Source organism: Rattus norvegicus, chromosome 4, assembly GCF_036323735.1.
Source record: "Rattus norvegicus strain BN/NHsdMcwi chromosome 4, GRCr8, whole genome shotgun sequence".
In the NCBI taxonomy this organism is placed as follows: Eukaryota; Metazoa; Chordata; class Mammalia; order Rodentia; family Muridae; genus Rattus; species Rattus norvegicus.
Window position 1 is genome coordinate 158519496 of NC_086022.1, and position 144179 is coordinate 158663674.

At 39.3% G+C, this 144179-nt stretch overlaps 2 protein-coding genes and 1 non-coding gene across 4 annotated transcripts; 1 reads left to right on the plus strand and 2 right to left on the minus strand.

Annotated features, from left to right (window-relative positions):
- Nucleotides 1-839: 839 nt before the first annotated feature.
- Nucleotides 840-50659, minus strand: Vom2r51 (vomeronasal 2 receptor, 51). The gene is made up of 6 exons (NM_001099510.1): nucleotides 50445-50659; nucleotides 49009-49306; nucleotides 35121-35930; nucleotides 21187-21411; nucleotides 19842-19965; nucleotides 840-1732 (listed from the first exon to the last, which is right to left on the minus strand). Exons 1-6 carry the CDS (start codon nucleotides 50657-50659, stop codon nucleotides 840-842), a joined length of 2565 nt encoding a protein of 854 aa, NP_001092980.1.
- LOC120102683 (small nucleolar RNA SNORA17) lies at nucleotides 15318-15445 on the plus strand. Its single transcript, XR_005504303.1, has one exon. It is a non-coding gene; the product is annotated as a small nucleolar RNA SNORA17 (small nucleolar RNA).
- A 33446-nt stretch (nucleotides 50660-84105) lies between the features above and the next one.
- On the minus strand, nucleotides 84106-122730 carry Vom2r52 (vomeronasal 2 receptor, 52). 2 transcript variants are annotated; one of them, XM_039107446.2, is made up of 6 exons: nucleotides 122519-122730; nucleotides 121077-121374; nucleotides 111024-111833; nucleotides 103113-103337; nucleotides 99913-100036; nucleotides 84106-85402 (listed from the first exon to the last, which is right to left on the minus strand). In XM_039107446.2, exons 1-6 carry the CDS (start codon nucleotides 122728-122730, stop codon nucleotides 84510-84512), a joined length of 2562 nt encoding a protein of 853 aa, XP_038963374.1. In that variant the 3' UTR covers nucleotides 84106-84509. The 2 variants fall into 2 exon arrangements, with proteins under 2 accessions (XP_038963374.1, NP_001092973.1); NM_001099503.1 differs by lacking the exon at nucleotides 121077-121374 and adding an exon at nucleotides 114969-115287 and having other exon boundaries at nucleotides 84510-85402.
- Nucleotides 122731-144179: the final 21449 nt, after the last annotated feature.

The window sequence follows — 144179 nt, forward strand, 5'->3', positions numbered from 1 at the left end:
TCCTTTTGAATCTCTGGCCTTTGACCTCGTCTCTTCACCTAAATATGCTTTCAAACACAGTCACTCCTGGAGAATAGAATTCAGCAGATATAAATGATATCAGCTTTCACTAGGTGATTCTGTGGAAGACAATATGAACCTCCCTACTCTAGAAGAGAACAGCATTTCCCATGAAGACTGTTTGCTCTCACTCATGTGACTCTAATGTATCCACTAATGTGTTAGATATCCTCAGGGTAGACATGTTTGTGTCTCCCCTGGAACTCTACTTAAACTCTCATCCATGTTGTTCAACCTGAGCAGAGAGAAGAGCACAAAACACTCCTGAGACTCTGAAACTTACATGCTATATTGTTTTGCTTGTGAGGCTTTCAAAGGAGAGAAGCAGAGTCAATGAGTTTTCTGCAGCAGAACTCATGGTTACTTTAATATTAATTTGTATATATTTTTATTGATTATAAAGAGTCTGCCAGTATAAGAATAACAGAGAGGAAGCACATATTTAATCATCTGTTACTTTTGTTTCCACACAAATGGTGTAGGTTTACACTCATTCTCATCCTTAAGCTTTTCTAGTCTTGTTACATTATATTATAAATAACGAGAAAACTGTGATTTAAAGAAACTCTCAGAAAGTCACCTCTAGTTGACAACTATCTAACCTGTGATGACTTTGTTAACTGTAAATGGTTGTCTCCAACGATAGCAGAGAAACTTAATTACATAGCAGTTGTTATTGTTTAGTGGAATGCATCGAATACGCACTACTCTAGAATCATTATTTCTACATGGTTCATTTCATAAAAATCACAAAATATTCCTTTGTCTTAAGGAGGAAGTCATATAGAGAACTTCTTTCTTGGAAGGCCACCTGATTTCAGTAGGATCACAAAGCATTTGGGAAGAAATATACAGCCCAGTAAGCCAGCACTGGAAGCCAGAATTGTGAGAATTTCCACAGCAACCATGGTTTTGCCTTTGGAGCTCAGGTAAGCAGGTACAAAAGAAATCCACACACTGCAGAAAACCAGCATGCTGAATGTGATTGTTTTTGCCTCATTGAAGGTGTCTGGTAGCCTTCTAGCAAGAAAAGCAATAAGCAAGCTGAGACTGGCCAGAAAGCCCAAGTACCCCAGAACACAATAGAAGGCAAGGGTGGAGCCCTCATTACACCAGAGGATGATTTGCCCAAACTCTGAGTGCATGTCGACATCAGGGAAAGGGGGATACGTTCCCAGCCAGACGGCGCAGATGCACACTTGAATGATGGAACCACAGCAGACTATAGCATTTGAGACTCGGGTCACCATCCATGTTTGTAAAGTGCTTCCAGGTTTGATGGCCTTGAAGGCCACAACCACAATGAAGGTCTTTGCCAAGATAGCAGAAATGGCAATGGAAAATACAACCCCAAAAATTGTTTGTCTCAAGACACAAGTGACTGTTCTAGGTTGGCCAATGAATATTAATGAGCAAAAGAAGCAGAGCATTAGAGAAACCAGGAGGAGATAACTGAGATTTCTGTTATTTGCTCTGACAATGGGTGTGTCCCGATAGCAGATAAATAATCCTAAAATCATGGCTGAAAAGACAGATAAACTAATTGCCACGGAAACCAAAACTGCTCCTAGAGTATCTTCATGGGACAAAAATGCTGTAATTTTGGGGTGACACCAATTCCTCTGCTTATTGGGATATTGATCTTCAGGACACTTGATGCATTGATCCATATCTGAAAATGAGGCAGGTGATTTATTTCATTCTATATGTCATTGTCCAGATGTACACATGGGACATATATTTTCAGCACAGCCATTGCTAAATTCTGAAGGAGATATCCCTGGTTACATTCACTGAAGCAGAGACATATTGAAAACAATAGATGAAGTAGCTAACTTTTCTTTCATTATAGAAAAATATACATACTTTGGGATCCATAAAATATTCAGAAAATGAGTAGACTTGAATAATATGAGTGAATCAGAAATCTAGAAAGATATTGAAGGGAAATCAGACAATATGAAAAGTATATTTGATTAGATATGAAAGGAAGAGAAAAATGCACCTTCAAGGTTTTAGGATTTCGTTGTTGATGTTGTTGTTGTTGTTTGTTTGTTTGTTTGTTTGTTCTTGTTCCTGTTGTTGTTCTTCTTATTTATTTTCTTCATTAAAAATCTTCTTATTACTTGAGAACTTCATATATGCATATCATGTGTTTTGACCACATCTACCACCAATTTCTTCCCCCTGCAACTCCTCTCTCCCTCTCAAAAGTTTTCCTCCAAACTTTTCTTCCTCTTTTTTTAACCCACTGTTGTCAATAGCTCTTTGTTAGGGCTGGGACATTATGAGCGCATCCCTGATTCATCCTGAGACTTGGTCTGTCTTGATCTGGTGTCTCTGTGAGTTTATGTGCTCAAGGTCCCTGTCGTGTCTCACGACTCCTGCTTCCTGATTGCAGATGTCCGTCTCTAGCTTTACAAGCTCTCCATTTAGTAGTTCACAATCTTCTCTGGAGCTCTTATCCCTGGGACCTCTTGCTTGTTATTGTAAAAAGCATAGAAAGTAAAACTTCCCAGCATTTAATGACATCTGTGTTTAAGAATTATGTCATATTCTTTTATTTCTTTCATTTTGATTTCACCAAATAATATATCATTGTTTTAGAAGATATGTGGAAGTCAATATATTCTAGAGGGGAATAGAATTTTCTTATGATAATAAATGCTTGTTTTTGTAAGTTTCTTAAAATCCTTATTTGTATTCTGACTAGAAGTTAATTAAAGAAAAATAATTTTGCACTTAATTTTCAATGTATGTTTATTACATGTATTTATATTATTTGAGTTTTCTGTAATTTTAGAGAAAAATTCAATAAATCTCGTCCCATAGTATCTTTTTAAAAGAAGGTGTAGGTCTTTGAATATTTAAGAGAAATACAGTGGAATGGGAAGCTTTATTTGCTAAACTTAGACTTCATTCACTCTGAAGGACACTTACATCAGACCCATCTTTAACTAGGACAATAATTACTATAAGTCACAGCACTGCACACCTGTAACTCTAATACTCAGAAGACAGAAACCAAAAGATTGCTAGCCAGCCTAGTCTACATACCACATTTCAGGCCAGACAGAATTTCAAAGTGAGGCCTTGTCTCAAAAGAAGAGAAGAGAAAGAAAGGAACAAATGAATGGATAAATGAAAACAATTACATATTTAACTATTAGTTTACAGGTCAGACAAAAATTCTAAAAATACCAGTAAAGTATTTATCACTCTATACCATTAATTTATCTTCCTAAGAGTGGTTCAAACAAGTTCATCGCAGTGGTATATACAGGTCGTTTTTCTGGGGTAGTGATTAGTTCATAGTTATTATCCAAAGTCAATGTGCTTGGCTATCAGTTCTGCTCACTTTCCCTTTTGATTTTGAAGAATATATCCTTTGACATATGCAGCTAGATACTGGTAATTTGAAGAAAAGTGTTACGCAGGAAATATAACTAGTTGTACTACTATTGTAAGAGTCCACGATTTGTGAAGAATGGCACCGCAGACCCAAATAGCATGCAATAGCAGAGACCCTACCTGTAGGGGTCTACCAAGTTTCAGGGAGAAAGAGAGACATGATGACTCTGCAGGGTCAATTTAAAGCCTGTTAAGGTAGAAATTGGTGATTTTTACCTTTCTTTTCCTTCATTGGTTGGCTCCATCTCCAGAGAGTTATGGATGCCTTTGTGATCAGTTAAGACTCTGGGGGAATCTGGGGACTTTTGATGATTAACTATAATTGGTTCAAGCCAGGTGGTGGTTTATCTTCTACAACTCCTGATTGACTGCCTCTGAGGTGAGGTCTGAGCTTCCCTTGAGTTGAAGGACCTTTCCAGTTCTGGGAACAGAAACTTGTTCCTAGTCTCCCAGCCTGTCATGGAGTCAGCCTGGCTCTGGTTAATTCTGCCTTCCTACTCCCTACTCTGAATTGTAATTCAATCAAATCATTTGTTGATCAGGATTTTTCTCCAAGATCTTAGTCATTAGCCGAGTGCCAACTGTGACCTAGAAATCATATGTTATGGTTGAAAATAAGGGCCTTTTTGTCTTAGCTTCACAGCCTGTAAAGTGGGATAATGGATGATATATATATATATATATATATTAATAAATGATTTTAGGACATTGTTTCTTGGAGGCCAAGGAGGCTGAAATGCTAGTCAAAGGCTGGGCAATGGAGCATTTATTAGAAGCATCTGGTTCAGCGATCCAAATGAAAGATAGGCAAACATCATATGGCTTGGGCTGGTTAATGTCAGTTTTTAATAAGTTAGCATTCAGCAGTTTGCAATCTTCAGGTTGCTTGTTCTTCAATGTCAGTGAAAGAATAAAGATTTTTTAAACTATCCCCCACTATCCCCGCTGTGAGGGCCAGTGCACCTCACAAAAGAATAACATCACATGTTATGGGGAAGTAGTCCAGCCATAGACCACCTAACCTCGATAAGGCCTAGATCAGCATAAACCATCTGGCCTTGATAAGGCCTGGCTGATCATAAGCCATCCGGCCTCATTAAGGCCTGACTCGACATAAGACATCTGGCCTCGATAAGGCCTGACTTACCAGTCCTAAGAAAAAAGGGTTGGGGTCAGCTCGCCCCAGAGGCAGGGTGGCCTGGAGTTGTACTGAGTCCAAGCTAGATCATGTGTGCCAATGTAAACAAACTAGTGAAATTGCTTTGCTTTGTGTAACTATTGCCAACTACCTATGTAATTTTCCCTATAAATACCTTCCCCTAATTGGGCTCTGGGTCGACTCCTCTGTCTCCTGTGTGAGATACGTGTCGTCCCCAGAGCTCTGGTTTCTCAAATACACCTCTTGTTCATTACATCAAGACCGGTTTCTCGTGAGTTCTTGGGGGTTGCGTCATCTCGAGATTTGAGTAGGGGTCTTCCCACCCCGCTGGTCTTCCATCAATGAGATGAAAACCTGCTGAGATAAATATAAACTAGAGACAGAAATTAAGTTTATTCTTAGAAATTGGGGAAGGTTAGAAAACTACCCAGCCAATGGAAAATTTTTATTCTCAAAAACAGGGAGGAACACTCGTCTGAAGTACATCTGGTTTATGGTAAGTAGATCCAAATTTCATTACTTCTTGATTTTCTGAAACTTGTGTGATTTTTAGTTACAAGAGAATATTCCTTACTATTTATCATTGCATTGAAATCTGTAGTTTAGATAAAAAGATTAACAGATATCTTTAAGACAACAGGAATAGACATGTCTTTGATATCTTGCAAAACTATAATTTTTATAATGACTGGCACATCTTTTTTCATTTTAGTCGAGAACACTAAATACACAGATTGAACACTGATTTTTTTTAACATGATGAGAAACATCATTAAGTCTATATTTCGGTGACAACTAAAGGGAATTTAAAACCTTGAGCTTCTGACTGAATTATAAGCAGCTAATGCTCCATTTGCTTCTCATAATTTCAGTGATCAATGTTAAAATTTTGAACGTTTGAAGTCAGTATATAATAGCATAGATGAGCGAGAAAATCTGAAACTTTTTTTTATTTTGTAGCTATTTTAAATCATTTTCTATTTCTCTAACTGACACTTATATACCTTAAATAATTTTCTGACCCTGAGAATTTACTTAAGCTTTTATATCCTCAGGAATATATATATATATATATATATATGTGTGTGTGTGTGTGTGTGTGTGTGTGTCTGTGTGTGTGTCTGTATGTGTGTCTGTGTGTGTGTCTGTGTGTGTCTGTGTGTGTGTGTGTGTGTCTGTGTGTCTGTGTATGTATAATATTCTAATATTCTAATATAATATATGTTAGAACAATTCAAATTTGTATAGACTTTAAATTTTTTTTATTTAAACACTCATCAGAAACATGAATTGTTGTTACTGAGAACAGTTATTGCAAAAAAAGTTTAAATAGGCAGTCCAGACACCGCCCGGACCTGAAGCAAACCGGTCAACAGTTCTCTGCACCCAAATCCCATGGGAGGGAGAGTTAAACCTTCAGAGGGGCAAACACGCCTGGGAAGCCAAAAGAGACTACATTCTGCCCACATTTCTGACTCCAGAGAAAACACCTAAAGCCATCTAGGATGCCAGTGAATGGGGGCTCCAGGAAAAGGCAGCACAGGCCCTCCTGGTTGCCGCCCTCATGGAGAGCTCAAAAGCAGCCCCCTATGAGCAACTTGAGCCATGGGACCACAGTTATGACCAGCTTTTCTGCTCCAAGCAACCTGCCTGGTGGACTCAGGACACAGGCCCACAGTAACAGCTGAAGACCAGTAGACAGGAAAGACTACATGCCCGAAAGCAGAAAACTCTGTTCTCATAACTGGCTGAAAGAAAACAGGAAAACAGGTCTACAGCACTCCTGACACGCAGGCCTATAGGACGGTCTAGCCACTGTCAGAAATAACAGAACAAGGAAACACCAAAGACAACCTGAGGGCGAGAGGCAAGCGGAGGAACCCAAGCAACAGAAACCAAGACTACATGGCATCATCAGAGACCAATTCCCCCACCAAAGCAAACACTGAATATCCAAACACACCAGAAAAGCAAGATCTAGATTTAAAATCACATTTGATCATGATAAATAAAGGAACAGTAAAAAGCCACTTCTGAAACCTGTTTACATTTTAATTTGGAGCCTGTTAGAAAAACAAACATGTCTGCCCTTTTAAAAAAGAGACCTAGTGGTTTAAACTCATTATCCAATTAACCAATAAACTTGCACAGTAGTGGATTATCTTGATGTAAGAAGCTAGTTGCCTGTTGTCCAGATGTGAAACTATCAGTAGCCATCAACAAATTCAGAGAAATTGAAGAAAAATAGATTGCAATTAACTGAATATATATTACTCTGATGGCCATCCCTTTAGGCTTCTGTGATGTTGATGGCTTCGTTGGGGACACAGGTCTCTAGGTAGGATCAATCTTCAGCTGCCAGGCCTAGCAAATCTGAGTATCCCTCCTGAGGTAAAGAAACTTGGGAGAAATGACCTCAGTTTGTCAATCAATTTTCCAGGTTTATACATGTATACATTATACATACATACATACACACACACACACCTGGAGGTCAATCAATTCTCTTTGTTTACTGTTTAAACTAGGTCCTGCCATCAGAAGAAGCATTGAGGCAGTTAAACCTAGTGGTTAGCATACCACAACCCCATTGTGTCCTTTCCTTCTTGGAGACCTTGGGGTTAGGAGCAGTGTTGTCAGGTATTGGGAGTCTCTGTCGCTTAAAGTAAGTTTAAAGATATTAAATTTCATATTTAGCAGATCACTGGTTGGTTTCAGGACCAGTATGAATCTAGAATATCTGACTTAACAATCTTTGTCTGTTTTAATTATCTGTTTTAAACTGTACTTTGCAAACACAAAACAGGAGACTAAATAAAGTTTTAACTTATAATTAACTACATCACTTTTTGGCCTAACTTTTGATTCCTATTGTATTTTGAGTCTTAAAAGTCAGTTTTGAATTGATGGTTTTTCAATATTGAGATAAAAAATTTTAACCCAAAAGCATACTCCATAAAGAGACTTACATAACAGAACATAATAGTTACCAGTATAGTTTAGTTTGGCCTGAAGCCAGTATCAGGACAGGAAATGGTTAAAAGAGCAGAGTGCTTCATCAATCTTATTTAGTTTTGGTGTCTGTATATAGATATAGGCCACATGAGGAGCAGACACTGAATGGACATTCCTCAGTCTCTGCTCTAAACTTTGCCTCCATATCCTCTCCTATGGATATTTTTGTTCCCCTTTTAAGAAGGAATGAAGCATCTGCATTTTAGGCACCCTTCTTCATCAGCTTCATGAGGTCTGTGAGTGCATATCATGTGTGTATTTCTGTGATGGGGTTACCTCACTCAAGATGATATTTTCTAGTTCAATCCATTTGCCTGTGAATTTCATGAAGTCGTTGTTTTTGATAGCTGAGTAGTACTCCATTGTACAGATATACCACATTTTCTGTATCCATTTGTCTGTTGAAGGGCATCTGGGTTCTTTCCAGCTTCTGGCTATTATAAATAAGGCTGCTATGAACATAGTGGAGCATGTGTCTTTGCTGTATGTTGGAGAGGTATAGCTGGATCCTCAGTTAGTGGAATGTCCAATTTTCCAGAGAACCAAATAACCTTACTAAAAATGGTATACAGAGCTAAACAAAGAATTCTCAGCTGAGGAAAATTAAATGACTGAGAATTACCTAAAGAAATGTTCAACATCCTTAGTCATCAGGGAAATGCAAATCAAAATAACACTGAGATTCCACCTCATACCAGTGAGAATGGCTAAGATCAAAAACTCAGGTGACAGCAAATGCTGGTGATGATGTGGAGAAAGAGGAACACTCCTCCATTGTTGGTGGGATTGCATTCTGGGAATCAGTCTAGTAACTGGGTATAGATCTCTCATGAGAGACACAGCCAGAACATGTCAAATATAGAGGCAAATGCTAGCAGCAACCACTGAGTTGAGAATAGGATCCCCATTAGAGGAATTAGAAAAATGACTGAAAGAGCTGAAGGGGTTTGCAACCCCATAGGAACAATAATGCCAACCAACCAGAGCTTCCAGGGACTAAACCACTACCCAAAGACTATACATGGACTGCCCATGGCTCCAATTGCATATGTACCAGAAGATGACCTTGTTGGGAACCAATGGAAAGAAAAGCCCTTGGTCCTGCCAAGGTTGGACCCCCCCAGTGTAAGGGAATTTCCAGGGGGGGTGTATTGTGGGAGTGGATGGGGAGGGGAACACCCTTATAGAAGAAGGAGAAGTAGAGGGAATAGGGGGCTTATGGACAGGAAACCAGGAAAGGGAATAATATTAGAAATGTAAATAAAATATCCAATAAAAAATAGCAAAAAAAAATCATCAGAGTGCTTGACTGAGAGAACTCTTTTCTAGCTTTGGATTACTAGTGCCTTGTCAGAGTTTAGGCAAATTGAAAAGAGAGGAAGGACTTTAAAACCAGTGATTTTAAACCGTTTAATGTTGTAACCCTGTAAAAATTTTAAAATAAGAATTTCTTAATTTTTGGTTTTAGTATTATTAGTAACATATTTGATACAATGAAACAACAAGTGCTTTCCTTTTGAGTACTAGGCCATCTTGAATCTTGAGAGATGATTTTAGGGTCTGGTATTACTGTTTGAAAACCATTTATTGAATAGTGGTAATTTTTCTCTAACAAACTTGATTATAGCGATAATTCTATAGGGTCCACAAATCAGGGACAGTCAAAACCAAGAAAAGCGTGACCAACCAAGGTGACCAATTAAAAAGGGATTTATACCAGTCCTGAGATTCATTTTTGTTCATTTTTTGTTGTTCTTCTAATTTTCTATCACTTAATTTGTTTTCAAACTGATTCATAGTTTTTCTGACTACTCTCATATGATCAGGCAAAACACAGTATTTTTCTCCTAGAGCTATATGCACATTAGTTACATTCTGAAAATATAATAATTTTAAGCCTCTTCTGTTTTGTAAAGATTGAGAAGAAAGTGTCTTGTACAGTGTTAATAGATTTTCAATTTCTCTCACATCACTACCTATTGTAAGGTTCAGTAATTCTTGTCTTGCAGTATTAGTGCTGAAGCTCCAGTGCCAGCTGCTCCATTTCCTCCTATACCAAACAGGGTGGAAAGACACAGCATTCTTTTTCCCTTTTCCCTTGGTCATATTGATTCTGAATAGCTTCCTGTGTGTAATAAGTTATTCAGGGTACTAGCTGTACCAGGATACAGAAATCAAATGATATATTTAGGACTAAGGTATGAATACAAGGGGTGGGTCCTGGTGTATAGGCCCACCAAGCATCCTCTGGAGGCAATAGGTACCCATATTCTATATTGGCAGGCATTACAATGGAAGTTCAGAGGTATGAATATTCTATAGGTTTCTGATTTTCAATATAAAGGCATTGTCTCTCTTGACTGGAGGGTCAACAATTCATTCTGATTGCTGCCATCTACACTGAGCACTATCTGTTCTCTGCAAATACTTTCCAGGAACAGCCTTTCCATCATAGTATAGGGGTTAGGCATTTAAGCATAACCAACAGTCCACTGTCAAATCTGGATGAGAGGAAATTATTACCTGGAAAGAAGCTTGTAACAATTATAGGGGTGCTGGTCCGTGTGGTGAAGTAGGTTTTGTTGGAGCAGGATGTCAGTGAAATTGTCTCTTGGTTTAGGGTGGGAATGGGAATAGGTGTGGTCAAGGGCTGGGATCTGGTCTTGCTGGGACTTTATTGGGTTCAATGCATACCCCTGGAACCTATCTAACAACCAGTCAGACAGTGAACAGAATTCCTCCAAAAGAGTCCTCTCCTCTTATATATCCTCCCAGTCCACAAGCAAAACATGTATCCCATCCTGTAGCCTGTTTTCCTCTTTCTGTACAGCTTAGTTTCAGGGGATACAAGGTGGTTAAGGATAAGGAAGACATGAGAGTGGTGAAATTTTACTAGCAACATAAAATAAGATTTTAAAGGGACTAGGGGACCCAGTAGATGAAGCCTTGAGCTATCTTTTGTGTGTAGTGCTATATTGTGTGTGTGTGTGTGTGTGTGTGTGTGTGTGTGTGTGTGTGTGTGTGTGTTCCCAATGTAATAGATTATGGCTATTTTGAGAGGAAGTCATAATGCCTGGAGAAAAGCAAGTATTTTTTCTTAGTGTTGATGTCCATTTTTGAAGCAGTCAATAATCCTGTCTTGATATATAGACCCCTGTATATGAACCATGGCAAAGACATATCTGTTGTCAGTATAACTGTTGCCTATAGTCTCCTGTAACAATTTTAAAGTCTGAATTAAAGTTTTCAACTCAGCCTTTTGGGCTGATGTTTCTGGCTGCAAAATAATAGTTGTTGAAACAGCAGAGTCCAAGTCTACAAAGAGCCCCACCCACCACCACACTCTTAGTTGTATTTTTGATGAAGTTTCTGCATCTGTGAAGTAGATGCCATTTGGTATCAGACCAGGGTATGTCAAAAAAACTCCAGCCTAATGTTCTGGACATGCCCCCAAAACTGGAATCATGTTACATATCTAAGGATGGGTCAGGTAGCCAAGTAGCTGGATTTATGGAAGATGTAGGGTATATATCATGCAAAGAAGATTTAAAAGTAGAGCCTGAAAGTGTTAAAAGTGTACTGCTCTAACATTGGACAGCCATTGGATGGGTGAATTCCTGACGGTTCCCTCAATAGCACTGAGGGGTGTTAATAACACATTTCTATCCTATAGTAACCTTGTCAGCATCCTTGACCATCAGGGCAGTGGCAGCTATGATCTGGAGGCAGGTTGGCCATCCTTGGGCCACTGGTTCCAGCTTTTTATATAATTAAGCCAATGGTCACTTTCATGGACTCAAAGATTCGGTGAGCATTTCTTTTGCTAACCCCTTTTTCCATCCACATACAGGTTGAATTGTATGTACAGGTACAGGAAGCCCAGAGCCATAATTGCAGCATGACTTTAAAAAAAATTTTAAGGTCATGTCTACTTTAGTGGTCCATTTTAGTTCATCTTCCTGTCCTCTTGTAGAGTCATATAGACTTCAAAAATCCTTTTAGATATTCTCTGGGGCTCTCATTTTTTTTCTCTGCATCACCCGGATTACCATTAAGTGGTTTCTCAGAGATACCCCATCAAATTCTGGCACTAGACCCAGAGCGTCTCCTTACATTTATCAGTGTTATAATCCTAGTTAGGTTGAGCTAAGGAGAAGGCTGCATCACTATCATCCCGGACTTTAGTGCGTATTCCATTTGCTCCTAGAATCAATCTCCCGGAAACTCCCATGGTTAAACCCTTTTCCTTATTTTTGTTGTGAAGAGGACCTGGAGCAGTTGCCGACTGTCATGTCAGGTGGGCCACTGAGTTAGCATGACTGAATCTAAAAGACCTATAAATAATGAGTGTCTTTCTGAAAATTTTGGGTTTTGCAACTTTCAATTATAAATATTCCTACAAGGAAATGGCAGACAAATCATGAACTGTCTCCTCTGCACATCTGTAGGTCCTGCAGCCTGTAGGGATTAGGTTATAGTAGAGTCAGCCCTCTGGGCAGTACAGGCCCAAATGTGAAGTGGAGTCCAAGTGGAGTCAGGAGTGTCAGGGGAGTCAGGAGCTGCTACTTCCTCTGCCTTTGCTGGTAGAGCAAGGGCAGCAGTGGTAAGAATAATGATATAAGAAGAAGGACTGAAATCCTCCTGAGGTGCAAAGTGAGGAAGCAAGTCAGTGGGGGTTCAAGGTAGAATCTCCTGAAGAAGAAAGAAGGTTGGGAGCAGTGCAGATGATGACAAAAGGAGATTCAACCAAACAGGGTCCTTTTTGACCATGCACTGCCATGTTGTGATCTGTGGCCCTTGGGCTCATAGACAATGACCTATAAGCAAGGAGCCATCAAGGAGAAGCTAGAATGTAGCTGTTAATCTTCCTGAGATAGTTACACCATGGACAGATTTGCTGCTCTAGGCAAGGCCAAGATTACATTTTAGGAAAGATTCATGCTATTACTATGCTATATATTTAGCATACTAAGTATTAGCCCACACTTTTGAGCAGATCTCTACAGAACAATGAAGATGCACTGTCTTGTAGTGATCCTATATAGACAAATAGATGATTTTGTAATTTCTAATGATGATCCTATAAGAATTCATAAAATTATATTAGCAATTGTTAAGATCACTTGTAATAGAACTGCTATTCTGATTCAAAACCGAAATGAGAACTCTGCAATTCTTGAAGTGTACCAAGTTAATTGATTTTGAGATAGGTATGCATCTAGAACTTAGAGCACATTCCAGGAGATTGTAAAACAATAAATCAAAGACCATAAACAGGGAACTAATAATTTCCTATAGGTGCAGAAAAAGAAGATAAGTTACTGACTGGGTTTATCTATATAAAACTTCACTAATGCCTTAGTTACAAAAATTATAGTTTTTAACTTTCAGTGAACCTGTAGAGCTAGTATTAGATGATGAATGTTTAGCTACATAAATATTCTTAGTGGATACACATATAAAAATTTTCTGTTGTAAGCTTATTACTCAATTTATGATTTAAATTCATGTGTATACTTGTGGTGAACTTTTTACCATGTGATCATGTATTCTGAAAGATGTATAAGTGCTGAGGACAGTGAGAGAAGAAATCCCCTTTTCCTTAAAGAACTGAAGAAGAACATTTCAGAGAAGAACATTTTAGAAGAACTTTCTTAGAGATATTTCATAGAAAACTGTTAGAGAGAACTTAGAAATAAAAAATAAAATCACATTTCAAAAGTTTCTTCCTTGGGTCATCCTGCTTTATAAGTGGGCCATTTATTTCTGCAAAAAATTTTTAGTTTGCCAGAATAAACAACCAGACATGAGCCATCCATAACTCCATAAAATGGTTTAGGACTAAGCTCAGTGGAGTGCTCTCTATCAGTCTCATCTTAGATTTCAAAGAAAAAATTTTACAAGAAGATAAAAAGCACAAACAGAATACACACAGGCAGACACAAGTGATATTTCTGGAAAAATGAAAAGAAAAGTTAAACAGAAGGCTGTTTTAGACTGTCTTCATTTCTACACATGAAAAGCCCATAGAACCACAGCTGATTCAGAAATCAGATAAGAACTAGCAAGTTCCTCAAGATAGGGAGCTTCAGGAGCATCCTCCACAGCCCCTTGTTGTAAAACAGAATAGTCATCTTCTTTGCCACTCTTGGCCTCCAGATTAAACCCAAAACACTAACAAAGAGACAGACAACAGACAACTAGGCACTTACCAATTGGAAAAGAAGAAGGAAAAAAACTGAACTATTTGGGTGAGGGGTCTTCAGCAAATCCCAGACAAGCCCCCAAATGTAAGGGTCTATGATTGACAAAACATGATACTCCAGAATCAAATAGTATGCAACAGTAAAGAGCATTTACTCTGCAGAGAGCCTGAATGTCAGGGTCTACCATAATTCAGGATGGAAGACACAGGTATGAACTTTAAGGGTCACATTAAGCCCTGTTATGGTGGAATTGGGTGATTTTACCTTTGAATGCTTGGCTCCATCTCTAGGAGTATGGGCATATTTGTAAATGGGAATTGGGGGGACTTTTACTGGAAAATATATAGATGATATAGGGATAGAGATAGAGATAGAGATATATAGATATAGATATACACATATACATACATATGGCTCAAGTTAGGTAGTACAGATCCTGACTGGCTGTCTGCTAGGTGGTGGGAAAGTTTCCTGGTTGGCTGCCTCTGATGGGTGTTTTTGGTTTTTGTTGTTGTTGTTGTTGTTGTTGTTGTTGTTGTTGTTGTTGTTTGGGTGGTTGTTTGTTTGCTTGTTTGTTTCTTTTCTGGAATTGATTTGTTCTTGCTTTTCCAGTTCTGAGAAACTGAAACGTGGGCTAGTCTCCCAAACTGCCAGTTTGAAGCCTGTCATGGAGTCAGCCTGGCTCTGGTTAACTCAGTTCTCTCATCACAAGGGAATAGATCAAATACTCTAAAAAGCATATAATGGAGTATATGAAACACATTGGGCCATAGAACCCAGTATGAATGCATTTTCAAAGGTGTATGGTGAGGCCTCATTGAATTTAGTCCATGTAATGAAATATTTTCATGGTGATAATTGCATGATCTGTGGAAGCAGCTGAGTCCAGAGCACATGCCTAGCATATATAAGGCTTTAGGTCCAATTCCCAGCACAAAAAAAATGTGCTAAATGCAGGATGATGATAGAAATATTTTTCCAGGATATTTATTACAACAGTTTTTTACCACTGTATTAAAACCCTGATTCTCGGTAAATAAAAACTTGTATATTTGCAAAGTGCTTTTGTAAAATTCAATATCTGTAGACATAGCATCAAAATTGTTGTTTCAGATTATGAAATGTGGTAAGTGTTGACGTACAAAGGTAATGTTATACTTGGCAGATGTTAGATTTGAAGGAAAGGAGATTCATTGAGATTCATATATACTTAAACATTAAGTCGTCTGTTGATGGCTTAGAAAGTACTGCTATGGGGTGAAGAGGGAAAGATTGCCAGAAGCATATTAGACAAAACTAAAGGCACATTAAACAGGTGGTTTTCCTAAGTATCAGTGTAGATATAATTTCTTTCATGTTTATCTATCAATGCCAATGTATTACTTTTCTAAAAAACAAAGCAACCCCCCCAAAAAAAGAAAAGAAAATCAGGTTGTATTTGAAGTTGGTAAGAATACTGAGCAGGGACTGCTCCTAGAAGTGTTGCAGGTGTAGCTGCTGTGTCACATGTATGTCAGTAATTGGCAGGAGAGAGGCTATGTCTATTCACAATGTTCTGACCTAGGAACATCTGAATAATTAGTAGCTCAGCACTCCCTGGATAAAGAACATGAGATGACCACCAGTCTGGTGTGGCATAGACCCCAATGACCATGAGGTCCATGAGCAAGCCACAGATTAGAAGAAGTCTTTGTAGGACTGAGGGCTCCTGGCTGTAGCCAGGTCAAGACAGACAATCCTCAGAAGATATTACTCAGGAAAAATAAGGTATGAGCCTGATATAAGCCCTTTGCCAGCTGCAGGACTCAAGAGAAGGAGCCCTGCACATCCCCTGAACAGCACAATAGACCTGACCTTAAAGCCTGAGGGCATGTAAGCCATCCCCAAGGGCATGAACACAGGATAGCTGGTCAGGCACTTGACTGGCAGTGACATGGGTGGGGGAGAGATACCTTCCTCTTTGCCCCTTGTGACTTGGGAGAACTGTACCTGCCCCTTACGTACTGCAGAATTTGGTAGAACAGGCCATAAACCATACCTGGTCAGCACAGTAGAGCTGGCCCTGGATGTGTTGGTTGCAGGTGAGCCAGCCCAAAGGATATCAGTGTGGGAGAACCATCCCTGCCTCTTATCTACTGGCCATTGGTGCTGACCAAGGAGAGACTGCCTCCTTCCCTCCCTAGTGCCTTGCCATCTATGGCAGACAGAAGAGCTGGCCCTGAAATTATGGGAGTAGGACGATTGGACATGTCCCTCACCAGCTGCAACACTCAGAAGAACAGTCCTTGTACCCCACCTGAGCAGCAGGGTAGAGGTGCCTTTGGAATCAGGGGTTTTTTGGGAACTGGACCTGAGAGCATAATGGCAGGAAAGCCAGTGGGCTGACAAGCTCAGATACATCTTAGGCAAGGATCCAGGTCTTTGAATTGGTCCATCCCAACATCTACACTATTAAAAACTGCTGGAGTGCATAAAGGGTCCAGTACTACATATCTAAAACTACAAGATCTCTGTGACATAGGACAACAACAGAATATTCAAGAGTGAGATTTTAGTAACCATAGAGTAGCAGAAGCCAGGGGTTCATAGCAGACCAACAAGTATTTGCAATGAGCATCGAAAGCAAAGCACATTGGCAAGCAAAGAAGTGTGGACATAAGGGTCTAACATGGGACCCACTGTAATATTTCAGCTTCTGCAATGAGCTCTTCTTTCTCTGTTGGGGCAGAGAGTGTTGCAAAGGGATGGAGAGATGAGTGAAATTAGGGTGTATGGTGTGAAATTTACAAAAGAGCAAAATAAAGGTTAACAATTAATTAATTAATTAATTAATTAATTAATTAATTAATATCCGGAGCTTGGTGATGCTTGTCTGCAAGCCCAGAAATCAGGAGGTAGTTAGTCTGGCCTATCACTACTTTGCCACCAAAAAAGAAAAGGACCTTATTTTAACCAGTGTTTTCTTTTTTTTTTTTTTTTTTTTTTTAAATTTTTTTTTTGGTTTATTTTTTTTTTTTATTAACTTGAGTATTTCTTATATACATTTCGAGTGTTATTCCCTTTCCCGGTTTCCGGGCAAACATCCCCTCCCCCCTCCCCTTCCTTATGGGTGTTCCCCTCCCAACCCTCCCCCCATTGCCGCCCTCCCCCCATAGACTAGTTCACTGTGGGTTCAGTCTTAGCAGGACCCAGGGCTTCCCCTTCCACTGGTGCTCTTACTAGGATATTCATTGCTACCTATGGGGTCAGAGTCCAGGGTCAGTCCATGTATAGTCTTTAGGTAGTGGCTTAGTCCCTGGAAGCTCTGGTTGCTTGGCATTGTTGTACTTTTGGGGTCTCCAGCCCCTTCAAGCTCTTCCAGTTCTTTCTCTGATTCCTTCAATAGGGGACCTATTCTCAGTTCAGTGGTTTGCTGCTGGCATTCGCCTCTATATTTGCTGTATTCTGGCTGTGTCTCTCAGGAGCGATCTACATCTGGCTCCTGTCGGTCTGCACTTCTTTGCTTCATCCATCTTGTCTAATTGGGTGGCTGTATATGTATGGGCCACATGTGGGGCAGGCTCTGAATGGGTGTTCCTTCAGTCTCTGTTTTAATCTTTGCCTCTCCCTTCCCTGCCAAGGGTATTCTTTTTCCTCATTTAAAGAAGGAGTGAAGCATTCACATTTTGATCATCCGTCTTGAGTTTCGTTTGTTCTAGGGATCTAGGGTAATTCAAGCATTTGGGCTAATAGCCACTTATCAATGAGTGCATACCATGTATGTCTTTCTGTGATTGGGTTAGCTCACTCAGGATGATATTTTCCAGTTCCAACCATTTGCCTACGAATTTCATAAACTCGTTGTTTTTGATAGCTGAGTAATATTCCATTGTGTAGATGTACCACATTTTCTGTATCCATTCCTCTGTTGAAGGGCATCTGGGTTCTTTCCAGCTTCTGGCTATTATAAATAAGGCTGCGATGAACATAGTGGAGCACGTGTCTCTTTTATATGTTGAGGCATCTTTTGGGTATATGCCCAAGAGAGGTATAGCTGGATCATCAGGCAGTTCAATGTCCAATTTTCTGAGGAACCTCCAGACTGATTTCCAGAATGGTTTTACCAGTCTGCAATCCCACCAACAATGGAGGAGTGTTCCTCTTTCTCCACATCCTCGCCAGCATCTGCTGTCACCTGAGTTTTTGATCTTAGCCAATCGCACTGGTGTGAGGTGAAATCTCAGGGTTGTTTTGATTTGCATTTCCCTTATGACTAAAGATGTTGAACATTTCTTTAGGTGTTTCTCAGCCATTCGGCATTCCTCAGCTGTGAATTCTTTGTTTAGCTCTGAACCCCATTTTTTAATAGGGTTATTTGTTTCCCTGCGGTCTAACTTCTTGAGTTCTTTGTATATTTTGGAAATAAGGCCTCTATCTGTTGTAGGATTGGTAAAGATCTTTTCCCAATCTGTTGGTTGCCGTTTTGTCCTAACCACAGTGTCCTTTGCCTTACAGAAGCTTTGCAGTTTTATGAGATCCCATTTGTCGATTCTTGATCTTAGAGCATAAGCCATTGGTGTTTTGTTCAGGAAATTTTGTCCAGTGCCCATGTGTTCCAGATGCTTCCCTAGTTTTTCTTCTATTAGTTTGAGTGTGTCTGTTAACCAGTGTTTATAGATAAATTTTCATTCAGGAAATTAAAATGAGTGTGACAAAATACCTGATTCAAAACAGATGTTAGATGTGAAGTCAGGACTCAAAAGCATTGCTGTTGTGCTCTGGGGAGGTTTTGCAATTAGAATCAATTTAAGGAAGAAGTGATAGCTGGGCAGTAGGAATACCACTGGTGGGACATCCTCCCTCATACATCACTCACAGCCCTGCACCTCACTCACAGCCCTGCACCTCACTCACAGCCCTGCACCTCACTCATTCTCTGTGATCTCTCAGTGCATGGTTGTACAGTGGCCTCATGCTAGCTCACAGTACCAGAGAAAGCATAATGAGAGCTCCCACATGAATCAAATTAATTTCAAAGGAAATGTCATATAGCAAGTACTTATTTAGCCATTAAACACATATTCATGGAGCTTCTACTATTCACCATAGAAATGGTCTCAAATAGGTCCCAGGGTACCAGAATAAGAGTGCTGTATCTGCCATCAATGACACTCTGGTAACAATGTTTATAGCAGTTGCTCTCTTTTGACAAGTATATATTTTATCTCAGTTCTCTCTAGGTTGTATGATCATGGGCAACTTATATATTTTCTCTGAAGTTTAATTTCCTTGTGTGTAAAATGTTGGTTATAATTAGTATTTATTGTAAGCATGAAATAAGGTCACACTTTGTCATGAATCTCATAGTTTAGGGTACTCACAGAGCACTGTTTGCAGTATACAGAGAGTGCTAACTGTACTCACCAATACTGCTACAGCTGTAATAGAACCATTAGTGAAAAGCAGGGGTACAAAGAAATAAAACTAAACTCAATGCAAATGTGCAGAAGACAAAGCAGGGCCAGAGGCAGGAGTACACTCCTGTGGTCTTAGTTACCCAGGACACTGAGACTGGAGGATTGCTATAGCCCGGGAGATTGAGACTAATACATGCAGCATAGCCAATAAAACAAACAGATAAACTACAGTAAATAAATGATTGGGTTAAAATCAAGATTTTGTTTGTCTGTTTTGAAGACATGGTTTCTCTGTACAGTGCTGGCTGTCCTGTAACTCATTCTGTAGACCAGGCTGGCCTTGAACTTAGAGATCCACCTATGGATTGCTGGGATTGAAATTGTGTGTAACCTCCATCCAGCAAGAACCAGGTGTTAGCTATATAATTGTCACTGTGTCTTCATGCTTTGAGTTACTCACCCCTATACTGTTGTGAATCATTCCCACATTCAGAATCATTTCTCAAAATTTCCACATCCAGAATGATTTCTAGATTTTTTTATATTCAGAATCATTTCCAAAAATGTCCACAGTCATATTCATTTTGTAAATACCTGTTTCATTTGCAATCTCTCCATCTGGACATGGAAGACAATCAAAACAACAGAATGGTTTCCCTTCAATAGGTGATTTCCTAAATCCAAGTGGACAACTTTGACTGCAAACAGAAAAAGGCGTCTGCATAGAAGACATGGGAGGAAGGAAGACAGTCAACACATGACATTCAGCATTAGCATCCAGATGATAGATTTAAGCAGGACATCTGTGCATCTGTGTTTTGTAACAATCAAGAACTACTATGCTTTTAGAGAGTGCAAAGCAAAGTGTCTCTCTCTCTCCCCCTCTCTCTTTTGAACTCTTGCTCTATTTTATTTCATTCAACTCTTATTTCTATATTTATTATACTTATATTTAAAACAATTTTTAAACTTTGAATATATTTTGATCATATTCTTCCCCTCCCCTAAGTCTGTCTAGATCCTCTTGTCTTCCCTGGCCACCAAACTTTATGCTCTTTCTCAAAGAACAAATCAAAATCCCAATAAAACAACTACAAAAAAAACTAGAAAAAAGTACAATGGCACAGAAAAGAAAAACAAAGCAAAACAAAACTCACCAAACTATGACCACATAAAATTATGTATATAAATATTGTGGATTCTTCCACTTTGCTACATAACTACTCCTGAACATGAGACCTGCCTTGCAGTGGTTGGCACATCCAGGGTCTTCCATTGGAGAAAATTCATTGTGTCTCTTGAAGACCATAATTGTTCCACATTACTATATATCACCTCTTTTTTTCACATCACTGAGATATTCAGGGTTAAGAGTTCCAATAATAAGGGGATGAATGTGAATATAGTTTTAAAATTCAAATCCAGAAATATCTATTCAGGATATTTAATCACACTATGTACTCTGAGATTCGGTTATTTACTGAAAAATCCTTTTCTAGTTGTGGTATGGCTTAACTCTTAGCACATTTTAAATCCCCAACAAAGAATGTAAAATTAGTTTGTAGAAGGAAGCACCCATGTTTGAAAGTAACTTCTAATTGAAGGGCAGACAAAGTAGTGAATCAGAGTTGACAGAGTGAGTCAGAGATAGGATACACCTAACTCTCATAAAAGTAGACAGGAAAGAGTGGCAATTTGCTGGGGTCCCATACCAACAGTCAGGTACTGAGGTGTGAGACAGTGATGGATGAAGGCCAAAGGCTAATGACCTCTAACCATTAGCTCTCTCTTGCTATTCTGGGACCCAGAAGCATACAGAGATTGGCAATTAACTCTCTTTGTTCTTCTTGGGCCAAAGGGTAATGATTTCTGGCAACCTTGTTCTCTGAGGAATTCTACTCTTAGAACAGTACATGGTGCCAACCTCAAAGATACTCACATGATTGTGGTGTTCACCCCACATTATGATTTTGTCATTTAGGGAAAAATGTTGAACACTGTGAGATTCATATACAAACTTGCCAACTTTCACTTGAGCTTTGGTACCACTCTGCAGAGACTGGTAATTAAAGATGTCAAGCTTGGTTGCCGAAACCTCATTGTTCATGACATTCTGCTCATTGGAGCTTCTCCCAAGTTGGCACTTTTGTAAGAATGGATGGAGCTAAAAGTGAAAAATAACATTCTGAACTTGTGCTATAAGTCACAGAGATGCAAATATAAGTGGTTTCTGTAACTGCTCACTCTTTCTCAAACTGTATGCTTCTGTGTCTCTCATTATTGTTATACATATCAAACATTTATCATAGGGTTAATGCATGTCAGAAGTAGGCCTATATTCTACACACACACACACACACACACACACACACACGCACAACGTGATCCATTATATAAACAAACTGAAAGAACAGAACCACATGATCATTTCATTAGATGCTGAGAAAGCATTTGACAAAATTCAACACCCCTTCATGATAAAAGTCCTGGAAAGAATAGGAATTCAAGGCCCATACCTAAACATAGTAAAAGCCATATACAGCAAACCAGTTGCTAACATTAAACTAAATAGAGAGAAACTTGAAGCAATCCCACTAAAATCAGGGACTAGACAAGGCTGCCCACTCTCTCCCTACTTATTCAATATAGTTCTTGAAGTTCTAGCCAGAGCAATCAGACAACAAAAGGAGATCAAAGGGATACAGATCGGAAAAGAAGAGGTCAAAATATCACTATTTGCAGATGACATGATAGTATATTTAAGTGATCCCAAAAGTTCCACCAGTGAACTACTAAAGCTGATAAACAACTTCAGCAAAGTGGCTGGGTATAAAATTAACTCAAATAAATCACTTGCCTTCCTCTATACAAAAGAGAAACAAGCCGAGAGAGAAATTAGGGAAACGACACCCTTCATAATAGACCCAAATAATATAAAGTACCTCGGTGTGACTTTAACCAAGCAAGTAAAAGATCTGTACAATAAGAACTTCAAGACACTGAGGAAAGAAATTGAAGAAGACCTCAGAAGATGGAAAGAACTCCCATGCTCATGGATTGGCAGGATTAATATAGTAAAAATGGCCATTTTACCAAAAGCAATCTACAGATTCAATGCAATCCCCATCAAAATACCAATCCAATTCTTCAAAGAGTTAGACAGAACAATTTGCAAATTCATCTGGAATAACAAAAAACCCAGGATAGCTAAAGCTATCCTCAACAATAAAAGGACTTCAGGAGGAATCACTATCCCTGAACTCAAGCAGTATTACAGAGCAATAGTGATAAAAACTGCATGGTATTGGTACAGAGACAGACAGATAGACCAATGGAATAGAATTGAAGACCCAGAAATGAACCCACACACCTATGGGCACTTGATTTTTGACAAAGGAGCCAAAACCATCCAATGGAAAAAAGATAGCATTTTCAGCAAATGGTGCTGGTTCAACTGGAGGGCAACATGTAGAAGAATGCAGATCGATCCATGCTTATCACCCTGTACAAAGCTTAAGTCCAAGTGGATCAAGGACCTCCACATCAAACCAGACACACTCAAACTAATAGAAGAAAAACTAGGGAAGCATCTGGAACACATGGGCACTGGAAAAAATTTCCTGAACAAAACACCAATGGCTTATGCTCTAGGATCAAGAATCAACAAATGGGATCTCATAAAACTGCAAAGCTTCTGTAAGGCAAAGGACACTGTGGTTAGGACAAAACGGCAACCAACGGATTGGGAAAAGATCTTTACCAATCCTACAACAGATAGAGGCCTTATATCCAAAATATACAAAGAACTCAAGAAGTTAGACCGCAGGGAAACAAATAACCCTATTAAAAAATGGGGTTCAGAGCTAAACAAAGAATTCACAGCTGAGAAATGCCGAATGGCTGAGAAACACCTAAAGAAATGTTCAACATCTTTAGTCATAAGGGAAATGCAAATCAAAACAACCCTGAGATTTCACCTCACACCAGTGAGAATGGCTAAGATCAAAAACTCAGGTGACAGCAGATGCTGGCGAGGATGTGGAGAAAGAGGAACACTCCTCCATTGTTGGTGGGATTGCAGACTGTTACAACCATTCTGGAAATCAGTCTGGAGGTTCCTCAGAAAATTGGACATTGAACTGCCTGAGGATCCAGCTATACCTCTCTTGGGCATATACCCAAAAGATGCCTCAACATATAAAAGAGACACGTGCTCCACTATGTTCATCGCAGCCTTATTTATAATAGCCAGAAAATGGAAAGAACCCAGATGCCCTTCAACAGAGGAATGGATACAGAAAATGTGGTACATCTACACAATGGAATATTACTCAGCTATCAAAAACAACGAGTTTATGAAATTCGTAGGCAAATGGTTGGAACTGGAAAATATCATCCTGAGTGAGCTAACCCAATCACAGAAAGACATACATGGTATGCACTCATTGATAAGTGGCTATTAGCCCAAAGCTTGAATTACCCTAGATCCCTAGAACAAACGAAACTCAAGACAGATGATCAAAATGTGAATGCTTCACTCCTTCTTTAAATGAGGAAAAAGAATACCCTTGTCAGGGAAGGGAGAGGCAAAGATTAAAACAGAGACTGAAGGAACACCCATTCAGAGCCTGCCCCACATGTGGCCCATACATATACAGCCACCCAATTAGACAAGATGGATGAAGCAAAGAAGTGCAGACCGACAGGAGCCGGATGTAGATCGCTCCTGAGAGACACAGCCAGAATACCGCAAATACAGAAGGGAATGCCAGCAGCAAACCACTGAACTGAGAATAGGTCCCCTATTGAAGGAATCAGAGAAAGAACTGGAAGAGCTTGAAGGCGCTCGAGACCCCAAAAGTACAACAATGCCAAGCAACCAGAGCTTCCAGGGACTAAGCCACTACCTAAAGACTATACATGGACTGACCCTGGACTCTGACCCCATAGGTAGCAATGAATATCCTAGTAAGAGCACCAGAGGAAGGGGAAGCCCTGGGTCCTGCTAAGACTGAACCCCCAGTGAACTAGTCTATGGGGGGAGGGCGGCAATGGGGGGAGGGTTGGGAGGGGAACATCCATAAGGAAGGGGAGGGAGGAGGGGGATGTTTGCCTGGAAACCGGGAAAGGGAATAACACTCGAAATGTATATAAGAAATACTCAAGTTAATAAAAAAAAAATCAAAAGAAAAAAAACTATAAGTCTCTGAATAAATAAACAGAAGCCATCTGAAGATGAAAAGGCTTCCCATAGCCATGGATCAGTAGAATTAAAATAATAAACAGTAAAATAAGGTCCAGGTTTTACCAGGAGTCGCAAACCCGCAGATCCCGGCCCGCAGCAGCTCTCTGCTCCCAAACCCCGTGGGAGAGAGACCTCACGGTCTGGTCAGGTGGGCACTCCTAAGGCTGCAGAGCGGAAGAGACCACCAACACTGCCCACCCCTGCCCACATCCCTGGCCCAAGAGGAAACTGTATAAGGCCTCGGGTTCCCGTAGAGGAGGGCCCAAGAGCAGCAGGACCACTGCATCTGAGACACCGCCAGAAACTGAAGGGATCTACCAGATAAACAGTTCTCTGCACCCAAATCCGTGGGAGGGAGAGCTAAACCTTCAGAGAGGGAGACACGCCTGGGAAACCAGAAGAGACTGCACTCTGCACACATCTCTGATGCTAGAGGAAAACATCAAACTCCATCTGGAACCCTGGTGCACGGAAGCTACCAGAAAGGGCAGCGCAGATCTTCCTGGTTGCTGCCGCTGCAGAGAGCTCATAAACAACACCCCACGAGCAAACATGAGCCTCGGGACCACAGGTAAGACCAACTTTTCTGCTGCAAGTGAACTGTCTGTTGAACTTCCGACACAGGCCCAGAGGAACAGCTGAAGACATATAGATAGGAAAAACTACACGACCGAAGCAGAACACTCTGTCCCCATAACTGGCTGAAAGAAAACAGAAAAACAGGTCTACAGCACTCCTGACACACAGGCTTATAGGACAGTCTAGCCACTGTCAGAAATAGCAGAACAAAGTAACACTAGAGATAATCTGATGGCGAGAGGCAAGCGCAGGAACACAAGCAACAGAAACCAAGACTACATGGCACCATCGGAGCCCAATTCTCCCATCAAAACAAACATGGAATATCCAAACACACCAGAAAAGCAAGATCTAGTTTCAAAATCATATTTGATCAGGATGCTGGAGGACTTCAAGAAAGACGTGAAGAACTCCCTTAGAGAACAAGTAGAAGCCTACAGAGAAGAATCGCAAAAAATCCTGAAAGAATTCCAGGAAAATATAAATAAACAAGTAGAAGCCCACAGAGAGGAGACACAAAAATCCCTGAAAGAATTCCAGGAAAAGACAATCAAACAATTGAAGGAATTAAAAATGGAAATAGAAGCAATCAAGAAAGAACACATGGAAACAACCCTGGATATAGAAAACCAAAAGAAGAGACAAGGAGCTGTAGATACGAGATTCAACAACAGAATACAAGAGATGGAAGAGAGAATCTCAGGAGCAGAAGATTCCATAGAAATCATTGACTCAACTGTCAAAGATAATGTAAAGCTGAAAAAGCTACTGGTCCAAAACATACAGGAAATCCAGGACTCAATGAGAAGATCAAACCTCAGGATAATAGGTATAGAAGAGAGTGAAGACTCCCAGCTCAAAGGACCAGTAAATATCTTCAACAAAATCATAGAAGAAAACTTCCCTAACCTAAAAAAAGAGATACCCATAGCCATACAAGAAGCCTACAGAACTCCAAATAGATTGGACCAGAAAAGAAACACCTCCTGTCACATAATAGTCAAAACACCAAACGCACAAAATAAAGAAAGAATATTAAAAGCAGTAAGGGAAAAAGGTCAAGTAACATATAAAGGCAGACCTATCAGAATTACACCAGACTTTTTGCCAGAAACTATGAAAGCCAGAAGATCCTGGACAGATGTCATACAGACGCTAAGAGAACACAAATGCCAGCCCAGGTTACTGTATCCTGCAAAACTCTCAATTAACATAGACGGAGAAACCAAGATATTCCATGACAAAGCCAAATTTACACAGTATCTTTCTACAAATCCAGCACTACAAAGAATAATAAATGGTAAAGCCCAACATAAGGAGGCAAGCTATACCCTAGAAGAAGCAAGAAACTAATCTTCTTGGCAACAAAACAAAGAGAAGAAAAGCACACAAACATAACCTCATATCCAAATATTAATATAACAGGAAGCAATAATCACTAGTCCTTAATATCTCGCAACATCAATGGCCTCAACTCCCCAATAAAAAGACATAGATTATCAAACTGGATACTCAACAAGGACCCTGCATTCTGGTGCCTACAGGAAACACACCTCAGAGACAAAGACAGGCACTACCTCACAGTGAAAGGCTGGAAAACAACTTTCCAAGCAAATGGTCAGAAAAAGCAAGCTGGAGTAGCCATTTTAATATCAAATAAAATCAATTTTCAACTAAAATTCATCAAATAAGATAAGGAAGGACACTTCATATTCATCAAAGGAAAAATCCACCAAGATGAACTCTCAATCCTAAATATCTATGCCACAAATAAAAGAGCACCTACATACGTAAAAGAAACCTTACTAAAGCTCAAAACACACATTGCACCTCACACAATAATAGTAGGAGATTTCAACACCCCACTCTCATCAATGGACAGATCATGGAAACAGAAATTAAACAGAGATGTAAACAGACTAAGAGAAGTCATGAGCCAAATGGACTTAACGGATATTTATAGAACATTCTATCCTAAAACAAAAGGATATACCTTCTTCTCAGCGCCTCATGGTACTTTCTCCAAAATTGACCATAAAATTGGTCAAAAAATGGGCCTCAACAGGTACAGAAAGATAGAAATAATCCCATGCATGCTATCGGACCACCATGGCCTAAAACTGGTCTTCAATAACCATAAGGGAAGAATGTCCACATATGCGTGGAAATTGAACAATGCTCTACTCAATGATAACCTGGTCAAGGAAGAAATAAAGAAAGAAATTAAAGACGTTTTAGAATTTAATGAAAATGAAGGTACAACATACCCAAACTTATGGGACACAATGAAAGCTGTGCTAAGAGGCATACTCATAGCGCTGAGTGCCTGCAGAAAGGAACAGGAAAGAGCATATGTCAGCAGCTTGACAGCACACCTAAAAGCTCTAGAACAAAAAGAAGCAAATACACCCAGGAGGAGAAGAAGTCAGGAAATAATCAAACTCAGAGCTGAAATCAACCAAGTAGAAACAAAAAGGACCATAGAAAGAATCAACAGAACCAAAAGTTGGTTTTTTGAGAAAATCAACAAGATAGATAAACCCTTAGCCAGACTAACGAGAGGACACAGAGAGTGTGTCCAAATTAACAAAATCAGAAATGAAAAGGGAGACATAACTACAGATTCAGAGGAAATTCAAAAAATCATCAGATCTTACTATAAAAGCCTATATTCAACAAAATTTGAAAATCTGCAGGAAGTGGACAATTTCCTAGACATATACCAGGTACTGAAGTTAAATCACGAACAGATAAACCAGTTAAACAACCTCATAACTCCTAAGGAAAAAAGCAGTCATTAAAGTTCTCCCAACCAAAAAGAGCCCAGGTCCAGATGGATTTACTGCAGAATTCTATCAGACCTTCATAGAAGACCTCATACCAATACTATCCAAACTATTCCACAAAATTGAAAGAGATGGAGCACTGCCGAATTCCTTCTATGAAGCCACAATTACTCTTATACCTGAACCACACAAAGACCCAACAAAAAAAGAGAACTTCAGACCAATTTCCCTTATGAATATCGACGCAAAAATACTCAATAAAGTTCTGGCAATCCGAATCCAAGAGCACATCAAAACAATCATCCACCATGATCAAATAGGCTTCATCCCAGGCATGCAGGGAAGGTTTAATATACAGAAAACCATCAACGTGATACATTATATAAACAAACTGAAAGAACAAAACCACATGATCATTCCAGTAGATGCTGAGAAAGCATTTGACAAAATTCAACACCCCTTCATGATAAAAGTCCTGAAAAGAATTCAAGCCCATACCTAAACATAGTAAAAGCCATATACAGAAAACCAGTTGCTAACATTAAACTAAATGGAGAGAAACTTGAAGCAATCCCACTAAAATCAGGGACTAGACAATGCTGCCCACTCTCTCCCTACTTATTCAATATAGTTCTTGAAGTTCTAGCCAGAGCAATCAGACAACAAAAGGAGGTCAAGGGGATAACAGATCGGAAAAGAAGAAGTCAAAATATCACTATTTGCAGATGATATGATAGTATATTTAAGTGATCCCAAAAGTTCCACCAGAGAACTACTAAAGCTGATAAACAACTTCAGCAAAGTGGCTGGGTATAATACTAACTCAAATAAATCAGTAGCCTTCCTCTACACAAAAGAGAAACAAGCCGAGAAAGAAATTAGGGAAACGACACCCTTCATAATAGACCCAAATAATATAAAGTACCTCGGTGTGACTTTAACCAAGCAAGTAAAAGATCTGTACAATAAGAACTTCAAGCCTCTGAAGAAAGAAATTGAAGAAGACCTCAGAAGATGGAAAGATCTCCCATGCTCATGGATTGGCAGGATTAATATAGTAAAAATGGCCATTTTACCAAAAGCAATCTACAGATTCAATACAATCCCCATCAAAATACCAATCCAATTCTTCAAAGAGTTAGACAGAACAATTTGCAAATTCATCTGGAATAACAAAAAACCCAGGATAGCTAAAACTATCCTCAACAATAAAAGGACTTCAGGGGGAATCACTATCCCTGTACTCAAGCAGTATTACAGAGCAATAGTGATAAAAACTGCATGTGATTGGTACAGAGACAGACAGATAGACCAATGGAACAGAATTGAAGACCCAGAAATGAACCCACACACCTATGGGCACTTGATATTTGACAAAGTTGCCAAAACCATCCAATGGAAAAAAGATAGCATTTTCAGCAAATGGTGCTGGTCCAACTGGAGGTCAACATGTAGAAGAATGCAGATCAATCCATCCTTTCACCCTGTACAAAGCTTAAGTCCAAGTGGATCAAGGACCTCCACATCAAACCAGGCACACTCAAACTAAAAGAAGAAAAACTAGGGCAGCATCTCGAACACATGGGCACTGGAATAAAATTTCCTGAAAAAAACACCAATGGCTTATGCTCTAAGATCAAGAATCGACAAATGGGATCTCATAAAACTGCAAAGCTTCTGTAAGGCAAAGGACACTGTGGTTAGGCCAAAACGGCAACCAACCGATTGGGAATAGATCTTTACCAATCCTACAACAGATAGAGGCCTTATATCCAAAATATACAAAGAACTCAAGAAGTTAGACCGCAGGGAAACAAATAACCCTATTAAAAAATGGGGTTCAGAGCTAAACAAAGAATTCACAGCTGAGAAATGCCGAATGGCTGAGAAACACCTAAAGAAATGTTCAACATCTTTAGTCATAAGGGAAATGCAAATCAAAACAACCCTGAGATTTCACCTCACACCAGTGAGAATGGCTAAGATCAAAAACTCAGGTGACAGCAGATGCTGGCGAGGATGTGGAGAAAGAGGAACACTCCTCCATTGTTGGTGGGATTGCAGACTGTTACAACCATTCTGGAAATCAGTCTGGAGGTTCCTCAGAAAATTGGACATTGAACTGCCTGAGGATCCAGCTATACCTCTCTTGGGCATATACCCAAAAGATGCCCCAACATATAAAAAAGACACGTGCTCCACTATGTTCATCTCAGCCTTATTTATAATAGTCAGAAGCTGGAAAGAACCCAGATGCCCTTCAACAGAGGAATGGATACAGAAAATGTGGTACATCTACACAATGGAATATTACTCAGCTATCAAAAACAACGAGTTTATGAAATTCGTAGGCAAATGGTTGGAACTGGAAAATATCATCCTGTGTGATGTAACCCAATCACAGAAAAACACACATGGTATGCACTCATTGATAAGAGGCTATTAGCCCAAATGCTTGAATTACCCTAGATGCACAGAACACAGGAAACTTAAGACGGATGATCAAAATGTGAATGCTTCACTCCTTCTCTAAAAGGGGAACAAGAATACCCTTGGCAGGGAATAGAGAGCCAAAGATTAAAACAGACACAGAAGGAACACCCATTCAGAGCCTGCCCCACATGTGGCCCATACATATACAGCCATCCAATTAGACAAGATGGATGAAGCAAAGAAGTGCAGGCCGACAGGAGCCGGATGTAGATCTCTCCTGAGAGACACAGCCAGAATACAGCAAATACAGAGGCAAATGCCAGCAGCAAACCACTGAACTGAGAATAGGTCCCCCGTTGAAGGAATCAGAGAAAGAACTGGAAGAGCTTGAAGGGGCTAGAGACCCCGTATGAACAACAATGCCAAGCAACCAGAGCTTCCAGGGACTAAGCCACTACCTAAAGACTATACATGGACTGACCCTGGACTCTGACCTCATAGGTAGCAATGAATATCCTAATAAGAGCACCAGTGGAAGGGGAAGCCCTGGGTCCTGCTAAGACTGAACCCCCAGTGAACTAGACTATGGGGGGAGGGCGGCAAGGGGGGGAGGATGGGGAGGGGAACGCCCATAACAAAGGGGAGGGGGGAGGGGGATGTTTGCCCGGAAACCCGGAGGGGGAATGACACTCGAAATGTATATAAGAAATACTCAAGTTAATAAAAAAAAAAGAAAAAAAAGAAAAAAAAATAAGGTCCAAAGGCACCACCATCCCTAATTTTAAATTGCAGCATAGTGCTATAGTAATAAAAGGCACGAAGTATTTTCATAAAATCATACACGTTGTGCAAGGGAATCAAATTGAAGACCTACAAATAAATCCACATACCTATGAACACCTGATTTTTGATAAGGAAGCCAGAGATAAACAATAAAAAGAAACATCTTTAAAAAATGGTATTGTCTTTATGTTGAATAATGTGAATACATCCATATTTATCACCATGCACAAGTAACAGTATATTAAACCAGACACACAGAACTTGATGGTAGGAAAATTAAGGAACAACCTTGCACACATTGGCACAGAAGACAATTTCCTAAACAGAACACTAATAGTGTATGTACTAAGTTCAACAATTAATGAATGAGACCAAATGAAACCAAGAAGCTTCTGCAAAGCAATGGACAACTTCAAAAGGTCAAAATGGCAGTCTACATAATGGGCAACGATTTATACCAACTCTAAATCTGACAGAGAAAAAAATATTTAAAATATATGAAGAAGTGAAGATACTAGGCAGCAAAAAAACAATCTAAATTAAAAAATAAGAGGTGCATAGCTAAACAGAATTCTCAATCTATGAATAACAAAGGGCTGAATAACACTTAAAATAACGTTCGACATCCTTAGCCACTAGAGAAATGCAAATCAAAACTACTTTAAAATTCCCTCTTACACATGTCAGGACAGCTAAGATCAAAGATATAAATGACAGCTCATGATGACGAGGAGTTTGAGCAAGAGCAACACTTCTGCATTGATGGAGGGAGTACAAACTTGTATAGCCACTATAGAAACAATGATAATGAATCCTCAGAAAACTGAGAATTGATCTACCTCAAGACTCTCCTATACCACTCTTGGGAAGACACCTAAAGAACACTCCATCCTACCACAATGACACTTGCTCTGTTAGTTCACACTGACTTTATTTATAATAGCCAGAGACTGGAACAACCTAGATGCTTCTCAACTAAAGAATGGATAAACATAGTGTGGTACACATACACAAAGGAATAATACTCAGCTGTTAGAAATATGACATTGGGAAATTTGCTTCCAAATGGATGGAACTAGATTATATCCAGAGTGAGGCAACCCAGACCCAGTGAGACAAACATGGTATGTACTTCCTTACACATGGTTATTTGCTGTAAAGTGAATGATAACTGTATTACAATCCACAGACCAAGAGAAGCTAAGTAACAAGAAGGGTTCTGGGGGGGGGGGGTGTCACAGGAATCTTCCTCAGAAGGGAAAATAGAATAGATTTTGTGAGTAGACTAGAGGGAGGGTGAAGATGGAAACAAGAAGGAAAATATTTGAAGAGAGAGGTAGAGAGGGTATAGACAGAGAGAAATGAAATATCGGGGCATTTAGGGATGACGTCAAGACCTAGTGAAGTTGAAACTATCTATCTATGACGGTGGCTTTAGTGAGGACTCCTAGTAATGGAGGATATGGAATATGAACAGGCCATCTTCTATAAGCAGGCAAAGCTCCCGGTCGTGTGCCTTGAATGCCCATCCAGCCAAAAATCAATGGACCGACAACTTGTCCTGACGGCAAGATGTGCTGGGTCTCTGTGGGGGTGACCAAGCAAGGACTAGTCTGATTTGAGACTCAATATATGAGAGGTAACCCACGCCAGACACTGCTTGGATGGCCAGGAACCTGAAGCTCAGAGGCTCAGAGAGCTAAGGTAGAACCAAACACCACGGAACCCAACAACAGCAACAAGTCAATGAATGGATTCCTCTGGATATTCTGCTCTCCTCATACAGCAGTGCCTGCTCAAGTTCTGATGAGTGTCTGCTCATCAGAAACTTTATTTAGTAGGATGGAAGCAGGTGACCAAACCCACAGCCAAATGTTAGACAGTGCCTGGCAAAGCCATGGAAGATAGAGAGGAAGGATTGGAGGAGCCAAAGCAGTTGAGAACACCAGGAGAAAATAGCCCACAGAATCAGCAGAGCATGACTCTGAGTGGCTCACAGATACTGAACTGACAATCACAGAGCCTGCATTGGTCTGCACCAGGTCCCTCTGCATTTCTACAGAGGCTGTTTAGCTAGAATGTTTGTGGGACTCCTAAAAATAGGAGAGGGTGTGTCTCTGACTCTTTTGACTCCTCATGAGACCCTTTTTCTCCCACTGGTTTGCCTCAAGCATATGAGGAATAAGTTTACTGACATAGGTTAAATATCCCTATGGTGAAACATGTAAGACATTGATGAAAGAGATTAAAGAGACATAGGAAGATAACAACTCAAGGATTAGAAGAGTTAAAATTGTTTAAAAGACTTCATTACATAAAAGGTTTCACAGATTTGGACAATTTCTTCCAAAAGTTAAATGAGTTTTTTTCTCATAGATTAACAATGTCTAAAATGCCCACAGGAGAGAAGAGACAAAAGGTGTCACACATCTTCTACAAATTTTATCAAGAAGAACAAAATTGGGGTTGGGGATTTAGCTCAGTGGTTAAGTGCTTGCCTAGCAAGCGCAAGGCCCTGGATTCGGTCCTCAGCTCCAAAAAAAAAAAAAAAAAAAAAAAAAAAAGAACAAAATTAAAGCATTGTTTTTCCCATTCCAAATAGTTTTGTAAAATTGCAATCATACAAGCATTGAATATAACATGCACACAGCACAGAGGAACTGAGCAGAGATCCAGAAACCAACTGAATAAACAACACACCAATAACAGGTGAAATGTAGTCTCTTCCACAAATGCTGTTGTGGAAACAGGGTTTCAACGTGTAAATAACTGTTTGTTTCATACATCAAATAAAGTAAAAACAGATCAAAACAGATAAAAATACTCCTAGAGTAAAACAGAGGGGGAAGTTTGTCAATGTCATTAGTCTTGATGATAATTTTCAAATATGACATCAGAAGCAGTCAGTGAAAGCCAAGTTAATCTATTCTAACAGAAAAAGCTTCTGCACAGCAAAGAAAACAACCACAAAATTCAAAACACAAAAGATTTATGTGACGTAAAGTGTTAATTAGCCCTTAGTCCAGTAATAACCTCACACTCTTGGGTTAGAATCTCTAGTTAAATTCAGAGTATACCACTTACAAAAAGAGGTCGTGGGAGTGATACAGGTCTGGTTGGTAGAAAGGCTCCAGCAAGGAAGGGAGGGGGAAGGAATGAAATGGAGCAAGGATAGAAAATTCATAACATTCATTATTTAAATGTTTGAAAGTAGCAAATGATAATAAGCAAGTTTAAACAATCTCAAAAATAAAGTGTTGAAAATGATATAAAGGAAAATAATTTAGATACATTGTTGTAAATGCAAAGGTTTGAAAATATAAGCAGGTGCCCAGGAGTAAGCATGTGGAAAGTTGATATGACCTGATAGTGCCACCACATTCAATCCAGGATCATTTTAGAGAACCTGTTTTTTATTCAGTTTTGTTTTGGATTTGATTTTTAAGACGAGGTCTTTCTGTACAGCCGAGGCTGGCTTCAAACTCATGATCTTTCTGCCTCGGCCTCCCATAGGCTAGAGAACAGTCATGGATCATAATGTCTAGTCTTATGGAAGCTATGCTATCTTTCTAGGATCTGTATATGAAAACAAAAGAAGCTTCTGGCATCAAATTGACTTAAAATCTCGTTAAAAATGACGTTTATACTCATAAAAGTCCCTTGATTTATGACTTTTAATTTCTTGAAAAAACATTAAAAGTAGTAATAAAAAGATATATGAAAATAAAAAGGCTTAAATGTCATTGTTTGAGTATGCTTAAGGTAGGAAAACCACTTGTCAGCAGCATATACATATTGGTTTTTGGTAGTAATATTAGCTCAACTTTAACCATTAAAATGTGTTTTTCTTTATCATTCTCTAACACTGTATCTTTATGCTACTGAAATAAATAGGAATACTTTGAGGAAAAATATAGTAACATAAGGAAACAAGGTAACAACTGAAATACTTTTCTAAAACCAACTAGGAAAAATCATGACTCAGAATGTAGAACTTACAAGGCAGGTCCTAACAACCTAAGAAAACACAAGATCAATTATTGCTACCTTCCATGGGAGAAGAGCTCGGGGACCACCTTTCCTGAGTGAGTCTCCTTCCACGGTGAGTGACAGCTCCTCATGAAGGGCCTCGGCAATGGCATATACAGCAAAATGGACTTTGTAGCTTGAGGGTGAAGTATTCATGTCCCAAAGATATAAAGGTCGGGTGCTGAGGTTGCCATTTTGCTCGCATTGACTCAGTTCCCTGATCCAGTCCTTATCTAAATAAGGACATTCAAATAAGTTCGACCACACATCCTGGATAAAGATATCTTGAGGGTATTTCCTAGGTTGAACACTTCTGAGAAAATCCTTGAATTCCAGAATTTCATCCGTGTGAACAGAAAATGATAATCCTCCACCAAAATAGGTATAACCTAGATTTTGTTGAAAGGGTAATGTGGTGATATCCCAATCAGAAGTTGTGATCCAGATGTTACCAAAAGGGGTATTACAATAGATGTTGTAGACAAATCTCAGAAGAGAATATGTGTCACCAAATGCAACAATAACACGGGTCAATATGAATCTTTCCATAAAAAGTTTCCTGTTTATTGTGTCCCTAGCAGGGAATTCTGGAACCTTTTCTGCAAATGCAACACAAAGTCCATGGTTGTTCATCTCCTCTGTGATGTCCCTAAGGAAGAGTTCTCCCCTCACATCATCTGGAACCACCAGGCCAACCCAGATCCAAGTGAAGTATAGCAGCAGTTGAATAATTCCCTGATACAGAGCTGTGGTATGCACAGGAAACTGGTAAGGAGACTGGAGCTGGACTTCGGTCCCAAGACTCTGGTCAAAAGGAGCATAGCTGATCTAAATAGAAAGAAAGTTACTATTTAACACAAGACAATTATGCTTTTCTCAAATGATTTGATTCACAATTTCTCTTAATGCACTTTAGAATAAATTAAATAATTAGATAGTGTTGTTAAGTAATACCAATTTTTTTTACCTATGACCCACCACTTTCATCTCACTGCTCACACAAAATGTATCTTTTATTAAACCTTTTATAAAATGTATCAAATAGGGCCACAGAGTGTCTATCTGCTTCTCTCAGTTCTGTAATACCAGTCAAACAAGAGCTTTTACAAATCTGTCACTTCTTATACAAAACTTTGACTCTTCCTGACATTTGAAGTGGAGACAACTTAACACTGAAGGCCTTTTCACTTTTCACAAATCCATAATTAATTAAACAATAAAATGGAACTTATGAGGCATTTTAAAATCCACTAATGCAGTTTATATTTCCCTGAAGTTCTTATGTGTATTGTCTTTTTGTAATGTTCAATCCATAGTCAATAGCCCTAAAATAATTTTGCTCAGGATAGAAGACTGACTATATACCTCAATAATTCTTCTAAAGTTTATTTTAACATGACCCTCTGATCTCCCCTATCCTTCTTACCAGAGAATTTCAATTGAGATGTCTATACTCTTATTCCTATGCTCTTTAGGGTATCTCTTCTTGGGTGGGTGATAGACTAGATCACTAATTACCTAATATGCTATATCAATGACCAATTATTAGAACTGACTGCACTTAATATCTTATATTGGCATGCAACAATCCTTTTCCTTCAAATGTGCCCTTTAATGAGTTCCAAAAACCATTCTTTAGTCAAGGAATGTATTTCTAAGGTTTGGTCAACACTATCAGTCTGACTTACTGACTCTTCTATCTCTGTCTACACTGGTGGTATCATAATATCCCAGTATCCCAGGGCTCAGATTAGGACTTGATCCTCCTTTCTACACAAATTCTGGAAACTATCTCCTAAAGTCAGTGGCTACTAGATCATGCCCTAGTCCACAGCTCATGATTTGGCTCTGCTCGCCAGGCATCTGAATTTGAATGTTTAGTGAACATATCGCTTATTAAATCTAAAATCAGGATAATTGAATACAGACACTCAATACATGTTAACTGACTTTGAGAGGGGTGGGTGGGTAGGAAAGAAGAAATCAGAAAATGAACTCAGTAAGCATGAGTAATTTGAGGAAGAAACAGAAATATAAAGAAATATTCAATATTTACTAAATGCACAAATGTAAACAATTTAAATAGATACAAGATTATATATATATATATATATAATCTGATAATGCATTCATGAGTCCCTGAAACTAAATTAATTAATAAAACAGTCTATTTAAGTTTTATTAATTAACATAACTTTAATTAAACATTTCTCTAAAAGTCTGAATGAACTACTTTTAAACCAAAAAATTTAAAAAGTATGTTTGAAATATGATAAATTATATCCAATTATAAGGCAAGATTCTGTGGTGGAGAGACCTGTTGTGCTGACAGGAAAAGCCCAGGGTTCTTTCAGGCTTCTAATCTTTGTGTTTCTCTCAGGAAGAGAGCTGTGTCTCCAGAGAGATGGGTTGACAAAGCAGAAAAGCTCTATTTTGTCACTTCCTATGACTCAGAGAGAGAGAGAGAGAGGGAGGGAGAAGGGGAGAGAAAGAGAGAGAGAGAGAGAGAGAGAGAGAGAGAGAGAGAGAGAGGCTGAAGAGGTGGCTCTGTAGGTTGTAAGTGCTGCTTCTGCAAGCATGAGGGCCTGAATTTAAACCCTCAGCATCCCAATAACAAGTCAGACATGGCTGTGTGTGCTTTTATCCCAACATAGCACAGTAGAGACAGGTAAATTCCAATATCTTATTGACTAGTCAGCTCAAAATTTCAAGCTTCCAGTTCAGTGAATGTCCCTGACTCAAGGCAGCAGTGTAGAAGGTGATAAAGGAAGACTGTATGACTCCAGGTGTATTAACATGTTTTTTTGCACAGTCCTGACACACACTATATATGCCTACATGCCACACATCACACACATGTATTCATATGCTCATCAAATACACACACACACACACACACACACACACACACACACACCACAGACATGCACATAGACTGAAAGAGATAGTGAAGCACAAATAACTATGGCACTTTGGTGAAGTTATAATCCTTCAGTACTAGAAATTAAAGAGAGTAAGTAAAATGATAGGAGGTTTGATATCAGAGATGATATGTTGTGTAGAGTGACCAATATTCAATAATCACAAACAGAGGTAGATGCAGTAAGACTAAATAAACTGAGAATCTAAAAAGAACTTAGCAAATAAGCATTTGATGAAGACATTTTAAAATGTAGAGGAAAAATTCTCAAATAACAAAAACAAATAAAGTTGCTGAAAGTTAAAATGCAAGTTGGTCAGATTAAAATCACCATTGGACAACCTTCCTAAATTTTCTTCAACTCAAGTATGAACTCTAGAAAATATGAAAGTGAATCAAGAAATATGCAGGACTGAGTATACAGAGAATCCAACACAGAGAACTGGTTGAGAAGAGAAATACAGCACTCAGGTAGGCAAAGAGAAGAAATAGAAAGGAAGGATTATCTGTCATACATATAGTTGGTGTGATTTGCATATATTAGGAATTCATTTACATACACTAGATATGGTTTACATATTCTACACAGAAAAAAGACAAACAAAAGTCCCAACACAATATAGGAAATGAAACTCATATAAAACCTGATCAGTATCACAGCATTGCCAACCACAATTCACTCTTAAGACCTGTGCAAGACGTTCCTTTTAGTCTAAACCTGTGCCCTGAGCAGACCTTGGGTGTTAGCTCTGCACACAGTCCCAAACACTCAGAGTAAACGTGACTCCTAGGTGCTCTGAAAGGCCAAGGATCACAGGAAGATGGAGAAAGCTCACCTCCCAGGAGATCAGACATAACCAGGAGCACTGGAGCTCAGACACACTCAAGATCACAGTTGAGGCCACAACATCTTTCCCAACACCCAGAATAACTAGGAACCCCATAGGAACCAGAAAAAGTTCCTTCCAGCTTGCACCAGTGCCTGGCACAAACCCAAGGCTCTGGCTCCTGCACCCACTCCTGCAGCACCCTGAGTAAGCTGAACTCCCAGGAATTCTGACATAACAGGATCTCAGAAGCTTAGTCACAGCAGGAATTCAAGATCCCAGCAGCTATAACACACACAGGATCTCAGAACACAGAATCACAGAATCATAGGATCACAGAGACAGCTGGAGTTTGAGGAGTTCTGACATAAACAGGATCACAGGACAGATGAGTTGCAGTCAGAGACAGCAAGGGAAGGTAGCACTAGAGATAACCAGATGGAGAGAGCCAAGTGCAAAAACATAAGCAACAGAAACAAAGGCTACCTGGCATCATTTGAACCCAATTATCACATTACACAAAGACCCCGATACCCTAACACACCAGAAAAGCTAGATTTGGATTTTAAAAAATTACATTTCATGATGATGATAGAGGACTTTAGTAAAGACATAAATAACTCCCTTTAAGAAATACAGAAGAACACATGTAAACAGGTAAAATCTCTTAAAGAGGAAACACAAAAATCCCTTAAAGAATTACAGGAAAACACAACCAAAAATGTGTAAGAATTGAACAAAACCATGCAGGATCTAAAAATGAAAATAGAAGCAATAACTAAATCATAAAGAAAGACAGCCCCAGAGACAGAAAACCTAGGAAATGGAACAGGAGTCATAGATGCAAGCATCACCAACAAAATACAAGAGATAAAAGAGAGAATCTCAGGAACAGATGATACCATAATAAATATTGACACAACAGTCAAAGAAAATGGAAAATGCAAAAGTTTCCTAACCAAAAACATTCAGGAAATCTAGGACACAATGAGAAGATCAACTTGTGGATAATAGGTATAGAAGAGATTGAACAGCCCCACCTTAAAGGGTCAGTAAATATCTTCAACAAAATTATAGAAAAATAAAAAAACTTCCCTAACCTAAAAACAGAGATGCCCATAAACATAAAAGAAGCCTATAGAACTCCAAATAGACTGGATTAGAAAAGTAACTTCTGTCACATAATAATCAAAACACTGAGTATACAAAATGAAAGAATATTAAGAGCAGTGAGGGCAAACTAAAGAAAATTTAAAAAAAAGAGCAGTGAGGGAAAAAGCTCAAGTAAAATATAAAGGCAAACCTATCAGAATTACATCAGACTTCTCAGGAGACAATGAAAGCCAAAAGATCATGGGCAAATCTCATACAGAGCCTAAGAGAACACAAATGTCAGCCCAAGCTACTATGCTCAGCAAAACTCTCAATTAACATAGATGGAGAAACCAAGATAGTCCATGACAAAGCCAAATTTACATAGTATCTTCACACAAATGCAGCTTTATAAAGGATAATAGATGGAAAACTCCAATACAAGGAGGGAAACCTATACCCTAGAAAAGGCAAGAAATTAATCTTATTCCAACAAGCCCAAAAGAAGATACCTACACAAACATAATTTCACCTCTAACAATAAAAATAACAGGAAGGAATAACCACTTTTCTTAATGTCTTGTAATATCAAATGGACTCAATTCCACAATAAAAAAGATAGATTACTTGACTTGATACATAAATAGTACCAAGCATTTTGCTGCATGCAGGAAAGACACATCAGTGACAAAGACAGATATTACCTCAGAGTAAAAGACTAGGAAAAAATTTTTCCAAGCAAATGGTCCTAAGAAAAAAGCTAGAGTGGCCATTCTGATATTGAATAAAATTAATATTCTAACAAAAGTTACCAAAATTAAGAAAGGACACATCATACTCATCAAAGGAAAAATACCAAGGTAAACTTTCAATTCTGAACAATTATGCTCCAAATGCAAGGGCACGCACATTCATAAAAAATACTTTACTAAAACTCAAAACACACTTTGCACCTCACAAAATAATTGTGGGAGACTTCAAAAGCCCACTCATAATCTCATCAATGGACAGATCATGGAAACAGAAACTAAACAGAGACACAGTGAAACTAACGGATGTTATGAACCGAATGGATTTAACAGATATCTATAGGACATTTCATCCTTAAACAAAAGAATATATCTTCTTCTCATGGTACCTCCTCCAAAACTGACCATATAATTCGTCATAAAACAGGCCTCAACAGATACAAGAAGTTTGAATTAATCTCTTGCATCCTCTCAGATCACCATGGACTAAGGCAGGTCTTCAATAACAAAAATTACAACAGAAAGCCCACATATATGTGGAAGCTGAGAAATGATAACCTGGTCAAGGAAGAAGTAAAGAAAGAAATTAAAGACTTTTTAGAATTTAATGAAAATGAAAGCACAACAAACCAAAACTTATGGGACACAATGAAAGCATTGCTAAAAAGAAAACTCATAGCTCGGAGTGCCTCCAAAAAGAAACTAGAAAGAGCATACAATAGCAGCTTCACAGCACACTAGAAAGCTATAGAATAAAAAGAAGCAATTGCACCCCAGAGGAGTACACAGGAGGAAATAATCGAACTCAGAGCTGAAATCACCCAATTGTAATCAAAGATAACTATACAAAGAATCAACAAAACCAGGAGCTGGTTCTTTGCAAAAACCAACAAGATAGATAAACTCTTAGCCAGACTAACCAGAGAGCATAGAGCTAGTATCTAAATTAAGAAAATCAAAAATGAAACTTAAGACATAACAAACAGAACTGAGAAAACTCAAAACACCCTCACATCCTTCTACAACAGCCTACACTCAACAAAGCTGGAAAATCTGAATAAAACAGACAATTTTTTTTAGACAGATACCAGGCACGAAAATTAAATCACGATCAGATAAACCCTCGAAACAGTCCCTTAACCCCTAAAGAAATAGAAACAGTCATTAAAACTCTCCTAGCAAAAAGTAATCCTGAACCAGATGGGTTTGGTGGAGAATTCTATCAGACCTTCAAAGAAGACCAAATATCAATACTCTTCAAACCATTCCACAAAATAGAAAGAGAAGGAACATTACCCAATTGATCTATGAAGCCCCAATTATGATTACACTTAAACCCCACAAAGACCCAACAAAGAAAGAAAACTTCAGATCAAGTTCCCTTATGAATATCGATGCCAAAATACTCAATAAAATTCTCACAAACTGAATCCAAGAACACATCAAAAGATCATCCATCATGATCAAGTAGGCTTGATCCTAGTGATACAGGATAATTCAATATATGTAAATCCATTAATGTAACTCACTATATAAAAAAACTCAAAGAAAAAAACTATATGATTAACTAATTAGATGCTAAGGAAGCATTTGACAAAATTCAACACCCCTTCATGATAAACATCTTGCAAACATCAGGAATTTGAGGCTTATACATAAACATAGTAAAAGCCATATACAGCAAACCAATAGCCAACATCAAACTAAATGGAGAAAAATTTGAAGCAATCCCACTAAAATCAGAAACTAGAAAAGGCTGTCAACTCTCTCCCTACCTATTCAACATAGTACTCGATGTCCAAACCAGAGCATTTAGACAACAAAAGGAGATTAAAGTGACCTCATAAAATGGGACGTCATAAAAGTAAAAAGCTTCTCTAAGGCAAAGGACACTATCATTAGGACAAAACAGCAACCACCAAAAAACTTTACCAATCCTACATCTGATAGAGGGCTAATACCCAAAATATACAAAGATTTCAGAGAACCAAATAACCCTATTAAAAATGGGGTGCAGTTAACAAAAAATTTTCAACTGAGGAATATTGAATGGCTAAAGAAATGTTCAACATCCTTAGTCATCAGGGAAATGCAAATCAAAATTTCTCTGATATTCGACCTCATACCAGTCAGAATGGCTAATATCAAAAACTCAGGTGACAACAGATGATGGTGAGGATGTTGAGAAAGAGGAACACTCCTCCATTGTTGGTGGGATTCAAGTTGGTATAACCACTCTGGGAATCAGTCTGGAGGATACTCAGAAAATTTGACATAGTTGATGACCCTGCTATACCTCTCCTCGGCATATACCCAAAGGATGTTCCAACATACAACAAAGACACGTGCTCCACTATGTTCACAGCAGCCTTATTTATAATAGCCAGAAGCTGGAAAGAACCCAGATGCACTTCAACAGAGAAATGTTTACAGAAAATGTGGTACATTTACACAATGGAGTTCTACTCAGCTATTTTATTTGTCATGAAATTCATAGGCCAATGAACAGAACTAGGAAAATCCTTAGTGAGGTAACTCAATCACAAAAAAACACACATGGTATACACTCGCTGATAAGTGGATATTAGCCAAAAATCTCGGATTTCCCAAGATACAATCCACAGACCACATGAAGCTCAAGAAGAAGGAAAACCAAAGGGTGGATGCTTCAGTCCTTCTTAGAAGAGGAAACAAAAATCTTCATAGGAGGAATGATGGAGACAAAGTTTGGAGCAGAGGCTGAAGCAAAGGCCATCCAGAGACTACCCCCACCTGGGGATTGGATATGGGGTTTATGGACAGGAAACCAGGAAGTGGAATAATATTTGAAATGTAATTTTAAAAAACCCAATAAAATAAAATATTTGGGGTACAGAGCTAAACAAAGAATTCTCAATTGAGGAATATGTATGGCCTTAAAGTGCCTAAGGAAATGTTCAACATTCTTAGTCATCATGGAAATGCAAATCAAAACAACCCTGAGATTCCATCTCATACCAGTCAGAATGGCTAAGATCAAAAACTCAGGTGACCACAGATGCTGGGGAAGATACGGAGTAAGAGGAACACTCCTCCATTGTTGGTGGGATTGCAAGCTGGTACAACCATTCTGGAAATCAGTCTGGCTGTTTCTTGTAAAATTGGACATGTATACCTGAGGACCCAGCTATACCACTCCTGGGCATATTCCCAAAAGATGCTCTAACACATAACAAGGACACTTGCTCTCCTTTGATCATATTTATAATATGAGAGCCTTATTTATAATAGCTAGAAAATTGAAAGAACTCCAATATCCTTCAACAGAAGAATGGATAGAGAAAATGTGGCATATTTACACAATGGCATACTAATCGGCCATTAAAAACAATAACTTTGTGTAATTCTAGGCAAATGAAGGAACTAGAAAATATCATACTGAGTGAAGTAAGCCAGTACTTACTTGTAAGAACACACATGATATGCACTCACTGATAAAGGAATATTAGCCCCAAAGCTTGGAATACCCAAGATACAATTTGCAGGACAACACATGAAGCTCAAGAACAAAGAACAAAGTGTGAATGTATCAGTCCTTCTTTTAAGGGGGAACAAAATACTTAGGAGAAAACACAGAGACAAAGTGTGGAGCAGAGACTGAAGGAAAGGCCATCCAGAAATTGCCACACATGGAGATTCATCCCACATATAGCCCTCCCAAACCTAGTCACCTTTGAGGATGCCAAGATGTGCGTGCTGACAGGAATCTGACATCGCTGTCTCCTGAGAAATTCTGCCAAAGCCTGACAAATACAGAGGCAGATTTTCCCAGCCAACCACTGGACTGAGAACAGGGTCTCCAATGGAGGAGTTAGAGAAAGGAATAAAGGAACTGAAGGGGTTTGCAAGCCCATAAGAAGAACAATAAGGTCAAACAACCAAACCCCTACCACCTTGCCCAAGAGTTCCCAGGGACTAAACCACTAACCAAAGAGTACATATGGAGTAACCCATGGCCCCAACCCCATATGCAGCAGAGGATGGCCTTTTTGGGCATCAATGTGAGGAGAGGCCCTTGGTCCTGTTAAGGATCAATGCCCCAGTGTAGGGGAATGCCAGGTCACGGAGGTAGGAGGGAGTATATGTTTGGGTAGGGGAACACACACATAGAAGGAGGGAGAGGGGATTTCTGGAGGGGAAACTGTGAAAGGGGATAACATTTGAAATGGAAATAAGGAAAAGAAAAAAGAAAAAGACTTGTGCAAGAGAATTACTAAAATAAATCACACAAATACCCCCTGGATATTGTGAGTACATTGAAGTTGTTGTGTTAATGCTACCTGCATAACTATCATAACTTTTACTGTCCACAGGCAGCTTGGTGTCCATAGGTTGAAGAGCAAAACTTGAAATACAAAAAAGCCAAGAAACGGGCTGGAGAGATGGCTCAGTGGTTAAGAGCACTGACTGCTCTTCTAGAGGTCCTGAGTTCAAATCCCAGCAACCACATGGTGGCTCACAACCATCTGTAATGAGATCAGATACCCTCTTCTGGTGTGTCTGAAGACAGTTATAGTGTACTTATACATAAAATAAATAAACAAATATTTTTTTAAAAAGCCAAGAAACATTAAATCAACAAAACAGTTAAATATCCATACACAGCTCTCAAAAAATTTAAGAAACACAACTGTTTAATAAATGTTTTAACTATGTTAAACATCCTTGGGAGGAATCTAAATTACAAATACTTCAACACTCTGTCACCTTAGTCACAGGTGTTGTCATCATGTGAATAAGTAGCAGGGGATGGAAAGGTGGCTCAGTAGTTAAGAACATGAACTGTTCCTGCACACGACATGGGTTTCATTTCAAGCACCCACAACTACCTGTAACTCCATATCCAGATGATCTAACATTTACTCTGGCTTTCTCCAAGAACACTAGGTACACATGTGTTGCACATACCATGCATGCAGGAGAAACACTGTACACATGAAATAAATCTTAATTATCAAACCAAACCAGGTGTGAGAAAACAGGAAGCCCATTGCTGCTATTAGAAATGCAAACAGACACAGTTTGGAAATATAATAGAATGAAACAACAACACTAAGGATAGACCAACGACAGAACTTAGCCCTACTACTCCTTGGTATAGATATTCCAAGCTCCAAACCAAAGCAAGAGAAACTGGATATCCATCTATTATTGTTGATTTTGTTCTTTACACCGTTTATATTAATCAAGAAACTGAAACAAACTAGATGTCTTAAGCAGGAATTAATAAAAGCAAAAACATGTTATATATGCACAACAGAATTATATGTAGCCATAAAAAAAGAAGATATTTTGGGGAAGATGAAGAAACTGCAAATATTAATATTATACTAAACAAAATAAACGAGAAACTTATTTAATTTCCCTTTATATGGAACATACTGGTGTGTGTGTGTGTGTGTGTGTGTGTGTGTGTGTGAGAGAGAGAGAGAGAGAGAGAGAGAGAGAGAGAGAGAGAGAGAGAGAGAGACTGCAGGGCCCACAGACACCAGATGAGTTGGGATCCCCTGAGCTGAAGTTAGAGATGTTCCTGAACCATCTGACACAGTTGCTGGGAATTGAACTTCAGTCCTTAGAGTTATTTTTGTCAGCATATGATGCAAGGTTTTCATTATGGCCCATTCACATGCACTTTGTTCTTACCGTTGCTCCTGATGCCCTCCTGCCACACCCTCCTGTCTTGCTGGTCTGCTCTCTGAACAAAACTCTTTCAGCTTTTAGTTCAATGTTTTATTACTGTTCCCTGCCTTAGGATTTCTTTTATCATTCGAGTGGGTCCCATTCTAGTTCTCACTCTCTCCCTTCCCCTGAGTCTTTTTCTCTATACAAAATATTAAAAATAATAAAATAAATCTATATAAAAGGATTACATGTAAAAACAAAAAACAAAATAATCCAAGCTAGCATACACACAACTCAAACATAGAGACCAAAGAAACTTGATCCCCCAAAGAATGTCTTACCTCAAAGATCGTAACTCCTTAACTACTGAATACAGGGCTACTGACATTAATAAAATGCCAGATGAAAAATAAAGTCTTTATTAGTAAAATTATCAAAAAAAACTCTAGAGAGTATTCACTTTTGCCATTAAGTTTTCACTTGAAATCCTAACAAAATAAATATAGTTTTAAAAAAACACAAGCAAGATAAGAAGGTAAATTATCACTGTTCACATATAATACATTTATTTCTGTAGGTTTTCTCATGGGATATTTCTGGAATGCTAAGTAGGAAAAGTCTCAGACCTGATACTTACTTCATTAAAGTAACAGAACACAAAATAAACGTAAACTAGTAGCTTCCTATATACCAATAATGAGGGCGAAATCACGTGAGCAACCCCATGTGCGATGAAAAAGCAGCCAGAAATAAAACTAAGCACACAGATACAAGACTTTAAGGACATTAAAAAAGACTCTAGGATACAGATGGGACTTGGACCCACAGAGATTGGCTAAATTAAATTGACAAAATTTTCCAAAATGTTATATTATTAAGCATAATTCTCATCAAACTTCCTATGACACTCATCATAAAACTAGCAAAGACAATTCTCACGTTCAGACCCCCATTGGACAAAGCCATCCTAAATAGTGAGGGTACTGGTACATGTCAATTCATATACAAGATCTCAAATTATACTACTGAGCCATGGTAACACAGCAGCTTGGGGTTGCCATAGCATAAATCTTTACACAATGCCAACAGAAGAGCAAGAAATGAGCTCACATAGCAATAGTCAAAAACATATATTTGAGAAGAGACAGTGGCTTCCATAAATTCCTAGGGAAACTGAATACCTAGCCACACGTAGAAAACTTGAAATGGAATTATATTACCCTGAGCAAATATCTATTCAAATCATCTCAGAGACATTAGGGTAAAACTTTGAAATAACAAAGGAATGCTACGGGAAGCACTTCAAAATATCACCTCAGACAAGGATCTTCTGAAAGGACTCTGGTAGCTCATCAAATCAGTACATGGCTGATCAGGGGCCTACATGGAATGAAAAAGCTGCAGAGCAAAGGGAAGGATCCTATGTCAGGAAAACAGAACAAGGATCTGTTAGGTGAGGGGCCAGGGGTCATTAAGAGGCAGTAGGAGGATCCGTGACTAAAAGAGACAAGTACAATTATATACACATTTCTTATGTAAAATTGTGTTCAATATCAACGTCATAATAAGCATATGTCCAATGTCAAAATTTTAAAAGAAAGAAGTCTCATAAAAACTCATAAAAGGGGGTTGGGGATTTAGCTCAGTGGTAGAGCACTTGCCTAGGAAGCGCAAGGCCCTGGGTTCAGTCCCCAGATCTGAAAAAAAGAAAAAAGAAGAAAAAAACTCATAAAAGAAAAAAATGGTGAGGCATAATAGTGCATACCTTTAATCCCATTCCTATAGAAAAAAAGGCAGGACGATCACTGTGAAAATATCCTGGGCTACATAAGAAGTTCAAGACCAGGAAAGTTTGCATGGTGAGAAGCAGTCTCAAAAATAAACAAAGTAAGTAAAATTAAAACATAAAATAAATCAACATGGCAGCTTAATGCATTTTACTAAGATGTAAGTTACTTCACTGAGGATAGTGGGAAACATTAAGTGCTGGACCACTGCGATCTGCAAACTAACATATTTCTCTAAATAGCTCTCTTTCAAGTTTATTAATAAGTAAAGTGCTTTTGACATATACATGCTACCTCTCTAGCATTGTTTATAAGGAAGCATTACTAATCAACAGAAAGATTTTAAAACAAAGACAAAAACAAAACTTTTCCAACCATCAGAGAAAACTGAAAAGTCGCAAATATCCAGGCAGAGTAAGTCTGATTCATGGTTCTTTGTAAAAATAAATGTTATGTGGCAATCTGACCTGATACCACTTTAAAATAATAAGTAATATATGCATAGTAATTACAGTGAAGATATATGTGAAGAATTATTAGTCCTCCTGCTTTCTGATGCTCAAAAACTGGATACAAAAGTAAGACAGTATTAACAATGGTACAAGGCAAAGTAAATTTTCTAGGAGTGGAAAAAGTACAGGCTGTCATTACTGTATCTGTGTTTTTTCAAATTTAAAGGTTTTTAAATTAAATTTGTTGTACAAGCATAATTTCATCTTATGAATAAATTATACTTCAGAGTTAAAAATTATAACTAAATAGTAAAGTTTTAACTATTTCCATACCTCATCAGTAAACAATAACTAAATTAATTAGCATTTATTACTACGATTCTGTGTTTAACCTAAGGAGCCAGGATTCTCTGCGTACCTGAGGGACATTGTAGAGACTTAGAACTCGGGAGATCTGGGTTGATATTCCTGTTGAAATGCCTCCTATCACTGCAACCAGCTTATCAGTCTTCTCAGGCCTGCAGCTGTAGTTAGGAACTGGGGGGGTCTCTCCTGAGAGCAAAGCCATAGAACTCTCCACAGCCTTCATCTCAATAAAGTCAACATTGAAGAGATAGAATCCCAGGGACATATTGAATAAAATATTTGGATCCTTGTTGATATTTTCTATAGCAAAAACCATTGCCAACATGTGCTGATAATGTTTGGTGAAATCCCTAGGAGGAAAAATTAGAAAGACCATTTTTATGTTCTTTTTTCTTTTAATTTTTAATTAAATTATAATTGCATCTTTTACCCCCCTCTCTTTTTTTCATGCAGCTCCTCCCTGCTCTCTCTCAAATTCTGGAATTTTATTTCTAACAATCTAAGTCATATGAAGAATATGCAAAATAATCCAAGACAAGCAGGATATTCTATATTTAAAATGTAGAGGAATTAGTTTTTAAAGGGAATATTCATAGTATAACTCATTATTAAATTCATAATTTTTATTTTTGAATTTTCTTTGATACAGTCTTACTATTCAGCCCAGGATGGACTGAACTTCACTCTGTAGTCTAAGTTAACTGCGAACTCCTAGAGATCCCCCTGACTCTGCTTCTCAAGCCCTGAGATTAAAGGTTTGCACCACCAATTCCTATCAAATGTACAATTTTCAACTTCTACTGTTCAATTTGTGTCTGAGAAATTAAAATGGAGGAGTAAACAATGTGGGAAATAGCAAACATTAAAACTTAGTATTCATGTTGTCTTCAAAAATAGGTTAATCCTCGGGAAGACACACAGTGCTTGATGATCTATGGCAATTGAAAAAAGAATTTCAAGTCTATTAAAGCAGGAAAAATATAGTGTTGTGAGTACGATACACTTAATAAAATCGAAGAAAAGTCACTTTAACTGAAAAGTGTTTTCAAATCCTTCTTACATATTTAAGAGGATTCAGCATGACTAGGGGAGAGACATACACAGAGCCAGTCATGGCTGAGGAGCTACTGGCATTTGCTGGCTACTGGGGATGGGAGACTACATTTCTTTAGGAGGTGTGCTCTAGTAGCTTACCTAGACTTTAAATCATGTCCTATACACCTGCAGTACTGGCATTGCCTAAATGAACTCAGTAGATGAAAAAGTGTGAATAAGAGAGATTCTATGAACTTGATGGGGGGAGAGAGGGAGGGAGGACAGAGAAAAGGAGGAAGGAAGGGAGGGAAGCCGAGTCCACGAAGTTGAAAGAAGACATTGACCATTGGAGGGGAAGCAGGAGAGGTGTGTTTGATCAACATACATTGAAACATATCAACATATAGGAAATCCTGAAACGATATTTTTTAAAGAGAGAATCGAAACACTTACGCATAAACAATATCAGGCATAGAGATTGTATCTTTAAAGCCAAATTTACTTTTAGTGTCTCCAGCAGTCACTCTAAGGGAAAAGAGTCCTCCAATAACAAAATCCCCATCTTGATAGTAGCCAGGAGAGGCAGGTATACTTAAGGAAAACCAAGAAATTTGTTCCTGGAATACAATGAGAACAATCAGGAGAGAGAAAGCAATGAGCAATTTCATGCTAACATTGATAAATAATTGATAAAAACCCAGATAGCTGTTCAGGTGAGAGTCTTGAACTAATCAACCTCGATAGCACATCAACAAACTGATAAAACAGTGTGCTCAGTGTGGAGCAAGTTTATAAAGCACTGTTTTGTCCTGATACAGGCCCACCAGTGTCCAAACACTCCCTCAGGTCCTGGGAGTATAATCTGCTGCACATACTTAGCCCTAGATCATGTCCCCTTCACAGGGTCACTGTGAGTCTTCAAGGGCTCAGGAACCTCTCACTTGGCACCTGGGAATCCTGATTCTCAGCAGAAAACACATAATTATGAACAAGTGTGAAGTCCTCTAAAACACCTGTAGGGTGTGTACACTCAGTGAGCTGAGACCTATCAAGGTACCAAGGTAAAAAGAAACAAATCAGTTGAAGCATAATTAAGTCATGAAGGTTTATCTAAATGAGGCATCAAAGGGCTCAGTGTTTGTGTGCAGAAGGACTGGACTCTTAATCATTTAACATCACTGTCATTTTAGAGTATTTCTGCAAGACCAAGCCAAAGACATTTGAAAAAATTATTTCTGATCACTTATTATGGTCAATTATCAACTAGTATGTTTTAACATCTTACATTATATATGCTATGAGTACAATGTTTTGAAGTCCATATACTATGTGAAAACTAAATATAAATATTTAATTCACACATTGTTTATTTTAAGAACTAACATGATTTCAAATTACTTCAAAGAAAGTAAATCAAAAGATATTATTAGCTTTTAAAAATGTCTATTGTGCATGAGGGCCAATGGGTTGACCTCTCCCTTTTTTCTATTCTCTCCTTCCTTCCTTCTTTCATTCATTTTTGGTGCTGGCACTGTAGGAGACTGCACTTAAGAGCATGGGGTCTGCTAGGCAATACTCTTTCATAAGGTCATATCCTTAGCCTTTTCGCAAAAAAGTTATTTTTTATTTTATTTATATTTCAAATGTTATTCCTCTTTCCAGTTTCCCCTCCAACTCCTCCCATCCCACGCCATCCACCCTGCTTCTATGCGGGTGCTCCCCCAACCATCCATCTGCTCCAGCCTCACTGTCCTAGTACTCTCCTATGCTAGGGCATCAAGCCTTAACAAAACCAAGGCCTCCCCTCTCACTGATGCCAAATAAGGCCATCCACTGCTACATATGCAGATGGAGCCATGAGTCCCTCCATGTGTATTCTTTGTTTGGTTGTTTAGTCCCTGGGAGCTCTGAGGGGTATTGTTGATTGATATTGTTTTCCTTCCTATGGGGTTATAAATGCCTTCAGCTCCTTCAGTCTTTCCCCTAACTCCTCCATTGGGTCGCCGTGTTCAGACTGATGGTTAGCTGCAATCGTCTGCATCTGTATTGGTGAGGCTATAGCAGAACCTATCAGGAGACATCGATATTAGGGTCCTGTTAACAAGCACTTCTTGGCATCAGCAATAGTGACTGGGTTTGGTTGCTCTATATGGCAGGGATACACAGGTGGGCAGTTTCCGGATGACCTTTCCTTCTGTCTCTGCTCCTCTCTTTGTCCCTGCATTTCCTTTAGACAGGAGCAATTTTGTGTTAAAATTTTGACAATGGTGGGTGGTCCCATCCCTCAACCAGGCATCATACTTAACCCCTGAATATGGTCTTTACAAAGGCCTTTTTAAATCTTTAAAGGCAAGGACGGGCTTTCCAGGTTGTCTGCATTTGTGACACTCCTGTTCCAATCCTCTGATCAGGTGAGGTCACAGGTGCGCACCACCAAGCCTAGCTGTTACCATATTTTGATATGAAAAAAGCAATGCACGTTTGTAGTAAGAAATTTAGATGTATACAGAGATATGACATCTGCTTTTGTCAAATCATATTAAATCCATTCACGTGGAAAAAACTTTTAAGCAAAGCTCTTAAGAGGACAAAAACCTGTAGGTAAGAATGTGTACACAGGCTTTGTTGTTTAGAACAGGAGGAAAATCACCGTTTCCTCAGATTACTTCTTTGGATCTGAGGATTGTAGCATGGTCATTCTTTACTTTAAGGTGGTTATCCACATACCATGTTTGTCTTTCTGGTACTCAAGCACCTCATTCAGGATGATATTTCTAGTTCCATCCATTTGGTGGCAATTTTCTTGTCATTATTTTAGCACCTGAGTAACATTCCACTGTGTAAATGTACCACATTTTCTTTATCCATTCTGATGCTGAGGAACATTTAAGTTTTTTCCAAATAGAGTGGTGTCTATCGCAGTTGTCAGGAAAGAGGCTTCGCCCTGGAACTAATGAAAACAGATGCAGAGACCCACTTCCAAAGATTAGGAGGAGCTTGGCAAATCCTGTAGAAGAGGGGAAGAAAGGACTATAAGCGTCAGAGGGTAAAGGACATCACAAGGAAAAACTGACAGTACCAAGTAACCTAGGGCTCACAGAGACTGAATGGCAAACCAGGAAATCTTCAAGGGACTGACCTAGACACTCTGCACATATGTTACACTTCTGTACCTTGGTGTTCTTGTGGGTCTCCTAATAGTGGGAGCATCAGCTGTCTCTGACTCTGTTGCCTGCCTCTGGGATCCTTCCCCCTACTGAATTGCCTTGTGTAGCCTTAATAGAAGAGGAGATGCCCAGTCTTACTACACTTGATATGCCAAGGCTGTTTGATAGCCGTTGAAGGCTTGACTTTTCTGAAGAGCATAAAAGGAGATGTGGATGAGCTTGGGGGTTGAACTGGGAGGAGAAGAAGGGGGGTAATCTGCAGTAAGACTATATAACGATTAATTATTCAATCAATTAGTTAAACAAAACATCAAATTCACAACAATTTCTTATAGCTTCTAGTGCTTTATAACCAAAATATTAGAACATTTATTTTGTTGGGTGGAGCCTCTCAGCAGACAGATATGCTAGGTTCCTGTCTGGAATCATAATCGGCTATCATTAATAGTGTCAGGGATCAGTTCTTGCCCATGGGATGGGTCTCCATTTAGGGCAGTCATTGGTTGGCTATTCCCTCAGTCTCTGCTCCAGCTCTGTCCCTGCACATATGTGTTTTTTTTTAATTAACTTGAGTATTTCTTATATACATTTCGAATGTTATTCCCTTTCCCGGTTTCCGAGCAAACATCCCCCTCCCCCCTCCCCTTCCTTAAGGGTGTTCCCCTCCCAACCCTCCCCCCATTGCCGCCCTCCCCCCATAGACTAGTTCACTGGGGGTTCAGTCTTAGCAGGACCCAGGGCTTCCCCTTCCACTGGTGCTCTTACTAGGATATTCATTGCTACCTATGGGGTCAGAGTCCAGGGTCAGTCCATGTATAGTCTTTAGGTAGTGGCTTAGTCCCTGGAAGCTCTGGTTGCTTGACATTGTTGTACTTTTGGGGTCTCGAGCCCCTTCAAGCTCTTCCAGTTCTTTCTCTGATTCCTTCAACAGGGGACCTATTCTCAGTTCAGTGGTTTGCTGCTGGCATTCGCCTCCGTATTTGCTGTATTCTGGCTGTGTCTCTCAGGAGCGAACTACATCCGGCTCCTGTCGGTCTGCACTTCTTTGCTTCATCCATCTTGTCTACTTGGGTGGCTGTATATGTATGGGCCACATGTGGGGCAGGCTCTGAATGGGTGTTCCTTCAGTCTCTGTTTTAATCTTTGCCTCTCCCTTCCCTGCCAAGGGTATTCTTTTTCCTCGTTTAAAGAAGGAGTGAAGCATTCACATTTTGATCATCCATCTTGAGTTTCGTTTGTTCTAGGGATCTAGGGTAATTCAAGCATTTGGGCTAATAGCCACTTATCAATGAGTGCATACCATGTATGTCTTTCTGTGATTGGGTTAGCTCACTCAGGATGATATTTTCCAGTTCCAACCATTTGCCTACGAATTTCATAAACTCGTTGTTTTTGATAGCTGAGTAATATTCCATTGTGTAGATGTACCACATTTTCTGTATCCATTCCTCTGTTGAAGGGCATCTGGGTTCTTTCCAGCTTCTGGCTATTATAAATAAGGCTGCGTTGAACATAGTGGAGCACGTGTCTCTTTTATATGTTGAGGCATCTTTTGGGTATATGCCCAATAGAGGTATAGCTGGATCCTCAGGCAGTTCAATGTCCAATTTTCTGAGGAACCTCCAGACTGATTTCCAGAATGGTTGTACCAGTCTGCAATCCCACCAACAATGGAGGAGTGTTCCTCTTTCTCCACATCCTCGCCAGCATCTGCTGTCACCTGAGTTTTTGATCTTAGCCAATCGCACTGGTGTGAGGTGAAATCTCAGGGTTGTTTTGATTTGCATTTCCCTTATGACTAAAGATGTTGAACATTTCTTTAGGTGTTTCTCAGCCATTCGGCATTCCTCAGCTGTGAATTCTTTGTTTAGCTCTGAACCCCATTTTTTAATAGGGTTATTTGTTTCCCTGCGGTCTAACTTCTTGAGTTCTTTGTATATTTTGGATATAAGCCCTGTATCAGTTGTAGGATTGGTAAAGATCTTTTCCCAATCTGTTGGTTGCCGTTTTGTCCTAACCACAGTGTCCTTTGCCTTACAGAAGCTTTGCAGTTTTATGAGATCCCATTTGTCGATTCTTGATCTTAGAGCATAAGCCATTGGTGTTTTGTTCAGGAAATTTTTTCCAGTGCCTATGTGTTCCAGATGATTCCCTAGTCTTTCTTCTATTAGTTTGAGTGTGTCTGGTTTGATGTGGAGGTCCTTGATCCACTTGGACTTAAGCTTTGTACAGGGTGATAAGCATGGATCGATCTGCATTCTTCTACATGTTGACCTCCAGTTGAACCAGCACCATTTGCTGAAAATGCTATCTTTTTTCCATTGGATGGTTTTGGCTCCTTTGTCAAAAATCAAGTGACCATAGGTGTGTGGGTTCATTTCTGGGTCTTCAATTCTATTCCATTGGTCTATCTGTCTGTCTCTGTACCAATACCATGCAGTTTTTATCACTATTGCTCTGTAATACTGCATGAGTTCAGGGATAGTGATTCCCCCTGAAGTCCTTTTATTGTTGTGGATAGCTTTAGCTATACTGGGTTTTTTGTTATTCCAGATGAATTTGCAAATTGTTCTGTCTAACTTTTTGAAGAATTGGATTGGTATTTTGATGGGGATTGCATTGAATCTGTAGATTGCTTTTGGTAAAATGGCCATTTTTACTATATTAATCCTGCCAATACATGAGCATGGGAGATCTTTCCATCTTCTGAGGTCTTCTTCAATTTCTTTACTCAGTGTCTTGAAGTTCTTATTGTACAGATCTTTTACTTGCTTGGTTAAAGTCACACCGAGGTACTTTATATTATTTGGGTCTATTATGAAGGGTGTCGTTTCCCTAATTTCTTTCTCGACTTGTTTCTCTTTTGTATAGAGGAAGGCAACTGATTTATTTGAGTTAATTTTATACCCAGCCACTTTGCTGAAGTTGTTTATCAGCTTTAATAGTTCTCTGGTGGAACTTTTGGGATCACTTAAATATACTATCATATCATCTGCAAATAGTGATATTTTGACCTCTTCTTTTCCGATCTGTATCCCCTTGATCTCCTTTTGTTGTCTGATTGCTCTGGCTAGAACTTCAAGAACTATATTGAATAAGTAGGGAGAGAGTGGGCAGCCTTGTCTAGTCCCTGATTTTAGTGGGATTGTTTCAAGTTTCTCTCCATTTAGTTTAATGTTAGCAACTGGTTTGCTGTATATGGCTTTTACTATGTTTAGGTATGGGCCTTGAATTCCTATTCTTTCCAGGACTTTTATCATGAAGGGGTGTTGTATTTTGTCAAATGCTTTCTCAGCATCTACTGAAATGATCATGTGGTTTTGTTCTTTCAGTTTGTTTATATAATGGATCACGTTGATGGTTTTCCGTATATTAAACCATCCCTGCATGCCTGGGATGAAGCCTACTTGATCATGGTGGATGATTGTTTTGATGTGCTCTTGAATTCGGTTTGCCAGAATTTTATTGAGTATTTTTGCGTCGATATTCATAAGGGAAATTGGTCTGAAGTTCTCTTTCTTTGTTGTGTCTTTGTGTGGTTTAGGTATAAGAGTAATTGTGGCTTCGTAGAAGGAATTCGGTAGGGCTCCATCTGTTTCAATTTTGTGGAATAGTTTGGATAATATTGGTATGAGGTCTTCTATGAAGGTTTGATAGAATTCTGCACTAAACCCGTCTGGACCTGGGCTCTTTTTGGTTGGGAGAACTTTAATGACTGCTTCTATTTCCTTAGGAGTTATGGGGTTGTTTATCTGGTTTATCTGTTCCTGATTTAACTTCGGTACCTGGTATCTGTCTAGGAAATTGTCCATTTCCTGAAGATTTTCAAGTTTTGTTGAATATAGGTTTTTATAGTAAGATCTGATGATTTTTTGAATTTCCTCTGAATCTGTAGTTATGTCTCCCTTTTCATTTCTGATTTTGTTAATTTGGACACACTCTCTGTGTCCTCTCATTAGTCTGGCTAAGGGTTTATCTATCTTGTTGATTTTCTCAAAGAACCAACTTTTGGTTCTGTTGATTCTTTCTATGGTCCTTTTTGTTTCTACTTGGTTGATTTCAGCTCTGAGTTTGATTATTTCCTGTCTTCTACTCCTCCTGGGTGTATTTGCTTCTTTTTGTTCTAGAGCTTTTAGGTGTGCTGTCAAGCTGCTGACATATGCTCTTTCCTGTTTCTTTCTGCAGGCACTCAGCGCTATGAGTTTTCCTCTTAGCACAGCTTTCATTGTGTCCCATAAGTTTGGGTATGTTGTATCTTCATTTTCATTAAATTCTAAAAAGTTTTTAATTTCTTTCTTTATTTCTTCCTTGACCAGGTTATCATTGAGTAGAGCATTGTTCAATATCCACGTATATGTGGGCATTCTTCCCTTATTGTTATTGAAGACCAGTTTTAGGCCGTGGTGGTCCGATAGCACGCATGGGATTATTTCTATCTTTCTGTACCTGTTGAGGCCCGTTTTTTGACCAATTATATGGTCAATTTTGGAGAAAGTACCATGAGGAGCTGAGAAGAAGGTATATCCTTTTGCTTTAGGATAGAATGTTCTATAAATATCCGTTAAGTCCATTTGGCTCATGACTTCTCTTAGTCTGTCGACATCACTGTTTAATTTCTGTTTCCATGATCTGTCCATTGATGAGAGTGGGGTGTTGAAATCTCCCACTATTATTGTGTGAGGTGCAATGTGTGTTTTGAGCTTTAGTAAGGTTTCTTTTACGTATGTAGGTGCCCTTGTATTTGGGGCATAGATATTTAGGATTGAGAGTTCATCTTGGTGGATTTTTCCTTTGATGAATATGAAGTGTCCTTCCTTATCTTTTTTGATGACTTTTAGTTGGAAATTGATTTTATTTGATATTAGAATGGCTACTCCAGCTTGCTTCTTCTGACCATTTGCTTGGAAAGTTGTTTTCCAGCCTTTCACTCTGAGGTAGTGTCTGTCTTTGTCTCTGAGGTGTGTTTCCTGTAGGCAGCAGAATGCAGGGTCCTCGTTGCGTATCCAGTTTGTTAATCTATGTCTTTTTATTGGGGAGTTGAGGCCATTGATGTTGAGAGATATTAAGGAATAGTGATTATTGCTTCCCGTTATATTCATATTTGGATGTGAGGTTATGTTTGTGTGCTTTCATTCTCTTTGTTTTGTTGCCAAGACGATTAGTTTCTTGCTTCTTCTAGGGTATAGCTTGCCTCCTTATGTTGGGCTTTACCATTTATTATCCTTTGTAGTGCTGGATTTGTAGAAAGATATTGTGTAAATTTGGTTTTGTCATGGAATATCTTGGTTTCTCCATCAATGTTAATTGAGAGTTTTGCTGGATACAGTAACCTGGGCTGGCATTTGTGTTCTCTTAGGGTCTGTATGACATCAGTCCAGGATCTTCTGGCCTTCATAGTTTCTGGCGAGAAGTCTGGTGTGATTCTGATAGGTCTCCCTTTATATGTTACTTGACCTTTTCCCTTACTGCTTTTAATATTCTTTCTTTATTTTGTGCGTTTGGTGTTTTGACAATTATGTGACGGGAGGTGTTTCTTTTCTGGTCCAATCTATTTGGAGTTCTGTAGGCTTCTTGTATGTCTATGGGTATCTCTTTTTTTAGGTTAGGAAAGTTTTCTTCTATGATTTTGTTGAAGATATTTACTGGTCCTTTGAGCTGGGAGTCTTCACTCTCTTCTATACCTATTATCCTTAGGTTTGATCTTCTCATTGAGTCCTGGATTTCCTGTATGTTTTGGACCAGTAGCTTTTTCCGCTTTACATTATCTTTGACAGTTGAGTCAATGATTTCTATGGAATCTTCTGCTCCTGAGATTCTCTCTTCCATCTCTTGTATTCTGTTGGTGAAGCTTGTATCTACAGCTCCTTGTCTCTTCTTTTGGTTTTCTATATCCAGGGTTGTTTCCATGTGTTCTTTCTTGATTGCTTCTATTTCCATTTTTAATTCCTTCAACTGTTTGATTGTGTTTTCCTGGAATTCTTTCAGGGATTTTTGTGTCTCCTCTCTATGGGCTTCTACTTGTTTATTTATGTTTTCCTGGAATTCTTTCAGGGATTTTTGTGTCTCCTCTCTATGGGCTTCTACTTGTTTATTTATGTTTTCCTGGAATTCTTTCAGGGATTTTTGCAATTCTTTCAGGCATTTTTGCGATTCCTCTCTGTAGGCTTCTACTTGTTCTCTAAGGGAGTTCTTCATGTCTTTCTTGAAGTCCTCCAGCATCATGATCAAATATGATTTTGAAAATAGATCTTGCTTTTCTGGTGTGTTTGGATATTCCATGTTTGTTTTGATGGGAGAATTGGGTTCCGATGGTGCCATGTAGACTTGGTTTCTGTTGCTTGGGTTCCTGCGCTTGCCTCTCGCCATCAGATTACCTCTAGTGTTACTTTGTTCTGCTATTTCTGACAGTGGCTAGACTGTCCTATAAGCCTGTGTGTCAGGAGTGCTGTAGACCTGTTTTCCTGTCTTTCAGTCAGTTACGGGGACAGAGTGTTCTGCTTTCGGGCGTGTAGTTTTTTCTCTCTACAGGTCTTCAGCTGTTCCTGTGGGCCTGTGTCTTGAGTTCACCAGGCAGCTTTCTTGCAGCAGAAAATTTGGTCTTACCTGTGGTCCTGAGGCTCAAGTTCGCTCGTGGGGTGCTGCCCACAGGCTCTCTGCAGCGGCAGCAACCAGGAAGACCTGTGCCGCCCCTTCCAGGGGCTTCAGTGCACCAGGGTTCCAGATGGTCTTTGGCTTTTTCCTCTGGCGTCCGAGATGTGTGTGCAGGGAGCAGTCTCTTCTGGTTTCCCAGGCTTGTCTGCCTCTCTGAAGGTTTAGCTCTCCCTCCCACGGGATTTGGGTGCAGAGAACTGTTTATCCGGTCTGTTTCTTTCAGGTTCCAGCGGTGTCTCAGGCAGGGGTCCTGCCGCTCCTGGGCCCTCCCCCACGGGAGCCCAGAGGCCTTATACAGTTTCCTCTTGGGCCAGGGATGTGGGCAGGGGTGAGCAGAGTTGGTGGTCTCTTCCGCTCTGCAGCCTCAGGAGTGCTCACCTGACCAGGTGGTTGGGTCTCTCTCTCACCGGGTCTGGGAGCAGAGAGCTGCTGCGGGCCGGGATCCGCGGGTGTGGGACTTCCGGTAAACACAGAACGTGCCCGGTCCTAGAGAAATTCTGCTTCCGTGTGTCCCAAGCTCACCAGGCAGCTTTCTTGCAGCAGAAAATTTGGTCTTACCTGTGCTCCCGAGGCTCAGGTTCGCTTGTGGGGTGCTGCCCACGGGCTCTCTGCAGCGGCAGCAACTAGGAAGCACATATGTGTTTTTACACATGCTTGGATTTCATTGTTTTTTATCACCTATCCAAATACAACTTTTGTTCTTTATAATGGAGACCACTCAAATCAGATAAAAAGAGAAGTTGAATAACTTTTTAGACAAAAAATACTCTCTGTTTCATTTTATGTTTTCAGCACTGGAGATAGGATCCAGGGCCTGTGCAGTCCAGGAACACTGCCACCAACCTATCCCAGCACATTTCCAGAATCTTTGGAAAGGTTTACTATGTTGGAAGTCAGACAGTAGTCCTTAATGTTTGGGGTTGTTCACTGTTCTTGCACTGGGTCATCTCTAAGGACTTGAGTCTCTATAGTGGAATATCGTAAACAAAGTATCAGAAAAAAGTAAAGCAATATGAATCTGAATTTGCCTTCTATTTCATATCAGGAGCAAGCAGACACTCTCTGGGCATCCTCTATTCAGAAGGCTTGTCCCTTTGTATGATTTCCAGGAAGGCTGTACAGACAGAGCTGCCAGTTAGCACACCCCACTTCAAAGCCTGGGACACTAGGATACAAACCAAGTAGACTCAGTGAGAGCCCGGAATCAATCTCATGTCTAGATGTGTCCTGTATGAGAAGGTCACATAGCTGCCAAGCACCACTTACTCTCTGTGGTTGGAAGACGCTGCTTTGGAGAAAACTGAATTTCTTTTGCCAGCAGGTATCAGTTGCAAATAGCTTCTTGATTAGGGAGTGGGATTGTGTTTCAACTTCCTCTCTCAGTGCTGGGGCCCCATCTGGCTTGAACCTGTGTTACTTTTGTGAATGTTGGCACAGTCTCTGTAAGTTCACATGTGTGCATACCAGTCCTGTTGTATGTGGAAATCACTCTTTTTCCTTGGAATCTTCTTTATATTAGGCTCTCCCAATATTTCTGCTTCTGCCCCACATAAAATCCTGAGCTTCAAAGGGGACAGGTCTGAGGAAAGCAAACCATTTAGGATTTGGTACTCTAAAAAAGTTCAACACATAATAAATCTGATTCTGAAAAACTTTTAGGTAATGTTGAAGTCAACTCCTGCAGAGGCAGGTAGAGTCCTTGTAAGAGAAACTTTCCATCAGAGGAGGTTAAACAAGCAACTCAAAACACTGAATGGACATGGGTGTGGTCATACAATTTTTTGTTCTTAGAAACCCAGGAAGGAGAAAAACTCATGACTGTTCATCATACTCAGAACAAGAATGAGTAGAAATGGCGTCTGAGACACCACCGGAACCTGAAGGGACCGACCTGATAAACAGTTCTCTGCACCCAAATCCCGAGGGAGGGAGAGCTAAACCTTCAGAGAGGCAGACACGCCTGGGAAACCAGAAGAGACTACACTCTGCCCACATCTCTGACTCCAGAGGAAAACACCAAACACCATCTGGAACCCTGGTGCACAGAAGCTCCCTGAAAGGGTGGCGCAGATCTTCCTGGTTGCTGCCCCCGCAGAGAGCTCATAAGCAACACCCCCACAAGCAAACTTGAGCCTCGGGACCACAGGTAAGACAAACCTTCCTGCTCCAAGCGACCTGCCTGGTGAACTCGGGACACACAGAGGCAAAATTCCTCTAGGACCGGACACTTCCGGCTTTTAGCCGGAGTCCCAATCTCACGCTCCCTGCCTCCAGCTCACTGCTCCCAATCCCTGTGGGAGTGAGAGCTCACCGCCGGGACAGGTGGGCACTCCTGAGACTGCAGAACGTAAGAGACCACCAACACTGCCCACCCCTGCCCACATCCCTGGCCCAAGAGGAAACTGTATACGGCCTCTGGGTGCCCTTGGATAAGGGCACAGGAGCAGCAAGTCCACTGCATCTGAGACACCACCAGAACCTGAAGGGACTGACCGGATAAACAGTTCTCTGCACCCAAATCCCGAGGGAGGGAGAGCTAAACCTTCAGAGAGGCAGACATGCCCGGGAAACCAGAGAAGACTACACTCTGCCCACATCTCTGACTCCAGAGGAACACAGCAAATGCCATCTGGAAGCCTGGTGCACAGAAGCTCCCAGAAAGGGCAGCACAGACCTTCCCAGTTGCTGCCCCCGCGGAGAGTTCATGAACAACACCCCACGAGTAAACGTGAGCCTTGGGACCACAGGTAAGACAAACCTTCCTCCTCCAAGCGACCTGCCTGGTGAACTTAAGACACAGGCCCACAGGAACAGCTGAAGAACTGTAGATAGGAAAAACTACACGCCCAAAAGCAGAACACTCTGTTCCCATAACTGGCTGAAAGAAAACAGGAAAACAGGTCTACAGCACTCCTGACACACAAGCTTATATGACAGTCTAGCCACTGTCGGAAATACCAGAACAAAGTGACACTAGAGATAATCTGATGGCGAGAGGCAAGCGCAGGAACCCAAGCAACAGAAACCAAAACAACATGGCACCATCAGAGCACAATTCTCCCACCAAAGCAAACACGGAATATCCAAACACACCAGAAAAGCAAGATCTAGTTTCAAATACATATTTGATCATGATGCTGGAGGGCATCAAGAAAGACATGAAGAACATCCTTAGAGAAACACAGGAAAACATAAATAAACAAGTAGAAGCCTATAGCGAGGAATCACAAAAATCCCTGAAATAATTCCAGGAAAACACAATCAAACAATTGAAGGAATTAAAAATGGAAATAGAAGCAATCAAGAAAGAACACATGGAAACAACCCTGAATATAGAAAACCAAAAGAAGAGACAAAGAATCGTAGATACAAGCATCACCAACAGAATACAAGAGAAAGAAGAGAGAATCTCAGAAGCAGAAGATTCCATAGAAATCATCGACTCAACTGTCAAAGATAATGGAAAGCGGAAAAAGCTACTGATCCACAACTTATAGGAAATCCAGGACTCAATGAGAAGATCAAACTTAAGGATAATAGGTATAGAAGAGAGTGAAGACTCCCAGCTCAAAGGACCAGTAAATATCTTCAACAAAATCACAAAAGAAAACTTCCCTAACCTAAAAAAAGAGGTACCCATAGGCATACAAGAAGCCCACAGAACTCCAAATAGATTGGACCAGAAAAGAAACACCTCACGACACTTAATAGTCAAAACACCAAATGCACAAAATAAAGAAAGAATACTAAAAGCAGTAAGGGAAAAATGTCAAGTAACATATAAAGGCAGACCTATCAGAATCACACCAGACTTTTCGCCAGAGATTATGAAAGCCAGAAGATCCTGGACAGACGTCATACAGACCCTAAGAGAACAAAAATGCCATCCCAGGTTACTGTATCCAGCAAAACTCTCAATTAGCATAGATGGAGAACCAAGATATTCCATGACAAAACCAAATTTACACAATATCTTTCTACAAATCCAGCACTACAAAGGATAATAAATGGTAAAGCCCAACATAAGGAGGCAAGCTACACCCTAGAAAAAGCAAGAAACTAATTGTCTTGGCAACAAAACAAAGAGAAGAAAAGCACACAAACGTAACCTCATATCCAAATATGAATATAACAGGAAGCAATAATCACTATTCCTTAATATCTCTCAACATAAATGGTCTCAACTCCCCAGTAAAAAGACATAGATTAACAAACTGGGTATGCAATGAGGACCCTGCATTCTGTGCCTACAGGAAACACACCTCAGAAACACAGACAGACACTACGTCAGAGTGAAAAGCTGGAAAACAACTTTCCAAGCAAATGGTCAGAAGAAGCAAGCTGGAGTAGCCATTTTAATATCAAATAAAATCAATTTTCAACTAAAAGTCATCAAAAAAGATAAGGAAGGGCACTTCATATTCATCAAAGGAAAAATCCACCAAGATGAACTCTCAATCCTAAATATCTATGCCCCAAATACAAGGGCATCTACATATGTAAAAGAAACCTTACTAAAGCTCAAAGCACACATTGAACCTCACACAATAATAGTAGGAGATTTCAACACGCCACTCTCATCAATGGACAGATCATGGAAACAGAAATTAAACAGAGATGTAGACAGACTAAGAGAAGTCATGAACCAAATGGACTTAACAGATATTTATAGAACATTCTATCCTAAAGCAAAAGGATATACATTCTTCTCAGCACCTCATGGTACTTTCTCCAAAATTGACCATATAATTGGTCAAAAAACAGGCGTCAACACATACAGAAAGATAGAAATAATCCCATGCATCCTATCAGACCACCATGGTCTAAAGCTGGTCTTCAATAACAATAAAGGAAGAACGCCCACCTATACGTGGAAGTTGAACAATGCTCTACTCAACAATAACCTGGTCAAGGAAGAAATAAAAAAAGAAATTAAAAACTCTTTAGAATTTAATGAAAATGAAGGTACAACATACCCAAACTTATGGGACACAATGAAAGTTGCGATAAGAGGAAAACTCATAGCTCTGAGTGCCTGCAGAAAGAAACAGGAGAAAGCATATGTCAGCAGCTTGACAGCACACCTAAAAGCTCTAGAACAAAAAGAAGCAAATACACCCAGGAGGAGTAGAAGACAGGAAATAATCAAACTCAGAGCTGAAATCAACCAAGTAGAAACAAAAAGGACCATAGAAAGAATCAACAGAACCAAAAGTTGGTTCTTTGAGAAAATCAACAAGATAGATAAACCCTTAGCCAGACTAACGAGAGGACACAGAGAGTGCGTCCAAATTAACAAAATCAGAAATGAAAAGGGAGACATAACTACAGATTCAGAGGAAATTCAAAAAATCATCAGATCTTACTATAAAAGTCTATATTCAACAAAACTTGAAAATCGGCAGGAAATGGACAATTTCCTAGACAGATACCAGGTACCAAATTAAATCAGGAACAGATAAACCAGTTAAACAATCTCCTAACTCCTAAGGAAATAGAAGCAGTCATTAAAGGTCTCCCAACCAAAAAGAGTTCAGGTCCAGATGGGTTTAGTGCAGAAATCTATCAGACCTTCATAGAAGACCTCATACCAATACTATCCAAACTATTCCACAAAATTGAAACAGTTGGAGCACTACCGAATTCCTTCTATGAAGCCACAATTACTCTTATACCTAAACCACACAAAGACCCAACAAAGAAAGAGAACTTCAGACCAATTTCCCTTATGAATATCGATGCAAAAATACTCAATAAAATTCTGACAAACCGAAACCAAGAGCACATCAAAACAATCATCCACCATGATCAAGTAGGCTTCATCCCAGGCATATTTAACCGGGATAGTTAAATATACGGAAAACCATCAACGTGATACATTATATAGACAAACTGAAAGAACAAAACCACATGATCATTTCAGTAGATGCTGAGAAAGCATTTGACAAAATTCAACACCACTTCATGATAAAAGTCCTGGAAAGAATAGGAATTCAAGGCCCATACCTAAACATAATAAAAACTATATACAGCAAACCAGTTGCTAACATTAAACTAAATGGAGAGAAACTTGAAGCAATCCCACTAAAATCAGGGACAAGACAAGGCTGCCCACTCTCTCCCTACTTATTCAATATAGTTCTTGAAGTTCTAGCCAGAGCAATCAGACAACAAAAGGAGATCAAGGGGATACAGATTGGAAAAGAAGAAGTCAAAATATCACTATTTGCAGATGATATGATAGTATATTTAAGTGATCCCAAAAGTTCCACCAGAGAACTACTAAAGCTGATAAACAACTTCAGCAAAGTGGCTGGGTATAAAATTAACTCAAGTAAATCAGTAGCCTTCCTCTACGCAAATGAGAAACAAGTCAAGAAAGAAATTAGGGAAACGACACCCTTCATAATAAACCCAAACAATATAAAGTACCTCGGTGTGACTTTAACCAAGCAAGTAAACGATCTGTACAATAAGAACTTCAAGACTCTGGAGAAAGAAATTGAAGAAGACCTCAGAAGATGGAAAGATCTCCCATGCTCATGGATTGGCAGGATTAATACAGTAAAAATGGCCATTTTACCAAAAGCGATCTACAGATTCAATGCAATCCCCATCAAAATACCAATCCAATTCTTCAAAAAGTTAGACAGAACAATTTGCAAATTCATCTGGAATAACAAAAAACCCAGGATAACTAAAGTTATCCTCAACAATAAAAGGACTTCAGGGGGAATCACTATCCCTGAACTCAAGCAGTATTACAGAGCAATAGTGATAAAAACTGCATGGTATTGGTACAGAGACAGACAGATAGACCAATGGAACAGAATCGAAGACCCAGAAATGAACCCACACACCTATGGGCACTTGATATTTGACAAAGTTGCCAAAACCATCCAATGGAAAAAAGATAGCATTTTCAGCAAATGGTGCTGGTCCAACTGGAGGTCAACATGTAGAAGAATGCAAATCGATCCATGCTTTTCACCACGTACAAAGCTTAAGTCCAAGTGGATCAAGGACCTCCACATCAAACCAGATACACTCAAACTAATAGAAGGAAAACTAGGGCAGCATCTGGAACACATGGGCACTGGAAAAAATTTCCTGAACAAAACACCAATGGCTTATGCTCTAAGATCAAGAATCGACAAATGGGATCTCATGAAACTGCAAAGCTTCTGTAAGGCAAAGGACACTGTGGTTAGGACAAAACGGCAACCAACAGATTGGGGAAAGATCTTTACCAATCCTACAACAGATAGAGGCCGTATATCCAAAATATACAAAGAACTCAAGAAGTTAGACTGCAGGGAAACAAATAACCCTATTAAAAAATGGGGTTCACAGTGGTAGGGGAAGCCCTGGGTCCTGCTAATACTGAACCCCCAGTGATCTAGATTTTTGTGGGGAGGGTGGCAATGGGGGGAGGATGGGGAGGGGAACACCGATAAGAAAGGGGAGGGGGGCAGGGGGATGTTTGCCCGGAAACCGGGAAAGGGAATAACACTCGAAATGTATATAAGAAATACTCAAGTTAATAAAAAAATCATAAAAAATATATAAAATCGAAAAATCAGAAGTAAAAAAAAATGGGGTTCAGAACTAAACAAAGAATTCACAGCTGAGGAATGCCGAATGGCTGAGAAACACCTAAAGAAATGTTCAACATCTTTAGTCATAAGGGAAATGCACATCAAAACAACCCTGAGATTTCACCTCACACCAGTGAGAATGGCTAAGATCAAAAACTCAGCAAATGCTGGCAAGGATGTGGAGAAAGAGGAACACTCCTCCATTGTTGGTGGGATTGCCGACTGGTACAACCATTCTGGAAATCAGTCTGGAGGTTCCTCAGAAAATTGGACATTGAACTACCTGAGGATCCAGCTATATCTCTCTTGGGCATATACCCAAAAGATGCCCCAACATATAAAAAAGGCACATACTCCACCATGTTCATAGCATCCTTATTTATAATTGCCAAAAGCTGGAAAGAACCCAGATGCCCTTCAACAGAGGAATGGATACAGAAAATTTGGTACATCTACACAATGGAATATCACTCAGCTATCAAAAACAACGGCTTTATGAAATTCGTAGGCAAATGGTTGGAACTGGAAAATATCACTCTGAGTGAGCTAACCCAATCACAGAAAGACATACATGGTATGCACTCATTGATAAGTGGCTATTAGCCCAAATGCTTGAATTACCCTAGATGCCTAGAACAAATGAAACTCAAGACAGATGATCAAAATGTGAATGTTTCACGCCTTCTTTAAAAGGGGAACAAGAATACCCTTGGCAGGGAAGAGAGAGGTAAAGATTAAAACAGAGACTGAAGTAACACCCATTCAGAGCCTGCCCCACATGTGGCCCATACATATACAGCCACCCAATTAGACAAGATGGATGAAGCAAAGAAGTGCAGACCGACAGGAGCCGGATGTAGATCACTCCTGAGAGACACAGCCAGAATACAGCAAATACAGAGGCGAATGCCAGCAGCAAACAACTGAACTGAGAATAGAACCCCCGTTGAAGGAATCAGAGAAAGAACTGGAAGAGCTTGAAGGGGCTCGAGACCCTATATGAACAACAATGCCAAGCAACCAGAGCTTCCAGGGACTAAGCCACTACCTAAAGACTATACATGGACTGACCCTGGACTCTGACCACATAGGTAGCAACGAATATCTTAGTAAGAGCACCAGTGGAAGGGGAAGCCCTGGGTCCTGCTAAGACTGAACCCCCAGTGAACTAGACTGTTGGGGAGAGGGCGGCAATGGGGGGAGGGTTGGGAGGGGAATACCCATAAGGAAGGGGAGGGGAGAGGGGGGAGGGGGATGTTTGCCCGGAAACCGGGAAAGGGAATAACAATCGAAATGTAAATAAGAAATACTCAAGTTAATAAAATAAAAATAAAAAAAAAGACTCTCAAAAAAAAATAATGAGTAGAAATTCCCAAAAACTAACATTCCAAGAGAGGAATGGGCAAACTGAAGGAAGAACTAACACTTGCTGGTGACTGAACAGCAACTCACTACAATCCATTTGGTTACATTCTCTAGGACACTGTGCAAGCATCACTCCTGTTTTCCAGATTAAAACTGGAGCCACAAACTACACTTTCCCATCAGAACTACTAGTTCCCTAAGTCATCAAAATTTGGTGGGAAATTTGAAACCATCCCTCTCTGAAAAATATGATGACTGGTGATATAATGCTTGTCTATCTTTTTTGTTATTCTTGACTCTCATTTTTGTTATTTTTCTTACATTCATACATATCTCTTTGCTTTAATTTTTATAATAAAATAGTACATGGTGATATAAAACCATTGAAGTTGGACAAGACAAACCAACACAAGGAATGAGCCCAAGAGAGGACACAAGAATCAGAGACCAAGGTTACATATTCATGAATCCCATAAAAATATCAAACTAGAAGCCATAATACATACACAGAGGTCCTGCCCAGTCTCTTTAGAGGGCTGTGTTTTCTTGGTGTTTTTCATCCCCTCTGGCTCTTTTGTTCCTTCTTCCTCCCCTTCCAAAGTGTTTCCTGAGCACTGAGTGAAGGGATTTGTAGGGCTGACTGCCCCCATGGTCTCTCTTTCTGTGTAATGTATGGGTGCAGGTCTCTGTGCTACCATCTGCTGAGAAGAAAGCTTCTCTGATGATAGTTGAGCAACACATGAATTTAACAGTGTTACAGAATGTCATTAGGAGTAATTATATCAGTATTATTCGTCTTTTTTCTTTAAGTCCCTGGGGTATCTAGTCTCAGGTTCTTGGTCAACAAGCAGTGTCAGGTAAGGGATCCATCTTGGGGAGTGGACCTTAAATCAAATCAGTTATTACTTAGTTATGTTGACAAGTTTTGTTCCAGTATTGTCCTAACATATCTTACAGGTAAGACATCACTGTAGATCAAAAGGGTTTGTGGCCATTTTTATTTCCCTTTGAAGAATTTGCAGAGTACCTTCACGCTTTGTGTAGGCAGCAGCTTAACTTCTCCATGTTCAATGAGTTGTGTGATTGTTATCTTCAGCACTGGGGACTAGCAGTCAAAGTTTGTGGAAAGCAACATAGTTTCTAGGCAATAGCCTAGGTTTTTTGGAATTGAGCTATACCCATGGTGGAACCATGAAACGTTTTGTAACAAACACTTCAGAAATATTCTATAACTGCTTTGTAAAATCCTAAGGACCTGGTCTTGCTTCTATAAACAAACTTTGTGAAAGGATCCCCCACCTTTTGGGTTTGCTCTATAAAAAGAGAATAGAATATGGTTCAAGGTTGGTCTCATGAACCCTTCCTTAGGGGGAGACAGCTTCTGATTCAGCTCAGGTATGTACACAAATAGAGCTTGCTTTAATTTGGTCATAATTTGAGTTGGTGGTCTTTCTCCTCCAGTCTCTGGGAATAGCAAGTTCTCCTGGGACCCATTTCACCAATGACTCAATTAGACTTAACCCAGTCGCCTTACAGGAAGTTTCATTTGGAGACAAGTGACAGCCAATTGGGACTCTGTCTTACCCATTCTTTGGTGACTTCATTTATATCTTCTTCTTATATGTATATATTTTCAGAAGTTTCTATTATAATAGGCTTCCATACTACTCCTCAAATTTCCCTTCATTTAGATTGTCTTTCTCCATATTTTATCCCCCGATTTCCCTCATGTCGCACCTGATCCTTTTAAGAGAGTACAGATAGAACTTGTTAGGAAAATAGAATAAATAATTATGAATGGATTGGAGGAGGGAGAGGATAGCTGGAACTGGAGGACTACCTAAGCTATGGGTTAAACTAGATGTCCTAACAAGAGAGAAACTCATAAAGAAAATTTGGTAAATACACAGTAGAATCTTCTTCCACCTAAAAATAAAGGTATACTGTATCCAGGGAAATAAGTGTAACTGAACATTATATATTAAATAAATTAAGTTACACTCCAAGAGAAAATATTCCATGTTTTATCTTGGTTACACATCCTAAATTTTATGTATAAATATAAAATCACATATGGATGTAATAAGAAAGTAGACAAGAAGCTGTCCTGATCCTGGACTCTATTTTCCCTTGCACCTCCTCTCTTCCTCCCACGACCCTCCTGCCTTCTATCTCCTGTGATTATTTTGTTCCCCCTTCTGAGAAGTTCTGAAAACATCCACATTTTGCTCTTCCTTCTTCTTGAGCTTTTGGTTTGTGAGTTGCATCATGGGTACTCTGAGGTTTTTAACTAATATCCAGTTATCAGTGAGAATATAACATGTGTGTTCTTTTGTGACTGTGTTACCTTACTCAGGATGATATTTTCTAGATCCATCCATTTGCCTGTGAATTTCATGAAGTCATTTCTTTTAATAGCTGAGCAGTACTTCGCTGTATAAATGTACCACATTTTATGTATCCCTTCCTCTGTGAAGGGACATCTGGGTTCTTCTAATATTTTGATTCTGGCTATTATAAATAGGCCTGCTATGAACATAATGGAGCATGACTTTGTTATATGTTGGCACGCCATTTGGATATATGCCCAGGAGTGGTATAGCTGGGTCCTCAGGTAGGACAATGTCCAATGTTCTGAGGAACCTCCAGACTGACTTCCAGAATTTTTGTACCAGTTTGCAATCTCACTAACAACGGAATAGTGTTCCTCTTTCTCCACAACCTTGCTAGCATCTATTGTTACCTGAGTTGTTTGATCTTAGCCATTCTGACTGGTGTGTGGTGGAATCTCAGGGTTGTTTTGATTTGCATTTCCCTGATGTCTAAGGATGTAGAACATTTCTTTAGGCACTTCTTAGACAATTTATATTCCTCAGCTGAGAATACTTTGTTTAGCTCTGTATCCCATTTTTATAATGGTATTTCGTATCTCTGGAGTCTAATTTTTTTAGTTCTTTGTATATTTTGGATATTAGCCCTCTATTGGATGTAGAATTGGGAAATTTTTTTTTCCAATCTGTTGGTTGCCATTTTGTCCTAATGACAGTGTCCTCTGTCTAACAGAAGCTTTGAAGTTTTATGAGGTCCAATTTGTTGAGCCTTGATCATAAAACATAAGCCACTGCTGTTTTGTTCAGGAAATTTTTCCCAGGGCCCATATGTTCGAGGTTCTTCCCACTCTTTCTTCTATTAGTTTGAGTGTATCTGGTTTTATTTGGAGGTCCTTGATCCACTTGAACTTAAGCTTTGTACTGGGTGATAAGAATGGATTGATCTGCATTCTTCTACATACTGACCTCCAATTGAACCAGCACCATTTGTTGACAATGCTATCTTCTTTCCGCTGGATAGTTTTAGCTCCTTGGTCAATGATCAATTGACCATAGGTGTGTGGGTCCACTTCTGGGTCTTCAATTCTATTCCATTGTCTACCTGATTGTCTCTGTACCAATACCATAAAGTTTTTCTCACTCTTCCTCTGTAATACTGGTTGAGGTCATGGATGGTGAATCCCCCAGAAGGTCTTTTATTGTTGAGGATAATTTTCACTATCCTGGATTCTTTGTTACTACAAATGAATTTGCAAATTACTCATTCTTAAAAATTGCTCATATAAAAAATTGATTTGGAATTTTGATGGGGATTGCATTGAATCTATAGATTGTTTTTGGCAAAATGTCCATTTTTACTGTTAGTCCTGCCATTTGATGAGCATGGGGGGTCTTTTCATCTTCTGAGATCTTCTTCAATTTCTTTCTTCAGAGACTTGAAGTTCTTGTCATACAGATCTTTCACTTGCTTGGTTAGTCTCACTTTGGCATTTTATATTATTTGTTAATGTTTTGAAGGGTGTCATTTCCCTAAATTCTTTCTCAGTCTGTTTATCCATTGAATAGAGGAAGGCTACTAGTTTGTTTCAGTTAATTTTATACCAAGACACTTTGCTAAAGTTGTTTATCAGGTTTAAGAGTTCTCTGGTGGAACTTCAGGTTCACTAATGTATACTATAATATCATCTGCAAATAATGATATTTTGACTTCTAGCTTTTCAAATTGTATCCCTTTAAAGTCCTTTTGTTGTCTGATTGCTCTGGCTCTGATTTTGAGGACTATATTGAATAGGTAGGAAGAGAGTGGGCAGCCTTGTCTAGTCCCTCATTTTAGTTGGATTTCTCCTAGTTTTGTTCTATTTAGTTTAATGTTATCTACTGTTTTGCTGTATACTGCTTTTACTATGTTTAGATATGGGTCTTGAATTCCTGATCTTTCCAGGACTTTTATCATGAAGAGGTGTTGAATTTGTCAAAGGCTTTCTCAGCATCCAGTGATATGATGATGTGGTTTTTTTCTTTGAGTTTGTTTATATAGTGGATTATGTTTATGGATTCTGTGTATTGAAACATCCCTGAATCCCTGGGATGAAGCCACCTTGATCATGATGGATGATCATTACAATACATTCTTGGATTCAGTTCCAAAGTTTTATTGAGTTTCTTTCGCAGGGATATTCATAAGGGAAATTGGACTGAAGTACTCTTTCTTTGTTGTGTCTCTGTGTTTTCAGTATAAGTGTAATTATGGTTTCATAGAAGGATTTGGGGATTGTTCCTTCTGTTTTCATTTGGGGGAATAGTTTGGACATTATTGGTATTTGACCTTCTATGAATATCTGATAGAATTCTGTACTAATCCTGACTGATCCTGGGATTTTTTGATTTGGAGAATTTTAATAACTGCTTCTATTTCTTTAGGAGTTATGGGACTGTTTAGATGGTTTATCTGATCCTGATTTAACTTTGACCCCAGGTATCTATCTAGAAAATGGTCCATTTCATCTAGATTGTCCAGTTTTGTTGAGTATATGCTTTTCTTGTAGGATCTCATGATTTTTTTTAAATTTCCTCAGGTTCTGTTATGTTTCCTTTTTCATTTCTGACTTTATTTATTTGGATACTCTGTGCCCTCTGGTTAGTCTGGCTAAGGTTTTATCTATCTTGTTGATTTTCTGAAAGAACCAGCTCCTGATTTTGTTGATTCTTTGTACAGTCCTTTCTGTTTCTACTTGGTTGTTTTCAGCCTTGAGTTTGATTATTTTGTGCCATCTACTCCTCTTCTGTGTATTTGCATCTTTTTGTTCTAGGGCTTTTAGCTGTGCTGTCAAGCTGCAATTGTACCCTCTCTCCAGTTTCTTTTTGGAGGCACTCAGAGCTATGAGTTTTCCTCTTAGCACTGCTTTCGTGGTGTCCCATAAGTTTGGATATGTTCTGCCTTCTTTATCATTAAATTCTAAAACATCTTTAATTTCTTTATTTTTTCCTTGACCAAGTTATCATTGAATAAAGCATTGTTCAACTTCCATGTGTATCTGGGCTTTTTGTCCTTTTTGTTGTACTTAAGACCAGCCTTAGTTTCTGGTTATCTGATAGGATGCATGGGATTATTTCAATCTTCTTGTATCCACTGAGGCCTGTTTTGTGACCGACTATTTGGCCAGTTTTGTAGAAGGTACCAAGAGGTTTGGAGAAGAAGGTATGTTGCTTTGTTTTAGGAAGAAATGTTCTACAGATATCTGTTAAATCCATTTGCTTCATAACTTCTGTAACTTTCTCTATGTCTCTGTTTAGTGTCTGTTTCCATGATCTGTCCATTGATGAGAGTGGGGTATTGTAATCTCCCACTATTATTGTGTGAGGTGCAATGTGTTCTTTGAGCTTTAGTAAAGTTCCTTTTATGAAAGTAGGTGCCCTTGCATTTGGAGCATAGGTATTGAGGATTGAGAGTTCATCTTGGTGGATTTTTCCTTTGATGAATATGAAGTGCCTTTCCTTATCTTTTCTGATAACTTTTGCTTGAAAATAAATTTTATTGGATATTAGAATGGCTTCTCCAGGTTGTTTCTTTGGACCATTTGCGTTGACAATTGTTTTCCAGAATTTTACTCTGAGGTACTATCTGTCTTGGTCACTAAAATTTGTTTCCTGTATGCAGCAAAATTCTGGGTCCTCTTTACATATCCAGTCTGTTAATCTATGTCGTTTTATTGGGGAAATTGGTCCATTGATGTTGAGAGATATTAGGCAACAATAATTGTTATTTCCTGTTATTTTTGTTGTCATATGTGGAAATATGTTTGTGTGGCTATCTTTTGTTTTAGGTGAAATTAGATTACTTCTTTTATTTTTCCATGGTGTAGTTTCCCTCCTTGTGTTGGAGTTTTCCATCTATTATCCTTTGTAGGTCTGGATTTGTGGAAATGTATTGCATAAATTTGGTTTTGTCATGGAATGTCTTGTTTTCTCCATCTATGTTAAGTGAGATTTTTGCTGGATATAATAGCCTGGGCTGGCATTTGTGTTCTCTTAGGGTCTGTAGGACATCTGCCCAGAATCTTCTGTCTTTCATAGCCTCTGGTAAGAAGACTGGTGTAATTCTGATAGGTCTGCCTTTATGGTACTTGACCTTTTTTCTCATGCCGCTTTTAATATTCTCTCTTTGTTTTGTGCATTTGGAGTTTTGACTGATATGTGGCAGGAGGAGATTCTTTTCTGATGCAATTTATTTGGAGTTCTTTAGGCTTCTTGTATGTTTATAGGAATCTCTTTCCTTAGGTTAGGGAAGTTTTCTTCTATAAATATGTTGAGGGTAGCTACTGGCCCTTTAATTTGGGAATCTTTGCTCTCCTCTAAACCTATTATCCTTAGGTTTGATCTTCTCATTGTGTCCTGGACTTCTTGGATGCTTTGTGTTAGGAGTTTTTTGAATTTTTCATTTCCTTTAGGGTTGTGTCAATGTTTTCTATGGTATCTTATGCCCCTGAGATTCTCTCTTCTATCTGTTGTATTCTGTTTGTAGTGCTTGTGTATATGACTCCTGACCTCCTTCCTAGGTTTTTGATCTCCAGAGTTGTCTCCCCTTATTATTTCTTTATTGTCTCTATTTCCATTTTTAGATCCTAGATGGTTCTGTTCAGTTCCTTTACCTGTTTGGTTGTGTTTTCCTGTAATTCTTTGAGGGATTTTTTGTGTTTCCTCTTTAATGGCTTCTACTTGTCTACCTGTGTTGTCTTGTATTTCTTTAAGGGAGTTACTTATGTCCTTCTTGAAGTCCTCTATCATTATTATGAGTTGTGATTTTAAATAAAAATCTTGCTTTCCTGGTGTGTTGGGCTATTCAGGGCTTGCTGTGTTGGGGGAACTGGTTTCTGATGCTGCCAAGTGGCCTTGGTTTCTGTTGCTTAGGTTCTTGCACTTGCCTATAGCCATCTGCGTATCTCTGGTGTTAACTGGACTTGCTGTCCCTGACAGTAACTTGACCCTCCCATAAGCCCTTGTGTCAGCACTCTTGAAGACCGGCTTTTTCCCAGCTGGATCTGGGTATAGAGAGCTGTGTCACAGGCTCAGCTCCTGGCACAGGCAGAAACAAGAAGGATCCTTCCCCACACTACTCCTCAGTTCCAGTGTCCAGAGGGCTCAAGGTGGGTTCCTCTTGGGCCAGGAATATGAGCAGAAGAGGAGGTCTCACCTGTGCTCTGAGTACTGTTTGCATTCTGAGAATCCAGCTCTCGCCCATGGGATCTGTGTACAGAGGTCTATGTCACAGGGTCAGCTCCAGGGACAGGTGAAAACAGGAAGTCCAGATTAGTTGATTCTGATGGTCTTTCTATGGAGTTTCTATCCCCCCTGAAGTTCTGATCCTTCCTCCTATTCTTCATTAAGAGTCCTCAAGTTCTGTCTATTGTTTGAGTGTGGATGTATGCATCTGTCTGAGTCAGTTCATGGGTGGGGTCTCTCAGAGGACAGCCAGGCTAGACTCATGTCTGTAAACATATCAGAGTATTAGTAGTAGTGTCAGGGATTGGTGCTAGTCCATGGGAAGTAACTCAAATTTGGCCAATGATTGGTGGGCTATTCCCCCAATCTCTGCTCCATCAAGAATCTCTGCATTTCAAGTACATAAGATAAATTTTGGGGTTGAAAATTTTGTGACTTGGTTGGTGTCCATATCACTCAACCAGGGTTCTTGCCTGGCCACAGGAAGCAACCTCCTGAGAATATCTCCAATGCTATCAGTCACGGCTAATGATGATTCATTGATTCTTGGATGCCTCCCCTATCTCAGGTCTCCATCTCTTCCTGGAAATTAAGTCTACCTCCCTTTCCCCCTGTCAGTTACAGATTTCCATTCATGCTCATGGCCATCCTGTCATCCTCCCCTGCCTTTCCCCAACATTTCCTTGAACACTCCTCTCTTTATCCCTACTGTCACCCAGTGTCCTCCCTTCGTCTGTCTTCCAATATCATCTGATTCCCTCTTCGAAATGAGGCTTAAGCATCCTTGTTTTGGCCTGCTTCCTCTCCATATTCCTTGGGTCTTTGGCGTGTACCATAGGCATTCTGTATTTTACAGGTAATATCTACTTATTAATGAATATAAACCATGCATGTTCTTTTTGGGACTGGGTTACCTAAGTCAGGGTGATATTCTCAAGATCCATCCATTTACCTGCAAAATTTATGATGTCTTTGTTTTCATACCTGACTACTCTTCCATTGTGTAGATATACAACCTTTGCTTTATCCATTCTTCAGTTGTTGAGGGATATGCAAGTTGTTTCCAATTTCTGGCTATTGCAAATAAATCTCCTAAGAACATAATTAAACAAGAATCTAAATGGAATGGTAGAACATCTTTTGTATATCTGCCAAAGAGTGGTATATCTCAGTCTTGAAGTAGAACTATACCAAGATTTCTGAAAAACTGCCAAATTGATTGCTGAGGTGGTTGTATAAGTTGCCACTCCCACCAACAATGGAGGGCTATTCCCTTGTTCTACATCCTCACCACATGTGTCATTACATATGCATTTTATCTTAGCAATCATGATTAGTTTAAGATGGAATGTCAGAGTTGTTTTGATTTGCATTTCCCTGATGACTAAGGACTTTGAAGATTTATCAAGTGCTTTGTGGACAGTCACATTTTCTCAGTTGAGAATTCTGTGTTTATCTCTGTGTCCCATTTTTAAACTGGGTTATTTGAGTTCTTAGTGTTTAACTTCTTGCATGTTTATAAATTTGGATATCAGCCCTCTTTCAGATGTACAATTGGTAAAGATCCTTTCCCAATCTATAAGCTGCTGCTTTGTCCTATTGACAGTGTCTTTTCCTTACAGAAGCTTTGTGATTTCCTGAAGTCCCATTTATCAATTGGTGATCTTAGAGTCTGAACCATTGGTGTTCTGTTCAGGAAATTGTCTCCTATATCAATGAATTCAAGAGTATTTTTTCCACTTTGCTTTTTTGAGATTTGGTGTCTCCAGTTTTTTTTTTTCTTTTTTCTTTTTTTCGGAGCTGGGGACGGAACCCAGGGCCTTGTGCTTGCTAGGCAAGCGCTCTACCGCTGAGCTAAATCCCCAACCCTGGTGTCTCCAGTTTTATGTTGAGGTTTTCATTCCACTTGAGTTTAGTTTAAAATGATATATATGGATCTACTTTCATTCTTCCACAGGTAAACATCGAGTTAGACCAGCACTATTTGTAAGAGGCTTTCTCTTTTCTATTATATGCTTTTTGGCTTCTTTATCAAAATCAAATGTCCATAGGTATGTGAGTTTATTTCTGTGAGTTCCATTCAATTCCATTGATCAATGTGTCTGTTTCTCTACCAGTAGTTTTTGTCACTATTGCTCTGTAGTAGCTCTTTAGGTCAGAAATGGTGATTCCTCCTGAAGTTCTTGTATTATTCAGGATACTTTTGGCTATCCTGAGTATTTTTTTCCATACTAAGTTGATCATTTCTCATATAAGATGTGTTTAAAATGTTTTGGAATTTTGATGGGGGTTGCATTGAATAAGGAATTTTCTTTTGGTACAACGGACATTGTCACTGTGGTAATCCTACCTATCCATGAGCATAGGGGATTTTTCCATCTTCTAATATCTTCTTCAAATTTTTCTTCAAAGACTTGAAGTTCTCATTTAGATCTTTTACTAGCTTGTTTAGAGATACAAGATATTTTATGTTATTCCTGGCTGTTTATAAAGGGTGTTGTTTTTTTCTAATTTCTTTCTCACCCAGTTTATCATTTATATAAAGGAGGGACACTGATTTTTTTAAGTTAATGTTGAATCCAGATACTTTGCTGATGTGGATTATCAACTATAATTCTCTGGTAGAATTACTGGGGTCACAAATATATACTAGCATATCATCGACAAATAGCAATACTTTGACTTTTTCTTTTAAGTACTATATTGAATAGATAGGGGAGACCCTTGACTTCTCCATAATTTTTGGAATTGCTTTAAGTGTCTCTCCATTTTGCTTGATGTTGGCTATTGGCTTGCTGTATAATGATTTGATTGTTTAGGTATGTACACTGTATAACTGATTTCTCTGATACTTTTAACATACAGGGATGTAAGGTTTTGTTGAAGGCTCCTTCATTATTTAATGAGATGATCATGTAAGTATTTTTTTCTTTCTGTTTGCTTATATGGTGGATGACATGGTTGGATTTTCTTATATTGAACAATCTCTGCATTCCTGTGATGAAGCATATTTGATCATGATGGATGTTATTTTGGATGTCTTCCTGGATCAGTTTGCCAGTATTTAATTGACTATTTTTGCATCAGTGTCCATAAGAGAAATTGGTCTGAAGAAGATCTCGGAAGATAGAAAGATCTCCAATGCTCATGGATTGGCAGGATTAATATGGAAAATTGACCATTATACCAAAAGTGATCTACAGATTCAATGCAATCCCCATCAAAATACCAATCCAATTCTTCAAAGAGTTAGACAGAACAATTTGAAAATTCATCTGGAATAACAGAAAACCCAGGATAGCTAAAACTATTCTCAACGATAAAAGGACTTCTGGGGGAATCACTATCCCTGAATTCAAGCAGTATTACAGAGCAATAGTGATTAAAAACTGCATGGGATTGGTACACAGACAGACAGAGAGAGTCCAGTGGAATAGAATTGAAGACCCAGAAATGACCCGACACACCTATGGTCACTTGATTTTTGACAAAGGACCCAAAACCATCCAATGGAAAAAAGATAACATTTTCAGCAAATGGTGCTGGTTCAACTGGAGGTCAGCATGTAGAAGAATGCAGATCGATCCATGCTTATCACCCTGTACAAAGCTTAAGTCCAAGTGGATCAAGACCACCACATCAAACGAGATACACTCAAACTAATAGAAGAAAAAGTGGGGAAGCATCTCGAACACATGGGCACTGGAGAAAATTTCCTGAACAAAACACCAATGGCTTATGCTCTAAGATCAAGAATCGACAAATGGGATCTCATAAAACTGCAAAGCTTCTGTAAGGCAAAGGACACTGTTATTAGGACAAAACGGCAACCAACAGATTGGGAAAAGATCTTGACCAATCCTACAACTGATACAGGGCTTATATCCAAAATATACACAGAACTCAAGAAGTTAGACCGCAGGGAGTCAAATAACCCTATTAAAAATGAGGTTCCGAACTAAACAAAGAATTCACAGCTGAGGAATGCAGAATGGCTGAGAAACACCTAAAGAAATGTTCAACATCTTTAGTCATAAGGGAAATGCACATCAAAACAACCCTGAGATTTCACCTCACACCAGTGAGAATGGCTAAGATCACAAACTCAGGTGATAGCAAATGCTGGTGAGGATGTGGAGAAAGAGGAACACTCCTCCATTTTTGGTGGGATTGCAAACTGGTAAAACCATTCTGGAAAGCAGTCTAGAGGTTCCTCAGAAAATTGGACATTGAACAACCTGAGGACCCAGCTATATCTCTCTTGGGCATATACCCAAAAGATGCCCCAACATATAACAAAGACACATGCTCCACTATGTTCATAGCAGCCTTATTTAAAATAGCCAGAAGCTGGGAAGAACCCAGATGCCCTTTAACAGAGGAATGGATACAGAAAATGTGGTACATCTACACAATGGAATATTACACAGCTATCAAAAACAATGACTTTATGAAATTCATAGGCAAATGGAGGAAACTGGAAAATATCATCCTGAGTGAGGTAACCCAATCACAGAAAAACACACATGGTATGCACTCATTGATAAGTGGCTATTAGCCCAAATGCTTGAATTACCCTAGATGCACAGAACACAGGAAACTCAAGAAGGATGACCAAAATGTGAATGCTTCACTCCTTCTTTAAAAGGGGAACAAGAATACCCTTGGCAGGGAATAGAGAGGCAAAGATAAAACAGACACAGAAGGAACACCCATTCAGAGCCTGCCCCACATGTGGCCCATACATATAAAGCCATCCAATTAGACAAGATGGATGATGCAAAGAAGTGCAGGCCGACAGGGACCGGATGTAGATCTCTCCTGAGAGACACAGCCAGAAAACAGCAAATAAATAGGCGAATGCCAGCAGCAAACCACTGAACTGAGAACGGGAGCCCCGTTAAAGGAATCAGAGAAAGGACTGGAAGAGCTTGAAGGGGCTCGAGACCCCATATGAACAACAATGCCAACCAACCAGAGCTTCCAGGGACTAAGCCACTACCCAAAGACTGACCCTGGGCTCCAACGTCATAGGTAGTAACGAATAGCCTAGTAAGAGCACCAGTGAAAGGGGAAGCCCTTGGTCCTGCCAAGACTGAACCCCCAGTGAACATGATGTGCTTGTGTATCAAGCTGACGGGTGGTCAATTGTATTGGCTGGTATTGTGTGTCAACTGGACACAAGCTGGAGTTATCACAGAGAAAGGAGCCTCCTTTGAGGAAATGCCTCCATGAGATCCAGCTGTAAGGCATTTTCTCAATTAGAGATCAAGGGGATAGAGGGCCCCTTGTGAGTGGTGCCATCCTGGGGCTGTTGGTTCTGGGCTCTATATAAAAGCAAGCTGAGCAAGCTAGGTGAAGCAAGCCAGTAAGTAACATCCCTCAATGAACTCTGCATTAGCTACTGCCTCCAAGTTCCTGCCCTGTGTGATTTCCTGTCCTGAATTCCTTTGTTTATGAAGAACACTGTGAAAGTATAAGCTGAATAAACCCTTTCCTCCCGAACTTGCTTCTTGGTCATGATTGTTTGGTGCAGGAATAGAAACCCTGAGTAAGACACCAAGGAAAACAAAATGTTCAGTGATGAAGCCAGAGAATGGCTGTGAAAAATGGGAACATTATTCTAGATATTAAGGATGATATTTCTTCCCAGAAATTCCTAAAGGGATGAAAAGAAGCTATTTTATATAATTGTGAAATTGCAGAAATTCCCAAAAAGTATGTATTGCAATCTGCTTATTCATCATGTCATTGTGAGCTAAAACAAAGTGTAATCATCATTTCATATGATAAAATTTAAGTGTGACAAAACTAAGTAATTTGTATAGATGACAACATTTTGATACTGTGTTGAGGCCCCAATTACTCAAACATAATTCAGAAAATAATTTGTTTGTTACTGAAAATTAATATTTTACACTACAATAATGGTTATAAATCAAAATTTTAGGTAATGTATTTATACCACTAGACTAATCTAGAAATAGAAGAAACTTCACTTATAATAAAAAAGTGGCAAAAGTCCCAATTTCTATCATGAAGAGAATATTATTATATTATTATATGAAATAATTTCCCGTAAGAAATTTAATGATAACTAGAAAAGACTGAATATAGCTACATTATAGAACCCTACAGGTGTAAACACCTAAAGAATGATTAAGGAAGTCAGTAACTCAGAGAATACATAAAGTATGCCACATTTACACAAGACTGAAAACTGACAAATTTAGCGAAGTATTATTTAAGGATGGGAAAATTGATATTTAAAACAGATCCAAGAAACCAACTCAAAGCTTACAATGATGCTTCCCTCTGGCAAACTTCAATGAAGGGAATATGCTTGAAGTAGGAAAAATGAGGGTTTCAACTAATCTAATATTTCTTAAGGAAACTGATGCAAAACGATTGTTTATATAATGAAATTTTTCTAAATAATTTATGAGAGAGCATGACATTATTCCTACATGTACTTATAAGTCAAAATCAAGTAATAGATTTGTATCATTTTTGAGAAAATACTAGATAATGGGTAGTCTCCATTAACCATACAGTGATTGCCACAGTCTGTCCATTTTCAATACACTTGAATGTTTGAACATGAATTAGCAACATATACTTGATAAACCGTTACTTAAGCTTTCAGATAAGCTCCACCCAGGATGTAAGATTCCTGCAATCCACCCAGAACTGCACCTGAAGTATTCTATCTGTCTCTCAGTGCAATGCTTGGCTTGCAACATGGTGGTACATGGATTCAAGGGAGGAACTGACTCTAGAAAAAAAGAGATTTCTTTATACTCATGGTATCAATCTGCTTGGCAGCTTTTCAGAGTGAGTGTCTTCCTCTTTAAGGTGGTAAGACACTATGAGTGCAGTTTCAGACACTTTAAATGCAAATGTTTCTATGCCCTTCGAGTAATACCTTTTGAACAAACTTTATTTCACTAATATCAAAGAATATTCCAATGAAGTGTTCTGTGCTGTTTTTATGCCAAACATAAGCAACTCAGTCCAATAGAAGTTTAAATAAATGAAAGATAAACAATAATTGAGACTCAAATTAGACTGGGAATACCATAAGTGTTTCTTCATCTCACAATGGTACTCTGTCCAATATTACAGTAACATTACAGTATTAAAACTATGGAAGACATAAGTCTCGTTTTAAAACATAAGCAAAACCACTTTGGCCATGTTGCCATTTCTGAGCATGTTTTTGACCATGATTGAGTAGTGATGCTCCCAATGCTGCAAGCTCCAACTTGAGTTTGCCCTTGGCAAAATCTGGCAACCATGTTTAAAGCAAGTTGTTGGCTAGATAAAAGCAAATATCTAAAATTCCAAATAGTCTAGAATGCATGAGTCCCAGATTCTCCATGTCCTGTAGAATCCCTGTATACTTCTACAATCACATACATAAACCATCAGATACATTCCATCCTTGAGTATATCCAATGGATATAAATGATGTCTGCAGTCACTATGTGAAGACAATTTGAAACTACTAACTCTAATAGAGAAAAGTACTTCCCATGGAAGTTGTTTGCTCTCTCATGAGACCCTCTATCCACTGATGTGTTGGACATCCTCAGGGTAAACATGTCTGTGTTTCCAATGGGATTCTCCCTAAGCTCTAATCCATGCTGTTCTACCTGGGCATAGAGAAGAGAACAAAGCCCTCACAAGACTCTGCAACTTACATCCTATTCTTTGTTGCTTATGAGGACCTCAAAAGGGAGAAGCAGAGACCATGAAATTTCTGTTGCAGAACTCACAATTATTTTTAAATTTATTTTATTGAATATAAAGTGTCAACCTGCATATGATTAACAAAATGGAAGCGTGTTTTTAAACATCTGCTATTTCTGTTTCCCCACAAATGATTTACTCTCATTCTTACCCTTGATCATTTCCAGTCCTCTTTCATTATGTTAAAAAAAAGAAAACCGTGATTTAAAGGATCAGCTTGTAGACACACAAAAGTCACTTCTAGTTGACAACTCTCTAACCTATGGTACCTTTGTACACTATGTTTACTTGGCTCCAAGGATAGCAAGGACACTTAAATAAATAGCAGTTCCCGTTGTTCAGTGAAATGCATTGACTTCACACCACTTCTTTTAATATTTGTACATGGTTCACTTAACACAAATCACAATAAATTCCTTTGTCTTAAAGAAGAAGTCATTTAAAGAACTTCTTTCTAGAATGGTCACCTGACTTCATTAGGATCACATAGCATTTGGGAAGAAATATACAGCCCAGTAAGCCAGCACTGGAAGCCAGAATTGAAAGAATTTCCACAGCAACCATGGTTTTGCCTTTGGAGCTCAAGTAAGTGGGTACAAAAGAAATCCACACACTGAAGAAAACCAGCATGCTGAACGTGATTGTTTTTGCCTCATTGAAGCTGTCAGGTAGCCTTCTTGCCAGAAAAGCAATAAGCAAGCTGAGACTCGCCAGAAAGCCCAAGTAGCCCAGAACACAATAGAAGGCAAAGGTAGAGCCTTCATTACACCAGAGGATGATTTGCCCAAACTCTGAGTGCATGTCGACATCAGGGAAAGGGGGATACGTTCCCAGCCAGACTGCACAGATGCACACTTGAATGATGGAACCACAGAAGACTATAGTGTTTGAGAGTCGGATCACCATCGACATTTTTAAGGCACTTCCTGGTTTGATGGCTTTGAAGGCCACAACCACAATGAAGGTCTTTGCCAAGATAGTAGAAACAGCAACAGAAAATACAACCCCAAAAATCACTTGTCTCAAGACACAAGTGACTGTTTTAGGTTGGCCAATGAATATTAATGAGCAAAAGAAACAGAGCATTAGAGAAACGAGGAGGAGATAACTGAGATTTCTGTTATTTGCTCTGACAATGGGTGTGTCCCGATAGCAGATAAATAATCTTAAAATCATAGCTGAAAAGGCAGAAAAACTAAGGGCCACGAAGACCAAAACAGCTCCCAGAGTATCTTCGTGAGACAAAAAATCTGTAATTTTAGGGAGACACTGATTCCTCTGAGTATTTGGATATTGATCTTCAGGACACTTGATGCATTGATCCATATCTAAAATAGAGACAGATAGGTTTATTACATTCCACTGGCCACCCCCCAGAGGTATATATGTGGCATATACCTTGTGCAAAATGATTGTTTGATTCTGAAGATGATATCCCTGGTTATATTCACTGAACTGTAATATTGAAAAACAATAAATGATTAAGTTTTCTTTCATTAGTGAAAAGTACACATACAGTGTATCCATAACATATTCAGAAAGTAGGTGGAATTGAACAATATGAGATAATCAGAAATCTAGAGATAATGTTGACGGGAAATCACACAGTGTGAAAATTATATTTGATTACATATGAAAGAAACAGAATTTTGTTTTGAAGCTTTTAGCATTTTCTTTTTGTTCTATTTGTTTATTAAAATATTGTTTATTACTTGAGAATATTATATATGCATATCATGTGTTTGATCAAATCTTCCACTAACTTCTTTCCATTGCTGCGCCTTCTCTCTCTCTCTCTCTCTCTCTCTCTCTCTCTCTCTCTCTCTCCCTCTCTCTCTCTCTCTCTCCAGCATTTTCAACTTTATTTGCTTTTTTTTCCTTTTGCCCACTGAGTTCACTTAATGCTCCCTGTATGTGTGTCAATATAGGGCCATCTACCAAAACGTGGGCAGCCTATCAGGACCACATATCTGGAAAAAAAAACTGACTCTTTCCCTTCAGCAGCCATCTACTGCCAATACCTTCTAGCTAGGAGTGAGAGTTTGTGATCCTGTCCCCCATCCATTCCGGAATTTTTTTCTGCCTTGATCTGCCTTGATCTGGCTTGATCTAGTGCATGTGTTCCAGGACCCTGTCATGTCTGACAAATTCTGCTTTCCTACAGATATCCCCACTCTGATTGGTGCTTTTATCCCTGTGAGCTCTTGGTTATTATGGAAGGTTCCAGGAGACATCTAGGAGGAGAAGCTAAAAACTAGCAGGTGACCTCCTGAGATGGTTTCACTTTGACAGTAAAGTCAACATGGATTTGCCCTTCTAGTCAAGTCTGAATGAATTACACATGAGTAAAGATTCCTGTTATTAATATGCTTTAACCTCTTATTATACATATGCATATGTATCAACAAGTATTAGCACTTCATGGGAGATTCCTGCATATCAATGAAGATGTACCCTCATGTAGCGATTCTACATAGACAAATAGAGAATTTCTTAATTCTTAATGATTCTATAAGAATTATAATCCCTGAAATTATATTAGTAATTATTAAGCCCCATATTATTGATATTATAACTGCAATGAGAACTTTGCCAATCTTCAAGTGTCACCAGTTAATTGATTCTGACATAGAAAGAAGGCACCTACAACTTAGAACACATTCCCAAGAGGCTGTAAAATAATTAGCCAAAGGTTATGAAAAGGGAATTAATAATCTACTGTAAGTGCAAGGACAGAAGATAAAATATTGACAGGGATTATATATACAAAACTTCAATAATAACTTAGTCACAAAAATTATGGATGTTAAATTTCAATGAACCCGCAGTGCTAATGACAGATAATGAGTTGAATGGTGAGTTTCACCAGATACATATGTAAACAATCTCTGTTGTAGACTTATTCAATTTGTGATTTGAATTTATGTTTGAACTTTTATAAAAAAAAAGAGGTGATTGGAAAAATTGTGTTATCTTTCCCATAGAAATGGTACAAAAAACTAGGAAAAAATACCTTGTAGGTCATTATTAGATCAAAGCAAGGGAGAGAGCAAGATAGGAAGGACAGCAGAGTAGAATAACTTAGAAATTAAAAAGGAACTTAGAAATTAAAATGGAACTTTGAAATGAAGAACTTTTGGAGAGAGAATTTTTGGAGGAGAGGATTTTTTTGGAGAAGAACTTAGAAATAAACATTAAAATTGCTTTTTAGAGTGGCCCCGTTTTCTTCTTGAGACTTTCATTAACAGGCTGAGAGTGTTAGCCTACAAGTTTCTGCAGCTAAGACCGAGCCTACTCTACTTAATCCCCAGATGTTTTATGATGAAGTTCTAAGTGTCTGCAGCTTCTGGCCTGAAGAGAAACTAAGAAAGGTAGGCCAGCTACTATCACAAGGTAACTTAGACTTAAAACAGGTAAATGTTTTCTTATTAAAAAATAACACTAAATATCTCACAAGATCAAGTCTTGCCAACTTTCCCTATCAGCTACCTCTAAAAGACAACCAGACTGCCAGAGTAGGCTGACAGGGAGGACTAGAAAGTAAAACTGCCTAATATTTACTGACATTTATGTTTAGGATCTGTGGTATTTCCTTTTAGTTCTTGATTAAAATTGTTTTAGAAATAATGCTGAAGGCAATACATTTTAGATGAATTTTTCCTTAGGATAAGTAATGCTCACTTTGATGACTTCCTTTGTATCCTTCTTTGATTTAACTCTAATTAGAAGTTTACTAAAGGAAAAATAATTTTGCACTTAATTTTCAATAAATACTAATTACATATATTTGTTACCTGAATTTCCTGAAGTTTGCCAGAAAGATTTATTTATTTTCTTCACATAGTGTCTTTATAAATAGGACACAAGTAAGTCTTTTAATATTTAAGACAGGGGTAGGGGATTTAGCTCAGTGGTAGAGCACTTGCCTAGCAAGTGCAAGGCCCTGGGTTCGGTCCCCAGCTCCGAAAAAAAAATATTTAAGACAAATGCAGTGAAATAAAAAGTCTTATTAACTAAGCTTAGACTTTATTCACTCTGAAAGACACTTGCATAAGACCCACCTTTAAGTAAAAAGTATAATTACAGCAGGCACATTACTGCACATCTGTCATTCCAGCACTCAGGATGATTACCAGGCTGCCTGGTCTATATACCATATCCCTGGCCAAGCCAGACAGATTTTGCAATGAGGCCTTGCCTCAAACGTAAATAAAAAAACTAACAGAAAACAAAATTAAAGAAAAGAAAGAAGGAAGGAAGGAGGGAAAACAATCTCATATCCAATTGTGAGTGTATATGTCACAAAATAATTCTGAAAATACAAGTTAAAGATTGATCATTCTATACGGTTACTTTTCTCTTTCAAAAAGTAATTCAGAGACAAGCCTGGGAAACCAGAAGAGACTGCTCTCTGCACACACATCTCGGACGCCAGAGGAAAAAGCCAAAGACCATCTGGAACCCTGGTGCACTGAAGCTCCCGGAAACGGCGGCACAGGTCTTCCTGGTTGCTGCCGCTGCAGAGAGCCCGTGGGCAGCACCCCACGAGCGGACTTGAGCCTCGGGACCATAGGTAAGACCAACTTTTCTGCTGCAAGAAAGCTGCCTGGTGAGCTTGGGACACACGGAAGCAGAATTCCTCTAGGACCGGGCACGTTCTGTGTTTACCGGAAGTCACACACCCCCGGATCCCGGCCCGCAGCAGCTCTCTGCTCCCAGACCCCGTGAGAGAGAGACCCAACCTCCTGGTCAGGTGGGCACTCCTGAGGCTGCAGAGCGGAAGAGACCACCAACACTGGTCACCCCTGCCCACATCCCTGGCCCAAGAGGAAACTGTATAAGGCCTCTGGGCTCCCATGGGGGAGGGCCCAGGAGCGGCAGGACCCCTGCCTGAGACACCACCAGAACCTGAAGGAAACAGACCAGATAAACAGTTCTCTGCACCCAAATCCCATGGGAGGGAGAGCTAAACCTTCAGAGAGGCAGACAAGCCTGGGAAACCAGAAGAGACTGCTCTCTGCACACACATCTCGGATGCCAGAGGAAAAAGCCAAAGACTATCTGGAACCCTGGTACACTGAAGCTCCCAGAAGGGACGGGACAGGTCTTCCTGGTTGCTGCCACTGCAGGGAGCCCGTGGGCAGCACCCCACGAGCGAACTTGAGCCTCAGGACCACAGGTAAGACCAAATTTTCTGCTGCAAGAAAGCTGCCTGGTGAACTCAAGACACAGGCCCACAGGAACAGCTGAAGACCTGTAGAGAGGAAAAACTACACGCCCTAAAGCAGAACACTCTGTCCCCATAACTGACTGAAAGAGAGGAAAACAGGTCTACAGCACTTCTGACACACAGGCTTATAGGACAGTCTAGCCACTGTCAGAAATAGCAGAACAAAGTAACACTAGAGATAATCTGATGGCGAGAGGCAAGCGCAGGAACCCAAGCAACAAAAACCAAGACTACATGGCACCATCGGAGCCCAATTCTCCCATCAAAACAAACATGGAATATCCAAACACACCAGAAAAGCAAGATCTAGTTTCAAAATCATTTTTGATCATGATGCTGGAGGACTTCAAGAAAGACGTGAAGAACTCCCTTAGAGAACAAGTAGAAGCCTACAGAGAGGAATCGCAAAAATGCCTGAAAGAATTCCAGGAAAACATAAATAAACAAGTAGAAGCCCATAGAGAGGAGACACAAAAATCCCTGAAAGAATTCCAGGAAAACATAAATAAACAAGTAGAAGCCCATAGAGAGGAGACACAAAAATCCCTGAAAGAATTCCAGGAAAACACAATCAAACAGTTGAAGGAATTAAAAATGGAAATAGAAGCAATCAAGAAAGAACACATGGAAACAACCCTGGTTATAGAAAACCAAAAGAAGAGACAAGGAGCTGTAGATACAAGCTTCACCAACAGAATACAAGAGATGGAAGAGAGAATCTCAGGAGCAGAAGATTCCATAGAAATCATTGACTCAACTGTCAAAGATAATGTAAAGCGGAAAAAGCTACTGGTCCAAAACATACAGGAAATCCAGGACTCAATGAGAAGATCAAACCTAAGGATAATAGGTATAGAAGAGAGTGAAGACTCCCAGCTCAAAGGACCAATAAATATCTTCAACAAAATCATAGAAGAAAACTTCCCTAACCTAAAAAAAGAGATACCCATAGACATACAAGAAGCCAACAGAACTCCAAATAGATTGGACCAGAAAAGAAACACCTCCTGTCACATAATTGTCAAAACACCAAACGCACAAAATAAAGAAAGAATATTAAAAGCAGTAAGGGAAAAAGGTCAAGTAACATATAAAGGCAGACCTATCAGAATCACACCAGACTTCTCGCCAGAAACTACGAAGGCCAGAAGATCCTGGACTGATGTCATACAGACCCTAAGAGAACACAAATGCCAGCCCAGGTTACTGTATCCAGCAAAACTCTCAATTAACATTGATGGAGAAACCAAGATATTCCATGACAAAACCAAATTTACACAATATCTTTCTACAAATCCAGCACTACAAAGGATAATAAATGGTAAAGCCCAACATAAGGAGGCAAGCTATACCCTAGAAGAAGCAAGAAATTAATCGTCTTGGCAACAAAACAAAGAGAATGAAAGCACACAAACATAACCTCACATCCAAATATGAATATAAAGGGAAGCAATAATCACTATTCCTTAATATCTCTCAATATCAATGGCCTCAACTCCCCAATAAAAAGACATAGATTAACAAACTGGATATGCAACGAGGACCCTGCATTCTGCTGCCTACAGGAAACACACCTCAGAGACAAAGACAGACACTACCTCAGAGTGAAAGGCTGGAAAACAACTTTCCAAGCAAATGGTCAGAAGAAGCAAGCTGGAGTAGCCATTCTAATATCAAATAAAATCAATTTCCAACTAAAAGTCATCAAAAAAGATAAGGAAGGACACTTCATATTCATCAAAGGAAAAATCCACCAAGATGAACTCTCAATCCTAAATATCTATGCCCCAAATACAAGGGCACCTATATACGTAAAAGAAACCTTACTAAAGCTCAAAGCACACATTGCACCTCACACAATAATAGTGGGAGATTTCAACACCCCACTCTCATCAATGGACAGATCATGGAAACAGAAATTAAACAGTGATGTCGACAGACTAAGAGAAGTCATGAGCCAAATGGACTTAACAGATATTTATACAACATTCTATCCTAAAGCAAAAGGATATACCTTCTTCTCAGCTCCTCATGGTACTTTCTCCAAAATTGACCATATAATTGGTCAAAAAACCGGCCACAACAGGTACAGAAAGATAGAAATAATCCCATGCGTGCTATCGGACCACCACGGCCTAAAACTGGCCTTCAATAACAATAAGGGAAGAATGCCCACATATACATGGAAATTGAACAATGCTCTACTCAATGATAACCTGGTCAAGGAAGAAATAAAAAAAGAAATTAAAAACTTTTTAGAATTTAATGAAAATGAAGGTACAACATACCCAAACTTATGGGACACAATGAAAGCTGTACTAAGAGGAAAACTCATAGCGCTGAGTGCCTGCAGAAAGAAACAGGAAAGAGCATATGTCAGCAGCTTGACAGCACACCTAAAAGCTCTAGAACAAAAAGAAGCAAATACACCCAGGAGGAGTAGAAGGCAGGAAATAATCAAACTCAGAGCTGAAATCAACCAAGTAGAAACAAAAAGGACCATAGAAAGAATCAACAGAACCAAAAGTTGGTTCTTTGAGAAAATCAACAAGATAGATAAATCCTTAGCCAGACTAACGAGAGGACACAGAGAGTGCGTCTAAATTAACAAAATCAGAAATGAAAAGGGAGACATAACTACAGATTCAGAGGAAATTCAAAAAATCATCAGATCTTACTATAAAAACCTATATTCAACAAAACTTGAAAATCTTCAGGAAATGGACAATTTCCTAGACAGATACCAGGTATCGAAGTTAAATCAGGAACAGATAAACCAGTTAAACAACCCCATAACTCCTAAGGAAATAGAAGCAGTCATTAAAGGTCTCCCAACCAAAAAGAGCCCAGGTCCAGACGGGTTTAGTGCAGAATTCTATCAGACCTTCATAGAAGACCTCATACCAATACTATCCAAACTATTCCACAAAATTGAAACAGATGGAGCACTACCGAATTCCTTCTACGAAGCCACAATTATTCTTATACCTAAACCACACAAAGACACAACAAAGAAAGAGAAGTTCAGACCAATTTCCCTTATGAATATCGACGCAAAAATACTCAATAAAATTCTGGCAAACCGAATTCAAGAGCACATCAAAACAATCATCCACCATGATCAAGTAAGCTTCATCCCAGGCATGCAGGGATGGTTTAATATACGGAAAACCATCAACGTGATCCATTATATAAACAAACTGAAAGAACAGAACCACATGATCATTTCATTAGATGCTGAGAAAGCATTTGACAAAATTCAACACCCCTTCATGATAAAAGTCCTGGAAAGAATAGGAATTCAAGGCCCATACCTAAACATTGTAAAAGCCATATACAGCAAACCAGTTGCTAACATTAAACTAAATGGAGAGAAACTTGAAGCAATCCCACTAAAATCAGAGACTAGACAAGGCTGCCCACTCTCTCCCTACTTATTCAATATAGTTCTTGAAGTTCTAGCCAGAGCAATCAGACAACAAAAGGAGATCAAGGGGATACAGATCGGAAAAGAAGAGGTCAAAATATCACTATTTGCAGATGACATGATAGTATATTTAAGTGATCCCAAAAGTTCCACCAGAGAACTACTAAAGCTGATAAACAACTTCAGCAAAGTGGCTGGGTATAAAATTAACTCAAATAAATCAGTTGCCTTCCTCTATACAAAAGAGAAACAAGTCGAGAAAGAAATTAGGGAAACGACACCCTTCATAATAGACCCAAATAATATAAAGTACCTCGGTGTGACTTTAACCAAGCAAGTAAAAGATCTGTACAATAAGAACTTCAAGACACTGAGGAAAGAAATTGAAGAAGACCTCAGAAGATGGAAAGATCTCCCATGCTCATGGATTGGCAGGATTAATATAGTAAAAATGGCCATTTTACCAAAAGCGATCTACAGATTCAATGCAATCCCCATCAAAATACCAATCCAATTCTTCAAAGAGTTAGAACAATTTGCAAATTCATCTGGAATAACAAAAAACCCAGGATAACTAAAGTTATCCTCAACAATAAGAGGACTTCAGGGGGAATCACTATCCCTGAACTCAAGCAGTATTACAGAGCAATAGTGATAAAAACTGCATGGTATTGGTACAGAGACAGGCAGATAGACCAATGGAATAGAATTGAAGACCCAGAAATGAACCCACACACCTATGGTCACTTGATTTTTGACAAAGGAGCCAAAACCATCCAATGGAAAAAAGATAGCATTTTCAGCAAATGGTGCTGGTTCAACTGGAGGGCAACATGTAGAAGAATGCAGATCGATCCATCCTTATCACCCTGTACAAAGCTTAAGTCCAAGTGGATCAAGGACCTCCACATCAAACCAGATACACTCAAACTAATAGAAGAAAAACTAGGGAATCATCTGGAACACATGGGCACTGGAAAAAATTTCATGAACAAAACACCAATGGCTTATGCTCTAAGATCAAGAATCGACAAATGGGATCTCATAAAACTGCAAAGCTTCTGTAAGGCAAAGGACACTGTGGTTAGGACAAAACGGCAACCAACAGATTGGGAAAAGATCTTTACCAATCCTACAACTGATACAGGGCTTATATCCAAAATATACAAAGAACTCAAGAAGTTAGACGGCAGGGAAACAAATAACCCTATTAAAAAATGGGGTTCAGAGCTAAACAATGAATTCACAGCTGAGGAATGCCGAATGGCTGAGAAACACCTAAAGAAATGTTCAACATCTTTAGTCATAAGGGAAATGCAAATCAAAACAACCCTGAGATTTCACCTCACACCATATCGACGGTGTCGATGGCTAAGATCAAAAACTCAGGTGACAGCAGATTATGGCGAGGATGTGGAGAAAGAGGAACACTCCTCCATTGTTGGTGGGATTGCAGACTGGTAAAACCATTCTGGAAATCAGTCTGGAGGTTCCTCAGAAAATTGGACATTGAACTGCCTGAGGATCCAGCTATACCTCTCTTGGGCATATACCCAAAAGATTCCTCAACATACAAAAGAGACACGTGCTCCACTATGTTCATCGCAGCCTTATTTATAATAGCCAGAAACTGGAAAGAACCCAGATGCCCTTCAACAGAGGAATGGATACAGAAAATGTGGTACATCTACACAATGGAATATTACTCAGCTATCAAAAACAACGAGTTTATGAAATTCGTAGGCAAATGGTTGGAACTGGAAAATATCATCCTGAGTGAGCTAACCCAATCACAGAAAGACATACATGGTATGCACTCATTGATAAGTGGCTATTAGCCCAAATGCTTGAAGTACCCTAGATCCCTAGAACAAACGAAACTCAAGACGGATGATCAAAATGTGAATGCTTCACTCCTTCTTTAAATGAGGAAAAAGAATACCCTTGGCAGGGAAGGGAGAGGCAAAGATTAAAACAGAGACTGAAGGAACACCCATTCAGAGCCTGCCCCACATGTGGCCCATACATATACAGCCACCCAATTAGACAAGATGGATGAAGCAAAGAAGTGCAGACCGACAGGAGCCGGATGTAGATCGCTCCTGAGAGACACAGCCAGAATACAGCAAATACAGAGGTGAATGCCAGCATCAAACCACTGAACTGAGAATAGGACCCCCGTTGAAGGAATCAGAGAAAGAACTGGAAGAGCTTGAAGGGGCTCGAGACGCCAAAAGTACAACAATGTCAAGCAACCAGAGCTTCCAGGGACTAAGCCACTACCTAAAGACTATACATGGACTGACCCTGGACTCTGACCCCATAGGTAGCAATGAATATCCTAGTAAGAGCACCAGTGGAAGGGGAAGCCCTGGGTCCTGCTAAGACTGAACCCCCAGTGAACTAGTCTATGGGGGGAGGGCAGCAATGGGGGGAGGGTTGGGAGGGGAACACCCATAAGGAAGGGGAGGGGGGAGGGGGATGTTTGCCCGGAAACCGGGAAAGGGAATAACACTTGAAATGTATATAAGAAATACTCAAGTTAATAAAAAAAAAAGTAATTCAAACCAGATTTTTCCAGTGGTGTACACAGGTTATTTTCGGGGACAGTGTTTCCTTCATGGTCATGATCCAAAGTCAATATGCTTGGCTATCGATTCTGATCATTCTCCCCTTTGATTCTGAAGAATATATCTTTTGGCATAAGTATCTAGACATGGGTGGTTTGAAAAAATTATATACAGGAACTAAAACTGAACTCCTATAGGAGAATAGATGTATTGTTCTAAGAAGCATATAACAAAGTATTAGAAGCAAGTGAGAAACCAGTAGGACATAGAAACCAGACTGAACCTATTTTAAAGGGTATGGTGAGCTCTGATTGAATTTAGTCCATGTAATGAAACGTTTTTATGGTGATAAATGTATGATCTGTGGATACAGCTGAGTCTGGTGGGAATGCCTAGCATATATAAGGTTTAAGGGTCTATTACCAGCACAAATATATGCTCAATGCATGATGGTGATAGAAATATTTTCCCTGAATTATTTAGTACTATGAGATTATATCACTCAATTAAACTCTTAACTTTCAGTAAATGTAAAATTGCACACTTGCAAAATTTTCAAAATTAATGTTTTAAGGTATGGAACAATTATTGTTGAAGATTATGAAAAGGATAAAGATAATGTACTTCAACTTGGTAGATGTAAGACTTTGAAGAAAAAGAGATCCAGTCATATATACTTGTAAACACCAAGCATTCTGTTGGTTGCTCAAAAAATACTAGTATAGTTGGGGATTTAGCTCAGCGGTAGAGCGCTTGCCTAGCGAGCGCAAGGCTCTGGGTTCGGTCCCCAGCTCCGAAAAAAAAAATACTAGTATAGAATGAAGAGGGAAAGATTGCCACAGCATCTTAGGTACACTAAAGGCATCTTAAAGAGATAGTATTCCTAGAGAATATGAGGTAGATACATTTTCTTGCCTTTCTATCTTTCAATGTATTACTTCTCTAAGTAAATGGTGGCATTTGAAGTTCATAACAGCACAGACAAGGACTGCTCCTAGAATGATTGCAGGAGTGGCATCAGTAGGTGGCAGAGAGGGAGAGGCAAAGGTTACCTTCAGTGTTCTGACCTATCATTAGTAGGCTAACACTTCCTGAAAAAAAGAGAGGTTGAAAGACCACCAGTCCAATAGCTCCAGGACTGGGACCAAGCCAGAGACCAGAAGAACACTTTATGGGGCTGAGGGTCACAGTACCAATGAAGAGGGTGTCCAAGATGACACCAGCCTGGACAGGAAGCTACCCTGGGGACAGTGAGACAACCATGAATCAGGCACTGTGCAGGGTTACTGAGGGCGGGCAGACCATGCCAGAGATAATGCTTGCCTGACACCATAAAGCATGAGAAGGAAATTGCACCTGAGACCACTCCTGAGATGACCTAAGACACTCAGGGCACCACAAAGAGAAGTGGTTACGTGGTGGAGAAATGGCAGAGAAAGATAAAATAGCTGTGGACACAATGAATTAGGCAGAACTGGATACTGAAAGGTAGTGAGAAACAGCCATCGAGAACAAGGTGTTGCCACCTGGGACTATGATTGGTTCCTAGACTGTGCTGCTGCTGGAGACCGTATTCATTTGTGTGACCTACCAACAACAGGAGTCTGTTATCAAGGTCAAGCAGCTGTCCCTGGTCTAGACTGACACCTGGGGTTATGTTAATGTCTGAGAGCTATGCAGAAATGCCCTACCCCTTACCAAGACTTTATGGGAGACCTGGCCCTGGGGACATGAAAGGGGGAGAGGTGACACCATGCCTGGCCAGATATACTACTCAGGAGTGTAGGCTCTGTACACCTCTAGAGTTAAAGGAGGACCATACACTCTACCATGAGAGACCCAGCCCTACCTCTTGTCTCTGCAATGGAGTGGATGAGGGAGTGATACCTTTCTCTCCTTTTGTCCTACACCAGATGCCACACTCAGGGGAAAGAGCCCTGCATCACCTGAGGGAAGCACCACAAAGTTGACTCTGGCCATGGGGTGTGGGACACAGCTGAGCCAGCCCCAAGGACATAGCATAGCAGAGTGGCCAGCACTTGACTTCCATGTAGTGACATGGATACGGGAGAGATATCTTCCTAATTGTCCCTTGCCACCTAAAGCAGGATAGCTGCCCCCAAGATCATCAGAGCAAAAAAGCTATCCCTGCCCTCACCTGTTGCAGCACTGAGGAGAGCAGGCATTGAACCTTGCCTGATCAGCAGAGTACAGCTGGCCCTGGATGTGAGAGCTGCATGTGAGCCAGCCCCAAGGACATGACTGTGGGAGAACCAGCCCTGTCTCACATCTGCTGGACAATGGTGCAACCAAGGAGAGACTTCCTCCTACCTCCCTTGTCCCTTGACAGGCAGAAGAGCTGGCACTGGAAAAATGAGAGTGGGAAAACTGACCATGTCCCTCATCAGCTGCAGCATTCGGGAGAATAGGCCTTAAACATCACAGAGGCATCAGGTTTACAGCTGGCCCTCCTAGTAGGGGTTTCTGGTAAGCTGGTACCAAAGGCATTAAAGCAGGAAAGTTGGTGGGCTAACCATCTCAGATCATTTTCAAGCCTATACTCACTGCTTTGACTTTGTGCACTCCCACATCCACCCGACTATGAACTGCTGGAGTACATGAAGGGGCTGGTCCTACATATTGAAAACTACAGGATCTCATGACACTGAACAACAGGATATCCAAGAGGAATCCCAGTGAGGCTCCAGTATTAATAGAGTAGCAGAAGCCAGGGGCTTAGAACAGACTGACAAGTCATTGCAATAAACATTGGCAAGCAAAGAAGAATAGACACAAGGGTATACCATGGGACTCACTGTGAAACATTAAAGCTTCCACAACGAGACATTGTTGTTGTTGTTGTTGTTGTTGTTGTTGTTGTTGTTGTTGTTGTTGTTGTTGTGGCAGGTGAAGATTGCTAGGGTAGAGCTTCGATACAAGTGGAAGGGAAGATGAGTTTTAATGGGGTGTATGATGTGAAATTCACAAAGAAGCAATATAAAGTTAAAAGAAAAAAGTATAATCATCAAGAACTTGATAGTGCTTATCTGAAATCATAGTATTTAGGAAGTAGTTAGTCTGGTATACCACTACTTTGCTACCAAAAAAGCAAAGGACCTCATTTTAAATCATCTTCAGTAAGTAAAGATTTCATTCAGGAGATTAAAATAGGCATAACAGAGCACCTGGATTTGAAATAGATGTTATATGTGAAGTAAGGATACAGAAAACTGGTAGTAGCATTGCTGTTGTGCTCTGTCAAGGCTTTGCAATGGAATCAATTTGAGGAAGAAGTGACAGCTGGACGGTAGGAGGACAGTGGGCAGAGCATCTTTGTATATCACTCACAGCACTGCACAACACATCACTCATTCTCTGGAATCCCTCAGAGCTTGGTTGTACAGGGACCTCATGCTTAGCTTACAGTACCAAGAAATGTATAATGAGAGCTCCCACAAGAATCCAAGTAATTCCAAAGGAAAAGGATTAAATCATATGGCAAATACGTATTTACTCATAAAAGTATTTATGGAGTTTCTACTATTAATCATAGGAAGTATCTCAATCATTGATCCTAGAATCTCAGGGTATCAGTATCTCAGAATCCCAGGGTCCCAAGGTCCTAAGGTCCCAGCTTCTTGGCATCAAAGGCTCCCAGGATCCCAGGAAAGAAGTGCTGTATCTGCCATCAGTGTTACACTGATACAATTTTTTAAGCAATTCCTCTAATTTGACAAGTCTGTAGTTTGTTTCAGCTGTCTCCAGTTTGCATGATCATAGTGATTCATATACGGAAAGTATAATTTCCTTGTGAATAAAATGTTGGTTATTAGTAATATGTATTATAAACATGAAATAAGGTCATGCTTTATAATTCATCTCATAGTTGAGGGTATACAGGAAGCACTAACTTTACTCACTGCTATAGCTATAATAGAACTACTAGTGAAAAGGAGGGGTACAAAGAAAACACATTAAACTCAGTGCAGATGTGCAGAAGACCAAGCTAAGCCAGATGGAGGAGCACACTCCTGTGGTATCGGTCACCCAGGAAGCTAAGTCAGGAGGATTGCTGGAGCCAATCCAGGTAGCATAGCAAATAAAACAAACAGGTAAACAACAGGAACAAATATGACTAAGTTGAAATCAAGATTTGGGGGGTTGTTTGTTTGTTTGTTTGTTTGTTTGTTTGTTTTTTGAGACAGGTGTTCCCTGTTCAGCCCTCTCTGTCCTGGATTTCATTCTGTAGATCAAGCTGGCCTTCAACTCAGATATCTACATACTGAGAGGTGGGGTTAAAATCTTTGCCACCTACACCCAGTAAAAACTTGTTTTAAAGTATTGGGAGTTCACAACATAAATCTAACTATGTCTTCAGGTGTTGTGTTACTCACCCCTATGCTGTGGTGCATCATTTCCACATTCAGGACCATTTCTAGAAAGGTCTACATTCAGAACCATTTCTAGGTATTTCAACATTCAGAACTATTTCTAGAAATGTCCACATTCAGAATCACTCCTAGAAATTTCAACATTCAGAATTATTTCTACAAATTACTACATTCAAACCATTTCTAGAAACTTCCACATTCAGAATCATTTTGTAAATACCTGTTTCATTTGCAATCTCTCCATCTGGACATAGGAGACAATCAAAACAACAGAAGGGTTTCCCTTCAACAGGTGTTTTCCTAAATCCAAGTGGACAACTTTGACTGCAAACAGAAAAAGGAGTCTGTATAGGAGACATGGGAGAAGGGAAGGCTGTCAATTCATGACACTCAGTATTAGCATCCAGATGGTAAATTTCAGCAGAACATCTGTGTACTATAATAACCAAGAACTTCCATGCATTTAGAGAGTGTGAAGTCAAGTGTTGGTTTCTCTCTTTCTCTCTTTCTCTTTCCCTCCCTCTCTCTCTCTCTCTTTTGAACTCTTGCTTTATTTTATTTCATTGACCTATTATTTTTAATTTTATATGATGTTTTTATACTTAATACAATATTAAAGTTTGCATATATTTTGATTATGTACTTTTCCTTCCCCAAGTCTGTCTAGATCTTCTAATACTATCAATCCACCCAAATTTAAGATCTTTTCCACACAAAAAATGAAGTCCTAAAAAACAGATAATCTAAAACCTAGAAAATAAAATACAAAAGCACAAAAGGAAAAACAAACCCACAAAACTACAATCTAAATATATATATAGTGGATTTTTTTTCTTGTCCTGCCTAACTACTCCTGGATATGAGACCTGTCTTAGTGTGGTTGATAAACCCATGTCTTCCATTAGAGAAAACTTCTTGGATCTCTTGAAGACCATAATATTCCCCATCACTATGCATCACACACATAGATGTTCAGGGTAAATGATTCCAACGCTAAGGATATGAATGTTCATATAAATTTAAATTTTAAACACAGAAATACCTGTCACAGGATATTTAATTACACTGAACCCTGAGAATGTGGTATTTACAAAAAAGAAAATCCTGTTTCTAGTTGTGGTGTGGTTCATCCCTTAGAATACATCTTTAATCCAAATAAAGTAAGTAAATTTAGTTTGTAAAAGGAAGCACCTCTGCCTCAAAGTAATTTCTAATCAAGAGACGGACAAAGTGACAAATCAGAGAAAGACCTGACAGAATGAGTCAGATATAGGACAAATCCAATTCTCATAAGAATAGAAATGAAGGGGTTGGGGATTTAGCTCAGTGGTAGAGCACTTGCCTAGAAAGCGCAAGGCCCTGGGTTCGGTCCTCAGCTCCGAAAAAAAGAATAGAAATAAAAGAGAGGAAAATTCATGGGGCTCTAGATTCTAGTCAAGTATTGAGGTGAGACACAATGATAGATGAAAAACAAAGACCAATGACCCCTGGCCATTAACTCTCCCTGGTCTGAGGACCAGAAACTGATGGCATCTTGAGATTTAACTTTCTCTTGTATTCTGGGGCCAGAAGCTGATGTCTTTTGCAATTAACTTGGTTTAGCTCTTCCTAGACCAAAAGTTGATTACTTCTTGCAATATACTCCTGCTCATAGCAGGAGGGGATTAAGAACAGAAACTTAATTACTTGGGCTCTTTACCCCTTGACTCAGAAGCTTCTTGTTAGCCAGGCAAGAGACACAAATTTGATTGACTTTTCCTGAGCTAGAGAGAAAGGAAAAGAGAAAAAGGGAGAGAGTGGGAGAGGGAGAGGGGGAAGGGGAGAGGGATGGAGGGAGAGTGAGAAAGAAAGAACAAAAGAAAGAAAAACTCAGCCACAAAGACAAACAACACACATTGGGAGAAACAGAAAGGGACCAAACCTTTATATTTGTTTCCAGTTTTTATAGCTTTTTAGTTAAAAATTCTATACCTAAAATGTTAAGCAAAGGGGAATTACAGCATAAAAAGAGATTGTAAGTTCAAAGCAGTGTTTCATTACATGAGCTCCTTACAATTTCAAAGCAACAGTTTCATATGACCTTGCTTTTTCATAGTAAATATCTGTGGCCTATTTTATGGATCTAAATATTTGTCCTTGATCATTAATTTATTCCAGTCCTGTGTTCTTTTGTTTTTGGTTTTGGTTTTGGTTTGCTTTGCTAGCACAAGTAGTCCATGACACATGAAGGTATACAGAGCTCTATTTGCAACTTTTATTCCATAAGGCGCTTAAGAATACTTGTATCAATTTAGTAGCTCTATAAAATCATTATCAGCAATTAGGAAATCATAAATTCATCTAAACAGCATTACTACATAAAAGCACCTCATCCTATTGGTTGCACAGTATACTTACCAATAGAGTAGGTAAATGCCCAGGAAATCTTTAAGCTATGTAATAGTGACAGGAAATAGAAGCAATCATGAGTCAAAGTCTCTGGGGTCTTTGCCTCTTAGAGTGTGCCCATTGTAGCCACACAAAACTGTGGGCTATCTTGAGAAAATGTACTTGCTTATCATAGTCTTTCCTAGATGTCTTCTGTCAGCAACTTAAGGGAAAAGTGCATGAGGATTGGTGACAGGGAGTGTAGTGAGTTTTGCTGGGACAGTTATACATATAGGTTGCAGAGAGAAGCTAGACACAGGTAAAGACAGAACCAGACAGAATTTGAAAAGAAATCAAAAGATTAGAATATAATGCCAAAAATCAATATGAGGCCAAGCAGAACAAATTCAGTCAGAAACTGAGAGAAGTCAGCTTGAACCAGCCAGTTTAAGAGAAGAGTTTGAGCAGAAATATCTGAGTTGAGTCAGCCAGTCAGAGCTCAGAAAGAAGTACAGAAGGTGAGCTTATTCAACATTAAGTGTTAACGGCTGTAACATTCTAGGCATAGAATACACTGTAAGGCGTCTAGAAGCTACCAGAAACAGGTCTAGGTTAAGAAATAGAGGCAGTAAGCCTCAGAGATGATAATTAAATAGGAAAATAAAAGTTATATTTACAAATACCCATTTGCAAAGACTGGTTTTGTCCACACATCTTTATTCTATTTCTTTACTGAAGGCAATTACTTCCACTAAAGCCTTAACCTCTATAATTCATCTAGATAACTGCCCAAGGTGTTGGGTTTTTTTCTTTCTAAGTAGGCTATGGGTGTACCTGGTTATTGTAAGGATACAGCATCTGAATAATTAATCCAAAATGAATCAGTTCTTCTTTCAGTGACTCTTCAGGCAGAAAGTTCTGGTATTTGGCATTGGAAAGGACAAAGTGAGGGTACCTCTCAGCCTGATGGCACTCAGCAGTCCCCTCAGCCTGTTCTCTGAGGAATTCCACTCTGAGAACAGCACACAGTGCTAAATTCAAAGATACTCTCACCTGATTGTGGTGTTCACCCCAAGTTATGAGTTTGTCATTTAGGGAAAAATTCTGAACACTGTAAGATTCAAAGACAAACTCGCCAACTTTCACTTGAGCTTTGGTACCGCTCTGCAGAGACTGGTAATTAAAGATGTCAAGCTTGGTTGCTGAAACTTCCTTGTTCATGACAGCCTCCTCATTGGTGCTTCTCCCAAGCTGGCCATTTTGTAAGAATGGATGAAGCTAAAAGAAAAAATAATGGTCAGAATTCATAGTATAAGTCACTGAGATGCAAATAAACCTGGCTACTTTAACTCTTTCACTACCTCTATGTTCCTGTGGCTTCCATTATTGTTCTGTTTATCATAGAGCTAATACATGCACAAAGTAGGGCTATATGTAGACATTTGCATAGTCGTATACTGTTTAGCAACACTATCACTGATTTCAAACTTGAAAAACAAGCTTTTCTCAATGTCTAGATGATGAAATGCGGCCTTTAGCCATCAGATTCTGTCTTTATGAAAAAGAAGAACAATTTGAATAAGGGGTTTTAGCCTTTTTGCATAATAACTTTTTAGGAATAATACCTTTTTCTTTTACAACTATAAATTGGTTGTGAAAGTTCCAATTAAATAAAATTTTCAGCCTTTAAAATATAAACATTTTAATTAAGGAGGGAGGGGAAAGCAGAACACATGGAGAAAATTGTGTGATGGAAAGCTGGAAAGATGGATGGGAAAGTCAGAGAGAATAGAGTGGGGATAAGTTTTCTAAACCTGAAGATATATGAAGAAGTCACAGGTCAAGCTACAACATTAAGACAACTAGAAAGAAAATATAATTTTAAAAGATATTGAGCAAATATATTACAGCTTATTAAATAAAAATTCCCTGCAACAAATGGAGATATCCCCCTGTTAGTTAAAAAGCCCCCAAAAGATCCCAAGACTATGCAAGTTATGATCATTGCCCTTGCTTGCCCACAGCAACCAGATAGGAAGACCCTGTTTCTGAAGGCACCACATATCAAGGCTGCAGGTCACAGTAGGGAGACTGGAACTAAGCTGAAAACTTTCACCCTGTCATCCGTTCTGGTTGTTCTGGTTGTCTGTCTGTCTAGCACTGTTCATACTGCCAGAAGCTTCATTGCAAACAGCTGGGGAAGAAAAGTCAGCAGAATTCTTTCCCAATTGTGGACCTTTCATTTTATAATTCCAACTTCCCAGACACAATGTACATACTAGAGTAATACTAGCACAATTGTTATGGGGATAAACAAGTGTTTACTGACTGTATTTGAAAGCTTCTTTACAAGAGGAACACATGCCAGTTACTGCAAACCTCTTCAATGTCCATGTCTGGGGAGATCAGGCACCCTATGGGTGAGCCTACTACTAAGGTATATTATTAAACTGCTTCCTGTGTGTTTACACACATAGAATAGTGTCATTGTCAGATTATATCGAAGAATATTCTCTTTGCCAAGAATATCAGTGCTTGAGAAAAATGACTATTAAGTGCTCATATTTAAATGGAACAGCCATGGGACTGTTCCCAAGGCACAGGAAACATTGTGAAGGAAGGATGGAGAGAATGCAAGAGCAAGATGCTCGTTAGGGAGTCCGTGAAATGTTGTCTTTTAGGTGTGACATGGTCACGGAACTTATGGAGCTAAGTTTGCCTGTATAGATACAGCATAAGATTCAGCCTATAAACATATTTAACCAAAGACGGGAGATGGGGATCTTGGGATCTAACCCCTCACGTGAGGACTGTTAGCAACCAAAAGATTCTGAGGGAGAGGAAGTCATTGTTGTCAAAGATACTGCCACTTTTGGGTTCCTTCTCCCCCAGTGGATAACTGCATACTCATGCCCATATCAAAGGTCATGTGGGTCACAAATCCAGTGGGTCATGAAAAAAAGAAAAAGAGATGAAATAAGCATAGGAACTTGGTGGGAAACTGGAGGATCTGTGAGGATGGAGAGAGATAAGGGAAGGAAGAAAGTGGGTGTGAACGAAAGGTATTATATACTTGTATGCTTGTGTGTAACTGTTGAAGAATACATTATTTTAATAGACCATATAGGGTAGATATAAATACAACCACAGCTAACCTTATAATTTAAACAAACAAACAAATTTCTGAAGAAATAAGTGAAAACTACCTTTTCACTAGAGAGGATTATTTACCTCTGAGATTGGATCAGCAAAATCACCCTCTGAAAGTAAAGGGGAAATGAGTATGATCTGATATAAAAAATATACAGGAGAAAAATTGTTCTCATGTCCCAGCTTTGTAGGAATGTTAAAGGAAACATTCAAAGAAAAGGAAAATTATATAAGCTAGAAAAATGAAACTGACACTTCCAGTTTCCATCTGTGCCTGGGAGCTGACCCTGTGCTATAGTCCTCCACACCCCAGAGAAAGTTTGTTACCCAGGAGTGTTGACACACCCAAGCTCATAGGTGAGACCACTGCTACAGACTGAATCCTATACCTTGTCCAAGTGGGACCTGGCCAGACCCACTGGACTCATCAACCACAGCACAGCCAGGGACACAATCCTTCTGATTCCATCCGTCCCTGAAAGTTGACCCTGTACCACAGCCCTCTGCACCCAAATCACACCCAGAAAAGTTTAACTTTTTGGGAAAGTTTTAGACGTGCAGCCTTTCTAGAGGAAGTGTGTCACTGGGGGGGTGTGCTTTGAAAGTATAGAGACTTTTCAGTATACTCTTTTCCTTGTCTCATGGTTGAAATATGGTCTCCTTCCCCTGTCACCATGATTGGTTCTTGTTGCCATGCCTCCTTGCCATGATAAACCCTTGTCCTCCTGGAACTGCAAGCCAAATCCTTTCTCCTGAGCGTACTTAGTCATGGTGTTTTGTCACAGCAACAGGAAAATGAAAGTAATTAATATAGTGTCTATAAATTAATGGATGTGTTAAAAATTGATGTAAACAGTGTAATTATATCCATTTATAAAGATTAATGAAGTTGTGCCATTTATGGGGAAATTGGTCCAAAGAAAATATATTAGGCAAAATCAGACTCAGAAAGTCACATATTTCAGTTTTCTCTCATTTATAAAGTTTATGGCTTTTATGATTCACAAAATTACACTCACATAGCAACACACACACATGTGCACATACATACACGCACACATGCACACACACATTTGAACACACACAAATGTGTGCATACACACATACATACAAATGGAAGACTCAGTACTAAAGTCAGAACTGTTTACGAAACAAATGTAACACAAGTGGTGTATTAGTTACTGTTCTGTTGCTGGGATAAAGCACTATGGCCCAAGCAACTGACACAAGGAAGAGTTTATTTGGGCCTATGGTTCCAGAGGGATCATAGTCTATCATGGTGAGGGGCATGGCAGCAGGCACATGTAATGGCATAGTTAGCTGAATGGTTACATTCTCACATGCAAGATGAGAAGGTGGCCATGAAGTAAGATGAAGATATATAAATGCCAAAACCCTTCTGCACTGATGTCTTTCCTCTAGGAAAACTGAATCATCCAAATTTCCCTAGACAAATGCCATGGGAAACTATTGGTCAAATCCTAAGCCTGTGAAGGACATTTCTCATTCAAACCACCACATCTCTACAAGGAGTAGAAAGTGGAGTGAAGGAGTTAAGGGGAAACATAGTCAAACTAATATTACATACACTTAAACGTAATTATCTTTATGAAGCCCAACACAATGCATAATAAATATGTCAATAAGAACAATAAAACAATATTTCTAATTATTTTGCTAATTGGAAACTAATTTAACCAAGAAGAAAAAGTGTCCCTATGGTAAAACGTGTCAGAGATTGATGAAAGAGATTGAGAGATACAGAAAGGTAACAGCCTCAAGGATTAGAAGAGTTTATATTGTTTAAAATAGTTTATTATGCAAAACGTTTCACAGACTATGGCAGTCTCTATGGAAATTTAAATGATACCTTCCTCAGATACTAACAAGGCCTAAATTCCCCTAGGGAGGGAAGCCATAACGAAGTCACACTCCTTTTGCAAACTTGATCGAGAAGAAGACAAGCAAAGAAATGCATTTCCCATTCCAAATAGTTTTATTAAATTACAGCAGTACAGACATGGCCTATAACATGTACACATCACAGAAGAGCTGAACAGAATCCAGAAAACAACGGAATACAGGAGACACCAAAAGCAAGCAAAGGGTGAAATGTATTTTCTCTCTTCCAAAAAGCTGTTGTCAAAAATGGATGAGAAACTGCAGTTGGATTTTTGTCTGTTTCATATACCAAATAAGGTAAAAACAGATTAAAAACCTCAGAATAAAAAACTACTAGACTAGAAAACTACTAAAACAGAGGGAAGTCCATCACTATCTGTTATGGGAAAGAAAGGAAGGAAGGAAGGAAGAAAGAAAGAAGGAAGGAAGGAAGGAAGGAAGGAAGGAAGGAAGGAAGGAAGGAAAGAAAGAAAGAAAGAAAGAAAGAAAGAAAGAAAGAAAGAAAGAAAGAAAGAAAGAAAGAGAGAGAGAGGGGGGAGGGAGGGAGGGAGGGAGGGAGGGAGGGAGGGAGGGAGGGAGGGAGGGAGGGAAGAAGCAGAGCAGCCTGTTCCGAAGCACCCCAGTGGTCACTCTCTCACTACTTCCAGCTCTGGTGGGTCATAAAAATTAGTACTAACTTACCTCAGCGGCTCCACACTGGCCCTTATGGTACTTTCTAACCCAGACAGTCTGCAAGCTGTTCTAGCATGGCACCTTGCCACACTGCTTTGCTTTCACTCACAGTTCCCTTGGCGGGTTGTTATCACACCAGGCATACATAACCCAATATTCTGTGGTGGGTTTGGTGTGTCCTGCCACCACACCTTCTCTTGAACTCAGTTAAGTCGCCACATGAAAGAACATACCACGCAATAACCTCTGATCCAATTGATAAGATATAATTTACCCATCTACACAGCACAAAATCCTGTACACACCCATTCATTCGTGGGCTGGAGAGATGGCTCAGCGGTTCAGAGCACCGACTGCTCTTCCAGAGGTCCTGAGTTCAAAGCCCAGCAACCACATGGTGGCTCACAAACATCTGTAATGAAATCTGATGCCCTCTTCTGGTGTGTTGGAAGACAGCAACAGTGTACTTACATATAATAAATAAATCTTAAAAAAACATTCATAATAACCTGTATCTATGCACAGGGAAGAATTTTAACATCTGCTGCCATGTTCTCCCAGTTCCTCTCGTGCTTCTCCCACTCCTACTAAAATCTCTACCTGAGGACCCAGGTACACCTCCCCTGAGCATATACCCAAAAATGCTCCAACATATAACAAGGACACATGCTCCACTATGTTCACAGCAACCTTATAATGACCCAGATGTCCCTCAACAGAGGAATGGATACAGAGAATGTGGTACATTTACACAATGGAGTACTACTCAGCTATTTTTAAAAAATGGCTTAATGGAATTCATAGGCAAATGGATGGAACTAGAAAATATCATCCTGAGTGAGGTAACCCAATCACCAAAAACACATGGTATGCACTCACTGATAAGTGGATATTAGTCTGGAAGCTTGGATTACCCAAGATACAATCCACAAACCACATGAAGCTCAAGAAGAAGGACAGGATCAAAAAAGTGTGGATGTTTCAGTACTTCTTAAAATGGGAACAAAAATATTCACAGGAGGAAATATGGAGACAAAGTTTGGAGCAGAGACTGAAGGAAAGATCATCCAGAGACTGCCCCACCTTGGGATCTAGCCCATATACAGACACCAAACCCAAACAATATTGCTGATGCCAAGAAGTGCATGCTGACAGGAGCCTGATATAGCTGTCTTCTAAGAAGCTCTGCCAGAACATGACAAATACAGACGTGAATGCTAGCAGCTGAGCATTAAACTAAGAACAGGGTCCTCATTGGAGGAATTAGAGAAAGGACTAAAGGAGCTGAAGGAGCTTGCAACCCCAAAAGAACAATACCAACCAACCAGAGCTCCCAGAGACTAAACCACCAGCCAAAGATACATGGACTGACCCATGGCTCCAGTTGCATATGTAGCAGAGGATGGCCTTGTTGGGTAACAATGGGAGGAGAAGCCCTTGATCCTGCCAAGGCTGGACCTCTCCCAGTGTAGGGAAATGTCAGGGTGGGGAAGCAGAAAGGGGTGCATTGTTGAGGAAGGGGAACAATCACATAGAAGAAGGGGGAGAGGGATGAGATAGGGTGTTTATGGATGGGAAACTGGGAAAGGGGATAACATTTGAAATGTAAATTAAAAAATCCAAAAAAATTCAATAATTAATAAATCCTTTATTTATTATTTTTATTTATTAATCTTTTTAAAAAGAAAGAAAAAAGAGAAAATGGGGGAAAAGAGAGAAACATCTGTTCCCACCTTCCTTCCTTGTTGCCCAATGACAGGCCTTGTTTTATCTTGTCTGCTTTCACCCGCATAATGACATCAACCTACAGATGTCCTTGTTCCTGATGATGATATTTTCAAAAACGACATCAGAAACAGTCAATGAAAGCTAAGAAAAACTCTCCTAAAAAAGAAAGCTTCCGCACAGCAAAAGCAAACAACCAGCCGTGCAAGAGGACAATTCTTGGAATGGAAGATGTCTCCAAACAAGATACCTAATGAAGGGTTATTATCCCCAGAGCATAGGTAACTAATGAAAGTATTTAGGCAAAATTTAAAATCAGGAAAGGCGTCCGTTAGACTTTACTTTTGTCAAGAAAGGGATACATGTGGTACTAAAGTGTGTGGAAAGACATTTCACATCACTGATCTCAGAGGAAGGCAAATGAAGCTCACCGTGAGCTATGCCCCTTTCTATGTGTTAGGATGCCTGATATAAACATTCAAACACATAAAAGATGTCTGTGATCTAGAGAGATAATTAGCCCTTAGTTTAGTAATAGCCTCTCACTCTAGGGTGAGAAACTCTAATTAAATTCAGAGGATCCACCAACAAAAAGAGGTCATGAGAGTGAGACAGGGCTGGTTGGCTCCAGCAGAGAAGGGAGGGACAGGGAATGCAGTGGGGTGGGGGAGGGGGTAGAAAATACCCAACATTCATTATTTAAATGTTTGAAAGTACCAAATAATAATAAGCAAATTTAAACAATCTCAAAAAAAATAAAGTGTTAACAACAATGTAGAGTAAAGGACTCTGGCACACAGAAATATGAAAAGTTTGAAAAGATAAGCAGGCACAGGTGGATAAACCTGTGGAAAGTTGATATGTTGTGTCAGTACCACGGCATTCAAGCCAGCTTCATTTTAAAGAAGCTGTTTTTATTTCAGTTTGGTTTGAAATTTGATTTTTAAGACTAGGTCTGTCTAGGTAGTCCAGGCTGATTTCAAACTCCTGATCCTTCTGCCTCAGCCTCCGAGAGGCTGGAGAACATAAAAGCTGTTTGTTCTTCTAGAATCTGTTTATCAAAACAAAACAAGCTATTGTCATCGAATGTAGCTAAAATCCCTAAAAACATGCCATATTTATACGTTTACAATTCACTTGAGTTGTATATTATAACTTCACGCATTAAAAGCAATTATAAAATGCACATGGCAATTAAATGGCATAAATATTATTGTTTGTGCATAAAATTAAGATAACCATTCTTCAGCACTGAGAATGTGTTGTTTTCTGATAGAAATGTTAGTTCAACTTTAACTACAATGTGCTTTTTATTTTTTCTCTAACACTATTTCTCTATGCTACAATATGCTACTGAAATAAACATGAATACTTTGAGGAATGACATAGTAGCATAAAGAAATATGCTAGCATAAGAAATATTTCTCTAACACTATGAAAAATCATGAATCAAAATGCAGAACTTACAAGCCAGGGCTCAACACTCTAGGGAAACACAAGACCAGTTATTGCTACCTTCCATAGATGAGGTGCCTTAGATACATCTTTATTGAGAGAGTTTTCTTCCAGTTTGAATGACAGCTCCTCGTGGAGTGCCTGGGCAATGGCATATACAGCATCATGGATTTTGTAGCTGGAGGGTGAGGTATTCATATCCCAAACATACAGAAGTCGTGTGCTCAGGTTGCCATTTTGCTCACATTGACTTAGTTCCCTGATTCCATATAGATAAGTATATGGACATTCAAATAAGATCGACCACACATCCTGGATAAAGATATCTTGAGGGTATTTCCTAGGTTGGACACTTCTGAGAAAATCTTTGAATCCCAGAATTTCATCTGTGTGAACAGAAAATGATAATTCTCCACCAAAATATGTATAACTTAGATTTTGTCGAAAGGATAATGTGGTGATATCCCAATCAGAAGTTGTGATCCAGACATTACCAAAAGGGGTGTTGCAAAAGATGTTATAGGCAAATCTCAGAAGAGAATATGTGTCACCAAATGCAACAATAACACGGGTCAAGGTGAATCTTTCTATAAAAAGTCCCCTGTTTACTGTGTCCTTAGCAGGAAATTCTGGAACCTTTTCTGCAAATGCAACACAAAGTCCATGGTTGTTCATCTCCTCTGTGATGTCCCTAAGGAAGAGTTCTCCTCTCACATCATCTGGAACCACCAGGCCAACCCAGACCCAAGAGAAGTATAGCAGCAGTTGAATAATTCCCTGATACAGAGCTGTGGTGTGCACAGGAAACTGGTAAGGAGATTGGAGCTGGACTCCAGTCCCAAGACTCTGGTCAAAGGGAGCATAACTGATCTAAATAGAAAGAAAGTTACTACTTAAGACAATTATTTTTATTCTCAAATGATTTAGTTTATCTTTTCTGTTTATGCACTCTAGGAGAAATTAAATAGCTAAATAAATTTGCTAAAAATATCATCCAAGACTTTCTTCTCACTGCTCACACAAGATGTATCTTTTTTCTTTGCACTTTTATAGAACATATCAAACACAGCCACAGAATGTCTATCTCCTTCTTTCAGTTCAGGTAATACCAGTCAAATGAGAGCATTTGCAAATCTGTAACTTCCCTTACCAAAACCTCCATCTTCTTGATAATAGAATTGGAGGAACATTAACACTAAGGCCTTTTCACTTGAAATCACAAATCTATAACTACTTAACCAATAAAGAGGAATCTATGAAGCATTGTGAAACCCACTAGTGAAGTTCCAATGTCTTTTGTCTTTCTGTAATGTTTCATCCATAGTCAACTATCCTAAAATACACTTGCTTGGGATAGAAAACTTACTTATCTACCTCAACAATTATAAAGTCTCTCCTTTAACAGCACACTCTATCATATTGCTATCCTTCTTACAAAAAACTTCAATTGAAATGTCTACACTGTCATTCCTATGCACTTTAGGGCATTCCTTCTGGGGTTGGGAGTAGACTTGAACATTAATTACCTAATCTGCTATCTCAAATGACAAATTATCAAATTCACTTCACTTAATCCAATATTGGCATGAAATAATCCTTTTTCTTAAAATGTGCTCTTTAATGAGTTCCAAGATTCTTTCTTTTTTTTTTTTTGGTCCCTCCCTGTGTATTCTTTTTTTTTAATTTTTACTTTATTAGTTTTTGTAATCAAACCCACGTAGATAAGACCTTACATATTTAATACAGTGTGTTACCCCTGTACAAATGGAAAAAACTTAAGTTCAACATTTCTAGACCAATATGGCTGTTAATTTCTGTACAGTGCCAACTCAACACAGTAAACGGGGATACTTTTTTCCAAAGTTGACAGCACAGCTAAAGTTTCAAAAAATTCAAATTATATAACTGTATATATATATATTTATATTTATATAAAAAGACCAATAATAGCAGTGTGTTATGCATCAACAGCAGCAACAGCTTTTCCAGGTTCTGCAGTCATCTGAACAAAACTGTAGAGACATCCAGCACACTCCATTAAAAAAAAAAAGTAAAAAAACAAAACCCGAGAAAACAGCACAGTTCTGTTACTCTTGTGGTACCTGGCACAATTTTTTTTTAATTAGCTTCTCAATCATCATCTAGAAAGAAAACATTCTGAGCAACATCATTAAAAACAGCTCTGATAAAGCACGGTCACTACTACGTATCATAAAGCAGGTACAAGCTATTTTACATCCACAGAGGTATGATACAGTACTGTCCTACATCTATAATACTAGAGGATACAATTTAAAAGGCATTATTTGAGACTTGATTCTACTTTTCCAGCAGAGGGCCCAAAGGATGGTGTGACACAGCTTTGTAAAGAAACATACTCTAGACAGGATTTCCTTTCACTAGTGGCACAGTTCTAAGGATTCATTCTCTCCATGAATGTCAGCTAAAACCGTTATTAAAAAAATGAAATATCCCTAGAACAAAACCGTATAACCACCGGATTCACATGAAGATGACCTAGTGGAGACAAGCTGGACCTCACCTTACCAACAAGCTATCAAATCTGTTATGTTTAAACAGTGAGACCTCCAAGGAAGGAGATGCCAAGTAGTGCTTCAAAGCTTCGGACCACAATCAAACACAGCATCCTTTTCAACAGAAGCAGAAGCTCATCTGAATATGCTCAAGGATGCTGACATCAACATTTAATCATCTCCTCACTCATCCAGGAAGAAGGGGAGATCAGTTACTACTGTACTTTATTGTGTTCGACCAAATCACCATGTTACAAAAATAGCAAGCTGCCATAATAAAAAATAAGGCTCCTCTATCCAGCACCAGATAGCATCATTTTACTTTCAAGCCTAGAAATTGCACACTTGTATATAAACCAACCGAAGATGAGGATTGAGAGTTCATCTTGGTGGATTTTTCCTTTGATGAATATGAAGTGTCCTTCCTTATCTTTTTTGATGACTTTTAGTTGGAAATTGATTTTATTTGATATTAGAATGGCTACTCCAGCTTGCTTCTTCTGACCATTTGCTTGGAAAGTTGTTTTCCAGCCTTTCACTCTGAGGTAGTTTCTGTCTTTGTCTCTGAGGTGTGTTTCCTGTAGGGAGCAGAATGCAGGGTCCTCATTGCGTATCCAGTTTGTTAATCTATGTCTTTTTATTGGGGAGTTGAGGCCATTGATGTTGAGAGATATTAAGGAATAGTGATTATTGCTTCCCGTTATATTCATATTTGGATGTGAGGTTATGTTTGTGTGCTTTTCTTCTCTTTGTTTTGTTGCCAAGATGATTAGTTTCTTGCTTCTTCTAGGGTATAGCTTGCCTCCTTATGTTGGGCTTTACCCTTTATTATCCTTTGTAGTGCTGGATTTGTAGAAAGATATTGTGTAAATTTGGTTTTGTCATGGAATATCTTGGTTTCTCCATCAATGTTAATTGAGAGTTTCGCAGGATACAGTAGCCTGGGCTGGCATTTGTGTTCTCTTAGGGTCTGTATGACATCTGTCCAGGATCTTCTGGCCTTCATAGTTTCTGGCGAGAAGTGTGGTGTGATTCTGATAGGTCTGCCTTTATATGTTACTTGACCTTTTTCCCTTACTGCTTTTAATATTCTTTCTTTATTTTGTGCGTTTGGTGTTTTGACTATTATGTGACGGGAGGTGTTTCTTTTCTGGTCCAATCTATTTGAAGTTCTGTAGGCTTCTTGTATGCCTATGGGTATCTCTTTTTTTAGGTTAGGGAAGTTTTCTTCTATGATTTTGTTGAAGATATTTACTGGTCCTTTGAGCTGGGAGTCTTCACTCTCTTCTATACCTATTATCCTTAAGTTTGATCTTCTCATTGAGTCCTGGATTTCCTGTATGTTTTGGACCAGTAGCTTTTTCTGCTTTACATTATCTTTGACAGTTGAGTCAATGATTTCTATGGAATCTTCTGCTCCCGAGATTCTCTCTTCCATCTCTTGTATTCTGTTGGTGAAGCTTGTATCTACAGCTCCTTGTCTTTTCTTTTGATTTTCTATGTCCAGGGTTGTTTCCATGTGTTCTTTCTTGATTGCTTCTATTTCCATTTTTAATTCCTTCAACTGTTTGATTGTGTTTTCCTGGAATTCTTTCAGGCATTTTTGCGATTCCTCTCTGTAGGCTTCTACTTGTTCTCTAAGGGAGTTCTCCACGTCTTTCTTGAAGTCCTCCAACATCATGATCAAATACGATTTTGAAACTAGATCTTGCTTTTCTGGTGTGTTTGGATAATCCATGTTTATTTTGGTGGGAGAATTGGGCTCCAATGATGCCATGTAGTCTTGGTTTCTGTTGCTTGGGTTCCTGCGCTTGCCTCTCGACATCAGATTATCTCTAGTGTTACTTTGTTCTGCTATTTCTGACCGTGGCTAGACTGTCCTATAAGCCTGTGTGTCAGGAGTGCTGTAGACCTGTTTTCCTGTTTTCTTTCAGCCAGTTATGGGGACAGAGTGTTCTGCTTTTGGGCGTGTAGTTTTTCCTCTCTACAGGTCTTCAGCTGTTCCTGTGGGCCTGTGTCTTGAGTTCACCAGGCAGGTTTCTTGCAGGGGAAAAGTTGGTCCTACCTGCGGTTCCAAGGCTCAAGTTTGCTCGTGGGGTACTGCCTAAGTCCTCTCCGCTGTGGCAGCAACCGGGAAGATCTGCGCCGCTCTTTCCGGGAGCCTCCGTGCACCAGGGTTCCAGATGGCGTTTGGTGTTTTCCTCTGGCATCTGGATGTGCACAGAGTGCAGTCTCTTCTGGTTTCCCAGGCGTGTCTGCCTCTCTGAAGGTTTAGCTCTCCCTCCTACGGGATTTGGGTGCAGAGAACTCCAAGATTCTTTCTTTAGTCAAGGAACATATTTCCAAGGTGTGGCCAACAGTATCAGTCTGCCTTACTGAGTCTTCTATCTCTGTCTACACTAGTGTTATCAGAATATCCTGGTGTCTCATGGCTCAGATTGGGACTCGTTCTCCTTTCCACATAAATTCCCTCAATAATCTCCTAATATCAGATGCCCACTTGTTCATGCCTCAATCCACAGCTCACACCCTGGCTCCATTCACTGCCTTTTCACCAGGCATCTGAATTTGAATGTTTAGTAAACATTTCATTTATTGAATCCAAAATCATGACAACTGAAAACAGACACTCAATCCATGTTAATTGACTGGGCGAGAAGGATGGGTGGGGAGAAGGAGGAGGAATAAGAAAGAAGAAATCACAAAATGAAGTGAACATGAATATTTTGGGGAAGAAACAGTAGTGTAAAGAAATATTCGATATTAATAAATGGACAAAAGTAAGCAATTAAATAGATGACACGTGATGATATAATATTTTATATCAATAAACTTTGATAATGGGTTCATTAGTCCCATGAAAAGTAATTAATAAATAAAATATAATTTGAATTATGTTTTATTAATTAACATTAAAATGTTCATACAACATATTTCTACAAATCTGAATGAAGTACTTTTAACCCATAATAAAAAAAATGCTTGAAGTGTAACAAATCACATCCAAAAGATAAGCAAGGGTCTGTAGTGGAGAGAACCGTTTTCCTGCAGATAGGACAAGGTTCTCTCAGGTCTCCAAACTAGGTGTTGCTCTCAGAAAGACAGATATTACTCCAGGGAGATGGGCTGACAAAGCAGAAGAGCTATAGGTTGTCACTTCCTGTGACTCAGAAGGCTTTGACAGGCTGCCCTCTCAGGAGAAATCTGATGATCTAATACTGATCTACTGTGGGGTGCTCAGAATGGGGAGTAACAGCACCTCACAGAGTCTGTAGGCACCTGAACAGGCTTACATGAAGCTGCCACAGGAGACAGGTGTGGAAATGGAAGGTCACAATGGCAACAAACTGAAGAGTTAAGTAGGAGGAGGTTTGGCTCAGACAGTTTATAGAGGGAGGATTTAGTTCGTTGTCTTGCTGAGTAGAAGCTTACCTCAACATCAGGAGATAACTGTGGAGTTTGAAAGGCCAAAGACTGAGGGGACTGAAGAACAGAGTATAATGGTACACATGTATGAAGGTGCCATGATAAATCCAATATTTTGTACACTAAAGATAGAAATAGAAATAAATAGATGTAGGTGGAGATACATAGATATAGATGATATAGAGGGATATAGCTATAGAGACATAAATATAGAGATCATGAGGCTGGGAAGGTAGCTCCTTGCTTGCTCTGCAAGCACGAGGACCTGCATTAGAATCCTCAGCATCCCCATAACAAGTCAGACATAACTGCTTTTGTCAGTATAGAGATAGTTAAATCCCAAGAGCTTGCTGACTAGCCAGTTCAAAATCTCAAGCTTGTGAAATCAGGGTCTTCAGTGAAAGATCCCAGTTCAAGGTTGCAGTGTAGAAAGTGATAGAGGAAGACTCTCTGGCCTCCATGTGTGGGTGTATTAACACACCTACCTGCATAGTCTTATGATTCGTTTGCAAGTGTCACAAACCAAACACACACCACATGTTTCACATACCACATACACACAAACACACACACACACACGCACACACACGCACGCATGCATGCACATACATGTGCAAGCACATGCATATTCATATACACACTGAAAAATAGAGTGAAATGGGGTGAAAGAGAGCAAGAAAGAGAGAAAACCACTGTGCACCTCCATGAGCTCATAATTCCTCTGTACTAGAAATCAAAGAGAATAAGAAAAGTGAAATGAGAGAAGATATCAGAGATGTTTTGTTGTATAGAGTGACCAATAATCACAAACAGAGCTCACATAAGCAGGTAGCTGCAATAAGAGAATCAATTCTGAATCGAAATAGAACTTAGCAACCAAGAATTTAGTGGATAAATCTTAAAATGTGGAAGAAAGATTCTGATAAAACAAAACATCCAAATAAAGTTGCTAAAAGTTGAAATGCAAGTCAGTCAAATGAAAACCACCACTGAACAAACTTTGTAAATTTTCTTCAACTCAAGGATGCACTCTGGAAAATGTGAAAATGAATCAAGAAAGATCTGGACTTAGCACACAGAGTACCCAACACATGGAAATATTAGAGAATAGACACAGGGTACTCAGGCTGTCAAAGAGAAGAAATGGAAAGACAGGATTATCTATCTTATGTAAGTTGGAATAATTTTCATATATTAGGGATTCATTTGCATATACTAGAAACAATTTACTTATCCTACACAGGAAAAATCAAAAATTCCAACGTGATAAGGAAAGAAAACATGTATAAAACCTGGTTAGCATGTATAAAAACTGCCAGCCCCACAGTTCATGCTTAAGCTGTGTGCAAGAGAATTACTAAAAGAAATGAAAAAATGTTTCACGATGTTATGAGTATATTGAAGTTGTTGTGTTAGACTATGTGCATAACTATCAGTGGACACAGTCATCCCTCTGGCCACAGGTTGAAGAGCAAAATGTGTATTTCAGATTAAAAATGAGGACATCATGAATTTTGTAGACAAATGGATGGAAGTAGAAAATATCAACCTGGGTAAGGTAACCCAGACCCAAAAGAACATACCAAAAAAGTATTTACTCACTAATAAGTGGATATTAGCCAAAAAAGTACAAAATAACCATGATACAACCCATAAGAAATTTAAAAAGAAGGAAGACCCAAGTGAGGATACTTCAATCCCACTTAGAAGGAAAAGCACAGTATTCATGGGAGGCAGAGGGAGGGATGAACCTGGGTAGAAAAGGGAAAGTGAAAAGGAAAGCAGGATCAGGTGTGTGTGTGGAGACAAGAGAGAAGAGCAAAGAGCGAGGAGAATGGATGGAAATATGCAGCTTCTGGTGCTAGAGGGCAGGGGAATCCTCTAGAATGTTCCAGAGACCTGAGATGTAAATGGAGATGAACTTAGGAGAAATGCCAAACAGTGGGGAGATAGACCCTGAAGAGATGACCACCGGTAGATAGACAGGGCTTCCAGTAGAAAGATGGGGTCACTGAACTACCCTCAAACTTTTTAACCCAGAGTTGAACTTGTCTAAAAGAAAGCAGGGACAAAAATGGAGCAAGAGACTGAAGGAAAGTCCATCCAGAGATTGGCCCACCTTGGAATCCATTCTAGGGCTGGCAACCAAACACTGAAACTATTACTGATGCCGTGTTGTACATGCAGACAGGAGCCTATCATGGCTGTCCTATGAGAGGCTCTGACAGCACCTGACCTAGACAGATGTAGATTCTTACAGCCAATCACTAGACTGAGCACAGGGACCACAGTGGAAGAGTTAGGGAAAGGACCGAAGGAGCTGAAGTAGATAGCAACCCCATAGGAAGAACAAGATTATCAAGTAATGGGATCTTCAGAGCTCCCAGAACTAAACTACCAACCAAAGAGTGTACATGGGTTGAGTCCATGGGTCCCGCTACTTAGGAAGCAGAGGACTGACTTATTTGGCATCAGTGGAAGTGGAGATGCTGGGTCCTGTGGAGGCTTGTGGCCCCAGTGAAGGGGGATGCTGAAGGAGTGTGACTAGAGTGAGTGGGTGAGCAACCTCTTTGAAGCAATGAGGAGGGGGAACATGATGGGAGTTTGCCGAGGGGAGATCTGGAAGGGGGACAAATTTGAAATGCAAATTTCAATTTTAAAAATTTACTCATAAAATCTCATAAAAATAAAAATCTGATCAAGTATGACTGTGCATGCCTTTTATCCCAGCCCTGAGAAGCAAAGGTAGGAGAATCTCTATAAGGCTATCCTGGGCTACAAAGAATGTTCAATACCAGGCATGTCGGCATGGGAAGAACATGTCTTAAAAATGAACAAATAGGTAAAAATTAAAAATAAGAAATGTATCGACATGGGAGCCTAGTTCATTTCACTAAGATTTAAGTTACTTCATTGATATCAGGGAAACAGTTCATGCTGAATCAGTTATTTGCAAATTAATATATTTCTAAGTAGCCCTTTTCAGGTTTACTACTAATAAAAATGAATTTGACTTATAAATGCTACCTCTATAGTATTGCTTATAAGAAATCATTACTTATCAACAGAAAGGTGGCCCATACATATACAGCCATCCAATTAGACAAGATGGATGAAGCAAAGAAGTGCAGGCCGACAGGAGCCGGATGTAGATCGCTCCTGAGAGACACAGCCAGAATACAGCAAATACAGAGGCGAATGCCAACAGCAAACCACTGAACTGAGAACGGGACCCCCGTTGAAGAAATCAGAGAAAGAACTGGAAGAGCTTGAAGGGGCTCGAGACCCCATATGTACAACAATGCCAAGCAACCAGAGCTTCCAGGGACTAAGCCACTACCTAAAGACTATACATGGACTGACCCTGGACTCTGACCTCATAGGTAGTAATGAATATCCTAGTAAGAGCACCAGTGGAAGGGGAAGCCCTGGGTCCTGCTAAGACTGAACCCCCAGTGAACTAGATTGTTGGGGGGAGGGCGGCAATGGGGGGAGGGTGGGGAGGGGAACGCCCATAAAGAAGGGGAGGGGGAGGGATTAGGGGGATGTTTGCCCGGAAACCGGGAAAGGGAATAACACTCGAAATGTAAATAAGAAATACTCAAGTTAATAAAAAAAAATACCAAAGTATGAAACTCTCCTGCCAACAAAGGAAAATTTCAAACAGACCAAACGTCTAGCCTGAGTAGCCATGGTCTGACCCATGCATGGTTCATTGTAAAAATAAACGTTATGTGGCAATTTGAACTGATACTGAAGAAAAATAATAAGGCATGTTTCCACACTAGGTACAATAAAATACTGTGAGTAGAATTATTTTAATCTTCATGCTTTGTGATGTTCTAAATCATCATGCGAAAGAAAGACAGTATTAACAATGGTACATGGCAAAGGACATTTTCTTGGAGTGGTAGGAATACAGGTTATCATTACTTTTATTCATATTTTTTCAATTTTAAAGGTTTTGGAATTAAATTTATTATACAAACATGATTCCATCCTATGAACAAATTATACTTTAGAGTTAAAAATTATAACTAAATAGTAAAGTTTTAACTATTTCCATACCTCATCAGTAAACAATAACTAAATTAATTAGCATTTATTACTACGATTCTGTGTTTAACCTAAGGAGCCAGGATTCTCTGCGTACCTGAGGGACATTGTAGAGACTTAGAACTCTGGAGATCTGGGTTGATATTCCTGTTGAAATGCCTCCTATCACTGCAACCAGCTTATCAGTCTTCTCAGGCCTGCAGCTGTAGTTAGGAACTGGGGGGCTCTCTCCTGAGAGCAAAGCCATAGAACTCTCCACGGCCTTCATCTCAATAAAGTCAACATTGAAGAGATAGAATCCCAGGGACATATTGAATAAAATATTTAGGTCCTTGTTGATTTTTTCTATAGCAAAAACCATTGCCAAAATGTGCTGATAATGTTTGGTGAAATCCCTAGGAAAAAAATTGGAAAGACAATTTTTGTCCTTTTAATTTTAATTTTTAATTAAAATGTAATTGTATCACTTACCTCCATCTCTTTTCTCCCTGCTCCCTCTCAAAGTCTGGATTTTTATTTATAACAATCTAAGTCATATAAAGAATATACATGATATTCCAAGAAACAGGCAGAATATTCTATATTAAAAATGTACAGAAACTAGCCATAAAAAGAAGGTTCATAGTACAACTCATTACCAAATTCACAATTTTTATTTTTGAAAATTTTTTGATACAGAGTCACATCATTCACCCCAGGCTAGACTGAAACTCACTATGTAGAATATATTAACCAGAGGCCCACACAGATCCACCTGCCTCTGCCCCTTAAATTCTGGGACTAAAGGTTTGAACCACCACATACTATCAAATATAAATTTTTCACTTTTTCTGTACAATTTGTGTGAGAAAGTGAAATGGAGGAGTAAAGAATGCAGGAAGTAGCAAACATTAAAACTTAATATTTCATGTGGTCTTCAAAAATAGGATAAACCTCAGGATATACAGTACATATCAAGCATAAAATTTCAAAAAATAGTGTCAAGTCAATTTAAGCAGGAAAAATAAGGTGTTCTCAGTACAATACACAAAGTAAGTACAGAGAAAACATGTTTTCAGCTGCAAAGTGCTTTCAACATGTTACATTATTAAGAGAATTCAGTATGAGTAGAGGAGAGGTACAAAAATGAGTAGCTACTGGCATTTGGTGGCTACTGGAGAAAGGAGGGTCAGTTTCCCTAGGGAGGTTGCCCTAGTATACTGTGGAAGAGATTCCAGATGATGTCCTATACTCCTGTAGTACTGGCATGCCTAAATGAACTCAGTAGATTAAAAAGTGAGTGAGTGAGATAGAGAGAGAGAGAGAGAGAGAGAGAGAGAGAGAGGGAGGGAGAGAGAGAGAGAGAAACAGACAGACAGAGACAGAGAGACAGAGACAGAAACAGACACATACAAAGAGAGGCAGAGATAGAGACAGAGAGACTCCATGGAGTTGAAGACAGAGACATTGCAGGGGAAGCAGTAGATATTGGTGTGATCAACACATATTGTACATGATGAAATCCTGAAACAATCATTTTTAAAGAGAGAAGTCACTTACGCATAAATGATATCCGGTATATAGATTGTATCTTTGAAGCCAAATTTACTTTTAGTGTCTCCAGAAGTCACTCTAAGGGAAAAGAGTCCTCCAATAACAAAATCCCCATCTTGATAGTAGCCAGGAGAAGCAGGTATACTTAAGGCCAAACAAATTTGTTTCTGGAATACAATGGGAACAATAAGGAGAGAGAAAGCAATGAATAATTTCATACTAACATTGATGATAATTGATAAAACTCAGATATCTGTTGAGAATCTTGAACTAATCAACCTTGAAAGCACATCAACAAACTGATAAAACATGTGGCTGAATGCTCAGTGTGGAGCAAGTTTATAAAACACTGTTTTGTCCTGATACAGGCCCACCAGTGTCCAAACACTCCCTCAGGTCCTGGGAGTATAATCTGCTTTGCACATACTTAGCCCTAGATCATGTCCCCTTCACAGGGTCATTGTGAGTCTCCAAAGGCCCAGGAACCTCTCACTTGGCACCTGGGAATCCTGATTCTCAGCAGAAAACACATAATTATGAACAAGTGTGAAGTCCTCTAAAACACCTGTGGGGTGTGTACACTCAGCAAGCTGAGACTTCTCAAGGTCCCAAAGTAAAGAGAGACTAACCAGAGGAAACATGATTAAGTCATGAAGGATCATCTGAAGGAGGTACCTATTTCTGTAAGGCAAAGCCAAAGCCTTATATTAGAAAACACTATTTCTGATTACTTTTGTAGAGTCAGTTATTGACTTGTATATTTTTTAATATCTTACCTTGTATATACTTATGAATACAATGTTTTGGAATGCATATAATTTGTAAAATTTAAATATAATTTTAATTCATATAGATTTTTCCCACACTGGCATTATTTCAAATTTATGTTCTTCAAAGAAAGTAAATCAAAGGATATTAATAGCTTTAATTATGTCTATTGTGCATGAGGTCTAATGTGTTAATCTTCTTTTTTGTTCTTTAGTCCTGTTTTACAATTCAGATTTCATCCCCCTCCTGGACTTCCCCCAACCACGCCCCATCCCATACCTCCTTCGGCCCATTTAAACCTTTTTCTATGTATGTATGTATGTATGTATGTATGTATGTATGTATGTATGTATTTCACTCACTCACTCATTCATTCATTTTTGGTGCAGGCACTGTAGGATACTAAACCTAGAACATGGTACACGGAAGGCAAGTACTCTACCATAGTGTCACATCTTAGCCTTTATAAATCTTTAAGGAACTAAGTTTCCCAGGTTGTCTGTGAATTTGTGACCATCCTCTTTCAATCTTCCCATCAGCCAAGATTACAGGTATGCATCACCAAGCCTGTTAACATATTTTGATGTGAAAAAATACATAATTGTAATGATAAATTCAGATGTGTAAAGACATATGCCACTTTCTGCAAATCATATTAAATCCATTCACATAGAAAATCCACTTCATCAAAGCCCTTAAGAGGCTAAGAAGCTTTATGTAAGAATGTTAACAGAGGCTTTGTTGGTTAGAACATGAAGAAAATCACACCTTCTCCTCAGCTAAGTTCTTTGGGTAGATAGTAGCATGGTTAACCTTTACAGCTTATATGCACATATAAGTGATATCACACCACATTTGTCTTCCTGGGTCTGAGTTTCTTCACTCAGGATGATGTTTCCTACTTCCATCTACTTGACTGCAAATTTATGCCATTGTTTTTAGTAACTGTGTAATATTCCAGTGTGCAGATGTACCATATTTTCTTTATCTATTCTTTAGGTGATGGACATTTATGTTGTTTCCAATTCTTGGCTATTATGAATAAAGGTGCTATGAACATAGCTGAGCAAGTGTCCCTGTGGTACAGTAGACCATGCTCTTAGTATATGCCCAGAAACAATATAACTTGATCCTGAGGTAGACCCATTATATTTCAAGTTTCTTGTATCTGTTGAGATTTGCTTTGTGTCCTCTCAATTTTGGAGAAGTTTCCATAATGTCCTTAGAAGAAGGTTATTTCGTTTGCGTTTGGGTAAAATATTTTGTATGTATGTGTTAGGTCCATCTGAATCATAACATCTGTTAGCTCTATTATTTCACCGTTTTCTTTCTCTCTGGATGACATTTCCATTGGTGAGACTGTGGTGTTGAAGTATCTCACTATCAATGTGCGAGGATGGATGAGTGGTTTTACTTTAGTAATGTTTCTATTATAAATGTGGGAGTCCTTGCATTTAGGGCATAGATGTTGAGAATGTAAATGTCCTCCTGGTGGATTTTTCCTTTGATAAATATAAAATGTCCTTCCCCATCTGTTTTGATTAATTTTGTATGAAAGTTTATTTTGTTAGATATTAGAACAGCTACACCAACTTGCTTCTTATATCTGTTTACTTGGAAAATATTTTTTCAGCCCTGTACTCTAAGGAAATACCCACCTTTGATGTTGAGGTGTGCTTTTTGTATGCAGCATAATGATTAATACAATTTTCACATGCACTCTCTTAGCCTGTGTTTTTTATTAATGTCCATTAAGGTTGACAGATATTAGTGAACGATTATTGTTAATACTTATTTTGATGGTGGTGGTGGTGGTGGTGGTGGTGTGTGTGTGTGTGTGTGTGTGTGTGTGTGTGTGTGTGTGATTCTTTCTTTTGGCTTTGCTGGTGTGCAATTATTTATTTCCTGTATTTTCTTACATGTAGTTAATGTCCTAGGATTTGAGTTTCCTTCTTGAACCTTCTTTAGGACTGGGTTTGTAAATCAGTGTTTAAATTTAGTTTTCTCATGGAATATTTTGTTTTCTCCCTATGTGGTGATTGAAATTTTTGCTGGGTATAGGAGTCTTGGCTAACATCTGTGTTATCCTAGACTCCGAAAGACATCTGTCTAGGCCCTTCTGGCTTTTAGAGTCTCTGTTGAGAAGTCAGGTGTAATTCTAATAGGTCTGCCTTTATATGTTACATGACCATTTTTCTTTGCAGCTTTTAATATTTTTTGTTCTGTATATTTAGTATTTTGATTATTATGAGATAGGAGGACTTTCCTTTCGTGCCCAACTTGGTATTCTGTAAGTTTTTATACGTTTTTAGACATCTCTTTATGTAAGAGAAATTTTCTTCCACGATTTTTTGAAAATATTTTCTGGGTCTTTGATAGGGAATCTTTCATTGTTCTATTCCTATTATTTTTAGGTTTTGTCTTTTCATAGTGTCCCAGATTTCACAGAAGTTTTGTGTCAGAAACGTTTTAGATTCATCATTTTCTTTGAATGATGTGTCAATTTCTTTTATCATATCTTCTCTGCTTCAGATTCTCCCTTCCATTTCTTGAACTCTATTGGTGTTCCTTGTATGTGTAACTCCTGTTCAGTTATCTAGATTTTCCATGTCCAGAAATCCTCTAGTTTGTGTTTTCTTTATTGGTTTTATTTCCTTTTTTAGGTTTTGAACAGTCTTACTAATTTCCTTCCCCTATTTTTTGTATTTTGCTGGATATTAAAGGGATTTGGTGATTTCATGTTTAAGGGGGATAAGAGAGATCATATGTGGACAGGATAGAGGGAAAGAGTAAAAGAGAGAGTTAAGGAGAATGGAAGGGGTATCCCTGAGACAAAATGGAAACCAAGCGTAATGGAAAATCCCAGGTTTCAATGAGGGTTACCCTAGCTAAGACTTCTATAAACTGGAAGATGTGGAACCTGAACTGGACCTATCCTGTAACCAGGAAAGACTTCCAGGGGTGTGATTGGGACACCAGTACAGCCACAAGTCTTTCAGCCTTCAATTTATCCTGCCTACAAGATGGGCTGAAGTAAGGGTGGAACAGAAATTGTGGGAGGGGCTAACCAATGACTGGTCCAGGTTAAGACCTATGCCATCAGTGGGACCCATTCCTGACACCTCCCACAACAAAAACCATAACAAAAGCACAGAAAATATTTGCAATAAAGTCATAGTAGAAAGGTCCCCAAATCTACAGAAATAGATGTTCAATTAGGTACAAAAGGCATACAGAAAACAAGTAAAAAGGACCAGAACAAAAACTTCACATGATATACTGTAGATAAAATACAGGAAAAACAAAATAAAGGGCATCAAAAGCTGTGACAGACACGGACAAATTCAATTGTATTATTCAAATGCTGATTTCATTGACCCATGTCTGCTTTCAATCTTATCCTGAGAATCTTCTGTCTCAATGATGTCTAAACATTGCACCCTAATTATTCCCTGATTGATCAATAAAGCTAGTTGATCAGTCAGTTATTGAACAGGCAAGAAAATAGGGCTGGAATTGCATCTAGTTAAGAGGAGGAGGAAGACAGAGAGAGGGAGAGGAAGAGGGACTAAAGATTAACCACAGAGAATCCAGGAGTCACCATGAGAAAACACCTGGATCCCAGATGGCCAAATCAGTGCTAAAACGCAAGTATCACTGGGATTTTGACTGGGAGTTAGCCATACTAACTTAGAGGATTAAAACAGAGTAATACTGTGCAGTTGTTATGAACTTAAAGCTTGTTTAGTGAATATTGCCGCAGACCACCCAGGGGAGTGTGTCAGCAGAGGGACCAAGGCTTGGATTTCAGGTAGAGAATGGATTCGGCACGACAGACAGAAACAAACTCGAGGTGTGTGTTTCTGCAAAAAGCTTTACTTCTTGGCATAGATTTAAGCAGTTAGAATAGGTACATCATAATTGGCAGTCATCCATCTCTTATTCAACACCCCACCAAATGTCCCTTGCAAGGAGGAAAGCAGAATGTACAGTCTAGGAAACAATTCTTAACTGCAAACAATAGTTTAAAAAACTGCAGTTATACTGCCAGACTTGTGGGCACCAGGTATGTATTCATCATTTATCTTTGTTTTAATAAAGTTTAAACTCTATATTTATGGCCCCTCAGAATAGTAAGGAAACTTTTGTAACCATAGTTAACTCTTGATAAGTTTGTTCAACTTGTTGGAACTTGTCTATGATCTTTCTAAAAGAATCATTACTGTTTTAAATCATGCTAACCAAAACTTTTTAAAAAGGGGGAAAAGATTTTTCTGGAGCAGTCATATTCTTAATAGCTGCAATTAATTTCTCTCCTATTTGCTGGGAACTAATGGGTGCAGCAGTTGAATTCATCGCAGCCGTTGAGTTCATCAGGATCATGATGGTGTGAGACGTTTCTGTCTCTGAATTTTCAGTTCCTGAGACATCCTGAGTACATGACCATCTTCCCACACTATTATATTCTTAAAATCAGATATTGTTGACAGGCTTAAAGTTGCTAAGATCACCAAGGCTAAAACACAGAAGGCACCTCCACCGCAAGCATAGACCCCAGTCATCATCTATTTGTAGGGAGACGGCCAGGACCTGCAGGAGGCCAAGCCATTCCAGGCACAGGCCTCTGTTCTGGATAGAAACGAAGCACAAGAGCTTCATGTCACACAGACTCTACTGGAGTGGGTGTGGCAAATATAATATTCTAGTCTCAATTAATTGGGAGAGAGTAGTCACCCGTATGGAGGAGGAGAAGGGGGTGGAGGCTTATGAACAGGAAACTGGGAAAGGGAATAACATTTGAAATGTAAATAAAGAAATATGTCTAATAAAAAATTAACTCAAAAAAAAAAAAGAAAACTGATACACACTTGTAAAAAGCCACTAACAACAATGTAATAAAGCTAGAAAACAAGAGCAATAGAAACTGGAGACAATGCATAAAGTCAAGAGTAATTAATAAAGGGCACACCTTTGAATACTGGATGGTCCACTGAAGAAATTAGAAGGAAATTATAAAATTTCTGGAACTGGGGCTGGAGAAATACTCAGAAGGTAATAGCACTTTTTGCTCCTTCAGAGGACCTAGATTTTTTTTTCCTGGCACCCACAGGTTAGCTCAAAATTATCCAGTTTCAGGGTATCTGACACTCTTTCTGACTCCTGTGGACAATGGGCACAAAAGTGGTAAATATACATGAAGTCAAAACACTCATACATGTAAAATAAAATAAATAAACTTTTAAAAATTACCAGAATTGATTAAAACAGAAAATAAATCAAAATTCTTTGAGACATAAAGAGGACAGTATTAAAGAAAGCTTATACCACACAATATTCATATAAAAATTATTTGAGAGAGCTCGATGAATAAATTAATGAAAATCGTTAAGGAATTGGAAAAGCAAAACCAAACAAGAACCCAAAAATTAGGTTGGATGATAATTAGTGAAAAATAAGAAACAATTGTTATAAGAAAAAAATTTCACTGAATAGAAAATTAGGGTTGACAAATTCCTAGCCAGTTTAACAAAAAGAAAGACAAAGGAGACTCAAATTAACATTATAAATGAGAAGCTAGACATTGTGATAGTCACAAATGAAATTCCACACCATACAAACTCTAAAACATTATGCCACTAAATTGAATAACATAAAAGAAATGGATTAATTTTGAGATGTATATGACATACTCAAATTTAAACCAAGAAACTGTAGATAATTTCCTGGTTGCTGCCGCTGCAGAGAGCCCCTGGGCAGCACCCCACGAGCGAACCTGAGCCTCGGGACCACAGGTAAGACCAAATTTTCTGCTGCAAGAAAGCTGCCTGGTGAGCTTGGGACACACGGAAGCAGAATTTCTCTAGGACCGGGCACATTCTGTGTTTACCGGAAGTCCCACACCCGCGGATCCCGGCCCGCAGCAGCTCTCTGCTCCTAGACCCGGTGAGAGAGAGACCCAAACGCCTGGTCAGGTGGGCACTCCTGAGGCTGCAGAGCGGAAGAGACCACCAACACTGCTCACCCCTGCCCACATCCCTGGCCCAAGAGGAAACTGTATAAGGCCTCTGGGCTCCCGTGGGGGAGGGCCCAGGAGCGGCAGGACCCCTGCCAGAGACACCGCCGGACCCTGAAGGAAACAGACCGGATAAACAGTTCTCTGCACCCAAATCCCGTGGGAGGGAGAGCTAAACCTTCAGAGAGGCAGACAAGCCTGGGAAACCAGAAGAGACTGCTCCCTGCACACACATCTCGGACGCCAGAGGAAAAAGCCAAAGACCATCTGGAACCCTGGTGCACTGAAGCTCCTGGAAGGGGCGGCACAGGTCTTCCTGGTTGCTGCCGCTGCAGAGAGCCCCTGGGCAGCACCCCACGAGCGAACCTGAGCCTCGGGACCACAGGTAAGACCAAATTTTCTGCTGCAAGAAAGCTGCCTGGTGAACTCAAGACACAGACCCACAGGAACAGCTGAAGACCTGTAGAGAGGAAAAACTACACGCCCGAAGGCAGAACACTCTGTCCCCAGAACTGACTAAAAGAGAGGAAAACAGGTCTACAGCACTCCTGACACACAGGCTTATAGGACAGTCTAGCCACTGTCAGAAATAGCAGAACAAAGTAACACTAGAGATAATCTGATGGCGAGAGGCAAGCGCAGGAACCCAAGCAACAGAAACCAAGACTACATGCCATCATCGGAGCCCAATTCTCCCACCAAAACAAACATGGAATATCCAAACACACCAGAAAAGCAAGATCTAGTTTCAAAATCATATTTGATCATGATGCTGGAGGACTTCAAGAAAGACATGAACACACTTAGGGAAGCAGAGGAAAACATTAATAAACAAGTAGAAACCTACAGAGAGGAATCGCAAAAATCCCTGAAAGAATTCCAGGAAAACACAATCAAACAGTTGAAGGAATTAAAAATGGAAATAGAAGCAATCAAGAAAGAACACATGGAAACAACCCTGGATATAGAAAACCAAAAGAAGAGACAAGGAGCTGTAGATACAAGCTTCACCAACAGAATACAAGAGATGGAAGAGAGAATCTCAGGAGCAGAAGATTCCATAGAAATCATTGACTCAACTGTCAAAGAAAATGTAAAGCGGAAAAAGCTACTGGTCCAAAACATACAGGAAATCCAGGACTCAATGAGAAGATCAAACCTAAGAATAATAGGTATAGAAGAGAGTGAAGACTCCCAGCTCAAAGGACCAGTAAATATCTTCAACAAAATCATAGAAGAAAACTTTCCTAACCTAAAAAAAGAGATACCCATAGACATACAAGAAGCCTACAGAACTCCAAATAGATTGGACCAGAAAAGAAACACCTCCCGTCACATAATTGTCAAAACACCAAACGCACAAAATAAAGAAAGAATATTAAAAGCAGTAAGGGAAAAAGGTCAAGTAACATATAAAGGGAGACCTATCAGAATCACACCAGACTTCTCGCCAGAAACTATGAAGGCCAGAAGATCCTGGACTGATGTCATACAGACCCTAAGAGAACACAAATGCCAGCCCAGGTTACTGTATCCAGCAAAACTCTCAATTAACATTGATGGAGAAACCAAGATATTCCATGACAAAACCAAATTTACACAATATCTTTCTACAAATCCAGCACTACAAAGGATAATAAAGGGTAAAGCCCAACATAAGGAGACAAGCTATACCCTAGAAGAAGCAAGAAACTAATCATCTTGGCAACAAAACAAAGAGAATGAAAGCACACAAACATAACCTCACATCCAAATATGAATATAAAGGGAAGCAATAATCACTATTCCTTAATATCTCTCAATATCAATGGCCTCAACTCCCCAATAAAAAGACATAGATTAACAAACTGGATATGCAACGAGGACCCTGCATTCTGCTGCCTACAGGAAACACACCTCAGAGACAAAGACAGACACTACCTCAGAGTGAAATGCTGGAAAACAACTTTCCAAGCAAATGGTCAGAAGAAGCAAGCTGGAGTAGCCATTCTAATATCAAATAAAATCAATTTTCAATTAAAAGTCATCAATAAAGATAAGGAAGGACACTTCATATTCATCAAAGGAAAAATCCACCAAGATGAACTCTCAATCCTAAATATCTATGCCCCAAATACAAGGGCACCTACATACGTAAAAGAAACCTTACTAAAGCTCAAAACACACATTGCACCTCAACAATAATAGTGGGAGATTTCAACACCCCACTCTCATCAATGGACAGATCATGGAAACAGAAATTAAACAGTGATGTCGACAGACTAAGAGAAGTCATGAGCCAAATGGACTTAACGGATATTTATAGAACATTCTATCCTAAAGCAAAAGGATATACCTTCTTCTCAGCTCCTCATGGTACTTTCTCCAAAATTGACCATATAATTGGTCAAAAAACGGGCCTCAACAGGTACAGAAAGATAGAAATAATCCCATGCGTGCTATCGGATCACCACGGCCTAAAACTGGTCTTCAATAACAATAAGGGAAGAATGCCCACATATACATGGAAATTGAACAATGCTCTACTCAATGATAACCTGGTCAAGGAAGAAATAAAGAAAGAAATTAAAAACTTTTTAGAATTTAATGAAAATGAAGATACAACATACTCAAACTTATGGGACATAATGAAAGCTGTGCTAAGAGGAAAACTCATAGCGCTGAGTGCCTGCAGAAAGAAACAGGAAAGAGCATATGTCAGCAGCTTGACAGCACACCTAAAAGCTCTAGAACAAAAAGAAGCAAATACACCCAGGAGGAGTAGAAGGCAGGAAATAATCAAACTCAGAGCTGAAATCAACCAAGTAGAAACAAAAAGGACCATAGAAAGAATCAACAGAACCAAAAGTTGGTTCTTTGAGAAAATCAACAAGATAGATAAACCCTTAGCCAGACTAATGAGAGGACACAGAGAGTGCGTCCAAATTAACAAAATCAGAAATGAAAAGGGAGACATAACTACAGATTCGGAGGAAATTCAAAAAATCATCAGATCTTACTATAAAAACCTATATTCAACAACATTTGAAAATCTTCAGGAAATGGACAATTTCCTAGACAGATACCAGGTATCGAAGTTAAATCAGGAACAGATAAACCAGTTAAACAACCCCATAACTCCTAAGGAAATAGAAGCAGTCATTAAAGGTCTCCCAACCAAAAAGAGCCCAGGTCCAGACGGGTTTAGTGCAGAATTCTATCAGACCTTCATAGAAGACCTCATACCAATACTATCCAAACTATTCCACAAAATTGAAACAGATGGAGCACTACCGAATTCCTTCTATGAAGCCACAATTACTCTTATACCTAAACCACACAAAGACCCAACAAAGAAAGAGAACTTCAGACCAATTTCCCTTATGAATATCGACGCAAAAATACTCAATAAAATTCTGGCAAACCGAATCCAAGAGCACATCAAAACAATCATTCACCATGAGCAAGTAGGCTTCATCCCAGACATGCAGGGATGGTTTAATATACGGAAAACCATCAACGTGATCCATTATATGAACAAACAGAAAGAACAGAACCACATGATCATTTCATTAGATGCTGAGAAAGCATTTGACAAAATTCAACACCCCTTCATGATAAAAGTCCTGGAAAGAATAGGAATTCAAGGCCCATACCTAAACATAGTAAAAGCCATATACAGCAAACCAGTTGCTAACATTAAACTAAATGGAGAGAAACTTGAAGCAATCCCACTAAAATCAGGGACTAGACAAGGCTGCCCACTCTCTCCCTACTTATTCAATATAGTTCTTGAAGTTCTAGTCAGAGCAATCAGACAACAAAAGGAGATCAAAGGGATACAGATCGGAAAAGAAGAGGTCAAAATATCACTATTTGCAGATGACATGATAGTATATTTTAGTGATCCCAAAAGTTCCACCAGAGAACTACTAAAGCTGATAAACAACTTCAGCAAAGTGACTGGGTATAAAATTAACTCAAATAAATCAGTTGCCTTCCTCTATACAAAAGAGAAACAAGCCAAAAAGAAATTAGGGAAACGACACCCTTCATAATAGACCCAAATAATATAAAGTACCTCGGTGTGACTTTAACCAAGCAAGTAAAAGATCTGTACAATAAGAACTTCAAGACACTGAGGAAAGAAATTGAAGAAGACCTCAGAAGAGGGAAAGATCTCCCATGCTCATGGATTGGCAGGATTAATATAGTAAAAATGGCCATTTTACCAAAAGCGATCTACAGATTCAATGCAATCCCCATCAAAATACCAATCCAATTCTTCAAAGAGTTAGACAGAACAATTTGCAAATTCATCTGGAATAACAAAAAACCCAGGATAGCTAAAGCTATCCTCAACAATAAAAGGACTTCAGGGGGAATCACTATCCCTGAACTCAAGCAGTATTACAGAGCAATAGTGATAAAAACTGCATGGTATTGGTACAGAGACAGACAGATAGACCAATGGAATAGAATTGAAGACCCAGAAATGAACCCACACACCTATGGTCACTTGATTTTTGACAAAGGAGCCAAAACCATCCAATGGAAAAAAGATAGCATTTTCAGCAAATGGTGCTGGTTCAACTGGAGGGCAACATGTAGAAGAATGCAGATCGATCCATGCTTACCACCCTGTACAAAGCTTAAGTCCAAGTGGATCAAGGACCTCCACATCAAACCAGACACACTCAAACTAATAGAAGAAAAACTAGGGAAGCATCTGGAACACATGGGCACTGGAAAAAATTTCCTGAACAAAACACCAATGGCTTATGCTCTAAGATCAAGAATCGACAAATGGGATCTCATAAAACTGCAAAGCTTCTGTAAGGCAAAGGACACTGTGGTTAGGACAAAACGGCAACCAACAGATTGGGAAAAGATCTTTACCAATCCTACAACAGATAGAGGCCTTATATCCAAAATATACAAAGAACTCAAGAAGTTAGACCGCAGGGAAACAAATAACCCTATTAAAAAATGGGGTTCAGAGCTAAACAAAGATTTCACAGCTGAGGAATGCCGAATGGCTGAGAAACACCTAAAGAAATGTTCAACATCTTTAGTCATAAGAGAAATGCAAATCAAAACAACCCTGAGATTTCACCTCACACCAGTGAGAATGGCTAAGATCAAAAACTCAGGTGACAGCAGATGCTGGCGAGGATGTGGAGAAAGAGGAACACTCCTCCATTGTTGGTGGGATTGCAGACTGGTAAAACCATTCTGGAAATCAGTCTGGAGGTTCCTCAGAAAATTGGACATTGAACTGCCTGAGGATCCAGCTATACCTCTCTTGGGCATATACCCAAAAGATGCCTCAACATATAAAAGAGACACATGCTCCACTATGTTCATCGCAGCCTTATTTATAATAGCCAGAAAATGGAAAGAACCCAGATGCCCTTCAACAGAGGAATGGATACAGAAAATGTGGTACATCTACACAATGGAATATTACTCAGCTATAAAAAACAATGAGTTTATGAAATTCGTAGGCAAATGGTTGGAACTGGAAAATATCATCCTGAGTGAGCTAACCCAATCACAGAAAGACATACATGGTATGCACTCATTGATAAGTGGCTATTAGCCCAAATGCTTGAATTACCCTAGATCCCTAGAACAAACGAAACTCAAGACGGATGATCAAAATGTGAATGCTTCACTCCTTCTTTAAATGAGGAAAAAGAATACCCTTGGCAGGGAAGGGAGAGGCAAAGATTAAAACAGAGACTGAAGGAACACCCATTCAGAGCCTGCCCCACATGTGGCCCATACATATACAGCCACCCAATTAGACAAGATGGATGAAGCAAAGAAGTGCAGACCGACAGGAGCCGGATGTAGATCGCTCCTGAGAGACACAGCCAGAATACAGCAAATACAGAGGCGAATGCCAGCAGCAAACCACTGAACTGAGAATAGGTCCCCTATTGAAGGAATCAGAGAAAGAACTGAAAGAGCTTGAAGGGGCTTGAGACCCCAAAAGTACAACAATGCCAAGCAACCAGAGCTTCCAGGGACTAAGCCACTACCTAAAGACTATACATGGACTGACCCTGGACTCTGACCCCATAGGTAGCAATGAATATCCTAGTGAGAGCACCAGTGGAAGGGGAAGCCCTGGGTCCTGCTAAGACTGAACCCCCAGTGAACTAGTCTATGGGGGGAGGGCGGCAATGGAGGGAGGGTTGGGAGGGGAACACCCATAAGGAAGGGGAGGGGGGAGGGGGATGTTTGCCCGGAAACCGAGACAGGGAATAACACTCGAAATGTATATAAGAAATACTCAAGTTAATAAAAAAAAAGAAACTGTAGATAAATCTATAATCAGAAGCAAAATTGAAGCAATAATAATAAAAACAACAACAAAATTTTCAAGCAAAAGCAAGTCTTGGAACATATAGATCATTGGTGAATTCTAACAGAACTTCAAGGAATAACATACCAAATACTACTCAAACTACTTCAAATGAGACAGAATCCTTCCAAAGCCTTTTAAGAAGACCATATTACCCTGGTAACAAGCCTAGGTAAATACAACAGAAAAGGGAAAATTAGACTCTGATCTACTTGGTGAATACAGATAAAAGAATTGCCAGTAAAATACTTGCAAACAGAATTTAAGATCATATCAAAAAATCATTCATAGCGATCAAGTTGGCCTTGAGGTAGAGATTCAGGGATGAATCAACATGCATAAATCAATAAATGAAATTTGTCACCTAAATGTACACAAAGACAGAAATTACATTATCATTTCATACATATAGAGAAGGCTTCTGACAAACCCAAAGTTTCTTTATGTTAAAGGCCCAAAAATGTATAGGAACAAAAGGTGTATAACTAAGCATGATAAAGGCTATGGCAGGATTTCTGCCTGCGCCCAGGGCTGACCCTGTACCACAGCTCTCTGTACCCAGATCCCGCTGTGCAAAAGCTGGCCTCCCAGGAGTGCTGACACACCTGAAAATACAGGTAAAACCACTACATCTGCTCTAAGGGACCTGCCAAGAGCCCTCAGATCACAGGAATCAAGAAGCAGTCCTGGACAGGATCCTTCCAATTTCTGTCTGTACCCTGTGCTGACCCTGTACCACAGCTCTCTGTACAAAGATCTGGCTGGGAGAGAGGTAGTCTTCCAGAACTGCTGACAGTCCTGAGAGCACAGGTGAGACAAGCACTTCTGCTCACGTTCCTGACCCAAAGGAACCTGGTGGAGCCCTCAGGACACAGGAACTGAGAAACAGTCTGGGATAGTATCCTTACAGTTTCTGTTGGCAATTAGAGCTGACACTGTACCACAGCTCTCTGTACACAGATGCCACTGGGAAAGAACTGGTCTCCCAGTAGTGCAGACACACAAGCTTACAAGGCCAATGTCAGAGACAGCAAGATCAGCTAATGCCAGAGATAAACAGATGGCAAGAGGCAAGGGCAAGAACCTAAGCAACAGAAACTAAGGCAACTTGGCATCATCAGAACCCAGTTCACCACCACAGCAAGCCCTGGATACCCCAACACACCAGAAAAGCAAGATTTTGATTTAATATAACAATTCACGATGATGTTAGAGGACTTTAAGAAGGACATAAATAATTCCCTCCAAGAACTACAGAACAACAGGAAAACAGGTAGAAGCCCTTAAAGAGGAAACACGTAAATCAACCAAACAGGTGAAAAAATTGAACAAAACTATCTGGGATCTAAAAATGGAAATAGAAGCAAAAAATAAATCACAAAAGGAGACAACCCTGTAGGCAGAAAACCTAGGAAAGAGATCAGGAGTCATGGATGTAAGCATTACACAGAGAAATAAAAAAGAAGTGTAGTGGAATGTCAGGGTGGGGAGGTGGGAAATGGTAGGTGGTTGGGTACAGGGACACCCTCATAGGAGAAGGGGAATGGGAGAAGGGACAAGGGGTTTGTGGACAGGAAACCAGGAAAGGGGATAACATTTGAAATGTAAGTAAAAAACTATCCAATTAAGAGAGAGAGAGAGAGAGAGAGAGAGAGAGAGAGAGAGAGAGAGAGAGAGAGAGAGAGAGAGAGAGAGAGAGAATATTAGGGACAGAAGACAACATAGAAAACATTGACACAACCATCCAAAAAAAGACAAAATATAAAAAGCTTGTAAGTCAAAATAACCAGCAAATCCATGTCACAATGGAAGATCAAATCTAAAGATAGTAGGTATAGAAGAGAGCAGATATTCCCAATTTATAAGGCCAGTAAATATCTTCAAAAAATTATAGAAAAAAACTTCCCTAACCTAAGGAAAGAGATGCCCACAAACGTACAAGAAGCCTACAGAACTCCAAATAGATTGGACCAGAAAAGAAATTCCTCCCGTCACATAATAGTCAAAACACAAAATGCACCAAAAAAGAAACAATATTAAAAGCAATAAGGGGGAAAGGTCAAGTAACATATAAAAGCAGACCTATCAGAATCACACCAGACTTCTCAACAGAGACTATAAAAGGTAGAAGATCGGGTTGGGGATTTGGCTCAGTGGTAGAGCGCTTGCCTAGCAAGCGCAAGGCCCTGGGTTCGATCCCCAGCTCCGAAAAAAAGAATAGAAAAAAAAAGGTAGAAGATCCTGGGCAGATGTCATACAGATCCTAAGAGAAAGCCTAGGCTACTATATCCAGCAAAATTCTGAATTAACATAGATGGAGAAAGCAAGATATACCATGACAATACCAAATATACACTATGTTTTTCCATAGATTTAGCATTACAGAGGATAATAGATGGAAAACTCAAACACAAGGAGGGAAACTATACCCTAGAAAAAGCAAAAAAGTCATCTTCTTTCAACTAACACAAAATAAGATAGCCAGCGAAACATAATTCCACCTATACCAACAAAATTGACAGGAAACAACAATCATTGGTCCCTAATAAGATTCAGCATCAATGGGTTCAATTCCACAATAAAAAGACATAGACTAATAGACTGGATACATAAAGAGGACCAAGCATTTTGCTGCACATAGGAAACACACCTCAGTGACAATGACAAACACTTCCTCAGAGAAAAAGGCTAGAAAGCAATTTTCTAAGCAAATGATCACAAGAAACAAGCTGGAGTAGCCATTCTAACATCGAATAGACTTTCAACCAAAAGTTATCAAAAAAGATATGGAAGGATATTTCATATACATCAAAGGAAAAATCAATGGAAGATTTTGATGAACTATCAATCCTGAATATCTATGCTTCAAATACAAGGGCACCTACATTGAAAAAAGAAACTTTACTAGATCTCAAAGCACACATTGCCCTTCATACAATATTAATGTGACATGTCAATGCCCCACTCTTATCAATGGACAGATCATGGAAACAGAAAGTAAATAGAGACTCGGAGAAACTAACAGAAGCTATGAACTAAATGGATTTAACAGATACTTATAGAACATTTCATGCTAAACAAAAGAATACACCTTCTTCTCAGCACCTCATGGTGCCTTCTCCAAAACTGACCATACAATCTGTCACAAAAAAAGGTTTCAACAGATACAAGAAGATTGAAACAATCCCATGCATGCTACCAGATTACTATGAACTAAGGCTGGTCTTCATTTACAACAAAAACTACCAAAAGCCCAAATACACATGATTGCTAGACAATGTTCTACTCAATGATAATCTGGAAGAATTAAAGAAAGAAATTAGACTTTTTAGAATTTAATGAAAATCAAGGCACAACATACCCAAAATTATGGGACACAATGAAAACACTGCTAAGAGGACAACTCATAGCTATGAGTGCCTCTAAAAAGAAACTGGAGAGAACATACATTAACAGCTTGAGAGCACACCTAAAATGTCAAGAACAAAAAGAAGCACATTGAGTGAGCTAACCCAATCACAGAAAGACATACATGGTATGCACTCATTGATAAGTGGCTATTAGCCCAAATGCTTGAATTACCCTAGATCCCTAGAAAAAGGAAACTCAAGACAGATGATCAAAATGTGAATGCTTCACTCCTTCTTTAAAAGGGGAACAAGAATACCCTTGGCAGGGAATAGAGAGGCAAAGATTAAAACAGACACAGAAGGAACACCTATTCAGAGCCTGCCCCACATGTGGCCCATACATATACAGCCACCCAATTAGACAAGATGGATGAAGCAAAGAAGTGCAGACCGACAGGAGCCGGATGTAGATCGCTCCTGAGAGACACACCCAGAATACAGCAAATACAGAGGTGAATGCCAGCAGCAAACCCCTGAACTGAGAATAGGACCCCCGTTGAAGGAATCAGAGAAAGAACTGGAAGAGCTTGAAGGGGCTCGAGACCCCATATGTACAACAATGCCAAGCAACCAGAGCTTCCAGGGACTAAGCCACTACCTAAAGACTATACATGGACTGACCCTGGACTCTGACCTCATAGGTAGCAATGAATATCCTAGTAAGAGCACCAGTGGAAGGGGAAGCCCTGGGTCCTGCTAAGACCCCCAGTGAATTAGACTGTTGGGGGGAGGGCGGCAATGGGGGAAGGGTTGGAAGGGGAACACCCATAAGGAAGGGGAGGGGAGAGGGGGATGTTTGCCCGGAAACGGGGAAAGGGAATAACACTCGAAATGTATATAAGAAATACTCAAGTTAATAAAAAAAAAAAGAAGAAGAAGAGAAAAAAAAGAAGCACATACACTCAAGAGAAGATGGCAGTAAATAAACTCAGGACTGAAATCAACCAAGTAGAAACAAAAAGAAGTATACAAAGAATCAACAAAACCAGGAGCTGGCTCTTTGCTGAAGTTGTTTATCAGGTTTAGTAGTTCTCTGGTGGAACTTTTGGGGTCACTTATGTATACTATCATATCATCTGCAAATAGTGATATTTTGACTTCTTCCTTTCAAATTTGACCTCCTTTTGTTGTCCAATTGTTCTGGCTAGGACTTCGAATACTATATTGAATAAGTATGGAGGGAGTGGGCAGCCTTGTTTAGTCCCTGATTTTAGTGGGATTGCTTCAAGTTTCTCTCCATTTAGTTTGATGTTGGATACTGGTTTGCTATATATTGCTTTTACTATGTATAGGTATGGGCCATGAATTTCTGATCTTTCCAAGACTTTTAACATAAAAAGGTGTTGAATTTTCATATTAAATGCTTTTTCTAATGAGATCATTGTGGGTTTTTTCCTTTGAGTTTGTTTATATAGTTGATTATGTCCATGGATTTCCATATATTGAACCGTCCCTGCATCCCTGGAATGAAGCCTACTTGGTCATTATGGTTGATGATTTTGATATGTTCTTCGATTCAGTTTGTGAAAATGTTATTGAGTATTTTTGCATCGATATTCATAAGGGAAATTGCTGTGAAGTTTTCTTTCTTTGTTGGGTCTTTGTGTGGTTTAGGTATAAGCATAATTGAGCCTTCATAGAAGGAATTACTTAGTATTTCTTCTGTTTCTATTTTGTGGGAGAGTTTGGACACTTTTGGTATTAGGTATTCTATGAAGATTTGATAGAATTCTGAAATAAACCCATCTGGTCCTGAGCTTTTTTTGGTTCAGAGACTTTTTAATAACTGCTCCTATTTCTTTAGGAGTTATGGGACTGTTTAGATGATTTATCTCATCCTGATTTAACTTTGGTACCTGGTATCTGTCTAGAAAATTGCCCATTTCATCCAGATTTTCCATTTTTGTTGAGTATAGTCTTTTGTGGTAGGAGCTGATGATTTTATAAATTTCCTCAGATTCTGTTATGTCTCCTTTCTCATTTCTGATTTGGTAGTTTGGATACTCTCTCTGTGCCCTCTGGTTAATCTGTCTGTTGATTTTCTTAGAGATCAAGCTCCATAATCCATCCATTTATGAGAGTGGGGTATTGAAATCTCCCACTATTATTTTGTGAGATTCAATGTGTGGTTTGAGTATTAGTAAGGTAATTTTATGAACGTAGGTGCCCTTGCATATGAAGCATAGATATTTAGGATGGCGAGTTCATCTTGGTAGATTTTTTTTCCTTTGATGAATATGAAATGTCCTTCCTTATATTTTTTGATGTGGCCATTCCTGTCTTCTGTAATAACTTTTGGTTGAAAGTTGATTTTATTCAATATTAGAATGGCTATTTCAGCTCGTTTCCTGCGACTGTTTGATTGGAAAATTGGTTTCCAGCCTTTTAGTCTCAGGTAGTGTCTGTCTTTGTTACTGAAGTGTGTTTCCTGTATGCAGGAAAAAACTGGGTCTTCTTTATGTATCCAGTCTGTTGGTCTATGTGTTCATATTGAGGAATTGAGTCCATTGATGTTAAGAGATATTAAGGAATAGTGAGTGTTGTTTCCTGTTATTCTTGTTGTTAGAAGTGAAATTATGTTTGTGTGTCTCTCTTCTTTTGGTTTCATTGCAAGGAGATTACTTTCTTGTTTTTTCTAGGGTGTAGTTTCCCTCTTTGTGTTGGAGTTTTCCATCTATTATTCTTTGTAGGGCCGGATTTGTAGAAAGATATTGTGTAAATTTGGTTTTCTCATGGAATATCTTGGTTTCTCCATCTATGGTAATTGACAGTTTTGCTGGATATAGTAGCCCTGACTGGCATTTGTGTTCTCTTAGTGTCTGTATGCATCTGCCTAGGATCTTCTGGATTTCATAGTCTCTGGTGAGAAGTCTGGTGTAATTCTGATAGGTCTGCCTTTATATGTTACTTGACATTTCCCCTTACTGCTTTAATATTTTCTTTGTTTTGTGCATTTTGTGTCTTGACTGTTATGTGATGGGAGAAATTTCTTTTCTGGTACAATCTATTTGGAGTTCTGTAGGTTTCTTGTATGCTTATGGGCATCTCTTTCTTTAGGTTAGGGAACTATTTACTCGCCCTTTAAGTTGGGAGTCTTCTCTCTTCTATGCCTATTATCCTTAGGTTTAATCTTCTCATTGTATCCTGGATTTCCTGAATATTTTGGGTTAGGACCTTTTTGTGCTTTTCATTATCTTTGACAGTTGTGTCAATGTCTGAGCGTCTCTCTTCTAGCTCTTATATGCTGTTGGTAATACCTGTATCTATGACTGCTGATCTCTTTCCTAGGTTTTCTATCTCCTGGGTTGTCTCCCTTTGTTATTTCTTTATTTCTTTTATTTCTATTTCTATTTTTAAATCCTGGATGGTTTTGTTCAATTTCTTCACCTGTTTGGTTGTGTTTTCCTGCAATTCTTTAAGGTATTTTTGTGTTTCCTCATTAAAGGCTTCTACTTATTTACCTGTGTTGCCCTGTATTTTTTAAGGGAGTTTATGTCCTTCTTAATGTCCTCTATCATCTTTGACAGTTGTGTCAATGTCTGAGAGTATCTCTTCTAACTCTTGTATGCTGTTGGTAATACTTGTATCTATGACTGCTGATCTCTTTCCTAGGTTTTCTATCTCCTGGGTTGTTCATGAGATGTGGTTTTAAATCCAAGTCTTAATTTTCTGGTGTGTTTGGATATCCAGTATTTGCTTTGGTGGGAAAGCTGGGCTCTGATGATACCAAGTAGTCTTGGCTTCTCTTGCTTGTGTGCCTATGCTTGCCCCTCGCCATCAGATTGTCTCTGGTGTTAGCTTGTCTTGCTGTCTTTGATAGTGTCTTGACTCTCCTGTAAGCTTGTGTGTCAGCATCTCTGTAGACCTGTTTTCTTTCAGCCAGATCTGGAAACAGAGAGCTGTAGGACTCGGTCAGCTCTGGGTGCAGGCAGAAACCAGAAGCGTCCTATCTCATACTGCTCCTGCTTTTGTGTGTTCTGAGGCCACCAGTCAGGTTGCTCAGAGTAGAAGAGTTGGTCTTACCTCTGATCTCAGATATGTCAGCGTTCCTGGTGACTGGCTTTCAGTTATGAGCTCATGCAGAAACCAGAAGTGTCCTGCCCCTGACTGCTCCTTGGTTCCTGTATCCAGAGGGCACTAGACAGGTTCCTCTTGGGCCAGAAATGTGAGCAGAATTGGAAGTCTCCCCTGAGTTCTCAGCACTGTCTGCACTTCTAGAGTTCAGCTCTCTCCCCAGGGGATCTGGGTACAGAGAGCTGTGAGACAGGTTCAGCTTTCTCTGAATCCCTTTCAATTTGCTGCTGAGTGGGACCTCTCAGTGGACAGTTATGATAGGTTTCTGACTGCAATCATAAAGGACTACCATTAATAGTGTCAGGGATTGATTCTTACCCATGAGATGAGTCTCAATTTGGGGCAGTCATTGGTTGGCCAATCCCTCAGTCCCTGCTCCTCTCTGTCTCTGCTCATCTGTGTTCTTACCTCATCCTTGGGTGTTTATTTTCTTTTATCACCAACCAAGATGCAATTTTTGTCCTTTATAATAGAGACTACTCTAAGTAGAACAAAAAAGAAGTTGAATAAAATTTTAAACAGTAAATCTCTTTCCAGTTCATTTTGTTTTCCATACTTAAGATAAGATCCAGGGCCTGTACAAATCAGTCAAACTCTCTGCCACCAATCTATCCCACCAGATTTTCATGCTCTTTTCAAAGCTTTGTTAGGTGGAAAGTCAGACAGTAGTCTTTATTCTATAGCTGTTTGTGGTTGTTTACTGTTCTTGCCCTGGGCAATCTCTAAGGAGTGCTCTCTAGAGTGGAATATAGTAAGTAAAGTATATCAGAAAAAAGTAAAGTGATATGAATCTGAATTCTCCCTCTATCACATAATAGGAGTAGAGAGACAGGCCCTGAAGTTCTCTATTCAGAGGACCTGCCCTTTGGCAGGATTTGCAAGAAAACTGTACAGACAGAGTTGCCAGTAAGTACACCCTACTTCAAGGCACATGATACTAGGACACAAACCCAGCAGACTCAACCAGAGCCACACTCAACCTCATGTCTAGATGCATTGCCTATGAGATGGCCACACAACAGCCAAGCACCACTTTCACTCATAGGGACC

Coding starts and splice junctions, on each gene's coding strand:
- Vom2r51 (NM_001099510.1), bottom strand. CDS start 50,659: ATGAAATTGCTCATTGCTTTCTCTCTCCTGATTGTTCTCATTGTATTC. Junction 35,931..49,008: donor GTCTCTACAATGTCCCTCAG/GTACGCAGAGAA, acceptor CTTTCTATTTAG/ATCAGCTATGCTCCTTTTGA. Junction 19,966..21,186: donor GGGGTGAACACCACAATCAT/GTGAGTATCTTT, acceptor TCTTCTATGCAG/ACGCCTTTTTCTGTTTGCAG.
- Vom2r52 (NM_001099503.1), bottom strand. CDS start 122,730: ATGAAATTATTCATTGCTTTCTCTCTCCTTATTGTTCCCATTGTATTC. Junction 103,338..111,023: donor AGGCACCTCATCTATGGAAG/GTAGCAATAACT, acceptor TTTTTCTTTTAG/CTTCATCCATTCTTACAAAA. Junction 100,037..103,112: donor GGGGTGAACACCACAATCAG/GTGAGAGTATCT, acceptor TCTCCTATACAG/ACTCCTTTTTCTGTTTGCAG.